Source organism: Henckelia pumila, unplaced genomic scaffold (genome assembly GCF_033568475.1).
Source record: "Henckelia pumila isolate YLH828 unplaced genomic scaffold, ASM3356847v2 CTG_461:::fragment_3, whole genome shotgun sequence".
In the NCBI taxonomy this organism is placed as follows: domain Eukaryota; kingdom Viridiplantae; phylum Streptophyta; class Magnoliopsida; order Lamiales; family Gesneriaceae; genus Henckelia; species Henckelia pumila.
In genome coordinates this window covers 6,269,854-6,412,949 of record NW_027331831.1, presented here as the reverse complement: position 1 = coordinate 6,412,949, position 143,096 = coordinate 6,269,854, and the positions used below count along the sequence as shown (strand labels likewise).

Sequence of the window (143,096 nt, the reverse complement as noted above, 5' to 3'; positions counted from 1 at the left end):
TGTCAATGACATATGAACATAATATTACTATATAAGTGTAATATGTTTCATTATGTTATAAACCAATTCAAGTATTTGTACGTAATGGTGTCAATTAATTTTGAATCTCTCATGAATACATCAATTTTACAGATTGAAACCTCATTTTCAGTAAATAAATCAATTGTGAATTATTTTTCTAGAATTCTTTGAAAATTCTTAAATTCATAAGATCTTCCTACTGATATTCAAAATGTACAATAATTAATAACGTGTATTTATTGAATTTTCTGAGGCAATTATACTACCCTATGAGACAATTCGGGTTAATCAATAAAAATTGATTTCAATGCCCCTAATACACGTTTCACAATTAAATTTAGTTGTGATTTCAATCAATAATTATTAAATTTTTTGTGCATTGAACGAATTATGAGGCGGTTTTTTAAAATAAAAAATAAAAAAATTGCTTGAAAATTAATCAATATTATACAGATTCAATTAAAAAAACGTTGGTACAGTTTTGTGAAATCAAAGTACAAAAGTATGCAATGTAAGTATTAATGAAAGTAAATTGAGCACTAAAACAATTAAATTGAGCATTCTAATGGATGAGATCATTTAATGTGAATGTTCAATTCGAAATGATTGAGTATTAATGTTTCATGAAATCAAAGTACAAAAGTAACTAAATTTGGGAATTAATTAAAATAATTTGAGCGCTAAATCAAATAATTGGGTATTCAATTTTAATTATAAAAATAAACTATGTAAAGATACATGAATTCATAAAAACCAACTAGCTTGTCTATTGTGTTGAGCGCTAAATCTTGGATTCTTGAAAACCATCTAGCTTGTCTATTTTCTTGGTGTTGAATTAGGGTTGTATTCAACATTGTTGGTGGAAAATATGTGCACGTTTTGAGATGATCATTCTCTGTATTTTCGTAATATATATGTATAGTTATTGAGAAATCGTTTCTATTGAGCACTGAGTGCAAAGTATACATTAGTTAACAAATATATATTATTAATTTATGTATAATAATATTCAATGTTGACACTTAAATAGGGTACAAATTCAAGTACATAAGGCGTGATGATATTCAAATAAGATATATAAAGCGGTGAATTTAGCATATATTTATGACATTGCAGTATTGACAAAAAAAAACTAATGTAGATTGACAAGTAAAATAATAAGGTACATATGAGAGTGAATATATATAACACTTATGTATCACTTCGGAATAGTTAATACTCACACATGATATACTACTACCAATTGAGTATCAAATATAAGTAATCACTCACATGAGTTATAAGTAAATAATTAAATACTTGAAATAACATGCATATTTAAGTGCATCTAGTATACAAATGTTTCAATAGGGTACACAACGGGGATATTAGAGTACATATGTATCAAATATGAGTAGACACTCACACGAGATGTACTAATCCCAAACTGTTAAATTGAGAAATAAATAATCAATTTATTTGAAATAAAATACAACTTGAAGTATATATATCCGGTATAAACATGTTCAAATAATGTACATATTTAGGACAATAAAGTATATATGTATCAAATATGAGTGTTTGAATTTTTTCCCCAACCCACGCGGATGCGTATATGTGCATGGGTCTCATATGAGTTTTAAAGAATTTTCTACCCAATCCACATGGACGTGGGGATGCGCGTGGTTGTCCTGCACGCTGAAAATCAAGTACAAATTTAAGTAAATAAAGTACAACAGTGTCAAAATAAGGTACATAACGAGGTGAATTTAGCATATATTTCTCACATTTGAGTATTTACACAAAAAAATATAATAATGTCAATTGATAAATAAATAATGAAAGAGCTATATAAGGTATATATGTAGTAAATCATGTACATTCAAGTTAAAATATGGTACATATATGAGTCAACATAGTACATTTTTATCAAATATCGATATCCGGTGGAACGTTTGTGGTTTCCACCAAATATAAATGTGATTGGATACAAAATATCATTGGAGATAGTTATTTTTATATCGAATTATTAATGACATGTTTGCACAAGCATATAGATTAAGATAGTCTATCATGTCATCAAATTCTTTGTATGTAGTTTATGAATGTCTATGGAATATCTACATGCATGATATGACTTCATTTAGAGATCATCAATATCTCAATCATGAGGGGTACTGTGTGTTAAGATATGCTTGAGATGCTAAAATCATGGAATAGATATTCAAACAAGTTTCACTTATATCAATTGTCAAGTATAATATACAGATTTAATTTCTCACTTCATGAGGGTACATATACAAGTAAATAAAGTACAATAATATTAAAATGAGGTACAAAACAAGGTGCGTATAGCACATATTTTTCCAATTTGAGTATTAAGACAAAAAAGTGACAATAATGTCAACTGATAAGTAAAAAATAAAATAGTTAAAGATAGTATATATTTATTTAAATCAGGTATATCCAAGTAAAAATATGGTACATATAAGAGTTAATATAACACATTGTTATCACATTAGAGCATTCAGTGGGAAGATTGTGGTCTCCATCGAACATAAATGTGATTAGTTTATAAATGAATTAAGTTGTAGTTTCGGTACATTAAAATTAAAATATGGTACACAATTTAGTATTTTTGGTACAGTAAAATTGAAATAGGGTATGTGTAGGAGTCAATCGAAAATATCATCCGATAAATTTGTTCCAACATAAGGTACGCACTTTGGTAAATCATGTACATTACCATCATAATAAGGTATATATAAGAGTCAATCAAACACAATTAGATCCAATTTGAGTTTTCGGTTGCACGATTGTGGTTGACATCGAACATAAAATTGTTAATATGTTCGAATATCCAATTGTTGTGTTCTAATGCTCCATTTATTCTAATATATACTTAAATTTGATGTTTTTGTACTTCAATTCAATAAAACAATACCTTGTTTTGTTTGTTTGTTTTTTTTAAAAAAAATTAAACTTAGCATTAAATGATCTCGAATATCCTATTTATGTGTTCTAATGCTCGATATATACTAATGGGTACCTAATATAGATAGATTTGTACTTCAATATCACAAAATAGTACTCGTATTCTTTTAATTGAACCTTGGTATCAAATGACCATATCCACTTGAATATCAAATTTACTTGTTCTAGTGTTCAATTTACTCTAATTGTTAGCCAACTTCGATAGCTTTATCTTAACAAAAAAATATCCTATTTTTTTGGATTGAATATTGAAATCAAATAGTCTCATACAATTCGAATACTCAATTTATGTGTTCTAGTACTCAGTTTATTCTAATAGATACACAAATTAAATATTTTTGTACTTTGAATTCCAAAAACAGTTCCCAAATTTTTTTGAATTGAACCTTAATTAATATCAAAGTATGTCATTATTACTCAAAACTCTAAATAAACATGAAAATAACAAAACATAAGAACACAGACATTATATATGCACGATGTTGAGAAAATTAAATACCCTGATTTAATCCATCAAATTTATCAATTAGGAACACATAAATTGATGATTCTTTGTAAAACCAACTTCAAAATCGAAAGAAAGGCGACATTATCACATCAAGCTGCTAGCAAAATAGAACAAATTCAATAATCCTTTAAATGTTTTCCATCCAAAATCTTTCATTCTCATTCGAAGACGAAAACTATAACAAAATAGAAAATTGTGCATAACATCATTATATAAAATATTATCGATATTTTTGAAAAAAAAAACTGAAAACCAAACTATTATTAAAAATAATCAATAATGATAGTTTGCAAAATTAACTATGCAATTGGAAGAAATCATAGAAAAAAAAAATAATAATTACAACAAAATAGACATGGATTCAAATATTCTATTCCAAACGATCCAATCTTTCACAACAATTCAATTAAAGATTTCAGTCTTGCAATTAATTAAACATTCAAATTTCAATGTGTTCATGAAATGATAATCATGTGGGAACGAGAATTTAAATGCCTAATGAGTGTTGAAAACATAATTTACAGGAATTTTTTTTTTGAAAAACTTATACAAAACAATTTTACAGTGATTTTTTGTTGATACTTCTGTTTTCTTGGCTCTTTTTGAAGTGGATCTTCGAAGGGCCTTCTGATTCTCGTTTTTGTTGTAATGGAATGGTGATTTAGAGTTATTTTTAGCTTGGATTTCCAACTTTTATGAGCTTTGGTTGATAATTGGGTTTTGGTGGGGATGACTATGAACCCAAAAGATACTTGGTGCTTATTGAAACGATGTGGAGGTGGGAAGCCATTGTACTTGGTGCTTATTGATTGGAAGAAATGACAGCAAAGTGGAGGAGAAGAGATTTTAGCGTGGGAATGAAGAATAAAAGGTCATTTATGTCATTTTGGGTTTTAGGGACTGATTATACATGAAACTATGATGTCGGGGAGTTCAAATGAAGTTTTTATGACACAAGGACTGTCCACACATTTATGTTTGAGTTTAGGAATTTTTGGACAATTCACCCTATGTATGACCATTCACATTATGTTAAGTGCATTATATTTTTTTTAAAATTTGACAATAAAGTATATAAATAAAGATTATGTTGGTGTGTTTTTTAACAACCTTTTATAAGTAGAAAAAATTTGTCTATTATTCAAAAAACTCAATATTTTGTGAGGTCCACTGTAAAAATATTAGGACTCACGCGTATTGATAGATCTCAACCATTAAATTTGCATTGAAGCAATGACTATACATGTAAGATCTCACTCACACTCCTCCTGTATGATGCATTTGAATCTACCCAATATACGTATTATTTCAAATTTAGCTTCAAATATTTATTCAAATCAAATCCATCCAAATACAAATAAAGCAATAAGTCAATATAATAACAGATTTTTTTTAACATATACATTTGTCTCTTTACGATTTTTTTTTAAAATACGCTTGTATTTGTGCTATTTGATCTTTCGTATTGTCAAATTTCAGTTTTAATCCGATATTTCTATTATTTTGATTAATTTTAGTTTTTTTTTTTTCAAATTGGCGTTTATGTTACACAGCTCACAATACAATGTTGATGTGCATAATATCACATTAACACTCAAATAAAAAATTACTAAAATTTCTAATAATTAAAAAAAACAAGATAACATAAATGGCCAGATCAGACCGATAGTAATGAAGTGTATAATATCACATCAACACTCCAAATAAAAAATAACTAAAATTATCAATAATAAAAAAAAATACAAAATAACATAAATGACCAAATGGCAAGACAATAAATAAGAGTCAACCGTCAAGCAAGCGTATAAATAGAAACGCTTTACCAAGAAATCGTGTGATTATATCTTGATGTCGCGTTGGGATAAAACGCGACAATTGAATTCAGATACCTACATAAGAATGGAGCGAAGTACTCTCAGTGAGCGAGAATTTCGGAGATTCGAAGCGTTTACAGTGAAATAATGGTGAACTACATGTTGATGATCAGCGCGGAGCTTGAGAATCTCACCGGCTTCCAGCCTCAGGACGGTTGCGATGATGCTAACTTCACCTACTACTTCAAGGTATCTCCATTTTTCGGTTTTTTCTCTCCTTGCTGCCCGTTTTCGCTCGATTTTATCCACGACCTTTGACTAAATCGGAGATTGTTCATGAATTATGATCGTATTTGAACTTCTATGTCGGATTCGGTTGCTCTGATTACCATAGGTTGCAATATGTTCTTAGTTTTGTCGCTTGAGTTCGAATATCATTCTTTCGTGTTTGAAATGCTTTTGTTACGGTTAATGCGTTGATTTGGTTACCTCTCTGTGTTTTTCGGGGCAGAGATTGCTCTATGTCTGTTTAGTTTAGTTCTCACTGTCATTTTCTGTTTAATCAGCCATTTTGAATTGTAGTTTTCATGCTCAACTCATCTGTAATTTATTTGTGGAATTCCTTACCTTAATTGTTATAGTATGCTAGTACGGTGTTGACAGAGTTTTCCCTTATATTTTCACAATGCATGCTCATAGAGTTTGCTGAAGGTTTTTGTCCAATTTAGTTGCACTGATGGGAAATAGCTTGAAGCTAGATAACTTACGGATAGTAGATGGAAATCTTTATGTATGAGCATGTAAGGGCAGGTATATTATTTGCTGATGCTGAGATTTTCTCTGGTTAAGTATGGTCTAGATTTGTATCTGTGTAATTGCATCCTGGTCTTTTCGGAATAATATGTCTTGTTTCCTGCTGTGTATTTACGGCTGCTACTTTCAATGTGATGTGAAAGCAAAATAATATCTGTTGCTCGTCGCATAAATGTCTCGAGTAATTGTTTCATATTAATTCTCTTTCGAGTTGTTAGATTTAGTGTGGGGATCATCATTCAAGCCTTTGTTTTCATTTATATAAGTTGTTAACTTGATTTGAGTACACGTAATTGGCATTTGTTTTTGCCCATGCTTTAGCATAAGAGAATTATTATCACTTTGTAAATCTTCGTTGTCGTCTTGTTTTGGCATAGAGCCTGTTACAACTGGCTTACATTCTGGAACATGGCATTTAATGAATATCACAAAAATGGCCATCTAAATGGGATTCAGATCTGATAATGATTTTTTAAGTTACCTCGAACAATCAAACGTTGTCTTGAATTTACTTGAATAAGAATTGGTAACGATTTTCATTCTTTCAAAAAATCATTTCTCACACTATTGCGTACTTTTAATCTGCTGTGTGTAGCTGAAATGTGGAAACTGTGGAGAATTGACACAGAAAGAGACTTGTGTTAGTTTGAATGAGACAGTTTCTTCTACAAAAGGCAAGAGTGAAACTCATCTTGCACAAAAGGTACTCTCTCTCTCTCTCTCTCTCTCTCTCTCTCTCTCTCTCTCACACACACACACACACACAGACAGACAGACAGACACAGAGAGAGAGAGAGAGAGAGAGAGAGAGAGAGAGAGAGAGAGATTCTTAAATTCCTGTCAAACTAATTGAATTATGTTTGGCTAGGATAATTTGTCATTTTAGAGTAATTTCTTATTATCTTTTCATCTTCCAGTGCAAGTTTTGTGCTAGGGAAGGAACTGTGACTATGATCAGTGGCCGGGGCCGCCCTCTTACTCACGCAGATGCTGAGAATGGAAAGTCTGCTCCTCTGATGTTATTTGACTGCAGGGGTTATGAGCCTCTGGACTTTGTATTTGGAAGTGGGTGGAAAGTTGAATCAGTACGTCCAATTATTTTTTATCTGGTTGAGTGTAAAAGCCTTTTTCCCTCATGCATCTTCAAAGCTTACTTTATAATTGGTAGATTATCAATTCCTTAGCTACAAAACTCGATGCTCTGCATAGATGATTTGCTTCCGCAAATATACATGAACATTTGCAAGCATGATTGAGCTGCCTAGAGGAAGGAAATAACAGTATTTTGTTATGTCACAAAGGTTGAGAAAATAGTTGATGAGTTTAGGTGATGATAATTCAGGAAATTCTATGGCGATGGTAGTTTTTATATGCGTTTTGCCATCAGTTTTGACAGATCAGTATACTGCGGTCCCATAAATTTTATTTCCTTGTTTGACTGCTAATTGGAGAAAGGAAACCACCAATGTCTATGTTGAGGTATCGATGGTTGTACTAAGATGCATTTTGGCTTGGCTGATTAAATAGAGCAAACCTGAAAAGAAACATAACATTATAAGGTTCACCAATAAATACGATAGAATCTGGAAGAGGAAAAGCTCTGTATCACAATGTTTACTTTCACTCTTTCAGTGTGTGTCTGTTGCAAATTCCTTTGCTTTCCTTCTTGTGAGGAGTGCAACCATCAAATGAGGGTAGTCGGAACGTTTAACTCCCTTATATGAAGATTACTGATCATTCAAGTTTTAACTCCCATTCCAAACTACCTCATAAAAAATTAAGTTGGCCATCCTTGCTAAATTTGAAGCTCTCCATGCAACTTGTAGATAACTTTTTTTGCCAATCTTGTGCTTTCTGCTATTTTTTTATGGAATGTACTCTCTCTTTCACAAACATTTTGTCAAGATTCTTTTGGGTGCTACATTGTTGCTTTCGTTTATGTTGTTCTCTCCTTTTGTTCCCCTGTAGATCGAAGGAACCGTGTTTACAGATGTTGACTTGTCCGGTGGGGAGTTTGTTGAATACGATGAGAAGGGAGAATGCCCTGTCATGATCTCTAACCTCCGTGCAGCATTCACTGTAGTTAAGTAACTCAAAAACAATCTCTTCCTGAATCGTTCTAGAAAATAAGTTGGGCATCAGCATCTAACTTGCTACTAAACTTGTATGTAAAAGGATGACTTCTTTTGTATGATTGATGCTTATTGTTTTCCTGCACTTCAATTTTATGCTACACTTGGATTTATTGTTTGCCTTATTGATTCGGCCTAAAATGACTTGTATCCTGTATAAAATGTGAAATAGGGTTGGTTATATTTTTAATTTTGGTCAAATAATTTTTTGGTTTGGAATATTTTCATTGCCTTGTCATTTGCTAAAAAGCATGTAATCTCATGCATGCGACAATATGTTATCTATGATCATCTATTTTTTTATTTTTCTTTTAGAGTAATCTATGATCTTCTATCACTATTATTAATAGAGCCAAAAGTGGTGTCATAGCTTAATATTTTACTTTTGTTTTGTTTTTATCATTTCAAAATGTTATGCAGTTCCCTTGTTAATTTTTACTATTATGGTGTGATCCCTACGTAGCTATAATCAATTCTAGCGTGGTCTTTTATTACGTTTGTTTGAACTCTTACTTTTTATAATTATGATTTTATCTTTATTTTAATATAAATCAAATTAATTATAAACAATATTATACGAGCACGCAACTTGTGTTTCGATTTACTAATTATTAAAAATCTGTATAATTAGCAAATTGTGTCTTTCTATTGGGTGATTGTTATCATGAGTTTATAAGCTTTATTAGTTTATACAAGTGCCCAACGCGTCGGTGCGCTATTGTTTTGTTTTCTTGATCATAGGTGCACTATTGTTAATTACGATTTGCGAGTGGGTTGTGTAATAAACATGGATCGTGTATTTAAATTTAAGAAAATATATCAAAAGTTTAGTCAATTTATTTATTTTTAGAGTAAAAGTTTAGTCAAAATTAATTAAGTAACAATAATAACTTCCTTGCTTGGCGGCGCTATAGTTTAATGCTATAAGTCTTGGCTTTTATTTTTCATGTTTTTTGGTAGGAGTAGTAACGCAGAGAGTTTAAATAAACCGTTCGTTTATTTGTCCTGAAGAAGCGTACGAATTTTCAAAGATTACAATTTTACAATTCCTCAAACATTCCTCTACTCCGAGTCTGATTCCATGTTCCCCATAGCCTTCAAGCCTCTTGGTCTCTGAAAATGGTGAAGTGCTGTGTCATTATAAAGAATTTCGAAAAAAAAGAAAATACAATTTATACCGATTATCATAAATTCGAGTCGACTTGATATACTCCATGTTTTTAGATGAAGAAAAGAGGATCACGGAGAAACAAAGAGAGTACCTTCTTGGAAACTTTCTTCTCTCGAACCTCGTATCGTTCAAGAGTTAGATCGCATAACCATGAACCTGGGCATACCAACTGCAATTGCAATCAAACATTCAGAATCAGACCGGATTTGAATCCAAATTCGGATGGGTATAATACAGGTTAATATTGTTTTTTTTTTTTTTTCATGTTTCATGTATTGTCGTAATGTCACATATCAAACGCATTGACCATACTCTAAACTATAGGTTGCCGGTAACGTTTCTTCTGTGAGATTAATTCAAGAATGAATATTTATCAATATCATATGTTGTCGAGATATCGGATGATAATGAAATATTATACATGAAATCGACTGAATGTTGTCGATATTGGATGGTAACGAAATATCAGATGCTATTCTTGGTGCCCAACTATGAACCACTAATTGATAATTTTGCACCAAATCATAGAAATTGACTCTTGAACCTTTAGTGCTTTGTTTATCTTGTGTTCGTCGCGAGACAGAGTGGATCATCCGATAATATATGTTTATATACGTGAAGGAAAAAGAAGAAAATAAAAAGAAAGAAAGAAAGAAAAGCAAGCCCCACCAAAAACAATAATTGACAAAAGCATATCTCCTCCACAATAATAATAATAATTAATAAAAATAGCAGGGTAGATGAAAATTCAGAAATATATTCAAAGATGGCTTTTAGAAACGACAAAAGGGTCATTACTGGGCGGACCCAGCAGTGGGCGGACTCACTTGGGGCAAAAAAAAAAGTTGAAATTTTATATAAAACATTCTAACTATTTGAATTCTAGTTTCCTACTAGCTATGCCAAAAAATCCTGTATCTGCTTGGTGGACAAAAAACGTGAAAGTCAAATACAAACTCTCAATAGTTGGTTTCACCAAGAACACATGCTTTTCTATAGTTCCATTTCGTTTGGTAGGGAAGTAGCGTTACAAGATACAAGTTTCTTAACATACCGCCTACGGCAATTAAAAACCACAAAGTTTCATTTCAAGCAGGGCATGACAAATCCGTAAAAACATTTTTTTTAAAAAAAAATTCTTTTCATTCATGTGAAGTAAAACAAGTTGCTTTTCAATGGCTGAAACCACCTAGCCTTAATAAAGTTTGTATCGGTCTGCCTATCATCGTCGCCTCAGGTTTCAGGTCACAGAGATAGAAATGGAAAATTTGAAAATTGTATGTAATTCAGGTTTCCTTGGAGATAAGTAGACATGAAAAATGCACTCATAAATAAATCCAATAAATGAAGTAGCATAAGTAATGCAAGGCACGCGGAAGATGTTGAAATAAACATGAGTACCTAACTAGCCACGAATATTTGGAAACAGTGTAAGCAAAATCAAAGCATCCTATACTTTCAGCACAATGAAAGCAACTAATTCGAGGCAATGAATATGATAAATAATGAACTTATTTGAATGCAGCAAATAGAGAAAAGAGAGGGGAGTAGTAAAACTAACATTGACTGTGCGCTGAATTAACTTGGCTCGTTTCTTTGGCCTTTGAGGAAGTTTGGAGCCTTTAATTGCCATGAAATCCTCTTCTTTTTCCTTATTCGTCAAGGCGATCACAAACTTAGGCGGCCACACTACGGGGACTGACTCGTTACCTGACAAAAACCCACCTTTCTTCCCTTCATGGGCAGTCTCCGATGACCCAGAACCACCACTTCCGCCACCGCCCTGGTGGTGGTGGTGGTGGTCATTTTGATGATTACCATTATTATTGCCATTCTTTTTATTCTGGGGGTTGGCACTGCAATTAGCTTTGATCTTATCACCACCTCTATCCGGCGAAGCCAATCCCTTCACACCATTGCTGTGTCCCCTCATACCAATCCAACTCTCTGAATTCCTAAAGACAATAAGAAATTACAAGTTAGAACGGCATATGCATCCCATCCAAGTGGAGAGGGTACGAGGAAAAAAAAACTGACATATACTACGAAGTTACCAAAAGTTAAAAAAAAAAAATCTAATTTAAGTCATAGATTATAAACTCTGCCCCAAAAACATACGAAATCTCGAGGAAAATTTCTCAGCAAACGATCACATCATACATATATATAAAAAAAAATATATACGAGACACTACACATACATAAATCAATTACCCAAAAAAAATTTACAGCCCAAAAGCTGGTAAAAAAAATATAAAAAAGTTCACTTTTTTCCAGATAAAAACTAAAGAAAAATAATGGGTGAAGGTGAAATTACAGGAATAACCTTGTAGGGTAGTTGGAGATCACAAGGTTTGGCGTAGAAAAAGGAGAGCTGTTAAGGGAGGATGTGGCTGGGATTTGGGTCAGCTTTTATATTTAGAAGAGTCAAGGATTCTCAAGAAAATTGAGACTGTGCGCGAAATCAAATCTAAAGCACAAAAGCGAAGTACAGTTGGGAAGGAGAGATTTCAAGGATTAGAGCATAATTTTGTGGAAGAAAATTTGAACCTTTGGATCGAAATATGTATACCGTATACGTGTCCTAATCGTAACAAATTCATATTAGTAATTAGTTTCATTCATTCATGAAAAAGGAAGGGATCAAAGGACAAATGGCGGCCCGCTTTCCAAAGTTTCCCATTATCAAATATCAACCACTGCAAATAAAATATTAAACTATATCATTTATTTTTATTTTCATTCCTTAAAAGTTTAAAACATATTTCCTTGCTATTTTTACAAAAATCTCAACATAATCATTACTATTGACTGAACTTTTTCCTGCCGGCCTCAAAAAAAATAAAAGAAATTATATTGTTAAGAAAAAAATCGACGAGGTCCCCAACCAAAAGAGGAAAAAATATTTTTATTACTGTATTATTATATTCTAATGCAAACTATATTATTCTAAAAACTTTAATTTTAAAGCAAACCAAGCCGCGTAGGTACCTCCTTTAACAATTAATAAATTTTGGATTCAATTATGGGTCTTTATAATGTGGCTGATGATGCTGTGCTCCGTCATATTCCCATCACATCACCGATTTTTTTAAATATACATAACAAAAGACATAAAAATTCTGTAAAAAACAGATTAACACTCTTCGGTTTAACAAATAAAACAGGTTAATCTTATTTATATTTATAATAATAAGTAATACTTTTGGTATAAAATATAATATTTTTTAATGAATAACTCATATAAGTGACATGTCTCAAAAAATTGACCTATGAGTTTTTGCCAAAAAAAGACATAAAACAGATCTCTTGTAATCTATATTTTAATTTTTAGGATCGTTAGATCTAAAATATAAAAGTAATATTTTTGATATAAAAAATAAATTTCTTTTATAAATCTGTCGAGATCCATCTAATTGGTAACGTATATACGCGAGTTTTTGTGAAAACATAACATGTGATTTATTATTTTTTTTCACTAAAAAAACTACTAAAGATTTTTATACGTTATAGAATATTTTTGAAAAGTAAAATTATATAGAGAAAAAATTTAGAAATTAATTTAAATAAATAATCCTAACATTGCAAGTTTTTTCTTTGAAAAAAAAAAAGGGTTAGAAAGATTACCTCAAAATTCGCTGTGAAGGTGACGGCGGACGTTGACGGAGATTCGCATTCCCGTTACCCTTTTCTGCATTTATCTGCTGAAGCCAATTCGGATCCTTGCCAAGATCCGATCTGATTACCCGACGATTGACTCGGGTCATGGGTCGACCGGATCCGGAGGTTGAGTCCTTGTTCGTTTGGATCTTCATGCAGCGCAGCCTTTTCCTATTACCCCACTGTAGCACGAACTCGGACGACGTCGTAGCGGTTGTTGACCTGGGCTCGGATCTCAATGGTAGCGGCCCGTCTCGGCTTCTATTATTGGTCGATTGGCCATTGTTCCTCTCCATATTCAAAATACACCTGTTCAATCAATCACATTTCCGCCATTAGCGTTAACGGAAGTTCAGATTCTGTTAGCGGAAAAAGTATGCAGAATTCAGCTGACTGATGGGTAAGAATTGCTCTGTAAGCTGAGTTTTGGTTGTATATTTTGGCCAAAAATTTTACAAAACCCAGAATTTGTGAAGAAATGGAAATAGATTTGGGTTTCTGGCGGGGAGGATGGTTATTGTTTGGTTTTTGTTTGGGACTCTGGCTTGGTTTTCTGGGTTTCCCATAAAGAATTGAGGGGGAAACTGAACAAAATTCGGCAATATCCAAATGTAAAGGAGCGTTGAAAAATATGACCAAATGAAGTTTGGTTGGCACCTTTGTGTGTGAAAAAATTTGAATCAGAGAAGACGAAATCTCCACAGAGTGAGAGGTGGGAGAAGGTGGAAATCGATGCGATTCGGAGGTTAGAAGGCAGAGATGAGCGGGCAAGTCACCAAATTCCATCACCATACCATTACCTGGAGGTCTCAATTAAAACAAGGGACTGTGTGAGAAACTCTGTACTTTTCCCTCCTTTCACTGGAAATTTTTGACGAAATCGATGGTAATCTGCTCTGAGAATCAATACCCAAGCACACCGAAACCGATTGCTCTGAATCTGCAGTTACAGAAGATAAATATGTGTGAGAAACAATTCAAATTCAACCATATTTTTCGATATTTCCTGAAATGAAGATTTACACACCTTATTTACTCTGATTTTGGCGACAAATTTGCTGATGATTTTCTCACAGAAAACTTCAAGCAAGATGAATTGATATTATGTACTTAACCAGAGACACAAAATCTACATCAACTTCCGCTGTTTGAACCCTTCAGGCTCTGTCAACTCGCGGATACAACGATCTCAACCAGTCATTCGAACAGATCCAAGCCTCGGTTACAATCTTCGACAGCGATTTCAACGTGAAAAACAACAGACCTGAGCTCCGATCTAAGGCTTTTGTATTCGATTCCGATAATTACAGGCAATAAACTGACATCAAATCTACACAGATGTGCCTGTAAAACAAAAATTACAGAAAAGAAGCGCGTTAATTACGAAGATAACACAATAAGAACCGCAGAAACGAAAACAGAGCGATGATTACAAACCTCTGCATTCAATTTTCCTTCGTAAAATCCGATAGTTCTCCAGCCTTCTCAAACCCTGCTAACTCAACCAATCGTCAACACCCTCTTGGAAACGACTCCAAATCGCTTGAAATTCACCTGTAGTGCATAATATACATACATATTACATGTTAAATCCGAGATACAGAACTCATATATCTTCATAAAACTCAGAGACAGAAACAGAGACCTTCTTCTGGAAACAATGGATTCACTGCATTTCACGCAACAAATTAGCCATTTTAAAGAATTTTTTAAGAAAATATGAAAAAAAGATAAATTTTGAGAGAGAAGCTCTTTGTTTTTCTTGTGAAGAATGAAAAGAAAATATGGAATTACTCTTCTTTTTTACTTCCGAACAACAATCCCATTTTTATACCCTCTCGTTTACGCTTGCCTCTCCAATTCAATCCACAGCCGTTGAAAAATAATTAACGGCCTGGATTGCTTCTCCTCAAACGGTTTGAGACGCCGTTATTGGGCCCCACTTAGATACTGAATGTCCCTTAACGTCGTTAATTGACCAGACGGAATCTATATGGTGCTGTGGGATCGCCAAGATGTAAATATATATAATATAATATAATATAATATAATATAAGAATTTTAATATGTATAAATTTGAGTAATCACTTCAATTACCACTAAAAAACAAGGAGAAGTTTGAAAAAAATTTGAAAAGAAGACCGGGAGAGGTGAAAATTACTAACAAGAACTATACCATTAAGTTTCATGATAAATTATCCAGGATAAAATTGAAAACTAGTTTTTTATACGACATTGACTAATCGAAATAGTATGATGATAAAATATTTAGAAATAAATCGAAAATAAAATCAATAATCACATTAACAAACTAACGTGATCTCTATGTGAAACACAAAATAGGAGGTAGTGTCACTTGATTAGCGAATCTAATATAATGATGAACAATAAATCTCTATTATGCAAACATGCGCGATGAATAGCATTAGTATAATTAAAGATAACAACAAGACGAATGTATGCGAGTTTGGCTAAACTCGAAATACGTATCACCACACTTTAAAATTGTCTCGACCTATGTGCAAAACCTGGTGGATCTAATCCGAATATCTCTTACTAAAAAATTATTTAATATTTGAATTTTAGTAATTATACGATGAAAAAACTCTTAAAATTGAATTTCCAATTTTATATTAATAAAAAATATTTTCGTTCAAAATACATTATTATTAGGGAAATAAAATGAAATTATTTTAATTATAAAATATTATGAGCTAAAATGAAGCATTAGTATACATTATTCAATACATAAAATAAAAATATATAAATAGGTTTCGACAATATACACGGAATAATGTGTACACTTGCACGTAATATATATATATACATATATATATATATATATATATATATATATATTTTCAGCTGTTCAATCATGTTTTTTCATTTGGTTCGCGACCACTAAAATCCGGTAGTGGGTTTTGGTGATGCAAAAAAAAATCACTAAAACCCACTACCGGATTTTAGTGGTCGCGGACCAAGTGGAAAAACATGCTTGGGCAGCTGAGCATTCTACTATATATATATACAAATTTGATATTATGAGCACTCATGATGTGCACTTTTGTGTGCACCGCTGACGTGACATCCTTTACATCCAATAGATGAACGCCACATCAGCAGGTGCACACATAAGTGCACATGATAGATGCTCACCATATCAAAACTCATATATATAGTTTTGATCTCACGCATCTTATGGTGTGGGGGATCCACGTGTACCCGTGTCCAAAACAACTTCGATTGTCTTGAAATTTTACGGCAGGGTCGTCTCGAAAATGTGAATCCAACGATATATCTTATGATATAAATTTCAATTTCGGTGGTCAGAAATTTGAAGATGGCCGGAAATTGCATATTTCACCTAATTTTCCGGTCATTTTCAAATTTCCGAACGTCGAGATTAAAATTTGTATCATATGATATATTCTTGGATTCGCATTTTTGAGACGATCCTACCGTGAAAATTTCAAGACAATCGGAGTTGTTTTGAACACGGATACACGGGATCTCCAACACTCTAGGGAGCGTGGGATCAAACTGATATATAAATATATATATAGATATAGATGTGTATATACACACACATATATAGATGTATATACATTTAAATAATTGCAATTTAATTTTTTGGATTTAAATTGCGTATTATAATAGTAAATTAGTGGTGTTGTAAAACCCACTAATCTAAGGTTTCGATTATTATTTTAATTATTTGGATTACCAATAAGCTTGGTACAATGTCTTCTTGATCATACTAAACCATAAACATAAACACACCTGACTATTCTCATTTGATAATAAAGCTTGCAATCCCAAACAATCCTCAAACTGATGGAACTTATGGTGGGAATATTTCGGTTCTACTTATGAAATCCTCAAACACCTTGTCCAATATTATTACAATCTATTTAGATCCTAGTATATACCATCAGAAGACGAAAAGCGATTCCAACATCTTGCACTTTTTTCACCAAATTTTATCTTCCTTGGGTACTCTCATGGACACTAGAGTATTCAACCGATAAAACCCTACAAATTAGAATAAGATTCAGAATAAAATGGTGAAATAAGTTCAAAATCCTCCCAAGCCTTTCAATAACGAATGTACAGATATGGATCAAAAATGACAAAAATATGAGGATTTCTAATTAGAAACCTATCACAAAACCGTTACAATCACTACAGCAAACAGATTTCCTAACACAAAAATCCCATATGGCAGCTTTGCTTGCAGCAACTAAAACTCCAGAAGAAATGCAGGCAATCTTATTAAAATTCTCACCAGGACCAACGAAGAAGTCAAAATCCCCATAACCTTTAATTAATCTAGAAGATGATGATGATCTCGAAGAAAAAGAAGAACCAGTCTTTGGAAACAGTGAAATATAAATACCTGTAAATTATTTTTATTGTACCGTGTTATTTCTATATTGTAGAGTTATTTATAGTGTATAAGAAATAATAATAATAATTAAAATTTCGAAAATGTCCCCCTTATTTGTCCATAAAAGGGGAACCTCTCTTACACTCAAACACCAATTCATTTCTGCACACTTACATACACGTTCAAACTCTCTGTTCCAAATTCTCTCAACTATTCCCTCAACCTTTCTACCTAATATTTCACTTTCTTTCTTACTTACTTTCCTCCTTTCTTTCCTCGTTCCTTTGTTGATTTTTTTCAACCCTTCCAAATAACTTTTAAGTTTGTTTGTATATCTTATTATGTATAAAATTCTTCAAAATATTTGAAGAAGTTGTAAAAGTATTTGAAGATTTCAAAGAGGTTGTTTAAATTCAAAAACCTTCAAGGTTTGTTATAAATTTATGAATTCTTGATTTATATATATATATATATATATATATATATATATATATACGCACACATATATAATGGTGGTACGGGTCAATCGAATTACGAGACATGCATGCTCGAACTCGCTTCACCGGGCTAAACCGTTCCATTGGTGAGGGTTTAAAGACGATACCGGATTAAACTTGACCAATTGTCATCTTGTCATCCACGAATACAATACATTTGATTAATTTCTTAAAAAATATTCCATCTGTCCACTCATTTACGCTACGTTTCTTTGTTATCATTATCAAATATATAATATCGTTCTACATTTTAATATCATCTCTCGTATTTTTTTACCAACTTACCTCCATTAAATTAATATCATTAACTATTTGTACAATTATTTTATTATATTAAAATCTTCATTAAATATGGTTAACATAAGAAATTTTGTTTCTAAAATTTGTTTTCTCAAACATTTTGTTAATGTGTTTGAAAATTTAGACTTGCTTTTATCAATCAGACGAGATTGGATACTATTTTTCATTGATGACATTAATAATTTGATTATGTAATATCACAAAATTTATGGTAAAAGAATTGTTTCGAATTTAAATATTAAATACCATTTAAATCAAAATCATATAAAAAATATAAACATATCACGTACATGTTATATATGATATTTGTTATTATGTTAGCGTTTCCTACACAATTAATAATAATAACAATAATAATAAAATAATAATTATTTTATAAAGGTTCCACTCTTAGAAAAACTACGTTTTATCATAAATAAGTATAGCCATAAAAATATTTAATTTATGCAACTTATTTGGTCTCTAAATATTAATATTTTAGTTTACTTTTTCATAAAACCTAACATGATCACTTTTTTTTTTTTTTTTTGGAAAATAACATGATCACTTATTAAGATACAAACACAAGTTCAATGCACAAACCAACTCCTCCGCTTTTTTCATACTTCACAGCATTTGTTTGATTGTTGTTTCAATCGCTTGAATTTATCATTCTCATTATCTCCAAAAAAAAGTGCATATTCACAGGGACAGAGCTAGAAATTTTGTTAATGAGAGGTGCAATTAAGAACAGAGTTATGTGTTGTTTCGCCCAGGTGACCTAATTTTATTTCTTCTGTTTTTTATACATTAAATTTAGTCCATTTTGTCAATATTCTCGTAAACAATTTTAAAAATAAAAAATAAAAGTTCAACACATAAAAAATAGAGAGCTTAGAAAATTTTATTTTGGATAGAAAAAAAAATCTGGCACCGTTATTGGATACAATTCATAAAACAATCATGAATGTGCATTTTATTCCAACTAAAAGACGATCAGAAAAGTTAAAACATTATCATCAATTCATAATAATTCATTATACAATTATTTGATGAGTTGCTAAACATATTTTCTTTTGAATATAATACATTAGTATTACTTAAAATTGACATGTATCATATTTTATTTTATTAAAAATAATATAAGTATATACTAATAATTTATATAAAAATTTGAGGGAGGGCATGCACCCTGAACCCTACATGGGTCTGCCTCTGCATATTCGACTAAATTTCTTTCATCATGTTAAAAATTTTAAAATAGTATATAATTTAACTTAAAAAATTAAAACTTTAGGTATATGCAATGCGTGTGCTATAATGATCGCCGATCGATATGTAAAACCACTGTTCTAAAAAGCGACTCCTAAGCGTTAAACGGTTGCTCACCGTACCGAGTTTTAGATGATCGATGTCTCTGGGTGCTATTTATTAATCGGTAGCCTAGATCGCCTAATTACCGTTGACGCGGCTAAAAATACGTTTAGATCATCGCCCAGATTAATATATATATATATATCGATAAAAAAATTTAAACTTTTAAAAAAAATTACTGACATATTTTTCGATCAATTTGTGTCGAATGAAGATGAATAATATGCTGAACAAAAAAAATTACATATTTATACTAAAAAAATCGTTTAGGACGAATTAAATATTTAGGCTTAAAAATATCAAAGTGAATCAAATATTTAGGATAAAAAGAAAAACCGTACGCCTATCGTTTTTTAAACATTGTATAAAATACAATAACATTTTGCATTGATAACATAAAATCACGATGTCATTTTAAATTTACCTAAAACACCATTCATCTTACCATACTAATGATTTTACAATATCATAATAGCATTTTTTTGCATGTTTTCGATTTTAAAAATTAATACTTTTTATTGTAAGTTTTTGAAAAATTTCCCTGTTCTTAATTTTTCCCCAAGAAGAACACACGATGACCCAGTAATAATAATAAAATACTAAAAAAAGATATCAATAGAGAGGCGCGGGCTTTTTAACCGAGCTAGGTTTTCGACCTTGAGTCAGTCTCCTCTCTTTGTATAAAAACCAGCGTACAAAATTGAGAAAACCAACGGAAAACAATTATTCGGGAAATTCCAGTTTTGCGTACAAGTGTGAGTTTTTCTTTACTGTTTGGTTTTGCGTCGTTGTTTTATGTGTGCTTTCAGCTAGAGGACCAACTAATTTCCGAGGGATTCTCAAAGATAAGCAAATTAATTTGATTAATGGATTGGTTGGGGATTTGTGATGTTTGTTTGCGCGGGTTAATGATGTTAGCTTCATGAAGTCCGGTTGAGCTTGTTGAATTTATGGACATTTCGTGATAAGTTTTTGTATGGAGAAGCTGATTAACTTTTATTGGTTTTTGTTATGTTACTTCTGTATGTTGGGACTTATACAAGATGTCAGTTTGATTACTTTCCCTTGATTTTCTGGTAATTAGTGAAATGGCTGTCATACTCATATGATACCCTGCAATTTATAATATTTTTTAGCTAATTTCTTGAATTCAACTCTTCAGGTAGGAGATCTTGTTCGAACACTGTAAACTTAAAAGTGTAGCGTCAGAGAGATAGAGCATGCAGGCTTGTGGTGGATCTGCAATGATGAGCTCTATTCAAAACACTTTTTGGACACAGGGATCAACCTTTCCTTCTAAATTCCCTGGTATCAATGGGTGCTCAAATAACGTGAAATTGGGTTCATTGAGGCCATGTAGGTCGTCTTCATTGGAAGCGAACTTAGTTACCGGGAAACCGGCCTCTTCCGTGTCTGTTCCTATCCATGAAAGTGCAAGTGGTAAATGTTATAAATCAAACTTAGTTAAAACATTGAAAACCGTGGATTGCTTTTACACATTATGATCCACTGCATAAGAGATTATCATTATGTCTTGCAAGTGTTGTGTGTGTGTGTTAATTTCCTTTGTATCGATATGTGGTTCTTCTGTAAATGTCAATAAATGTCTGCTTTGGTTCTCGCCCCAGAATCTTATTTTGTTTGATATTTTCCGTTAAATTTGATGTTGTTTTGCGTGAGACTTGAGTGTCACTTGATTTCAGTTCCTTGAGTTTGATAAGCTTGTATATTTGTTGTTTGATTTAAAGGGATATCCTACACGTTTATACTTTTACTGACACGAGAAATTAGAACTTAATGCTGAATCCGCCTAGGCTATGACATTTGAAAAACAGAAGTGCCATTTATGTAGCATCCCCTCGCATTCTTGTGATAATTATTAATTATTAAGCCAGTCCATAATTTTCGAGTATATTTTTCTCAGTAACTGCTGTCTGCAACGTTATCCGGTTGAATTTCATGAGTGTAACTAGCTGAGGTGGCAATTGATTTGCTGATATTTATGGGAGATTTGGCAGTGTTTTGACTAATGATTGTCTTTATACATATTTGTGCCTTAATTTTTTATATTTAAAAACCTTAAAGCTGTGGCGTTTTCTTTGATATTGCCATTGTTGGTTGGTGAAAAATGCTTGAGCCTTCCAGAGAAATTGCAACTTGATGCTTTTTCCATTTATTCTCCTGGCAACCCAGACGAGTTGGCATAAAGTTCCATGTCTTTCCCTTTATTTGATTCATTATACAGTTGCATGTTTTTTTAATTATGAAATGGATCAATTAGGTACTGGGAGCAACTATGTGGACTATGGTTTGAGTGAAGCAGATCCTGAAGTTCGGTCCATTATCGACAGGGAGAAGAATCGTCAATTTAGAAGCTTAGAACTTATTGCTTCTGAGAATTTTACATCGCGTGCAGTGATGGAAGCTGTTGGTTCTTGCCTCACTAATAAATACTCAGAAGGACTACCTGGTAAAAGGTAATTGTTTGGATGAGGGAAAATGACGTCAGTACAATAATAAGCACCGGACATCGTTACAAGTTGTAATGCGAGATTTATTTATGTTTATTTGTCTAGATATTATGGTGGCAACGAGTATATTGATGAACTTGAGACTCTTTGTCAAGAGAGGGCGCTTGCAGCATTTAGTTTGGATGGGGAAAAATGGGGTGTAAATGTTCAGCCATTGTCAGGTTCTCCTGCTAATTTTGAGGTTTACACTGCAGTTCTTAATCCACATGATCGCATAATGGTAAAATACCATCCTTTCCTCCAACATCAATCTGTTGAATTATTTGAAGTTATTCTTATTTTATTGGTTAGTGACTCCAGGGATTGGATCTGCCTCATGGTGGACACTTGTCACATGGTTTCATGACTCCCAAGAGACGAGTTTCTGGCACATCTATTTATTTTGAGTCCATGCCCTATCGACTCGATGAGTCTACAGGTCTTGGTATTTTGTTATGAAGTTTAAGTAGCATGATTTCATATATTAATTGTAATTTGTAACCATCACTGACATTAAACTTTGTGCAGGCTTTGTTGATTATGAAATGCTTGAGAAAACAGCTACTCTGTTTCGTCCAAAACTTATAATTGCTGGTGCTAGTGCTTATCCTAGAGATTTTGACTATCCTCGCATGAGGAAGGTATGATTTTTAATGTACCGCGTCCATACTCATGTATGCTTATATTGCATTATTCGTGTTTTCGTCCATGTTCAGCATCTAACCAGTGGTTTTTAATATGCAGATCGCTGATGCTGTTGGTGCTTTTCTCATGATGGATATGGCTCACATAAGTGGACTTGTTGCTGCCTCTGTTGTCGCTAATCCTTTTGATTACTGTGACATTGTTACGACTACAACACATAAGGTTGGCTATAAATTATAATTATCTGCTCTATGTAATTAGTTGCATAAACTTGGACCAAAGCACCTGGATTGCTGCCTACGAGAAGTAGAATGAATTAACGTGGTCTTCTTTTTTGTTGTCAAATTTGACAGCAACGGGGTCATCCTTGAATTTATAAAATTTTATTCTCTTTATTTTCGTGACCATAACTTGGACATGCTTTTCAGTCTCTGAGGGGTCCTAGAGGCGGCATGATCTTTTTCAAGAAGGATCCTGTTCTGGGAGTTGATTTAGAATCTGCCATCAACAATGCTGTTTTTCCAGGTCTACAGGTCTGTGGAGTGTGATTTACTTGTCATTAATGCATTGAATATGCTCTAAACATTTACATTACGGAATTATTGCATATTTGTTCAAATTTATATTTATTTCTGCTTTGATCAAACCGATTATTATCATGAACAGGGAGGTCCACATAATCACACAATTGGGGGGCTTGCTGTTTGTTTAAAACACGCAAAATCACCTGCTTTCAAGACTTATCAAAATAAGGTTCGGGGTTTTATTTTTATTTTTTAAATGATCCTTCATGTATGATTATTTTGACACCATCAGTTTGTCCGATAGGTGGTCAATAATTGTAGAGCTCTTGCCAACCGGTTAATGGAGTTGGGATACAAACTAGTCTCTGGAGGGAGTGACAACCATCTGGTCCTTGTGGATCTCCGCCCATTGGTGAGCATAGACTTTTATTTTATTTTTTCTTGTTCTCATATAGCCCAGAACAACAAAATTATATTCTTAAGGCAAGTGATGATACATTATTTGTGTTTTCATACTTGAAATTGTTCTTAAATTCATTCTACCAGCACTCAATTGCCTATCAGTTTATGTTTGAAATCAACTACTTGTAATCTTTGGGGGTATTTTTTTTGCCTATTTTGTTTGGATGCTTTATCATGTGTGATATGTCGTAATATATCAACCCTTCTCCCATACGCAGGGGATAGACGGTGCTAGGGTGGAGAAAATTCTCGATATGGCATCCATCACCCTCAATAAAAATTCAGTACCTGGTGAGTGTGCAAGATCCATTTCTGTAATATACGCCTTTACCATTTTGTTATAAATTTAACGAATCGTCGCTTAATCAGGGTTTTGACATAGATCCCTATCCATGCATAAAGAAATAAGGTATATGATAAGGGGCTAGGCTAAGCATTCTCTCTGAAGAAAACACAATAGATTAGACGTTATATGAAGGAGGCCTATTGTTTCAAATTTTTAATAGAATATGAATATTTGAATGCCTGAGCTTGTAATCGGCATAGAAATTTTCAGCTTCCCTCATTTTACCCATTAAAATTTGTAGGTGACAAAAGTGCACTAGTGCCTGGTGGGATACGCATAGGTTCGCCTGCAATGACTACCCGGGGCTTTAGTGAAAACGAATTCATAGCAGTTGCAGATTTTATCCATGAGGGTGTGCAAATCACCCTAGAAGCCAAGAAATCTGTCACCGGCTCGAAGCTACAAGACTTTATGAAATTCGTCACTTCCCCAAGCTTTCCTCTGATGGACAAGGTACTGGATCTGCAAAAAAGAGTGGAGGCGCTTACAACCCAATTCCCATTACCTGGGCTATGAATCAAAATTAAGCACGGGTAGTGGGCACACTTAGTCGTTGACTCGTTGTAGGATATCAGCACCGGAAGTGTATTCCCCGGCTTGGCAAGTTCATTCCAACAGCTATTTATATGTGAGAAGATGAAGTTTTTGCACCTCTTCAAAGGGGAGTGGTTTAACTTTGTATGTGACCGACGATTTCGGACGATTTCGGTTGGAAAAAAATCTAGCAAGTGAACTAGGTCAAGTTATAATATAGTTGGACAGAGTCCAAGTCGATCCCACAGAGACTAACGATTAAATACTAAGATATAGACTATTCAAATTAATCTAGGCTAATTAAAATAAAGGATTTTTATAAATTAACTACTAATTAAAATAAAATAAATTATTCTAAAGCAGAAGTTTAAATTAAATTAAATGAACAGAAAAGCTTTAATACTGATTCAAATTTTAGGAAAATGATCAGGAACACGCAACGGTACCAGACATCGATAATTATCACGTATTGGATTTAATCAAACAAAACTCATTCATATTCACGACGAAATTCCCTAGAATGATTATTAATCTATTTCTAGAATTAATAATCCTATTTTCATTTAACAGTACAATTATTTCTAATTGAATTTAATTAAACAAAAACGCATTCACGAGTTATGGAATTTCAGCTTTCGCCTAAAATCGCACACTGAAATCGAATACTATTTTTAGTCGGTTTAACCACGTGTTAATCAATATTTTTGAAGCTAATTTCAATATTTTCTTTTTCAAGTCCAGATCGAACGACATACATGCAATTAATTGGCCAGATTAAAAGCAAGAATTATGCACAAACATTAATCAATAAATATTCCATAAATCAAAATTCAATCAATCCGTTCCATGAACAAAAATCAATAGTCTGGCCCTATTGTGGCCCCGGTCAAAAGACGACTATTCCATAACAATAAAATCAAACAAAAGTTTCATGTTTGAATTCATAATAAAATAAAACAGAAAAAGAAGAAAAGAAAATTCTCAGCAATAGTGCCGAATCTTACTTGCGTTGCGCGTTTCTTCTCTTCCAAGCTCTCAGCCGTCAAATCCCGAAAATCTCTCAAAAGTCTATCAGTCAAAAATCAGAAGTTCAAAAGTCCTCTCTAATTAGGGTTTGATTCCCTTTTATACCTCCTTTATTTTCGTCCAAAATAATATCCAATGTAGCCCAAAATAATCAGAGTTCCAAAATTTTCAAATTCTGCGCGAATTAATTTTTTCCATATTTGCGATGTACACGGATCCCGGACATGGTCCGTTCCTAGGTCCGTGCATTAAAAACTCCAGCCCAAACATTTTACGAAGCCACACGGACCCTCTTTCAGAAGGTGCACGGGGTCCGTGTATTTTTCTGTGACGAACATCTCAAAAGCCGATGGTACACGGACCCTTTTCCAGACTGTGCACGGGGTCCGTGTATTATTTTTCTTCCAATGTCTTTTGCTTCGAACATGCACGGACCCTCTTCCAAAGTATGCACAGGGTCCGTGCGATTTCCTTCCTTCAATTCTCTTGGCGACTTAAGATTTTTCCATGTTCTTCGGCCAAGTTCCAACGTGGCATTGAATTGTTTGACTTTTTCTTCAATATTCAGTTTTTCTCAAATCTTAGTCAAACCTACAAACATAGAAAATATGACGATTTATGCACAAAAATCGGAATATAAATGCCAGATAAGCACGAATACGACAAAATAAAGTGCCAAATAAGCTATAAAATTCGTGCTTATCAAATCCCCCACACTTAGCTTTTGTTCGTCCTCGAACAAATCAGAAGAAATTAGAGATGAGAAATATCGACACAGAGTGGCACAATCAAAACCTTTCAATCTACCAAATCTCGTCACACCCAATCAAAAGCTCATACTTCGAAAATCACAAGCCTCGCTTTTGTCGCAATTTAAAACTCGAACACTACCCAGAAAAGATTAACAGAATGAGACGTGTGTAGTGTGAGTGTCAGAACTTATACTCCTCAAAAAAATTTCGGTTTAAAGATCTCTCATGTTTATTCACCAACTAAAATTTTTCTTTCTTTTTCTCGCCCCATATGCTTATCTTTCATATCCCTCTCTACTAAATATGGAACAATTATGACTCGGTCAATAGGTCTTTTAAACTTATAACGTTAGGCCACGGTTCACGGCTACAATAAAGGATATGAAAGCAAAAATGAGAGACAACAAACAAGTTGCCATTTAGCGCAATTAAAAAGCTCCATTCCCCATCTATTATTGAATTTCATCACTTTCTTTTGATTCATCAATACAACCCATCATCTTCTTCTTTTTCCTCCTTTTCTTTTCAATACCCCTTAAATTTTTTCGGGTACTTTCTTCTCTTTTTTTTTTTTTTTTTCTCTTTTCAACTCAACTCTTTCTTTCATTCAAAAATAATTCACTAACTCCTTCAAATATTTTTCTGTGAATACTTGGAGTTTTTTGTATATTTAAAAGCGCCAAAAGGGTTTGTTTCTCTCAAAACTTAGGTAGAAAAAATAGTGTATGGCTAAAAATCAGGTGGTCAATGTAGGACATAAGAGATGACGAATGGGGTCTAATTGCGTGCCATTGGCACACACCATTCGATTTTTATCAGGCTCAATGGGGTTACTAGGGAAAAAAATAATTTTTCAGGTAGGCTTGAAAGGCTCAAACGGTCCAAAGATCGCCTAAATCATCCCTAAGTCATAATCATTCAAATTTTCGCTTCGAGAACTAATCAGACAAGTTCTAGGGATAACAACTGCAATTTTTCTCTTTTTTTTCATGAGATCACTTTTTACCAATTCACAATTAACTTGCATAAGTCTGACAAGAGTGCATGAAGGGTGTCTCATAAAGTCAATGCAAAACTAGTTCATATCAAAGTCTCTCCTTGCAACTACAGCTAATCTCATTCAGTTCTAGGCACGAAGAGCAATTTCTCAAGTGATAAAAAAATCTAGCAAACTAATTGGTATGTCATGTAAAAACCACAAGTGTTGATCTCTTTTTATTTTGAAAATTGCTGCTAAGTGATGTGAAATATAGTGTAATGAACGACCTACCCCCACACTTAGAATGCGACACTGTCCTCAGTGTTAAATGCTCGTAAAAAATAAAGAGGAAAATAACAATAGCAAAAACACTTCCCTGAAAAATGTCGACGACCATGAAAAATTAGGGGCAAGCGGCAGCCTGAGCAAAGGGAACAACAAAACCAACCAAAATGCGTAAAATAGAAAAATCATGCACACAAGCACACAAAAAGGCTTCCCAAAATAAATTCAATAAAGAAAAAAAACACCACTGAGGAAAAAAAACCACAATATCCACGAAACTCCAATTAATAAAAGCGATAAAGTGCAACAACAGTTAAGACCCACGACATAACTAGAATAGGCTAGAGTATCCGCAAAATATGTCGAAAGAGAAGCAACTACAACAAAGAAACTCCAAAACACACATAGTTCAAAACCCATAACAAAATAACCATAATATCCAAAAAAAAAACACAACAAAAAATATCGCTAAACTACTCCTCCTCTAAAGCAGAAGCTGACTCGGCAAGGTCATCCAGGGCAGAGCGATCAAAAGGTGGCGCATGAATGTCGATGGAGTAGGACTGGGAAGTGGTGTGATGCTGTAGTCGAGCCATACCGGTGCGAAGCTCATCCAAGCAGTCAAATATGGCAGAGAAAACGCGACGAGTACCCCTCAGAGCTCTGGCGTGGACATGTGCACCGGCGGGAGGGTCAGCAGCCTGATCAAGGGCAGCTTCTTCCTGAATGCGAGCCTCTCGGGCTTCATCTGCAGCTGTAGGTGGTGGAACTGGGGGATCTCGTGCATGATAGTGAGTGTTGCGGCTCTCAAGATTCTTATACCATCCACCCTGTCGAAAGATAAAATACATACCAGTCATCGCATGGGCGGTGAGCACGTGCTTCGGCGCTGGGGCAAGAGAAGCCTCGCCAGTAAAATCGACGCCGCAAGAAGCCAAAATCCTCGAAACTGTAATGGCGAAAGGAGCGTGATGCTTGGCATTCGGAGCACAAGCCAAGTGAGCGACAGTGCGCATATGAGAGATCAAGATTCTCGCCAATGGAATCGCAGTGATATCTCCCAACCCGTACAATATCTTATGAATCAAATACATATCCAGGTTGCGCACCTCATTGTTTCCAGACTTCTGAGGGATGATTGCACTGATGAAGTAGCAGATGAGGCGATCAATCAAAGGGAGAGTGGTAAAGAGGATGCTGTAACAAGAACCAGTTTTTACCCTACGGTAGGTGAGACGCGACATAGCAAGGTTGAAATTGTAGGTATGGTCAGACAAGATAGCATCATATTGGTTGTAAACAACCGGAGGGCCCTCATTAGGAATGTGCAAAAGCTGGGCCAAGAACTCACTCGTCACCTCGATGCAAACTCCCTTCACAAAAGTCTGAATTGTTTGCATCCCTGTTTTGTCCTTCTTTTCAATATTGGCATAGAACTGCCAAACCAACTCGGGATAGTAGTCCCCTCGGATATCCACAATAGAACCCCAGCCAAATCTATCAAACTCTGCTCGCAGTGGTACCTGAGCATCAATGGTGGGAGCATCAATGGTGGATGGATCGATTTCTCAACAATCATAGACTTATCCTTCATCTTCTCGTACCACTGATAATTTTCCAAACTAATGAACCTAGCATCATCAAAAGCAGCCCCTTGACCACTGCGAGAGGATGAAGCGCCGCCCCTCGCACTCTTACTAACAGATTTTCTTGGTGCCATAGCAAAACAATCAACAATTCCAACTCCACCACTTGAAAGACGTCAACACAACCCAACAATCACAATAACAAATCAATATATCTAACCACGCTATCACAGCAACAAAACCATCGACCAAAACTTTCCGCAGATCAGTTATATATCAAATCTTCACACTTTTACACTAAGCAACATCATCAATATAAAATAACCCAATAATTTCCAAATCACTATAAAGCCACCAAGAAACAACTTTCACAAAATTTCACCAACTAGCTGTTTCGAACAACAAGTAATCTCAACAATATCCGAAACGTGAACCCAATTATTCTCAATCCCAGACTTTAATCACGATAGAAACCAAAAACCATTGGAGGATTCGAGCTACGCTTACCCCAAATAAAATCGAGAAGACACGCTGAGACAGAAACAGAACAGAGCGGAGCAGCTGGAACGCCAGCGGAGGAGTGGCGGCGTGATAACCGGAGACGGCGTAGCCGAACAGGGAACGCTGGATGGAGAATGGCGGCACGGAGGCATATACGGGTGAAGAATACGGAGGTGATAGCCGGAGGAGGACGTACGGGTTCTGGAAAGGGAGAAATAAGGAGGAACGGATTTGGGGATTTAGGGATTGAAAAAGGGGAATGAGAGAAATAGATCGCGAGTCTGCGAATTTAAACCCAAAATCGAAGAGAACGGACCCCGTGTAAGGGTCCGTGTCTACATCTGTGCTTCCACGCATTTTAAAAAAATGTTCGATGAAAACATGCACGGACCCTGGACACAGGTCCGTGCAGCCTCCGTGCTGTGACGTTTACGGTGTTCAAATTACATGGACCCCGGACAGTGGTCCGTATCTTGGTCCGTGTAGCTACGCATTTTCACGACTTCGGGCAGAATAAATACCCGGACCCTTACACAGGGTCCGTGTAGGTTCTGTGTCACTTTTTTCCAGCTCAAAATAATGAACGAAAAATAACCCTTAAAACTCACAATCTTAAACCACACAAATTTGTTTGCATCTAAGAATTTCAGATAAAACACTCAAGCACGCAGGATGCATAAATGTACAGAGCCTCTCCTGAATGATACGATTCCCAACAATATATGTGCTCTCCTCCGCAACCAATAATATACCAGCGTCAGTAAAATATCTGCACCCAACAAAAATCACTGAGATCAAAGAAAGAAGAGACAAAGATAAAAATAAATTAACCAACAAAACAAAATAATACAAAATAAAGAAACAAAAAGAAGAGAAACTGGGTTGCCTCCCAGTCAGCGCTAAATTTATAGTCTATAGCCCGACTTTGCTTCCCTTTTAATTTGCATCTTGTAAATTCACGGTGATCTGCTCATCGACCACCTCGCCACCTCGATATACCTTAAGTCTATGGCCGTTCACTTGAAATTTTACAGTTGCTTCGCTAGTGATTTTCACGGTGCCATATGGGAAGACTTGACTAATCGTGTAAGGGCCTGACCAACGCGACCGCAACTTACCTGGCATCAACTTCAAACGAGAATTATACAGTAATACATGTTGTCCCACCTCGAATTCTCGATTCACAATATTCTGATCATACCTGTTGTCCCACCTCGAATTCTCGATTCACAATATTCTGATCATGCCAACGTTTGGTCTTTTCTTTGTAAAGCTTGGCATTCTCATAAGTCTCAAGCCGAAACTCTTCCAATTCTTGTAACTGCAGCAACCGCTCTTCACCTGCGGCTTTGACATCAAAATTCAAAAATTTAGTAGCCTAATAAGCCTTATGTTCAAGTTCGACAGGTAAGTGACATGATTTTCCATACACTAGACAAAATGAAGACATTCCAATTGGGGTTTTAAAAGCTGTACGATAAGCCCCACAGTGCATCGTCGAGTTTACTAGACCATTCTTTCCTTGAAGCACCAACGGTCTTCTCCAGAATGCATTTTATTTCTCTGTTCGACACCTCGACTTGACCACTGGTCTGAGGATGGTAAGGTGTTGCCACCTTATGCCTAACCCCATATTTAGCTAATAGACTGTCAAACTGACGGTTAAAAAATGAGTACCCCCATCACTGATAATTGCTCTAGGTTTGCCAAAATGCGAAAAAATATTTTTCTTGAGAAACAGAATGACAACCTTAGCATCATTATTTTTGCAGGCACTCGCTTCTACCCACTTAGACACATAGTCTACAGCAACCAAAATATACTTATTCCCAAAAGAAACTGGGAACGGACCCATGAAGTCTATACCCCACACATCAAAAAGTTAACAAACCAAGATATTATTAAGTGGCATTTCGTGTCTCCTAGAGATATTACCAGTACGCTGACACTCATCACACTTTATCACATACTCATGCGCATCCTTAAACAAAGTGGGCCAATAAAAGCAAGATTGAAGCACTTTGGATGCAGTTCTGGTCGCACCAAATTGACCTCCAGTTGGACCCTTATAACAGTGAAATAAAATCTTACTTACCTCTTCCTTGGGAACACACCGCCTAATTATACCATCTGCGCATATTCTAAACAAATAAGGATCTTCCCACAAATAGTATTTCAAGTCAGAAAAAAATTTCTTCTTTTGCTGATAAGTAAAGTGCGGTGGTAGAAACTTACTTGAAAGGTAGTTTACAAAATCAGCATACCATGGTAAATTGTTCACCTCAAAGAGTTGTTCATCAGGAAATTCATCACGAATTATGCTATTGCTCTGAATGGAATTCTCCAGGCGTGAAAGATGGTCCGCCACTTGATTCTCAGTGCCCTTCCTATCAATGATCTTCAAATCAAATTCCTGCAAGAGAAGAATCCAACGAATTAATCTTGGTTTTGCATCTTTTTTATTCATCAAATATTTCAGGGCTGAATGGTCAGTGTGCACGATCACTTTGCTCACTAGCAGATAAGATCTGAATTTATCAAGTGCAAAGACCACAGCGAGTAGCTCCTTTTCTGTTGTAGCGTAATTCAGTTGGGCAGCTGATAGTGTCATACTAGCATAGTAGATGACATGTATGCATCTGTCGCGCTTCTGACCCAAAACTGCTCCTAAAGCTGTGTCACTCGCATCACACATCACCTCAAAAGTTGATTCCCAATCAGGTGCTACAATCACCGATGCAGTGATTAATTTCTTTCAAAATCCAGCATGTCCTAAAAGACTATGCACCCCTTTCAGATTTGATGGCGGAGGAAGTTTCTCAATTACCTCAATTTTCGCTTTGTCAACCTCAATTCCACTTTCAGAAATTTTATGTCCCAAAACTATTCCCTCTCTCACCATAAATGACACTTTTCCCAGTTCAAAATAAATTATACTCTTCACATCTTTCTAAAACTTTAGACAAATTCAGCAAGCAAGCATCAAAAGAAGATCCAAACACTGAAAAATCATCCATGAATATTTCAATAAAATCCTCAATCATGTCATGGAAAATTTCCATCATGCAGCGTTGGAAAGTAGCCGATGCGTTACAAAGACCGAATGACATTCGTTTATATGCAAAAGTCCCGTAAGGACATGTAAAAGTGGTTTTTTCTTGATCTTCAGGATCAATTGGAATTTGCATATAACCCGAATAGCCATCCAAGAAACAATAAAAAGGATGTCCGGCTAATCTTTCCAACATTTGATCAATGAAGGGTAGGAGAAAATGATCTTTACGGGTTGCATCATTAAGTTTTCTATAATCTATGCAAACACGCCAACCCGTAACAGTTCTGGTGGGAATTAATTCATTATTCTCATTTTTCACAACAGTAATCCCACCTTTTTTCGGAACAACCTGGACAGAACTAACCCACTTACTATCAGAGATGGGATAGATAATACCTGCATCTAGAAGCTTAATTACCTCCTTCTTGACCACTTTTTGAATAGCAGGATTGAGCCGCCTTTGAGGTTGGGTTGATGTTTTGTGATCAGCTTCCATCAGAATTTTGTGCATGCACATAGAAGAGTTGATTCCCTTTATATCCGTTATGCTCCACCCAATGGCCTTGATATTCTCCCTCAACACGCGAGTCAATTTTTGTTTCTCATCCCCTGTCAAAGTAGAAGAAACAATTACAGGCAGTTTATCATTATTAAGTAAAAATATATATTTTAAATGCGAAGGGAGAGGTTTCATCTCAAGGATCGGGGCTTTTTCAACTGATGGCTTTAATGCTCTTGGAACATGTCCAAGCTCCCCAATCCTTGAGTTTACCATCCTTGAGAGTGGTTGGCCGGCGTCCAAATACTAAATGCATTCCTCAATCTCTTCATTATCCAACTCGCTTGGAGATGAATGAGTCAAACAGATCTCCAACGGATCTTCACTAATAAATTCCTGCACATCACACTCAACAAACTCATCAGTAACATCAATTCTAAAACAGTTAGAAACATTAGATGGATATTTCATATAATGAAACACATTAAACACTACCCTCTCATCATTCAACCTTAGCACCAATTCACCCTTCTGGACATCTATCAAAGCTTTCCCAGTGGCCAAAAATGGTCTATCCAAATAAGAGGAATCTCACGATCCTCTTCCATATCCTAAACAACAAAGTCCACCGGGAAAACAAATTTATCGACCTTCACTAAGACATCTTCTACAATTCCCCTAGGGTATTTAATTGATCTATCTGCCAACTGTAGGAAAATTGTAGTTGGTTTCACCTCACCAATTCGTAACTTCTCAAAACAAGAATAGGGCATCAAATTAATGCTTGCACCAAGATCACACAAAGCTTTTCTAAAAAATAAATTTCCTATGGTGCAAGGAATAGAGAAGCTACCAATATCCTTAAGCTTCGGAGGTAATTTGTTTTGTAAAATTGCAGAGCATTCCTCCGAAAGCTTCACTGTCTCAAAATCCACCAGTTTCCTCTTGTTTGATAAAATTTCTTTTAAAAATTTAGCATAAGAGGGCATTTGAGCTAAAGCTTCTGCAAACGGGATATTAATATGCAACTTCTTAAAAATCTCTAGAAATTTTGAAAATTGAGTATCAAGTTGCAGTTGCTTTGCTCTTTGGAGAAAAGGGAGGGAATTTATATAAATATCAACATTTGAGTTCAGAGACTTACCTTTCTCCCTCGAGTTCTCGCCTTGCTGCTTGGCTGATGCTTCCTCCTTTTCAGATTTTTCGACCTCAGCATCCTCTTTCTTTACCTGTTCAGCTACTATGACTGCATTGACGCCCTTTGGATTTTTTTCTGTGTCACTAGGAAGTGAACCTGGCGCCCGTGTAACGAACTGGTTTGCCAACTGTCCCAACTGGGTTTCCACTCTTTGCATCATGGCATCGTGATTCTGCCATCTCATCTCATTCCCCGCTATGTACTTTGCAAGCATGTCTTCCAGATTTGACTTATTCTCAGATGGCTTAAAGCCTGGAGGCATAGAAGGTCCAGCACCTTGTGGAGGTCTAACTGCTTGTTGAGGAGGCCTTTGTTGTGCAGGCTGCTGTGGTGGATTAAAATTTAGAGGCTCAACAGAATTTTCAGCCTGTTTCCACCCAAAATTTGGGTGACTTCTCCAACCCGGATTATATGAGAAACTGTATGGATTAAACTGCTGTCGCCCTTGGTTCCCCACATAATTAACTGAATCACCTTCAAAAACTGGCGGTCCATCAAAAAATGAATCTGACATGTATGGAATGCCACTCGCTGATCCTTCAACTGCCTCAGTGCTTCCCATGACTTGATTCACCTGCTTTGATGGTGCAGATTTATTTGCTTGCAGTTGAGATACTTGATGAGTCAGTCCATCAAGTTTTGCTGTAATTGCTGTCAAAGCATCCATCTCCAGTAATCCAACTTTCTTTTCCCTCCTGCTGTCTTGCCAACTAACATTGCTTTCAGCCATATTCGAAATGATTTCAAGTGCTGCTGCAGGAGTTTTTCTATAGAGGCTGCCATTGGCAGCTTCATCAAGCATGGAACGCACAGATGAATCAACCCCGTAGTAGAAAGTCTCTACTTGTTGGCCTATGGAGAGATCGTGTACTGGACATACTCTCAACATCTTTTTTAAATCTCGACCATGCGACATTCAGTGATTCTCCATCTTTTTGCCTAAACGACATAATTGCATTCCGAAGCTGTGTAACTTTGGTGGGTGGAAAATAATTATGCATGAAAACTTCAACCAAACCATCCCAAGTAGTAATTGATCCCTCTGTAAAATCTCGCAGCCACTCTATCGCTTCTCCCTATAGAGAAAACGGAAAGAGCCTCAACCGAACAACATCAGCAGTCACTCCATTAAATTTGAAGGTGTCACAGATTGACAAGAATTGCTCCAGATGAGCATTCGGATCCTCAGAAGGCGTGCCTCCAAATCTGAATTGCATCTGAATCATCTGGATGATGGCTGGTTTAAGTTCAAAAGTATTCGCCTGAACTGCAGGGCGAACAATGCTGGATCCATATCCTCCAACTAATGGTCGATGAAGGTCCATCAGAGTGCGGTTGTTCTCTTCTTCAGCCATATCTTCTAACTCCTCTTCAGATTCAAAATTAAGGGCTAAGTTATATTGTCTTCGTTCTCTACGTATACGACGAAGAGTGCTTTCAATCTCCAAATCAAGCGGTATGAGGTCTTCAAAATCTCGAGCACGGCTCATATAACATGAGATATTCCTGAAAAAATTAAAGTGCACAAATCAACCACTTGAATAAAAATTAAACAAAATAAAAAAATAAAAAAAAAACCTAGTCTCAAATAAATAATCAATCCTAATAGTAAACAAATAGTCCCTGACAATGACGCCAAAAACTTGACCGACGATTTCGGTTGGGAAAAATTCTAACAAGTGAACTAGGTCAAGTTATAATATAGTTGGACAGAGTCCAAGTCGATTCCACAGAGACTAACGTTTAAATACTAAGATATAGACTATTCAAATTAATCTAGGCTAATTAAAATAAAGGATTTTTATAAATTAACTACTAATTAAAATAAAATAAATTATTCTAAAGAAGAAGTTTAAATTAAATTAATTGAACATAAAACTTTAAGATTGATTCAAATTTTAGGAAAATGACCAGGAACACACAACGATACCAGACATCGATAATTGCCACGTATTGGATTTAATCAAACAAAACTCATTCATATTCACGACGAAATTCCCTAGAATAATTATTAATCTATTTCTAGAATTAATAACCCTATTTTCATTTAGCAGTTCAATTATTTCTAATTGAATTTAATTAAACAAAAACGCATTCACGAGTTATGAAATTTCAGCTTTCGCCTAAAATCGCACAATGAAATCGAATACTATTTCTAGTCGATTTAACCATGTGTTAATCAATATTTTTGAAGCTAATTTCAATCTTTTCTTTTTCAAGTCCAGATCGAACGACATACATGCAATTAATTGGCCAGATTAAAATCAAGAATTATGCACAAACATTAATCAATAAATATTCCATAAATCAAAATTCAATCAATCTGTTCCATTAACAAAAATCAATAGTCTGGCCCTATTATGGCCCCGGTCAAAAGACGACTACTCCATAACAATAAAATCAAACAAAAGTTTCATGTTTGAATTTATAATAAAATAAAACAGAAAAAGAAGAAAAGAAAATTCTCAGCAATAGTGCCGAATCTTGCTTGCGTTGCGCGTTTCTTCTCTTCCAAGCTCTCAGCTGTCAAATCCCGAAAATCTCTCAAAAGTCTATCAGTCAAAAATCAGAAGTTCAAAAGTCCTCTCTAATTAGGGCTTGATTCCCTTTTATACCTCCTTTATTTTCGTCCAAAATAATATCCAATGTAGCTCAAAATAATCAGAGTTCCAAAATTCCCAAATTCTGCGCGAATTATTTTTTTCCATATTTGCGATGTACACGGACCCCGGACATGGTCCGTTCCTAGGTCCGTGCATTAAAAACTCCAGCCCAAACATTTTACGAAGCCACACGGACCCTCTTTCAGAAGGTGCACGGGGTCCGTGTATTTTTCTGTGACGAACATCTCAAAAACCGATGGTACACGGACCCTTTTCCAGACTGTGCACGGGGTCCGTGTATTATTTTTCTTCCAATGTCTTTTGCTTCGAACATGCACGAACCCTCTTCCAAAGTATGCACAGGGTCCGTGCGATTTCCTTCCTTCAATTTTCTTGGCGACTTAAGATTTTTCCATGTTCTCCGGCCAAGTTTCAGCGTGGCATTGAATTGTTTGACTTTTTCTTCAATATTCAGTTCTTTTCAAATCTTAGTCAAACCTACAAACATAGAAAATATAACGATTTATGCACAAAACTCAGAATATAAATGTCAGATAAGCACGAATACGACAAAATAAAGTGCCAAATAAGCTATAAAATTCATGCTTATCAGTATGCTACTTTGTTTTGTTTTTAAAATAATCTAGATTGAAGCTTTTTGGGGTAAATTGCACATGGAACAAAAGAAGAGGCTGGATTGGATAACACTTACACAGGGATATGTTTGGTTATCTGCAGGCTTCCTTATTGGTGTAGTAATCCGTGAGCAGACAAGAAACTACCCTACACAAGAAGATAACTTTTTTTTCTACTGCGAAAGGGTTAGTGTTATATACGCATCGAAGATGATTTTTCAGAGGTTCTTTGGTATCAGTTGTAATTGAATTATTCACAAATTTGCATAAAAATTTTTGAGGCCCTAGATTGAAACTAAAATCTATTAGGTTACAGTTGAAGGTTGTGTATGATGGAATGATTTCAAATTCATGAAATTCTATTATAATTTTATTAGAATTCTGAAACTTGCAAGTGATCGGTTGGTTCGTCAAAAGATTAATTTTATTTCTTAAAACTCACGCACCGAAATCAAAGAGAAAACTGGGAAAAAAAAAAATCGCTTTTCAAGAGGTTTCGATACTTAATCAATCACGGATAAACTTTTATCATTAACATTGGAGAGAATTTTTCCTCTCCACAATCCAATTAATCACAATCAAAATCAACTCTCCAATCTCTTCGCTTAAAATTCATACATTTCCAATCTTTTTATTCGGACACAACCTTGTACAATTCATTGAACAACATTTAGTGGGCAATATTCACGCCAAACACCCTGCAAGGTTGAGATGTTGCTGCTTCCTTTGAAAAAAATTTAATGTGTATTTTGAAAAAAATTTGTTTTTATATCATAATTGCAACAGCTTTATTAATTAGCAAATTTGAAGGTAGTTAAGTGATGTCTATAATTGAATTCTAAAAATTTATTATTAAATTGTAATTAAACTCACATTCTTCTACAACATCATGTCTCGTTTTTAACCAATCACAAATTGTCAATTTTCCCCTCGTATGCATGTTTCTACCAATTTACACAGCTATCCCATGGTCATTGAACATTTCAGTAGTAGAAGTTAATGAGATCATGTATCCAAATCCAAATTCCAAAAAGTTCATATCTCAAGAGATATGTAACACCAATTTAACAAAATATGAGTCATCAGATCAACGATAAGGATAGTCCCCTAAAATAGCTTGAGTTCGACCTATCTCGTCCCATCGGCGATGCCATCCTGACCTTCCACCGGTTGTCCATTCCACATAAAATAGTTATTGCACATAATTCTATTAGCAAAAATAATGTTGTAATTTCATATTTAATAATTTTCCCAGAAACAAGTTCTAAAACTTTATAAAATACGGGTGTAAATGTGCCAAATGGCAGGGAGACTTGATATTTGATAGTTCTTGAATATCGAATGCTCAGAAGCCAAGCGTTAACAAGAAAATTTCATTGAAGAACCAACACAAAGTTGGCTCTTCTTACATGTTAGCTGCTCATCACCGCAAACAAATGTATAATTAACTTCAAAAATGTTAAAAATCTCGAATCCATCCGACCTCGATACATCGAGGCCATGAATCAAGCAAGTTGAGGCAATGAAATGCACTGTCATACTACTGAGTTTGTTGAAAAACCCACCAAAATTCACTACGAAATTAGACTTGCTCTAGATCAAGAAGCAATTTTTAACAAAGAACATGCCATCAAAAAGTAAATTTGTAGGCACTGTGCAAAAGTTGTGTGTAAATTTAGCTACTTTAAATTTGAAGGAAGCTAACTTCCTCCATTCGTGATAAGCAGCAATTTTTTGGCACTGTGCAAAAGGTAGCTTGCCATTGTTCATAGATACGAAGCCCCCGTGTCTGACTTGAGTGCCCGATCAAATGCCATGCGAATTCAGAAAAATAACCAGTTTTAAATTTTATGATCAGACAAGATTGGAAACAATAATAAAATCTTAAAAACACAGGAGTTTAAAAAATTTGGGACAATTTTCTCGTACCAGTAGACAAAAAGATAATGGATTTCCAACAAAATCTCAAAGCTATGAGATCTAGAAAACACATTAGCAAGATTGAATTTTTCATGGTTTCGAACCATAAAAATTCTTGGCTTGGAAGGAGTCTAAAGAAAAACTGGCCAATCATGAAAGAACCTATGAAATATATATTTAAACATATAATTGTATCTGGATTTTAACAATATCCCCAGTTTATTGTATCATGAAATAGCGAAAAATTGTGGATTTCATGGATCTTCAAACCGGTGCGATTCATCTAGGCTCCAAGCGGCAGACGATTTGCCAAGGAAATGGGCAACTGCTGCTGACTCGTATGGAGCCATCGCGAGTTCTTATCGATAATGGCAACATGAATTAAAAAAAAAAAGTAGAATCCGAATCGGAGTGAATTAAAGATACATGTTGGTTGCATGATCGAAAAATGAAAAGAAGCGCAGGAATTTAAACACAAAAAAAAAAAAAAATCATCCCCGGGAGCAAAAGATCGGAATTTGAAGCGAACCCACAAAAGATTATACTAATAAAATGGAGTGCAAATGCTTCTGCAAGATAAGAATATCACGGCGTGAATAAATAATACTTGTGAACGGCGCGCAGCAATGGATGCGAGAAAGTAGAAACCCTAGGGTTCTATTATTTGCAATCAAGGACAATATTTGTAGTTAATGGAAAATGATGCCCACCCTCGGGTTTTAGAAACCATCAGCGATTAATTTATTATTGTTTTTCATAAAACATGTGCTACTAAATAAATAATAACAATTTTTTTTTGAAACTAATAATAATAACATTATTTTGAAACGAAATAAATAATAACATTTATTATCCACTATTACTGTATATTAAATTTTTCATGAACAATTTTTTTTTTTTGAGGAAAAAAATTATATATAATAACATGATATTAAATAAAACTCATATGAACTTATTTTATTGGTTTATACGTTTTATAAGTACGGTTAAAAACGATATTTTTAATATTAACGATTATGATTCTATCATAAAAAATAATTTAATAAGAAAAAGGACGCGGTTTTAACTTGCATTTATTCATTGTACATTTGTATTGGGTCAGTCGGGCCCTTTTGGACTTTGGCCATACAAAAAATACGAGAGCAAAATCAAAATGGGTCGCTCTTTGACATTTGAAAAAGCAACATCAATTGAATTTTTCAAAACGTCGCTTTCATTAATTTTTTTTATTAATTTTAATAAAAAATAATAACCGACAATCTATATTAGTAAATTTATAATTTACATTTAAGTTTGGTGCTCAATTCAACTTATCAACATTTTTTTTAGATTAATATGACACACATAGTTTGTCTGGTATGATTTATTTGGCTAACGTAATGTGCATGTTATTGTGTTGGTCCAGAGTCTTATCAATGCGCCCATGTCATAAAAGAAAATAATAATAATAATTACAATGTTTTTTTGCATGGAATATCTTAATTAGATATATATATATATATATATAAATTAACCAAAATCCAAAAAATAATTATTCACAGAAAATCAACGGGACATATATATAATACACACAATCCATGCACAATAATAATAATATAATATGGAATTCAAATAAATATGTGCGGAAATTCAAATAAATGATCCGTTACAAAGCCCCAATATTTGATATAGGTCCATATTAGGGCATTAAACTGAATTGAAGCCTAAAACCCCCAGCTTCCAGTGCGAAGAACCCTTGAAACGAGGCAAATTCAAGCCTCAATCCACGAGTTTCCTGCCATTTCCGCCATTTTTTTGGCCCCGAAGCCGATGAATTCAGCTATGCAGAATCAGGAACTTATGTTGAAGGAATCGATCAAGCACTTCCTTCAACTGCACAAAAATGGGAGCTCCGATTTCTCGTTTTTCGAGACGATTTTCTTCCGTTTAATACAGACGATGCTCGATCCACCTGTCGAAATCACATGGTTCTACTCTGCGGTAACGTTTCACGCCGCGAAGTCCAGCTCCCAAAAGAAGGACCCTTCCACTCGAGTCCTCATAGTCAAGGACTTGTTGAATTTGTATATTTCGTGTTCTAATTTGAGTAGCACGTCGAAAAAGATCGTGCTGCTTGCTCCCGTTGTATACGAGTTGTACAATGTCTTGTACGATTGTGGGAAAAACGAACTAAGTGTGAAACATGAAGTCCATAAATTGTTGGAGAGTATTACTGATCATATCATGTTGTTTGCTGGAATTCATGACTGTGGGAAAGGGGTCGTGGAATTTGAAAACATGACAGTGTGTTTTGAGGATCTGGTTCGTGTATGGACTGCTGATCGAGGCGGTGGGAGTCGTAGCATCGGGGAAAATTTGACCGTGTTTTTTCCTGTTTTGAGTGATCGCATTTGGAAGGGGGTGAATTCGAGGCACGGGATGCAGGAGTTTGTAGGGATAGTTGTATGTGAAGTTTTTTTGCTGAAGCTGTGTCTGAATTTTGGTTCGGGCCAGAGTAAAGAAGATTTTCTTAAAGAGACAAAAAATAATGCTGTTTGCATGATCAAGGCATTACGTAACTGCTTCTTTGTAGGTGAGCTTTCATTAACTTCGTATCACATTTGTAATCAAAGTATAAACTAAAATTTAATAATCTTGTATGATTAAAGCGCTTATAAAACTTCTATAATCCTCAAACTCTATACCAATTCGAAGCAATTCTATGTTCTGGCAACATTACACTATTTTTCATTCACTTTGGATTTGTTTTGTCAAGATAATTAGTAGCGGATTCAAATTGTTCAGTGTCTTGCAAAAGAATAAAGGGTCTGGTTTTAAGTAACGGAACCTAGTTTTTATGCTAATTTGCTTTGATTAGTCCTCTATATTGAAAAGGAACCGGCGAAATCCATAAAAAAATTAACCTTGCTGGTCAAGATTGAACTAGGACGATGATATGCAAGTATCATTAGTGTAATGAAAGTCGTCATCTAGGTAAAATTTCAGTGTTCTGAATACAATATTGAGCAGTAATGGAAATTATTATCATTTCCTGGGAGAAAATATCTGGCAATGAAAGGCTGCTTATAATGCAAACTAGGCTACACAGTTTGAGAAAGCTCGTGGAAAGATTCATTTTTCATATGATTAAGGAATAAGTTGAAGCATGGATTATCATTTCATATAGACATTTGATCTGAATGCTGCACGTAGAACATAAGCCTGACAACTGGAAGACTTGGGATATAGTAGGTCATAGCATGAGTAATGTTCAATCAGTTACTTCATGTTTGAACCCCTAAAATGGTTTTGGATTTCTCGTCTTTACGTCTTCTATACCAGAAATCAGTACAGGACTTGAAAGATCCACTTCTTGAGATTTTATGGTTTTATGCTGCAATTTCCTTTCACAATTCCCGTTTCAAGAATTTAAAGCCTCAGAAGAGACTTTCACTTGTTAAGAATTTATTGCATGTAATAAGAAAATGTTCACATAACTGCGGCGTGGTAGAGAAAATTACTTTGATTGCCCCCATTCTTTATTTTTTATATCGTTTAGCTTAATTTTTCAGAGAGGAATACACTCTTTTTGGAAGAGATTGGGAATGTTGTGAAAAACTTACTTGTTATTTTATCATTTGTTGCTCACAATATCTGCATGGAGAAAATGAGGGGTTGAATAATGTCGGGGAACATTTTATTGAGCGGCTGGGGTTGTCATGAATGAAACTTTACCCCTAAGGATGTGCTTGAGAATTGCTAAGCTTAGCTATCCAGACAGTTTTCAATTTTTTTAAGTTATTGGTGAGAATGTCAGGCATTTTGCTGTTAAATCAATGTTCCAGGCATAGCTGTCAAAAGCGGAAGAAGTGTGCACTTTAAGTGCAAAGCACAGCGAAGCGCATTGCCTGTACTTCTAGTGCTTTTTTGCGCCTCGGAGAAAAACAAACTTTTTTTCAAAAGAGAATTCCAATAGAGGTGAAACTGCCTCTTAAAGTGCGATTTCTCCTGTGTACCATAAAAAAGAGCACAAAATCCCCAACGTTGCGTCACCTTTCCCCCCATTGTCTTCGCCCTTTACCCTCACAATATTTGATATCTGAAAGATGAAGATAATGATGATTTCAATATTGATATCTTATGTTTCATATTTTTTTTTATTATAAAAAATTGAATTTATTTTTATTTTTTAGTTTATTTTATTTGTTAAAGCATGCGCTTCGCTTTGCGCTTAAAGGCGCCGCACACTTGAGCGCTTTGAAAAACGCCCTGCGCTTTTGAGTTTTGACAACTGTGGTTCTAGGTGCCAACTTCAAGTTTCCTAATTTATAAAGGTTTAAATGGTTGGCATGTACTCTTGCTATTTAGCTCTGGTGTTTTTGGCTTTATCAGGATGTGCATCATGTATTATGCTTAATTTCTATTTCACATTGGAACAACTATAATGAGTAAGATTCAATAGAAACATCTTTCACATGATAGAAGTGGAAGCACTTTGTACACATTCTTCAGACTGTTTGAGGAAAAGACTGCCACTGAAACTGGTAGATTTTTAATAAAAAAAGTTCATTGGGGTTGAAACAAGTGCATCAATGAAGTGGTAAAGAAACACCTCGTGCTTCAACTTTCACTTTCAATACCTAATGCATTTTTTCTTTGTGCAATAACGGGAGCTCATGATTGTGGACTCGATCTTCATCTAGTAATGCATCATTACCTCAAAGAAAGTGCCTATCAGAGGATGCCTGTGTAAAGAGAAGAGATTGAAGATCTCATGAGAAAGCCACAATGTGTGGTTTTCGGTTAACAGTAGATTAGTAACATAACAATGACATAGCCTGAAATAAACACTTTACCTAGAAACAGCTTCATCATTTCTCCAAGGTTTAGTGATTCACATGTGGCTAAATTAAAGGATTTGGTTCGATGATAACTCAGAGGGATAACTTTCTTCTACACCAGTAATCGGTCCAAAGCTGTCATGACATCCTTCACTTGATTTATCTTCTAATTTATTTAGGTGAACATTTTCGTCTGCCAGTTCATATATGTGGTGGTTTTGAGGTGAAAATTTGATTTGGGTTTTAATGTTTCTCTTTCCTCCTCTTGTTTTGCTTATATGATGCTCCTATCCATTCTAGGAAATTGAAAATTGTCTCGACCTGTCCTAAACGAAATCCCATGTTTGTACTTAGTTTTAGAGTTTTCACCTAGTATCCTTAAAGAATGGTGTGCTCCTTGACAGATATACTCTTCAAAACGCTGTTGGAGCCATGTTTGCCTGTTAAAACCTTATTGGTACGTCCCTCTGCTACTTTTTGTAAAAAGACAAATCATGTTACTGGTCATTATTTATTTCATCTATAAATAAAAAAATTTCGGAGGATCTTGCATATTGTAGTTTCTGGAAATCATTTATTATAATGGAACTTTTTCATGATTCTAATTTGGTGTCATGCTAGAGAATAATTTGTAAAAATCTCGAGTTTTTTTATGCTCACAAAACTGAACTTGAGGATTGTTGCAGTGCTCTACAGATGAGATTCTTCTACGGAAAGTGCTATATGATGCTGTGGTATTGATCGACTATTCATTTTATTTTGGAAGATGGAGTCACTCACCGGACAACCAACCCAAAAAGTTGGCTCTGTTATGGCTGTTAGTTGCTGACAAAGCGTTTCGATTTGCTTTGTATGGGATAAGTTTTTAAAGAGTTCATATATAATATCTCAAAACTCAAAAAGTAATTCCATGCAATTTGTTGATTAGGTCTGCAAATGACTTCGCCACTGTAATATCATATATTAATGCTTTTGGCGAATCTCAAATAGTTACCGAAATAATTAAGTGGGCGAAACTTCAAGCTGGAATTGAGGACCCAGTCAATAGGCTTCACATCCAGCATCCTAAAGTTCTCATCGGTGAGTTGCTGGTATACCTGGACTGTGTTTTGTACACTCGTATTTCCTAGTTTTACAAATCACATTTTTATAGAAAGCTGCAGAATCACGGTAGAGACTCAGATAATTTATTACGACGACTCCTATCCACACTATTACACTAACATGCTTTGTCTCATTTCAACCCCATTTATTTTCTTGCTTTTGTACAAGTGTTGTAACTGTGACTGATCTTGATTGTAGAGTGGCTATTGATTCTTGAAGGATATGGTATCAGAATATTTGATGAAGAGTCATTGGTTCTTGCCAACAAATCAATGTTCGAGCCAAGAATCAACTTTGCACCTAATTTTATCAACCTCCCATCCTATGCTATTGATGTCAACGAGGGTCAAGAAATTGGTGATGCTGTTGATGTGAACAACGGTCTAGAAATCGATGATGTATCAACTTCTGAGGATGTTGATGTCAATGAAGGTCGAGGAGTTGGTGTTGATCCCTGGGGCACTGCTCATAGCTTCGCAAATGTGGTGGCTGAAAGCAGTAAAAAACGCAAAGAGGCATTTTTTAGTGATGTAAGCGATCCACAACCCAAGTATGCCAAGCATGGCAACAGTCCAGGAAGTTTTCCCGCAGGTGATGACTTTACTTGTGGTACTTCTGATGATGACATGGCTGAAGCATGAAATCAGTTACAATTACTAGAATTGTAGTGCCATTATCATTTGTGGTTCATGTTATATTTTGGTCTACTTTCTGAAAATATTTTGAAAAAACAAACAAATTTAAATCTTGATGTGCACTGAGGTATCACAGATCCCATGTGACATCCGCCTGTTGATATATTGTGGTTTGTGTGCACGGACCTTGCACAAACACCGGCACGATACGCTAATTTTTGTGCTCTTGGACGACAAACACTAGCGTGGAAGTTGCATTGGTGCCGCAACACTTAGAGATGACCCTGCAAGAACCTGGCACGAACCCTTGCCCTTCAGGGTTTAAATTGGTCGAAGTTAAAAACAATAGGCGCGACTCCGCACAAATCCCACTCTTACTCCGTGATATATGTGAATGTGATATATTTCTTTAAAGTTAAATCTCAACTTTTTCGTGTCATTTCACAACTTTTCACCACACACACACACACACACACACATATATATATATATATATAGAGAGAGATATATATATATATATATATATATATATATATATATATATATATATATAGAGAGAGAGAGAGAGAGAGAGAGGCTTTCAATTTCATTTTGTTTGAAAATATTAACTTTCGCCATATCTATTTTTGCATCTAAAATGGTAGAACATGGTTCATAATGGTTAATAAAATACTTTCACATGGTTCAATTTCATTTATCTTTGGATTTTGAGGCGTTTCAAGCTCTGTAAATCATGTTCGTTGGTCTAGAATATTTAAAACGTTTGACGTTTGTCGTTTATTGAGGATAATTTTGAACCATAAATCACACCTACACCAAGTATATATATTTGGCTTGTGTGGAGGCACATGTTTTGAGAGTTTATGCTTGGGTTTGACAATGTTATTTAATTTATGAACGACCATGTGATGATTTGTACCTTGTCTACTGTATCATACTATATTTTGATGTTGTGTAATATAATATAGTATGAGTATATATTGGTTAATAGTTCTTGATCTAGTCTAATCTCGAACCAAAATATCACAGCAAGAAGATGAGAAAAATATATATATATAAAAAAAATCTCTTTCAAATATGTAATAACAGCTAATCAGATTATTTTCTAATAGTATTTAACTTCCATTAATCACGTTAACATTAAAATTAGACAATGTTCTCCTTCCATTTTTTTTCTTGTTATTTTTTTAAAAAAATAAATTTCACACCTTCATGGAGTTTTTTGTTCGGAATTTGATTATATACGTAAACCACATACAAAAAGTGAACTATCATAATTTTATGATCATATATAACTTAAATATACTTGCCGCAAATGACATCACGCACCTATGCACTAGTTGCATAACAATTAATAAAATACATCATACGATTAATTTGTAATAACAATGATAACTTTTTCGTTAAACTAGTTTAATAATCAACCCATTTTTGTTAAAGAATAATCAACCATTTAAATTCACAGTCCATATATTTTCTATGATGAGGTGTGAATTCCTAATAAAATTTAGAATTTAGCGAATCAATTGCATTCTTTTAAGCAATCAATCTTTTTCCCAATAAAGACAAACAGACACCACAAGGACTTGAGGACTTGACACTGTTTTTTACAATATACAATCTTCTAGACCTTCACCTTTTTCCATGATATGAAAACATATTCATTCCCAATAGCCAATAGGACATAGCAAAAAGAGGAAAGGTCTAGAATTAATCCAAGATTCTCAAGCAGGAATAATCATATATAGTAATAAAACATTGAATGCCCACAATAAAACCAAAAATAGAAATTCATCCTCCTCCGCTCCGAGAAAGACCAAAAAAAAAAAACAAGAACAAAATGAGGAAAAAACAGAAAAACTTAATCACCAAAGCATTTCATAATTCCAACAACAATTAAAGAAAGGACAATTCCAGCTTGTGAATCACAAAAAAGATCCCACTTTCAGCCACTAAAAAACCAATCTTGAAAACGAGGAAATTACAGAAATAGCACCACCACCATTCTTGCAGCACCATTACTATTATTATATATGATCATCATTATTATTATTATATCACTAATATTATGATTATACCTTCAAGTCTGATAACTTGGGCTCAAAATCTGACCAATTCTTGAAAAGATGAATCCCATTTCACTCCAAGAAACTTCATTCATTTCCATGCGACGACATTGCCACAACTCCAAGCCTCTGAAGATTGAGTTTCACGACAGTATCAGTAAACATCTTTGTATCCTCGGCAGAATTCCCATCCGGTATGTCCACAATGTAAGATTCCAGGACAATGGTGTAAACTTTCCCACCTTTCTTGAATTCATTAACGGAAGTGACAGATCGGTAATTATTCAAGCGATGCTCACCACCCACAACGCGGAAGCTCAGTATATGCTTCTCGTCGTCAAGAATTTCGAGTCTTTCGGTGCTTGTAGACGCGGGGATGCCCGAAACCACCGTCACTTCGCGTATGCTGCCGACCCCTCCATCGCCAATGAGGCGGCAGCTCTTGATGAAGTGCTTGTAGCGCTGCGGTTTGTCGAAGCTACGTACAAAGGGCCACACCGAATCTGCCGGCGCGTCAATGCGCTGCGTAACGAGAGAAGTGCATGTGTTGGGAATTTCGTCGAACGTGTGGTAGGCGCTGATTACTGGATGGAGCACCGCAGCTTCTTCCTCCGTGAGGTCTTGTGGCGTTTGATTGTTGTCCATTAACGGAGAATCTTGGATTTGTGAAGCAACTTCTGAGCAGATTTTGGGTTCAAGAAAGGAAAGATTTTGGTGGTCAACGTAACCACCCAAATGAATGAAAGAAAAAAAAGAAGCAAGAGTTTCCTTTTTCGAATGGAAAAAGAAGGGTTTGGGACCTCTTATATCTATATATATAAATATAATATAATAAATTAATTTTCAGCTACCCAAACCATGTTTTTTTGTTTCGTCCGCGACTTGATTTTTTGTTTTGTTTTTACATCACTAAAACCCTGTATCGAATTTTAATTGTCACGAATGAAGTGAAAAAACATGGTTAAACAATTGAAAATTTCTATAATATAATATAAGCAACTATTGAAATATATAGCACGATGAATAAGTTTCATGTCATAAAATAGTCTCACACATATGCTCATAGATATATACTCGGAGATATCTCGATTTGCTCAGTCTTTATAATGAAAAATAACAATTTGATATAGAAAGTAATTTTAATGAGTTTTGGTCGAATAAAATATTTGTTTCATAAAAATGATTTGTGAGAATATTTTCTGTATAATATAAGGCTGCGTAACGTTTATCTTGAAAGATGAGATTGTGCAAAGATAGATTAAAATGTGATTATTAATATAATTTGACAGCATATGAACTGGTTATAAAAAAATAATAACATGTTTAGTTTGATAGATTAAATTTAAGATTGATTTTTTTTTTTATTTTCATCATGTACAGATTTATACTCCTTTGTAAAATTTAAAATTAAAAATCATTTGTAAATCTTATTATTAATGAGCTTAAAAATTTATAATGATTTTCAATTTTGTAATTAAACATAAGATTAGTCGGTATTAATAATATTATCTATCATTTATCAAATAATATCATTTACTCATTGCTACTGTATTTTAATCCAAAAGAATTTTGTTTGTTGGGAAAATTGAGCAAGAGATCGCAACTATATATATATGAAAATTACTAAAAAAGGAACTCTTAATCTCGAAGTAACATGCAATGTGCCGTAAAAATCAGCATTTGAAATTCCCAAATTTTCATATAAAATATAGATATATATATACATAATGATACATGTGTGTATTAAAAGCAATATTGGCGGTGAATTATGGGACCACAAGTATGTATATATTAAAAAAAAAATGGAAAAAATATCATTCAGTCCGACAAAACCCAGATTGTCTTTTTGTGAATGTACAGCTGTTCTCAATTGTCCCGTATACTGAAGCAGCAGGCAGCATAGGAATAATTATGATCGTGGAAATTAATTTTTTCTTTTCCCGTCAATTTATTTATTTTTTTTCCAATTATTTTCCTTTTTTTTTTGTGTTCTTGATTACAATAAATTTTGGTTATTTTAGTTCATTTATTTCGAAATTTTCAATTATTATCGGAAAATTTTGATTAAACGGTCATGGAAGCTAAATGACAAAACTTTTTGCAATTTCTTTAGTGGGAAATTGTAAGTTTACTTGAAACAAATTTTACATAAAAAAACAAACAAATTTTACTAGTTAATGCATGTTATTAGGAAAAGTCAACGAATTGTGATATCGAAATGTGATTTAGTCTCACCACACACACTGAGCATTTTCTAGTAAATATTGAATATTCCGATAGTAATGGACCACAATCTCTTAAATTAAAAAATTATTATAACCAATACCAATATTAAAAAAAAAATGAAAGGTAATAGTAGACAAAATCCCATAAAGAAACAAATTATTAGACTGAAAAAATACTTTCCTTTTTACAATTTACGTACGTGCGTCTTTCATTTATCGAAACTCACAATATTACACACTTGATATAATGATATATATTCGTGTTATCTATTGTTCTACGGACATTAATTGTAATTTTTGATTTGTAATTTTTTATTAACAATTTAAGCTATCGCATTTATGTATATAAAAAGTGTATGCTTTTTTAAATTTATATATCTTTAAAACATAACATATTATAAGATATTTCATGTGTGTCACAAAATAATGAGAGCAGGTTCTGGAATTGAATGAATCTATGTCAAGTTGAGTGAACTGGTGAAAATAAGCCATAGCTATATTATTCATATATTTCTCTTTTTATCAGATGGATGAAATTTAGCTTCATGTGAAAAATTGTCAATTTAAGGGTTGTTCGAATTGGTGAGATATGTGAAAGCTTGATTCATTTTATATGTTTAATTTCCTTGTCGACACATTCTCAAGTGAGTGTTGTACTGACTAGCGTGATTTTTAAGCATTTGTATGGCCAAGTGTTTAATCAGTGTATATCAAAAAATAACGAGACAGCGAGTCTTAGATGGATGAAAACAATTTGTGCAACATTTAAGACATTGTACGTTTTGTGGTTTAAAAAGAATTTTCATTGTATTTTTGTCCCATTACTTACGATTTCCTTTTGTTAAAAAAAAAAGAAAGAAAGAAACATATGTCATATGTCCCGAAACATGTAGTGTGACAAACAACACTGTTTCAATAATTTAAAATTGAAAGTTTGAAGTCCAGAGCTTGTCATCACTTGAAATAAAAAAAAAAATACCACAACATTGAAAAACTAACCACTAAAATAAAATCGAATTAAATAAAAATTATAGATTACAGAGGCAACGGTCTGAAATATCTTGGAAAATTACAAAATTTATCGCAGTGGTAGATTTTGGTTTTTGGATGAGTTGTCAAATTTTTATTTTAATTTAATCTTACGAATTTGTTAATGTTATTGTAGATCGATAAGATGACATTAAACAGTACTGATATAATTTTAAAATATCGTTAACGTGACATCAAACATTAATAATCTATCTAACTTCATGTCAACATGCTCATGAAAATATGCTTCATGTGAAAATAAACCAAATTTTAACACATTACATGATGAAAACGATAAAATGTGGACATTTACGATGGAATTTGTAATTTACCTGCTCATTATATGAACATGTCATTTCATCGAATTAATTAGAAGCAAACGTGGAAAATAGCATGCCGATAGATTGTAAAAAGATAACATGAGCACACTAATAAGGAAATTAAGCACTTTAATTTATAATATCTAGTTCAAGATTTTATAGCACTATTATATATATTTTTTTAAAAGGGTTGATCTCGAAGGGGGATCCCACTTTCACATGAGTCAGAAACACATTAACTCATGCGGAGATTAAATCGAGGGATGTGTACGAGCGTCAGAAACCTGAAGGAGGGAGCAACATGGCCTAACCCCCAGAGCATACCCCACAATATTTCAGCAGAGAATATGCTCCACACGAGGATCGAACCCGCAATGCTGGAGAATCTCTTCTCACGTCACCTCAGACCTTATCAACTCGCTTATGCCCATGTGGGCATAGCACTTTATTATTATATACTACTATATATATCTAGTATTTTAATAAAATTCACAAAAATACTCTATAATTGTATAGTATTTTAATAAAATATACTATATTTTAAGATTTTAAACATCTCACCCTAACAATTATCCGCACAAATATTAATCTAAAGACACCTTTTAGATTTATCAAATAAAATTTTGCATGATTTGATATATAACAAAAAATATCTAAGCTACCCAAAAATGAAACCAAATACGTCTTATATTCCAAAAACAAATCCTCTAAAACATATTTCCAAAACTTTTCACTAAAAATAAAATTATAATGTCATTTTTTTATGTTGTTATAATGTCAAACTTAACGCCGATCATGTGTATCCCAAATTTGAAATAATTCTAAATTTCAAGACTCGATTATAACAATCTTCTTTTTCACTTAAAACAAGAAAGAAAGAAAAAATCAATTTATAAGTATTATTTTTTCAGAAAAAAAAATCTGCTTAATTCGAACCATGTGTTAGATGGACTAACTCACCAAAAATAAAAGCAAAAAAAGAAAAACTAAAAATGATAATTAATTTGAATTACACTATTTTACAAATGAATTTAGCCATATTGGATCAATGATCATAATTCATAACAAGAAAACCCCTTATATAAATAATAACAATCATAAAATACTAACAATAAAATTTTATTTTATTATAAAAAAAAAAAGCAGAAATTTTATATTTCTATCCAAATAAACAAAATAATATTAAAAATAAAAATAAAATCATAACGGTAAAGCTAAACCGTTTGCAGTGATTATATATGAAGGTGAGAGCAACAAATACAATTCTCCATTTGATGATATAATTCTTGGTTGGGAGAATGGCCGGAATCGAAGGAGAAGTTACAGAGCTCAAGAAAGAGCTGGAAAGATTGGTGGAATTAGTCATTGAAGATGAGAGTGACGATTATTACTGCTTGAAGGTTACTGATCATGCCATCAGAACTTTGCTTGCAATTAGAAACTTGATTTTGTTTCACTATTCTCAGCCCCAACAATCTCCCAATTACTCGAGGGCTCTTTATGGCTTGAGTGATGATGGTGATCAAGGGGGACCTCTCCAATTCAGGTGCCCCATTTCTGGGCTTCTTCTCAAAGACCCTGTTGTTTTAGCCTCGGGTCAGGTTGATTTCATCTTCAAATTTTATTTTTTATTTTGGAAATTAATTGTTTGTGAATCTTGAATATGGAGTAGCCCTGTTTTTATAATCAGTAGTTGGTAGTTTGTTAAATTTTAATTATGTATTGAATTTATTGATATGGGCGTGGAGTAGTGAATATGATCTGATAATGGGTTTTTGTTGATGATTAGGATTTAGTTCTATGTTTATTCGGGGAAGTTTTTGGGCATTGGAAGATGATATCAGATGAATGAACTATATATTCTGAGGCAAAAAACTAGATTTGACTCCAAGTTTCTCGAATTCATGAAGGATTTCAATTTACAGAATTTGAAGCTCTTCTTTTGATGTAATCAATTAAGGTTTTGAATTTAAATTTAGAAATGTGAAATCTGTGTGTGTTTGCCTAGCCCATCATTGAGGCCATATTGTTCTATGCGTTCTTGATGATTACGTGATGCGATTTTTTGGGTTGGAATCTTGCAGACATACAATCGGCGATTTATCCAGCAATGGCTGAAAGATGGTCATCCGAGATGCCCTCAGACCCATCAATTACTGGATCATACTGTTCTTATACCGAATCTCTCTATCAAGAACATGGTGGTGAAATGGTGCAAGTTGCATAACTATGATGTGCCATGTACGATGACTGTTGAGGATCAAGAAAATTCAGCTCACCAAAACTCGGATCATCTGGTTGAACTTCTGGAAAAGTTATCATCCTCTTCTCTTTCTGATGCCAAAAGTGCAGGAAAAGAACTCCGAATGCTCACAAATAGATTACCATCTTTCAGAGCTCTTTTTGCGGATGTTTCATACGCCATTCCTCGGTTATTCGATCCAATTTTACTCGGTGGGGTATATTCTGATGATGATCTTCTAGAAGATTTTGTTGCGACAATTCTGAACATATCCGTTCATGACATCAATGTCACGAAGATGGTTTCCGAAATTCCATCAGCTGTCTCTCTTGTAATCGAGTCTTTAAAAAGCGAAAGAGTTGAAATCAGATGCTATGCTGCTGCAGTACTTTCTGCATTATCATCCCTTGACTCAAAGAAACACGAATTAGGAAGTTTGGGCATTGTTGAGCTCTTAGTTGATCTTCTTGCAGAAGGGCATCTGCTGGCTTCGAAGGATGCAGCTTCAGCTCTGCAAAATCTTTGTACTGTGGTTGAGAATCGCGAGAAAGCTATTTCTGAAGGGGCAATTGGTGTTTTACTGCGCAAGATTGTAGGTTCTGTACTTCTCTATGAAAGGTTGAAGATTCTTGCTGCACTTTCTACTCACGAAAAGGCTATCGAAGAGATGGAACTCCACGGTGGGATAGTCCTCCTTCTCAAAATACTCAAGGGCAACACTGATGACCATAACAAGGAAGCTTGTGTCGCGATTCTTTACGCGATGTGTTATAATGACAAAAGAAAGTTAAAGGAGATTAGGGGGGTCGATCATGCATGTCAAAGTCTCACTCAGGTTGCACTAACAGGAACTTCAAGGGCGAAGAGGAAAGCAGGTGGGATTCTTGAAAGGATGGATAAGTATGCATTTCATATTACAACCTAGATCAGATGTAAATCTTCAACTTCTTGTAAATTGGATTTTTGAAAGGATGAATAGGTTTGATTTTGTGCCTCGTATTACCTTAGATTAGATGTGAAGTGTAAACCTTCAACTTCTTTTAAAGAAACTTTCACTCATCATCTACTGTATCTTAAATCCTTCTGTGTTGATTTCTGTTCTGAGTACTGTTGTTACAAGATTGAGAGTTATTATCAGCATATAAATTCAATCACCCCTTACTTTTTAGGTATCGAATGAATATGGGCTATGGTTTACATAATTATTTGTTAGTGATGACAAGAAGCACGAGACTGAGGGAAGGTGAGCTCAATCTGCTTTCAATAATAGGGGCCGCACACCATCCGTGCTGCGAACACCCTGTTGTTCCGCCACAAGAGGTAACCTCCTCGTTTCGGGACGGAAACGGCAAGACCATTAGAACCTACAAAACTGTCACTACACTCCTCTCTTATCACTTTCTTCCCCTTGACCGATACCCCTATTTTGTGTACTGTCGTGGGCAAGTCGACATCTATGTTTCGTCCCAACTTCGACACTTCTTGGTTCTTAGTATCCCCGTCCTGACCCTGTCTACACTACTAATATTTCATCATGCAAGCTTCAAGCCAACTAGACGAGAGCCTGCAAAACTAAACTCTGACATCCATTCTGGAAGCGGTACATGATATTTATTTACAATTTACTAAAATTAGTAACTGGGCTCATGATAAATGGAATCGAATAATCATGAAAAGATCCAATATAGCAAAAATGGGAAATGCTATGATTATATATTGCCAGGTATTCACAGAAAATGGTATGGAAACGAAAAGATCAAACATGGATTTCCAGATTTTCTGTTCTCTCATTAAACTTTATTTGTACAACACAAACTACTATTAACTCACCTTAATTTCCTAATTGGTAAAGCTCTCCCAAAGAGTTTCTCAACCTCAGCAGCTTCCATTTTAAGTTCGCTCAAAACATCCATCTCTTCTTTGCTCAGCTCCCTCAAAAAATAGTCTTTATCCTTCAGAAGCTCTTTAAATCCATCGACCAGTCTCTGGAACAAGCTTATTTCAGTTTTAGTCACTTTCTCTACCTCAGATTCGATCTCTTCAACTTCTTTAACGATTATCTCCTCGCCTTCCTCTACTGTCTTCTCTATTCTTTCGACAAGGGGAGGTTCAGGCCCACAAGTGTTATTCGTCTTGACGAACTTGCTGAAATCACGCCCGATGCTTTGAGTGGCCTTTTCCACTTGAGGTACAATGCTTTCAGGCAGAACAGGACTTCGTGTGTATAGCACAGCGCCTCCGTATCCATCCCAGGCGTCATTTCTTCCTCGATAGTACACAAATATGTAGTCATCTGGTTCATTAAGCACCTTGGACGAGAGAATATACCTGCTCAGGTGCATTTCAGATACAGATCATTCGGTTACAATCCATAGCTTCAAATCCCTCCATCTAAACACACCCTTATACTGTCCAAATATATATTTTTTTCTTTCAATTCAATTTCAAACAAACTCCATGACCTAGTGCTTTGAAATCCTCCAACAAATCCAAATTTCTCAATCTTAACACAACCTCATCGCTTGTGGGGAAAAAATAGAGAGAAACAAAGTGATTATGTTATTATTATATGTTGAATAATTGATTTGAAACATATCTATCGCTAGTAAAAACTTTTTTGAGGAAAAAACAAACTGAACTTTCAAAGTTCGTTTGGCCACGAATCTCCACTCAAAAGCCAACCAAACACACCTCATACAATCACAGCCAGATGAATATAACGGAATCATGTTAAAAAAGAAGAGTTACCAATCATCTTGGTAGTGAAGAAACTCGTTGTCATGATTGTACAATATCCCTGGATATTTCGGGTCTTGCACAAATTTCTGGACTGCTGATCGAGTGAAGAAACCACTATCTGGAGTCTTTATCCGCCACGACAAGTTCCCCACAAGTTTGTCTGACTCAGTATGGAACTCGTGCAATTGGCAATCGAAGGTGTCAAATGTAGGATTTAAACCACTAGTTATAAACCACTTCCCGTTGAAGTCATCGAGTTTGAAGTTTTGCACAAGAATGGCAGGGTCAGGAGCCGGAAATTCACCTACATCAGATTTACGAGGCACACATTTCTTTCGTGAGACTGCACAGTCATTGAACTCATCTACGACACTATTTTCAAACAAATCTCCGCACTTAATCTGTGTCACATGATTTACTTCTGATCAGAAAAGGACCTGGCAGATACACAACCACACTGACAGTCAAGGAAGATGACAATGTTACCTGGCATTCAGTTTCATCGGGTCTATCATTGCATGTCTGAAGACAAGCAACATTAGCGGCACATGATGGGTTTGCTATGCATTTGGCAAGTTCTAACCTGTGCAAATATCATGCAATTGGATAACGTAAAATGAAGTAATCATTCACGGCCTCAAGGGTCTGTCGTCTGCACTATTTCGTTCAACCGGCACGATTTTTATGGCACATAAGAGAAAAGCTCAGAAAGATCGTAAACTAAGGAAATAAAGGGGCCTTACAAACGCAAGCTTTAATCATATCGAGAATATTGAATTTTAGTCTAGTCCTTGGAATAAAACCATCCAAAACCATAAACCACAAGCCAAAAACTTCAAAAATCATATTAGCCTTCGACCATGTAAATGCTATGTCAGATGTTAAAAATTTGTTCACCACAGAATAGAGAAATGCAGTGAACTTCAACTTTTGACAATCTGATTGCTCATGTGAAGGAATTTCAAAACCTTGATACCCTAAAGCCACTTCCTAATTATCACTAAAAAATGCTCGTTCCACAAGCACCGCAGCATGTATTCGTCAATTTACCTGCATTCCTTCAATAAACAAGCACAAGTTTTGAGAGCGTCCGCAGCATCGGCTGCAGGGATGATCAACAAGGTTAACGAAAGTAAGACTGCTGCACTCCCAACATAGCTCCATTGCTTCCATGCAACGAGTGTCGCCTCCCTAACAAAGTTTACTTTCTTCACGCCATTCAAACAATTCAATTATGGTGAGTTCCAAAGATAAAACTCGATGTTGTAAAGCAGTAAAAAGGGCTAAAAGTATAAGTCACCTCAGCTATTATTGCATTACTCGGACGGGTTGAAACGGTCCTATCCATTCCTCCAGAGAATAGATTTGAGCATTTCGACCCAAACCCTTTACAAAATTGATGAGCTTTCGACAATTTCAAGTGTCGGGAGTTCCATTCATTTGAACACATTCTTTTAGCCAGGGGCAATTTAGCACGGAAGAGAATGGTTCGGCCATTGGAAAGCTCTCCCGAGTACAGAGTAAAAGCCATGTGTCAGTGTGATGACTGCCAAATCCCAATGCAACCTGAATTTCATTCAACTATATGAGAACTCAAGAAAGGTTAAAAAAAAAAAGCCTCCAAAGAAAACCTATACTCAACCCCATAACACTCCAAAAACTTCCACTTTACAATCTGCTGAAATAGACTTCATCAGTCCAAGAACCAATTTTCTGGCCCAAGAATTGCACTACATAATCTTTTACAGCAATATACATGATTACACAAGCTTCACATTCGCATAAAACAAACCCATCACACATGCAAGAATTACGATGTAGCTAGGAAAAAAATCAAGCAAAAAACGGCAACAGGATGATAATGCGACTGCTTGATTGCACCAAGTGCGAGATGCCCAACAAGGAAAGAACATACCTTTGATTAGAATAGGTGTTTTGAGCATTGTGAGTGAAAACGCAGCAAATAAAGAAATAGGAAAAGACGGAAGTAAGAATTAAGAAATGGGGAAAGGGAAAAGAGGGCGACGTGTGGAGACGAAAGGCGTTTGAAATTGGATAAGGAGTCTTGTGATTATGAACCTCGTTACGTCGGTGATAGTTGAGAGTACAAATCCAACGAGACTTCACTAAACTTTTTATTCGTCACATGACATGACTCTCTTATCTAATTTCTGTCCCTATAAGAATCTCTGTTTTTTCTTTCGTTTTTTTTTTTTTTTTTCCTGATCTCTTGCTCAAGATATGTCGGAACCCAAAGATTCGAACTTCTTTAAATAGGTATAAGATATCTCTATAATTTTTTTATTTCAAAATCTTTGTAAAACAAAGAAAAAAAAAGAGAAAATTGATTATATATGTTTTAAAAGCTTATCTATTACTATTACTATTTAATAAAGTGAGAGAAGGTTACATTAATTGTTTTAATACTTTCAAATGAATTTCCAAAATTACCCTCTACCTAATAAAATAATTTTAAATTAAAAAATCAAATATGTTGATTTTCAGATTTTGAAAAATAACTTACATCATGTGTTTAACTCTATGAAGATACTTTTTTTAAAAAAAATAAAATAAATAATAATAATAATAATAATAACAACTTTTACATATATTTTATCTTCTATAGTTTAATAATACATATATTAACAAACATGCGCATTGCACGCAAGTCACTAGTATTTCTAAATGGAAAAAATATTTAATCAGAAAATATAATACTAGAATGTCATAAATAATGCTTCAAGATTTTATTCTCGTAAATAAAACAAACAAACAAAAACAAATTAAAAAACAAAACAAAAACAAATTTGAGGTTGCATCCACCGTTACGGGTGGAGTTTCCATTCAAAGTAATTATTAAAAAAAAATTAAATTACATATAAAAAACCCATGTTTTTAATAAATAAAACTATTTTAAAACTTATATTTACAAAGAAAACGAAACTTTCAACAATAAACATATAAAGTGCATTACAAGATCATTATATATATATGTTCATCGTTAATTGATGATCATAAAACTCTAAATCAGGTTGCGCTTGGATTGAAGAATCTCAAATTCATAGATTTATATAGTATTTTATGTTTACAATGAAACAATATATCAAATCTTAAATCCGACACATAAACTACTTATTTACTTATTAGTTATATAAAAAGTACAATTAATTTCAAATGACACTATTATTGGTTGGATCTGAAATTCATCATAGTTCATAACTTCATATGAGATATTATATAAACATAAAAAGAGTGGATTTGAAATTTATGGTCTTAGTTATCTAAACAACAATAAAAAAATGCATTTTAATATATTTGAAATCCTTTCATCAAAGCGCAAGAAAGCATTGTACGCAATAACTTAAGATAAAAAAAAAAAAAAAAAAAAAACTCTTCACGAAATGTATTGGTCATGATGCAGAGTCCAATTTAAAATCAAAAGTTGTGATTAATATACGAATGTTCTGTATTTTCATATTCTTGTCAAAGAATATATAGCATCAATTATGCACCGGATAATTATTGATAAAATATTTGGGAAAAATTACTTTTTTAGTCATGTATATTTGTCACTTTGTGATTTCAGTCCTTTATATTTTTAGATTTCAGTTTTAGTCCGCTATCTTTATTTTTTGGCAATTTTAGTACTTTTTTCTGACGTGGCGCTGACGTGGCACCAATTCAGTGCTGATGTGGAGCTGAAGTGTACAGTGTCACGTAAGCATTTTCGAATAAAAAAAACCGAAATTACCAAAAATCGGAACATGCAGGACTAAAACTGAAATATGAGAACATAGATGATCAAAATCGTAAAGTGACAAACATACATGACCAAATTTGTAGTTTTCTCAAATATTTGAGATACAAATTACAAATTATCAAATAAATTTTATTAATAGATTATAAGAGACAAATTGCATATCTTATTCTATATATATGTTCTAATGAAATAATTATAAATTGAATTAAGAGTGAATTGTCCTAAAATTCCTAATACCCTTCCTAACTTTATTATAACTCCCTAAACAAAAGATTCTTTACTATAACTCCCTAGGACCACCAAACTTGAATATTTTAATATTTAATTCTTGTGCTGGATTTATGCTAATCAATGCTTAAAATCTATAGGTTCTATGCTTAACTTTTAAAGATTTTATGCTTGAATCTGGAGATTTTGTGCTCATTTGCAGTATAAAGAATTATGCGAAAAAATGGTATCAGAGCTTTAGGTTAATTATTCAGACATAATATTATTGGTTAATTCATGTTTTTCTTTGTTGATGAGAAGATTTTACAAAAAGATGACTTCAAACGAAGGTTTGAATCAAGAGGATTTTATCCATACGAAATCCTATAAACAAGTTAATCTATTCACAATAGATTACTTACAACAGGTTGCGACTAATGCTCTCAAATTTGAAGAGATAAAGAAAAATGATTTTTAACTCTAAATTTTTAGAGATTACCCCAGATTCCTCTAAACTCTCCGGATATCTTAGAGAAATTCAAAAGACGGTACAATATTACAGCAATCAGTTGTATGAAATACCTCGACAAATTGAAAAAATCCTTAAGAAACAAGAAGAAATTCTTGGAACTCTAAAGGATCTTCAAAATAAAATCCTAAACCTAAAACATACTTCTGGTTCTAGAAAAGGAAATACAGCAGGAAGGTTACCACTCTCGTTTGGTACCGAACCTTTGTTACATCAGAAAGATAAAACCAAAATGGTTCAAAAACCTTTAAATAATGATGAAATGATGATTAATCTTATAAAAGCAGTATCAGAGAAAAACACTATCTGATGACTACTTTAGAAAAATTAAATCTCGAGGATCTACAAGATCTTGCGGATTCTTTTGCGAATCTCAAAGTTGTAAATCTAAAAATGAATTCCCCTGAGGGTGAACAACCCATGGAAAATCCCCTAAGATATGTGGTAAAAACAGAAGAACCACATAGTGAGTTTCATGTGGGAGAAAATTCACATCCAGCAGGAACCAGATCAAGAAGGAGTAAAATACCACTACATCAAACTCCTTATGGAAAAACTGTTTTAGACCCGATACATCCTTATGGGGTTATGTTAAACCTTGATGTTTTGGACTTCAAAAACAGAGAAGATCTTATAGATGATTGGACGTCAGCTATGAGAATTGCAGCAGGGACATTAGATCTCAATAAAGAAGGATTCATTAGACTTCTAGAAATAAGTCTAATGGGATCTGTCAAGATCGCATGGGAGATGACTATGCCAGATACGAAGGAATCAATCTTAGCAGGAGAATCCCTCAGCGAGATTGGAGAAAGAATGACCACCCTATTTAAAGCACAATTCATAGGGGTAGACTATTTCAATAATCAAGATACAGAGAAAAAGAGAAGATATACTCAAGCTCTGTATAGCCTCGAATGACATGATATCTGTTTAGTTGATGAATACATTATGTTATTCACTAAATACAGATGGAATTCGGGAGTCGAGGAAAATGTAGCTATTCAGCTATTTTTCGCAAAAATGTCAAGTCCCTGGAGAGAAATGCTTATTAAAGAATACGTTCCAGGTAATCTTGATACATTGGCAAGACGCGCGTCCTTTTTGAAAGGAAAATTGGCAGAATTGTGCAATATGGCAGCATTACAAAAGAACTACAAGAAAATAAGGGGTATAGATAAGCGTACACCTTTGTGTTGTAGAGAAAACGATCTACAAGAATGAATGTATCATTGGAAACAGAACACAGGGATTTAAAAGGAAGAAATTTAGAAATAATCCCTATAATAAAAGAATGAAGAGTTCTTGGAAACCAAGAACATTTTGGTCCAAACAAAAAGCCAGATCCTATAAATCAGGTAGAAGAAGTGGACCTACAAGAACGTCCCCAGCAACAGGCTCATCACAAAGCAGGGGAAGAACATAATCAAGAAGAACTTTCAGAAGAACTCATACAAGGACAAGTGAAAGTTTCAAGGATTGCAACTGCTGGACATGTGGAGCAAAAATACATATATCTACAAATTGTCCAGAAAACGAGAAAAAAAGAGTCAAACTCTTTGAAGCAACACCAGATATGGATGATGCGGTTTTCTTTCAAGATCTAGTCCAAGTATATCAATTTGAGGATATCCCATCAGATGAAAGCATATACGAAGAAGAGATATTATTTAGTCAAGAAGTTTCTGAGGATGAATCAGAATCAGAGTAAAGAGAAGGTGTTTCGACATGAAACACATGAAAGTTTGGCTGGGTTCTTTAGTCAAACCACGATATCTCATAATATGGTTCAAAGGATTATGAGAGAAAATCCAACACTACAGAAGTACCAAGGATTTTTCGGCAGGACAAGTTGAAAGAGTTTTAGGAAACCTAGGGCTAAGATAAAAAAGACATAATTTGATTTATAAGATATCCAGAAGGGAAATGGTGATTCCTATGGAATTAACCAGTAATCAAATTGAGATGCAGTTGATTCCCTTTGAAGAAATTCGAGATGAATTACAGAAATTAAAAGCAGAAGTAGCAAAGACAATGTCTTGGATTCATATTGGAGCAATCCAGATTATGATCAAAGCTACTTTTAAAGAAGGAATAGATTCACCCATATATATCGTAGTATGCGATAAAAGAATGGGGAATATACAAGATGCGGTTCTAGGAACTATCTCAGGAAATTTGTGCGCAGAAAATTGTGGGAGTTATTTATCCAAGAATAGCCTACAATTTAGCTGATAGAGATTTTAGTCGAGCCTTGACGTTGCATCAAAACTTCAAGGAAAAAAGACTAATGAAGGAAGGTAATAGGCCATATTCTATTACATATCAAATTTCATATGCTCTTTCTAATACTCACCATTCTGAATTATTTATTAGAAATGAGTTCATTGAAATTCCAGAGATATTTGGGAAAGTTGCTCATGCAATATACCCGGAAAGAATCGAGTTTCCTTTAATTCAGGAAACAGACATTCAAATTCAAGACATACATGTTCTATACAGAGACCTTAAAATAGAACCCCGAAGGTTATCTTTCCAAGGAGACCGAATGACAAGTAGGAGATGGGACAAATCTCCTATTCAAGAAATTCCACCAGAAGAAAATGAGTTTTTTATAATAGGAAAACTTTGATCTCCAGAAGGATGGAAATAAGTGAAAATAGTATTCGAAATTACAAGTCATCGGAATCAGTTCCCTTGTAACTCGATTTACTATTCGGAACAACAAGAAAAAGAAACTTACCAAGGAATGATAAATATTGGAGAATTGGAAGTTTAAATCTGTGGAATTTCAGGAAAAGAAATGGATCAGCTCATTCTTGGCCTAAAATTTCTGGAGGACCATAAACCATGGAAATGCCTTGAAAAAGGAATAGAGTTTATGGCAAAAGAGAAGACTTGGAGGATTCAATAAAAATTCTACGAGATGGAAAACCAAGAGAATTGGATAAGGGACAATCCCTTAAACAGATTCGAAAACTCTGTTTACAAACAGAGGAAGAAGCAACTATTGAAATTAGTAAGTCATGAACATGATTTACTAGGACGCATCGAAGAAGTAGAAAGAAGTAACCATACTCTACCTTCTGAAGCCTTAGGAAAACTAAAGGTGAAAAGTCTTAATCGAATTACTGAGTTGCAACACAGTCTGTTAAAAATGGCAGGGCCATTTAGTAATCCCTTTAAAAATGACAGCAAGTCCTTTCTCCATATACATTCCAATAGAAATGTTGTATGAACAATATAAGGCTGAATACTTTGCAGCTTATATTGACTCGGGAGCAGGAATTTGTACAGCAAAAAGAGGAGTCTTCCCTGAAGAATGTGAAGAAGAATTGCCAAAAATTGCTGGACGGGATTTCTCTAGAAGAATTTTAATTCTTTGAAAAGGAATAAAACAAGCAGAAATCCTCATGGGAGGAGCAGGTCAAACACCTTGGTACAAGGTAAAGACACCACCAATCTATTTCCATGATACAGGAGCTGATATCCTGTTAGGAAATAACTTCTTAAAAATGTTTAAGAAGTACACACAAGACAATGAGTCAAGAAGACTTATGTTCACTACAATTTGTGATCATAAAATTATCGTTCAAAGACTCAAAGTTGCTTTTTATCGACAATTGCCGATAATATTTCGCAGTCAGCGTGGTGATAAAGGACAACTTTTTCACCCAAATATGAAAGATCCAAGAAGGTTTGGAAAAACCATGTTGAAAATAACAACAGAACAAGAACTCCAAACAGAGGATATGAAGCTTCTCAAGGTGACTCTGAATCACAGAGATATAGAGTTAGAAAATAAGGTATCCCTTGAAGATGTCAAAAAGAGGCTCAAAGAAAGTTACAACGAGCATCCTTTGGCATGGTGGGATAGAAATCAACTCAAAGCTAGTCTTACTCTAAAGGAAGACAAATAGTATGAATTCGTCAGATATAATTGAAACGCCTAATACTAATAAAATGCGGAAAAACTTTTTTTTTTTTTAAATAATACTATACATATACGCCCATACATATATGTATATAAAAATAACATATATTTCTTAAATAACCTGAAAAATATTAAATAAATAAATAAATCCTTAAAATGTTTCTTGCATCAATTTAAAATGATAAACAATGCTGCTGAAAAATCTCATATGCGGAACAATAATAAAATAAAACATGTTTCAGAATTTCATCATAATAGACTAAATAACTGCGACGGTCACGGGGCCACTGCCATGCTCGCTCATACGTCCTCGCCACCGGTAGGAGCTACATCATACTCACCTGCACCATATAAGCGTAGTGAGCCTAGAGGCTCAACATGTCTAATCCTTTATAACAAGAGTTAAAATAATGTATCACGTAAATACTAATACATATACATGTATATGAGCATGCATGGAAACATTTTTCATAACATAAATGCTGAATCATAAATCTTATACATAACATAACTTTCTTCATCATACATAACATAATTGAGCATGTCATAAACATAAAAACTGTGTATGGTCATATCCATGAATGTGACTAATAACTGTGCCGACTGATCAGTCTAAAGAACCATCGTACGTGGCGGTGGATAAATCCACCTCTATGCTGGTAGTAAACTACCTCTGTGCCAGTGGTAAAACCACTTCTATGCCGGTAGTAGAACTACCTCTGTGTCAGTGGTAAAACCACTTCTATGCCGGTAGTAGAACTACCTCTGTGTCAGTGGTAAAACCACTTCTATGCTGTCACATCACTTCAATTTCCATAAAATATTTTTCATGCTCAAATCTTAATCATAAACACATCATAAAATATTTCATGTATGCATGCACTTAAAATGTGTCCGTAATATATATTTAATTAATTTTAATAATAAATATACTTTTACTTAAAATAGACTTCATGCATAAAAATAATTAAATATATATTCCGGACTTAGTTTATTTTTATGGGTTGGTCCAGACTGCTGGTCACTCACTCTAAGCCCATTAAACTTAAATAAAATCCAATAATCATATTTTAGCTCAAATAACTTAATTAAACTTAACTTGACCTAAATAAAATATTTAAGCCTAATTACTTAACTTAAGCCCAATAAAACTCTAGACTGGCCCAAAATCCACTGACTGGCCCAAAAATTCCTGTGGGCCTACGAGCCCATAAAAATCATTGGGCTAACTTAAAAATAATTTTGAAAGCCCAAATAAAATTATTTGGAAGCCCAAATAATTTTATTTCTAATTAAATGGCCCAAAAACCCATTAAAACATTAAACATTTTAAAATTAAAATACTCGAGCCCGGCCCACCTAGCCCGGACCCGGACCTACCTGACCCGACCCTAGACCCTACTGACCCGACCCACTACCCTGACCCGACCCGGAACCACCCAGAACCCCCAACCCGATCCCCCCTCCTCTCCTTACCTTCGGCCGTGCGAGCAGCAGCTTTCCGGGGCTGCTGCCGCCATGCTCCGGCCGTCCCCTGGCCGGAGCACCACCACCTACCCCTAGCCCTCTTCAAGACGTTTCCAACAAGCTAAAAACCAGCCCAAACCGATCCCTAACGAAGGAGAACGAAGCAAAACCATCTATCCCTTAATCTGCTCGCGTCCTGCGCGCGACGCCGGACTTCCGACCGTTCGGCCGCCCATATCCGGCCACCACTGGCCGGAGCACAACTTGTATTACCTTCCCATATGTCTTGTGGTTCTAACCCAACTGGAATCAGTCTAAAACACGCCTTATGGACCGAGAACGACCCAATCTCCCAACATCGCTCAACCTGCGCACCCTAGGACCTGTTCTGAACCAGCTCCTCTCCTGGCCATGCATGGCTCGAACCACTGGACCCAGCTCGACCCTAGGCACCCTAGGACACCCCTTGACCGAGCCACAACCTCTGGACCGAACCATGTTGGTTAAAAAACGTGAGTATGACCATGTGTCCACCAAATTATGCAACAAGCAACCAAAACTCCCATAGAATTCGAAATATTCATGAATAATTCTGAAATAAAAATATCATGCATGAATAGTAGCTTATATGGTGGTCAAATAAAAGTTTTAGACATGCCTTTGATTTTTAAAACGAAGCTAGACCGCGTGAACGACTCCGGGACGACGGACCTACGAAGAACTCGAATTTTTTTCTTGAATAAATCGGCTATGGAGGCTGAAATCTGCTGTGGGGCGTGAAGAAGATGATGGAGAAAGGTTGGAGGCAGCTAAGGGAGTTGTCGGCTGATAAGGATTTGTGTAGGGTAGAAATTGATTTGTTTTGGTTTAAATAGAATAGATAATGATTTAAATAAATAATAAAAATCAACATAAAGATAATATACCAACAAAACTTTATTTAAAAGTCCTAATAATAATAATAATCTGATGTAAAAGCATAAATCCCGAAATTAAAATTAAGGGAATTTTTAAAAGTGATTAAAAGTCATTATCTTGGCTAATTTTGGATAAAAAGGACTCCTAAAATTATATAAAATCAAATACTAAAAATTTTGAGATAATAAAACTCAAAATAATATTTTAGGGCTCTAAAAAGGCTCATAAAATCATTTGGGTGGAAAGTTGTCATCTCGTCCGTCCACGGTCCCGTCTACGCGATCAAATATTTAAAATACTAAAATCATAAAAATCACTAATTATGGGTTAAATGCTTAAAAAAATAAATTAAATCATGCATATAAATCACATAATAACACATAAATTCATTTAACCCTTATTTTAAAAATTAATTTCTCCTAATTATGCATGCGAATTTACGTATTAAAATTCCGGGTGTTACAATTCTCCCCCCCTTAAATTGAATTTCGTCCTCGAAATTCGACGGAATCTGTCTGGGAGGCATTCTGTACCACCACATATTTCTTTACGTAAATCGCAATGCATAACTAAGGGTTTCAAAAGTCTTACTTAACATGAAATACTTAAAATTAATACATATGCTCCTTCTAAATCTTATTAAAACATTTAAAACTTACAGACCAGTAGCAGGATTTCTGAGCTTCACGTGGCAGATGGACACCCTCCGAGGACCGTGCTCTGATACCAATTGAAACGCCTAATACTAATAAAATGCGGAAAAACTTTTTTTTTTTAAATAATACTATACATATACGCCCATACATATATGTATATAAAAATAACATATATTTCTTAAATAACCTGAAAAATATTAAATAAATAAATAAATCCTTAAAATGTTTCTTGCATCAATTTAAAATGATAAACAATGCTGCTGAAAAATCTCATATGCGGAACAATAATAAAATAAAACATGTTTCAGAATTTCATCATAATAGACTAAATAACTGCGACGGTCACGGGGCCACTGCCATGCTCGCTCATACGTCCTCGCCACCGGTAGGAGCTACATCATACTCACCTGCACCATATAAGCGTAGTGAGCCTAGAGGCTCAACATGTCTAATCCTTTATAACAAGAGTTAAAATAATGTATCACGTAAATACTAATACATATACATGTATATGAGCATGCATGGAAACATTTTTCATAACATAAATGCTGAATCATAAATCTTATACATAACATAACTTTCTTCATCATACATAACATAATTGAGCATGTCATAAACATAAAAACTGTGTATGGTCATATCCATGAATGTGACTAATAACTGTGCCGACTGATCAGTCTAAAGAACCATCGTACGTGGCGGTGGATAAATCCACCTCTATGCTGGTAGTAAACTACCTCTGTGCCAGTGGTAAAACCACTTCTATGCCGGTAGTAGAACTACCTCTGTGTCAGTGGTAAAACCACTTCTATGCCGGTAGTAGAACTACCTCTGTGTCAGTGGTAAAACCACTTCTATGCTGTCACATCACTTCAATTTCCATAAAATATTTTTCATGCTCAAATCTTAATCATAAACACATCATAAAATATTTCATGTATGCATGCACTTAAAATGTGTCCGTAATATATATTTAATTAATTTTAATAATAAATATACTTTTACTTAAAATAGACTTCATGCATAAAAAATTAAATATATATTCCGGACTTAGTTTATTTTTATGGGTTGGTCCAGACTGCTGGTCACTCACTCTAAGCCCATTAAACTTAAATAAAATCCAATAATCATATTTTAGCTCAAATAACTTAATTAAACTTAACTTGACCTAAATAAAATATTTAAGCCTAATTACTTAACTTAAGCCCAATAAAACTCTAGACTGGCCCAAAATCCACTGACTGGCCCAAAAATTCCTGTGGGCCTACGAGCCCATAAAAATCATTGGGCTAACTTAAAAATAATTTTGAAAGCCCAAATAAAATTATTTGGAAGCCCAAATAATTTTATTTCTAATTAAATGGCCCAAAAACCCATTAAAACATTAAACATTTTAAAATTAAAATACTCGAGCCCGGCCCACCTAGCCCGGACCCGGACCTACCTGACCCGACCCTAGACCCTACTGACCCGACCCACTACCCTGACCCGACCCGGAACCACCCAGAACCCCCAACCCGATCCCCCCTCCTCTCCTTACCTTCGGCCGTGCGAGCAGCAGCTTTCCGGGGCTGCTGCCGCCGTGCTCCGGCCGTCCCCTGGCCGGAGCACCACCACCTACCCCTAGCCCTCTTCAAGACGTTTCCAACAAGCTAAAAACCAGCCCAAACCGATCCCTAACGAAGGAGAACGAAGCAAAACCATCTATCCCTTCATCTGCTCGCGTCCTGCGCGCGACGCCGGACTTCCGACCGTTCGGCCGCCCATCTCCGGCCACCACTGGCCGGAGCACAACTTGTATTACCTTCCCCTATGTCTTGTGGTTCTAACCCAACTGGAATCAGTCTAAAACACGCCTTATGGACCGAGAACGACCCAATCTCCCAACATCGCTCAACCTGCGCACCCTAGGACCTGTTCTGAACCAGCTCCTCTCCTGGCCATGCATGGCTCGAACCACTGGACCCAGCTCGACCCTAGGCACCCTAGGACACCCCTTGACCGAGCCACAACCTCTGGACCGAACCATGTTGGTTAAAAAATGTGAGTATGACCATGTGTCCACCAAATTATGCAACAAGCAACCAAAACTCCCATAGAATTCGAAATATTCATGAATAATTCTGAAATAAAAATATCATGCATGAATAGTAGCTTATATGGTGGTCAAATAAAAGTTTTAGACATGCCTTTGATTTTTAAAACGAAGCTAGACCGCGTGAACGACTCCGGGACGACGGACCTACGAAGAACTCGAATTTTTTTCTTGAATAAATCGGCTATGGAGGCTGAAATCTGCTGTGGGGCGTGAAGAAGATGGAGAAAGGTTGGAGGCAGCTAAGGGAGTTGTCGGCTGATAAGGATTTGTGTAGGGTAGAAATTGATTTGTTTTGGTTTAAATAGAATAGATAATGATTTAAATAAATAATAAAAATCAACATAAAGATAATATACCAACAAAACTTTATTTAAAAGTCCTAATAATAATAATAATCTGATGTAAAAGCATAAATCCCGAAATTAAAATTAAGGGAATTTTTAAAAGTGATTAAAAGTCATTATCTTGGCTAATTTTGGATAAAAAGGACTCCTAAAATTATATAAAATCAAATACTAAAAATTTTGAGATAATAAAACTCAAAATAATATTTTAGGGCTCTAAAAAGGCTCATAAAATCATTTGGGTGGAAAGTTGTCATCTCGTCCGTCCACGGTCCCGTCTACGCGATCAAATATTTAAAATACTAAAAATCATAAAAATCACTAATTATGGGTTAAATGCTTAAAAAAATAAATTAAATCATGCATATAAATCACATAATAACACATAAATTCATTTAACCCTTATTTTAAAAATTAATTTCTCCTAATTATGCATGCGAATTTACGTATTAAAATTCCGGGTGTTACAATTAGCCTATCCCGATGAACATAACAGATCAAAGGGATATGAGAATAATTATCAAGGAACATTTGGACCTTGGTCTAATCAAAGAAGGAGTTTCACCATATAGCAGCCCAGGATTTCTGGTCAAAAATCATGGTGAAATAAAAAGAGGGAAACCCAGGTTAGTTATTAACTACCAAGGTATTAATAAAATCCTAGAGTTTGATGGGTACTTCATACCGAGTAGAGAACACCTAATTAGTTGTGTACGAAATGCTAAAGTGCTCTCAAAATTTGATTATAAGTCTGGATTTTACCAGATTCGAATGGAAGAAGGGAGTAAGAAATTCACAGCCTTCTCTACTCCACAAGAACACTATATTTGAGAAGTTATGCCTATGGGATTGACTAATGCACCCCAGATATTTCAAAGAAAGATGGATAACCTTTTTAAAGATTATTTCAACTTTATGTTTGTTTATATTGATGATATTCTTATAGCATCAAAAAATATAGACGAACACATTAAACACTTAGAGATTTTCTCTAAAATTTGTAAACAAGAAGGACTGGTCTTATCTGAAAAGAAAGCAGTCATAGCAACAAGGAAAATTGAATTCCTTGGTATTGAGATTGATGAAACTGGAATAATTCTACAACCCCATATTGTGGAAAAGTTAAAGAATTTTCCAGATAAACTCTAAGACATAAAACAACTCCAGAGTTTTCTTGGAGTAGTTAATTTCGTAGGGATGTTCATTAACAACCTAGCAATGTATAGAAAGGTATTCAGTCTTTTGTTAAAAAAGGATGCTAGGTTTATATGGACCGAAGACCATACTCAAAGGGTAAACCAATTAAAGGAGATATGTAAGAATCTTCCAAAAATGGCTATACCCAAAGATGAAAATGATCTGGTTTTATTTATGGATGCTAGTGACAATTGGTGGGCAGCAGTCCTTACCAAGATCACTACGGATGGAGAAATACCATGCAGACACTGTAGCAGTCTTTTTTCAGAATCAGAGGCCATCAGATGGCATATCAACGAAAAGGAATTTTATGCAGTTAAAAGGGCTTTCGAAAAATGGTCATTATTTTTACTTGCTAAAAAATTCACGCTAAAGGTTGATAACACCCAGGCAAAAGCTTTTTTTAAAAAATAATATTGAATCTAAACCTGAGAAAGCTAGGTTATTAAGATGGCAAGCATTATGTCAAAATTATATTTTTGATATTGTTATTATTAAATCTCATGAAAATATTCTTGTAGATTTCTTAACAAGAGATGGAAGACAGTGACGTGGATTCCATCATGAAAATGCAGAGGCATCTCAGGGAACACCTTGGGTTGCTTCAAACCGAGTTCAACCAGTTAGCCATTAATGCTGAAATGGCCGGCAGGTTACAACAAGCTGATCAGATCAAAGTATCTAATCAAATTACAGGATGTATGCAAGCTCAAACACAACTATGGGCTGCTATTCAAGGGCCAATTGTGAAGGTCATAGAGAAACCATTGGTTTCTCATAAACAAGATATGCTAAAACCATTTGTTTTAAAAAAACAAGAAATACAACCACCGGTTGGAAAATAAGATGTTGAGGAAGCTAAAACTCAAGAAACAAGTGCTAATCTATCATCAGCTTTTGATGATCTAGATGAAGCAACAATTGATGAGGATTCCTCATCAAGTCAACCCTCCGCCTCTGGGGTAAAAGAGAAAGAGATCAATCTTAGGCCCAACACTGACAAGGGCAAATCTAAGATCGATACTAATCCAGCTATTATTTCTCCATTTCAGGTTTATCAACAGAGGTGGGAGAAGTACAAGAAGTTAAATTAACCCTAACACTTGCAGGGTTGATGTTGCAGGGATATATCCAAGGGTATGGCTAAAAAACAATGTCAATCCTAAGGATGTAAAGCTTTGGTATGAATTTGGAGCCTTGGCCTCAGTTTATACAACGTCACCAAGCTTCCCGGAGATATCACAGTTACCCAAATGGATTCAGGAAGCAGTCCAAGAAACATGGGCAAATAACGACCATTGTCCAGAGGAGATATGCTTGAATTATATTTCTTTAGTGCAGCTTCAGAACCAACAGGGAAAGGATCGCACGAACCCTTTCATTTCATCAAGCTAAGGAGACCTGACATGAATAATCAAAGATTCATTAAGGACCCTATTCTTGAGGAAATACCATTAGTGTCCACTTTTGGAGAAAATGAAATCTCAACCAGAAGGGCATGAGGTATTTGGGTTTGTCTCACCGAGATGGACAAGGTCAAGTTTTCGTTCAAATTTTATCAGAATTTTGTGAACGGATCATTTCTGTTAAACACAATGACAGGAAAAACTACGACTTTTGCGGAAGAACTCTTCGAAAAGAAGAGAAACTTTTTATGGAACAACAAGCTGCCGGGGAGTAAAGAGACTCGCCGAAAATTTTGTAACATGGCTCATATCGGAAGATGTTCAGAGAACATCTGCCCAGAGTGTCCCAACCAGAAGGAGCCAGAATTCGAAAAAAACTTCAGACCCCGAACGGATCGAAAAGATTTTTCCGAGACAAGCAAAGGTGGACAAGGACCACCAAAAATGCGTTTTCACAGGGGCCTACTTCAAAAGCAAAATATGCCCCGACAACAATAAAACAGGCATGTGAGGAGAATAAAGCCAAAAGAAAGTGGCAGACATGTGATTCCTCCACTAGTAAAAGATGCCATCAATAATGGCATAAAAAATACAAGACAACTGCCTCCTCCACTAGTAAAAGATGTCATCAATAATGACATAAAGAAATAGAAGATAGTTGTAAGATTCCCTGAAGTTTCTTGGTGAAATGAGTGGAACCTTAGCTATAAATACAAGCGTTCAAGGAAGCTGAAGATATCGATCATTCCCTTCAGTTTTCTTACAAATAAATTGTTGTAATATTTCTCTCTCTATTGTATTAAGTTTTCTTTATGTATTACAAGAACAAGGCTACTATGAGTAGCTAAACAAGTTGTCTTCTCCTCTTCAAAGGAGTTTATTTATGTAATAATATCATGTCTGAATAATTTTTTTAAAGCCTCTTGTTCTTTCATGCTCATATTTTATAATTAAATTTATATACCATACGCCTTAAGGTAGAAAATGAATTAAGGCTGTGCCGGGTGTCGTTGAAGGAGCTTGTGCAGAAACCATCTGTTGCGACTGCATGGTTGGAGTGTGAGGAGCACTTTGTAAAACTCGGCAGGTATGACCCGACGACATTTTGGTCAAAGATGTATTTAAATTTATTTCATCTCACGGAAGCATGTTGGACCATAATTCGGAGTATGTCGGCTGGAAACATTGCGTAACTGATAGTCTTGCATGGCCGGGACTGGTTCGATAGGTTAACAATGCCACGTACAAAGGATTAGTTGCTAAATAATTTTTAATTCAAAAATGGGGACCATTAGGGAGTTGAAATAAAGAAAATTATGGTTAGGGAGTTAAGATAAAGTTTGAAGGATTGGTAGGGATTTTTAAATCATTTACCCTTGAATTAATCAGTTAAATTATTAATAAATAATTTTAAAAAATATGCACAAGAATGAAATATCATTCCCTGATTATAATATTAGATCATTTCAATAATAAATAATTATACGAGTTTTTCGGATTATTCTATGCTATATCTGGAGTATTTCTCTCCATGATGTGGTCACATAATCAATTATTGGATTATCAACACACATTTCAATTTTCATAAAAATATAAGGATCTCACGTGATCTAATAATTTTAAAATAGGGGAAAAAACACTTCCGATGTAGCATTAACTAACCCGAGTTTTTCTTGTAGTGTTAAAAATTCATAGCAGAAGCAGGGTAAATTCGTAAAATTGCTCTATTGTTACTTTTCCTTGCATAATTTTGTGTTTTGATTCTTTTGAATTTTAACAAACGCATTAAATAATTTTGTGCTTTTGCATGGGTGCTTATCTGACACACAGATCACGCCTAACGGGTGGCTGGAATACAAAATTAAATGTCATTTACATGCAATAATCTCATTTTCTTTTTAACCTAATTAAGCTAATATTAATCACTATAAATTCCCACGAATCTATTTGGAAAACTCGTTTCGTTGACAAGTCTTTTTACAAAAGTACTCACTATTCTTCTCATCTATTCATGCATCCTTTTTTTCTTTTTCTTTTTTTGCGTTTTCATATATTTATCGATCGTTTTCATTCGATTTATTGTTGCGCACAGTTTCGAATAATTTTAAAAGTTTGAGAAGCGAGGAATACTGCAAGCGGAGGTATTGAAATTTTTCTTGATTTGTTTATGTATGATTGATATATGTTAATTTAATTAATTATATGCTGAAAAATTAGAAAGTATAGTTTAATTTCTCTTTTCAAAATTAAATCGTACGCCCCTTCATCCGATCATCATTAATTCACTTATATATGTATGAAGTGATGATATATATCTGAAGAACCACACTGATAGATTGAAACGTTATGTTTTTTTATTGAAATAATTTTTTTGAGTATGCTGGAGGGTAGCGATAAAATTTTGAATATTGATTAAAATGATTGAAAATGAACAAATTTGTAAAAGAATAATTTTTTTATTAATTAATGTAAAATGGTTAAATTATTGAATTTATTGAATACGATACTAAAAGATCTATTAATAGCAAAGATAGCTTTTTATGAATGGGCAATTAAGAAATGGAATTCAGTGAATGTACTGTTGCTTTATAAAATCTGATTTATTTTGCTTGAACTGACGTGATACTGCTAAAAAAATGCATCAAATTAACACAATTAGTTGTACATACGACTACAAGTTTTCTTTTAAATTACAAAATTATCCCGCATACATGGAAATATCTTTTCATTAATGGACAATTTTGTAACTTAAAAAATAATGTGTAACCCAGTTCGTATCCGAATGTGTACGCAACGAAAATCGTACATTCTGCTAGATATCCTGGATTTTTTTTTATTGGTAGGATTTTAAGACAAGATAAAAATTAATATGGTTATTTGTACATAAAATGTTTCAAGGATATTTTAAAATAATTAATCCCAATTTATTTATGTCGGTTTTTTCACGTAAGAAATCTTGGTTGATTGTTTACATTCACTGCATGAATAATTAGTGCCATGCACCACCTTTTATAATATATGTTGAAGTGGTGCAAATCTCCCATGCATATTCCAACCCATGCAAATTAAAAACAGAAAAATTAATTATAATAAAGCATGATACGACTTTGTAAAAATTGGGAATGTAAAATTATTTGAAATTTCGGATGTGCTTACAAATTGGAAAATACACTAACTTGTAAAATTTGGGTATTGATTCATTAAGTTGTACTTAAAACATGGTTTTGGCACACTAATTTCTAAATTTCGACCATTTTGGTCTAATTGTTGATATACATGACAACTAACAACTCAACAATTTTTTTTATCTCTTACATTTTTCGATGTACGTAAACTGTAAGATAAGTAATCGAAATGTCGATAGACCAAAACTTAAATTTAAACAAATGAGTTGGAAAAAAAAAACAATTTTGGCTTTTAAAATCTAAGGAGTCGCTTTATTTTCACATCTTTCCTTTAAAGAGATCAATGGAGGGAGGGGCAGCAGAGTCGCAAGAAAAATCATCACCAACTTCGCATACAGAGGTACGTATACCCAATTAATTTATTTTATTTGGCAATTTTAATTGAAAATTAATTTTGTTATATAAAATAAAGAGAAAATTGTTTTTTGGTCCGGTATGTTTGCCAATTTGCGATTTCGGTCCTCTATATTTTCATATTTCAGTTTTAGTCCGCTATCTTTATTTTTTGGCAATTTTAATCTTTTTTCTGATGTGGCGCTGATGTGGCACCGATGCAATGCTGATGTAGAGATTACATGTACATTGACACGTAAGCATTTTCGAAAAAAAATGACGAAAATCGCCAAAAATCAAAACATGCAGGACTAAAACTGAAATATGAAAACATAGAGGACCGAAATCGCAAAGTGACAAACATACAAAACCAAAATTGCAATTTTTCCTAAAAAAAAATGAATCGCATGTATAAGCACGCAACACGTCCAACAGGATACGCTACCATAAATAATGTATGAATGTGATTATATGTGAGTAGGGAGAGTCATTAGCATATGTGGGAAGAACCACTGAAGATCTGTATTCAGTCTACTTGCATGGAATTTCACAGCGAAATGTTCCGCCACCACAACCACATCAACAACAACGTCTGTGAGTGTATATTTTTCCGTGTTTATTACAATATAAGAGTAATGATTTTGTAATTTTAGTGTGTCATGTAATTGTTTACATACAATTATGTGAATCCATGTGCCAGTACTTACAGTAGATTCATGCATGCCTAATTTAATTACAGGGACCATGCAGCAGCAACTTATAATGTTGCGGCGTCGTACTCCAACACTATGTTGCTGCATGAAGTCACGAATAATGCTGTAAACTACCAGAATTTCGCGAGATCGGGATACATTTTACCTGAACCATTCTACTCTCTTGGATTTCAGCAGCAATACCCGTCTCCGAGGAATCGGGTACGTGCGTACGTATGTGTCATACTCGATGAATTTGAATGAAAAGATTTCAAATCTACTAGTTAAATCCATTGCATCTAGCTATTCAGATATATCTAATAATATCTGCTCGTGTTGTAAGTTGAAAACGGATATTTTCCTGGCTTGAGCACATATACATCACATGCACATGGATCAGATAAAGAAACCGACTACTCTATATCTCATATGGCAAATAATGCATTTTACTCTGAGTTTGACATAATGGAAGCGTTTGAGTATTGCAGGCACTAATTGGAAACCTGCGAGGCAATCCATTGTCACCAAGGTAATGCTTACTCCTATATTTTTGAAAATTTTAGTTTGCATGCGTTTGGATGAAAGTATTTCAAATCAATGGATTTCGATTACAATTTTAGTGTTAACAATGAAACATGGACAAATCTTAAAAAGAAAATAAATTTTTTGGTCAATTAACTTGTTCATGTTTTGGTTTTGGTCCATTAACTTTTTCGATGTGGGTTTTGGTACACTAACTTTGCATTTTCAGTGTTTTTTGGTCCAACTGCATACGTGTCAACTTCTGATTGGTCCACATCATCATTTTGAACCAATCAGAAGTTGACACGTATGCAGTTGGACCAAAAAACACTGAAAATGCAAAGTTATTGTACCAAAACCCACATCGAAAAGTTAATGGACCAAAAACCAAAGGGAGTAAAGTTACTGGACTAAAAAACTCATTTTTCCAATCTTAAATTCATAAATTGATTATTTACATATTAGTTAGATGGATTAAAATGGATTACAAATGACCACTTTATCATGGATGAACGTAAAATCCATCATAATTATCATGAGATACTATATAAACATAAAAGAAGCGGATTCGATGTTTATGGTGGTATTTTACTAAACAACAAAAGTATATTTGAAATTCATGGATTTGAAATACTTCCAACAAAGGACAACCTTAGTAAATAGTAGGTCTCTTGTCTCACGGATCTATATATATATATATATATATATATATATATATACATATAGAGTTCTTTTATGGTGTCCAACACTATATGTCCACTTCATACCCACCATGTACAAGTCAACTCATCTATTGTATCTGTCAACTCATCTATTGTAAATGGTGGGCATGAAGTGGGCATATAGTGTTAGGCACAATAAAAGAACTCTATACATATATATATATATATATATATATATATATTTCTATGAGATTGGTCGATCTGACCAATATTTATAATGAAACATAATATTTTGACGTAGAAATTAATACGTACATTTTTACGAGTCGGGCACGTTTGAAGATCTGTCTAACAAAATTAACCTGTGAAATCGTCTCATAAAAATTGTGTGTTCAGTAAATTGTTAGATACATAATACATTCATGTTTAATAATATGTTTAATTACCAATATATAACAACCTTAGTAACTCTAAAAGCCATGTTTAAATTGTATCTATATATATATATATATATATATATATATATATATATACACTTGTTTGAAAAAAATAGATGCAATTAAACCAGTACTTATTATACGTATTTTAGAGTGATGCGATTTGAAGGCATTCCAAATGCAAACAATGTTTCGGCTGGTGGCGGCTCCAACACGTACGTGGTCGGCGAGAGCTCGGCTCAAGGTGCAGCGCGAAAAAAGGTATATATATACACATATATAAACCGGAATATTAGATGACATGATCAGTTGCAGTACTACTCTACTCGAATATCACATGATAATTCAAGCGATCCGGTGAATGATTTACAATTATGTATTGTATATCGATAAAAATAACATTATATATATATATATATATATTAATCTCAAAATATTAATTATAACATAAGAATTTCTCTTTTTCTCACTTATAATATGAACAAACAATTGTTAGAGTTTTTATTTTTGGAATAATTTGGATTTCTCTTAACTAAAACAATTTCTTGTAGAGGAGAATGATTTCCCAAGGCAATATTAACTTTCAAGGAGAAAACTTCATCGCATGCGATACTTCTGGTGAAAGGTGAATATTATATATATACAATTGCAAAATATAAACAATCTCATTTATTATTATTGTTTTTCTAATAAATAATATGTTGATTTTCATTACAAATTAATTCGTGGATCGAAAATGTATTTTTATCAGGTACACAATTTATGATAACAAGTATGAAGAAATTGGTCTTCCTATGGATCCACATATCCGAGCTTTTCTTGCAAACAATGCAAATGGTAATATATAAATTTTCGTTGATATATAAGTACTAGGAGTGTGCACGGTCTGGTATCTGATTCACACGATGTATGCATACATATTATATTTCTGATTAGCATATATATAATCTATCGATCCTACATTATCTTTAAGCACGTAGACGATATAAACATGTAATTAAGGTGCCATTATGATAAATAACAAATATATATATATATAGAGTTTCTTTTAAGTGCCCACCTATCATTCTCACTACCATGTCCACCAATGATGTGACACTATTCTATTGGATCACATCTTTATCACATCCAATAGAATAGTGCAACATCATTGGTGGGCATGGTAGTGCGCATGATAGGTGGGCACTTGAAAAAAAACTCTCTATATATATATATATATGATAAATATGTCGAATTCATGCACGAAATAAAATCAATCATTTAAATTAGTTATAATTAATTTTATGTTAATTGCCAATGTTTTCAGGTAATCATGTGCGAGGATCAGCATCAAATACGTAGTTCTTCAAACGGATTTATGGGATCGGAGCTTTAATAATTTACCCTTATTTATACAAACTACTCATCGGAAAAAATATTAGTTTATACAATATTTGAATGTTAAATACATTTTTGACTTTTTCGTTTTCTTTTTTTTTTTTTCGTGTAATATTAATTTATCATTTGGATATTTTCATTTATTGTTTCAAAGTATTAGCGTTAAAAATCATTTTGTTATCCATTAATGATATACGTGAATTTATTGTTGATATATTATACATCATTCATCAACTTATTATTCGTAAAAAAAATATCTTGTATAATATCATAAGTAGGGATTGTAAACGCTCGAATTAATTCAATTAGAACAATACATTTGATAGATAAGATCCTAGTATATGGGTAATACACAAATCATGCTTCAACGGTTCGTATTTTTACACATAGGCATAATTATTTATATATTATTGACGTGGAAAATCATGAGACATTAGATCTATCATTGGAGTATTACACATATGCTAGGTTGAAATCTACCCATTTGTAGATGAAAGTCTAATCCCGATCGAGTCTAGCAATGGTACGTAAGTCGAATCGAATTTGCCTCTAATAGCTCCATAAATATGTCATTTACATATCTCCTACTTAGGCTATATGAGGTTTTACAAAATTAAGGGAATATTTATAAAATATTTTATATTTTTAAAGAAGTTATTAAATATATTGATTGTGAAGAAGTGGGAAAACAAATCAAAAATGTGCACTTGTGTAGTGATTGAAAATAAAAATGAAAACCTGAAATTTTTTTAAGGTATGTAAAATGTTTGATAAAAAAAGTGATTCTAATACTATATGCTTAGCCGATGACTTATATATAGCTCATCGGAAACCAAAATATCAAGTTTGAGGTCTCGAATACGTTCAAGACTCAATTGTAACAATATCCGACTATAACTAAAAATAAAAGTACTATATATTTTTTTAAAAAATACCCTTATTGGAGACCACGTTTGGTTATGTATTGGGAAATATAAATAAGTGTAAAGGGTAATTTTGTATTTTACAAAATATTGGGGGTAAGAGTGTTAGAAAAAAATTCATTATTTATTTATCAAAATACCATAATTACTTTTAAAGAATCAGAATCATCCAAAAATCAACTTTCTAGGTTTCATTTAAATGGAGCAACAGCATAATTTGAAGTTAAAAAACACGAAAAAACTGATTACTATTATTTTTAAGTAAAAGTATTCACTATTTTTTTAAAGTTGAAAACTCGCCATGCGTAACAATTATTAGAATTCTCTTCGTAAACAAAATGATATTTCGTGTGTATTTGTGTGTGTTTTTTTAAAGGTGTTTGTGTTTTTTTAAAAACCAACAAAAAAGTGATTTATCAGTAGTGACAACTTTAAGTTTTGTTTTTCATTCTTGTTTCTTATTTTGGTTAAAAATCTTACTTACCATGTATGCATTTTAGAAACAAAACAAATCAGGCAAATCTCGCATTAAGTATTTTAATATTTTAGCTTAGATTCTTAATAAACGTGTGGATCACATATTTAAAATTCTAGATTTTTTTTTTAAAAAAAATGTTAACAGTCTATTCTTTATCGCCTACTTAAGCTGCACATATGTTTATACAAAATTATTTGAATTCTTACTCTGATCATATGTTTTAGGTATTCATTTAATATTACTTTGTTCATATTCATTGCGTATTGGATAAATTTTTGAACTAACGTCATGTCATGACACGTACCAATGAGTTGTTATCGATGGTAGTTCGCTTGATTTTCACGGCGCAAATTAAGATTTTCGAATGATCGGATTTAAAATTTCATATGTGTATGCATTTAAACAGTTTGTATGAAATTATTTAAATACATTCTAAAAAAAAATTCTGCCTTGTGTTTTCATTTAATTTCTCAGTGACACATGGAGCCGCAGGAATCACGCAAAAGGTCCCCATCGCCTCAAGTCTTCCCAACTGGTGATACCACCAATTCAATGAGGTTACAATTTTATGTTTAATCTTAATCCATAAATATATAATTCTTATGAGCCTTGTCAATTATAATTAGTTTCTGTCATTTTCATGGTTTTGGCTAAATTATTTTTGGCAATGCCACTCGTTTTTTTAATTATTTTTTTTATTATGTTGTCGATTAATTAATTTATGGTCTCAGTTCACAAATTACATTTTTTTCGGTTTTAGTCAATTTTCGTCAGAAAAGTTGATATAGCACTTGATAAATGTTGTGTCACTGAATATGGTGACGGATGTAGAAACGACTAAAATTGAAAAAAAAATTAAAATAATTTAGTTGATTAAAACTGTAAACCGACCAATATCTAACATGATAAAAATGAAAAACATGTGATTTACACGACCAAAACTGTAATTTTTCCACTTTTCTAATTGATTGAATCAAGAACAATGTGAAATAATTGTGTAGATGGACAGAAACAATTAAGTATAACTCGAATTGAACCATCAAATCTTGCGTTGCCTCAAGCTGGAACACCGTCGTTGCGCCTCATTAGTCTCGGACTCTCGGTAAGCATACCGTTATAATTTGGATATATGGATGCTTCAAAGTCAAACCGAGTTCGACTTTGTTAATTTAAAGATAAACAAATCTTTAATTAACATCTCGACATGAAATTCTATGCTATAACGGGTGATCTTCATTCAGTATAACATTTATGTGGTTTTTACTCAACGATTACACCCGATAGATCATAGAATTTTCCGGCCATCTCGACTAGTTGATCGCTTTGCTTGCGTTCATGCGACAGATCATACCATTTGAAGAGTTTTTTAATGAGTACTCGTCATCACATAAAGTCATGAACACGGATGGAGATTATTTCACGACGCCTGCTAATTCAATTATTAAAAAATCCCCTTAATTTCGGTAACTTTGCTCATGAGTGAGGAAAAAAATTAAACAAAGACGTAGATGTAAAATATTATGATTTTAACTCATTAAAATTTAGTTAGTCTCGGTATGGTTTGACTGTTTGTTCACATTTAATTCAATTTTCGTCGGATTTTTGGATTTTGGCTGGACAGATCGACAATATTAGCGTTGTATGAGTAATAATATCAAATTTTGACTAATTAGAGATGTAAAACAGTATCTAGAAAACTTATTGATGGATTTTTACAATATTTGACCCCATATAAAATAGCCTACGTGCATTAATGGATATTTATCAAAATGTTAGTGTTATTTCAGCTCTATGGGAATTCAGCAAGGGGATCCAAGTTCATTAATGAACGTGCCAAGTAGCAGCAACTTAAACCAAATTCCAAGAGGGAAGGTTTGCTATATTTTTATATATATTTTTTCGCTGTTAATTAAAATTTTCCAATTAATTAGTTTTTATTTTATTTATTTATTTATTATTATTACTTTATTTTTTTAATTTTTTGTAGAGGAAAATAAGTTGGGAAGATGGTAATTCCCCTCGTCACATTGGAAGTTTGAGCTCGTTGATATGGGGCAATGGTGGACAAAGCTCTACTAGGTTTCACGCTTCTACCCAAAGGTAAACTCATTATTCTAAGATGCGAAAAAATATGAAAATTATAATAAAAAAATTAATTTCATATATTTTATTGACGAAATATTTTTTTTTAAAAAAATTCCTTTATGTCTTTTGGTGTGCTTTTGGTAAATTAATGATGTTCTTGTTTGACTAAAATTGTCTACGTGCGAATAGCTCTAGAATTTATTTTTGTGCCTGATTGAAAGGCGCTAATAATAATTTGTATGGCCGTAAATAACAAACACCACCAAAAATTGTACTTAATGACGGTAATATTTTACTCGTTAATCCGTTTCTAATCATAATTAACGAAGGAAAATGAGAGTCTTTATTTTTAATCACCGCGCACCTATATACCAAATGTAATCATGCCGAACATTAAAAATAAATGAAAACTTAATCACCAAACACTACATTCTGCAATTTCCAACTACAGAGGGTTTTATCATTAATGGTCATAAGTTGATCTTCATATCAACACTTTATCGAATGAGTATGCACATATAGTTTATCCTCATGAATGATTTATATGACTAACGTGGTTTGCGGTAGCGAGTTTCATCATAATCATGAACAAAACACTTGTTACGGAAAAAAATAAGAAGAAAGTGGAGTGCATTGACACCACATTGATTACATGTTCATTCCAGAAATTAACTCTTAAAAAGGAAATGGTATGGGATATATGTTATAATTAAGTTGGTCTACTAGTATCCAATTTTGTTGGGTTTTTGGAAATTTTAATATATTCTTTATTATTTGTTTATAGCATGGAAAACGAGAACTCTTACAATTTAAATAACAAAATGAATCACCATATCATACAACAAAAAATTGTTTTTTTTTTTCAGGTTCTCATTGTACGATCCAAGATACGAAGAACAAGGTGTTCCCGTGGATCCACATATTCGTATTTTGACCTCGAAAAAATAAAGATGGGGATTTTATAAACAAATTATATGCAGGGGTTTGAATGATTAATATCAGAAGTTATTTCATTGTGAGTTTTTTTTTTCTCAAGGTTTGTAATGCAATAATTGGTTTGGATTTAATTTAGTCATACACATCATGTGAGGAATACGTTCAGATGAATTGACTTAAATTATTCATATTTGTCTTGAAAAGTAATATTTTTAATATAAAATGTAATACTTTTTTCATGAGTCGATTTAAGTCGGATAGGACATTCGTCCAACAAAATTAATTAGCGAGACGGTCTCATAAAAACTCTTGTGACAACATGTGAAAACACTATCTAACATGCATCTATGTATACGGTTCCAAGAGTCCTACATTTTTTTTCTCCGTCTCATCCGCATCGATATTTAAAATATAAGTCATCTACTACGATCATAGAACTTTTTATACACAAGCGAAAATGTTTGACATTTTAATAGACAAGGCACCACACATACTAGAAATGAATGAGTCTCGTCTCTAATAAAATCATACAAAAATATCTTTCAAACAAATCATATTTTTAATGTTTATAACAAATCCTCTTTTTCTTCTAAAAATCACACTTTAATGAGGTATCATGACTAAACATTTACTACTAACATCTAGAATGTGACTATTATTTCAACTTTGGCTATAATTCGAATTTCTTCCAACATCCATTTGATTTTGTCACGTGACCTCTTTTATTTGTTTATATTTATTTTTTGGGTTTTTTGTGGTGTCCTCGCTCAATCCCTTCGACAAATATAGTCCGTTTGGATTTTGTAGTGATTTTTTAAAATAAGTGTTTTTTTAAGCTATAATTTTTTGTTTTTGAAAAAACTTTTTGACTTAAAAAGTGATTTTTTTAAGCACTTATTTGGTCATCCAAACACCTTATTAGCCAAAAAAATACGTTTTTTTTAAAAAAAGTACTTTTTGGTCTGACTTTCGATACCAAACGAGAATTATTAAATTAATTTGTTCCGATAAAAAATATAAATGCATACCCTTTTTTTTTAAAGGATAATAAATACATACCTAACTTGGCGGAAATTGATAAAAAAAAAAAAATCATGTTTGACAAGGAATTAATATCTAGAGGAGTGTAAGCCACCATGGACACGCAATTACCCTTTGCCTCACGGCATTGAACTCCTTCCATTCAATTATTACCATCATCATCAATTCATCATCATTATATATTGATTGAGGTACTGCGATATATGCATAATGTATAATATAAATAAAAACCGAATAAAATAAAGCAAATTATCGAAAATAAGGAACAAAAAAATATATATAGTGGTAAGAAGTTGATAAACATTTTCTTATAAGTTTTAAATTGGAGATATCATATAATTGAGAGATAATGAATACTGAATATAGTGTAATTTTGATTTCAATATATTTACTCATTATTTAATTAAATTTAATTTAGCTGTATAAATGAACGACTATTTTTATAGCTAGGTTAGATATATAATTTAATGTTGATGTTATAGTGACATACCAAATTAGTTAATGTAAGTGCTTGTGCTTATATAATACTAGTCGTGTTTGTATACGCATTTTGTATATTGTAAAACATTAATCTTTATTGTTGTTGTTTTATATTTTTATTTCTAACATATTTAAATTTAAAATCGAGTAATGTAAAACGGAAAAAATCATGGACACGTAAAGTTTAAATAGAGACATAAATTTTTTTTTTTGAAGAATATTTTAGATATTTTGAATTTAAATTCACAAAATCAATTTTAATTGGATTACTAATTGGTCGATCTTTTTAATAATATAGTAAGTAATATATATATATATATATATATATATTACACGTGCACCTTATACACACGTTAATTTTTATATTATTTATTTTTTTGAAATATGATAATTTTTTATATTAAATGATTTTTAAAATGTTTTTCGATTATTAAACGATACAATTACTTAATTTACTTTACTCAAAACGTAATTTTTTTGCGTCTTTTTTTAATCACTTGATTTGTCATAAAACTAAAATGTACAAATTGATAACATACTGTTGGGTTTGGAAGTACAAGAAATATTGATTTTGATGATAACAAAATTTGTTACTGTATTTCTAACATACTTAAGTAGTGTTTGGTGAAATATTGTGAAAGAAAATCTGAGAAGCGCTTTGTAGAAGTTCTTCCAAACACTAACATATTCAAGTGTGTAGTTGGTAGATCAAAAATTAGAAGTTTGAGAAGCTGAAACTCAAATTTAGTCAAGTTAGAATTTTGGCACAGTTTATTATTTTGAACATATCTCATAGCTCGATGATTCAAATGACCAGAGGTCAAAACGTTTGAAAACCCAACTCAAATATCTACAAGTCATATTTCAGATCAGATCAGTTAGTTCGGATGTTATCTAGGCAAAATGGTTGTCGAAATATCAAGATGAATTCAATTGATACAACAACTAGATCAAAAATACATGCTCTGGTATTTTTGCTATATCTTCCAGCTCAGTTATCCAAATGAAACGATTCAGTATGAGTTTCGAAGCTAAGAGAAGATCTACAAAGCTTCTTCACAAGTAGAAGTCTGAATCGGAGCTTAAGAAGCTGATAAATCGCGATGAAGTTTATGGTTCTGCATAGGATGAAGAAAGAGTTCAAGTTTGTATACAGTCTTGTATTTAGAGCATATCTCTCTTGTACGAACTCGAAATCGAGTAATTCTTGATTATTTGAAAAACCAAGATAAATGGCTATAACTTTTATGTTCATTACTTTTTTCTCATAAATCGGTGAATCAAGATCTATAATCAAGTGAATGGATCGGATCAAATTGGACCAAACCACCAGATCGGTCAAACCAGTCCAATAAACAGTAAAATCAACTCAACTTCAAAAAATTGCCAACAACTCAAATATGCTATCCAAGATGTTAAACTCGAAAAACGTGAATATATTTGAAAGAATACAACAAGAGTAAACAATAAAACGAACAAGAATAGTAAGAAAACTGTAAAGCAAACCGAGGCCTGTAGCTAAGTACAGTTTTCTTAAAACAAATTCATCGCCTCCACAAGATGCTTGAGTATCAACACGTACAGACGTCTGTTTTCCAGGATACAATGATTGAACCAATAGCAAACTAAGCACAAATTCACTACTCTGACGAACTCGAATCGTACCTTCACTTTATCACCAAAACTTAACGGAGGCCAAATGAGAAGCTCACAATATGAAATGAAAGAGAATAATTGAGCGAGATCTTGAATATTTTTGTGTGTGTGTGGATTCATGAGGAAATGAACACACTATTTATAGGCTCCAAAAGACACATCAAGAGTCATGCAAGATTAATTAACTCAATTAATCTTGGAATTAACTCAAGAATGTGAATAGCCAAAGGTCTCAAATTAACTCAAAAATATGGAGAGTCAAAGGACACTCTCACATTCATGAACCATGGTTTTCATTCAACATTTTAATTTAAAACACATTTCCAACAAAATATTACCATTTTAATTCCAAAAATCGTACAGATAATTTTCAAACGGTCATATTCTTGAATCCAGCGTTCATATCATTCTTGGAGGTCATAAATACAATACTTTGAAGATCATTTACAAGCTTTTAAATGGGATTAAAAGCATGGGCATATTATAAAAGAAAAACAAGCTAAAATGAGAGCAAGCCCAACAAAGTGATGTGTGAGGAACAAGAAGAGAGATTAGTTTTCAAAGTTAAATCATCCACACCAATTCAAGTTTGTAGAACACTTTTCCATGTTCAAATGTTGAATAATGCATCATTTTAAGAGAGCTCACTCTCACACGAAAGAGAGATGTGTTACATAGAATATTTGAGTGAGAGTTTTTGCACAAAGACGTTAAAAAATGTGTAGTTGGTTGTTGAATTGTTGTCAAGAACATTGAGAGTATGCTATGAGTTCTAATCAAGAGAGTGATATCAGTTGGATCGGGATTGTACAACGGGTTTGTATAATTCAAAGTCTTCTATTAGAATCCTTCCGGAAACGGAAAAAGGAGAGATATAGAAGGATTTGACCTTCGAACTTCCATAAACAAATTAGTGTCTCTTTCTTTATTGCATTTACTTTTTGTTGCTATTTTGGATTTCATAGTTGAAGCATTTTACGTATTTGATAAAATATCAAAAAATTACATACAAAATGTTTGATAAAATGCTTCAACCAAACCATTTTTATCATTTCAACTTGCATTTTTTTTCAAAAAAATGTTTGATCGATTTTAGAGGGATTATTTTGAGTGTCTTCTGCTAGGTTTGAAAATCGAACTTGATATAATCTCTCGGTGTTCAGTTCATTTTTTGAACATTTCAAAAACGAGCTATTGTAGTTCAAAAATATTTTAAAGCGTGTTTGTATTCACCCCCTTTATATACACATTTCGATCATAACACATACAATACTATTTACATGGAAATTAAATATTTTTATAATTTTTGTTATTTTATGATTAATATATAATCATTATAATTTTTATATTAATTTAATAGAATTGGCATGCAATTTATATATATATATTATATGTGCAAGAAAATGTCGAGTAGCCTTGCATCCTCTTGTGCATATCAGTCTATCACAAAATGGATGAAACTTCAACAATTGTGTGTTAGTTTAATTAATAATTATAATTATTGCGATAATATAACTCTTCTCAATTTTTGGCCACACAAATTAAAAACATACGAGGGCCTATAATGTACATGGATTGAACTGTTAACTATTAGGCAATATTGTAAATTTAAATTATTCAAGACTAAACTATATTATCCTAACATCGTGCCCTTATCTCCTTCCATATATTTTTTTTAAATATATGATGTGTGCACTAAAAAGAGTGCCCAATATAGCGTAAATTATGTCTTCAATATTGTTGGAGTACAATAATTGTTTCTGTTGATTGACCGATCGAACCACGACGCTTAAATTACTGTGCGATTTAAAAGATTTGAGTTTCTCTATTACCACCGGTTATAATTTTTCGTAAAGCGGCAAACTCTCGGTCTTACAATTGGCATCAGAGTCAAAGTCGTGAATTTGATTCTTATTGATTGCAAAAAGTGCAATATTGGAAGAGAGATTGTTGGAGTGCAATAATTGTCCCTACTGATTGAGCGATTGAACAATGACACTTGAACTATAATTTTTTGTAAAACGACAAGCGTTCGGTCCTACAAATATATATATATGTATATATAATTTTTATCACCTGCAGTCCTGCACCCTAGGGTGCAGAGTTTTTCGTGTGCGTGTGCGACCACTAAAATCCGATATCGTGTTTTAGTGTAAAAAAAACATTAAACCTCGGTACCGTGTTTTAGTGGCCGCACACGAAAAATTCCTGCACGCCAGCCGCCAGGGGCCAGGGTGCATGTGATCATTACGGCTAGGGTGCATGTGATCATTACTATATATATATATATATATATATATATATATATATATATATATATATATATCTTATTATATTATTAAAAAAGAGCATCACTTAGTAACCAAATTAAATTTGATTTGGTGAAACTAAAGACGAAATATCTAAAATACCCTTTAAAAAACTAACAAACAAAAATCTTTATCTTTATTTTAAACTTCATATGTCCATGATTTTCTCATTTTTAATGACTCCATTTTAATTTAAATATGTTAGATATAAAAATATAATAACTACAACAACAAAAATTAATCTTTAACAACACACGCAGTGCGCGTGCAGATACGACTAGTATATATATTGTAAATTATTTCGTTTGATTTAATAACATTGTTGAATTTAAATGTTAGTTAACAAACCGATGAGATAATATAGTAAAAATTATAATTTATTTCAGTAAGATAATATATTCAAAAATAAATCTCACGTGTGCTTATATACGCACACAAGACATACTCACATATTCAATATTCATAAATCACAATAGATATTGAAGATAAAATTTGCGCCTAAAATCTTTGTTAATAAATCTTTTCGTACAAAAATTTATATTATATACATTCACAATACATACATACACCAATAAATATATATACTAGTTGTAGTCCATTGGACTACTCAACGCACATAAAAAATAACTGATATATAGTATGTCACATCGGACTGGGATAAGATCCAGGTAGTATGTCAGACGGAGGGCCATAGGGGCGGAGGCTCGAGGTGTTGGGCACTGCAGGTTCGCCTCGACTCACCTCAGCTATGTAGGGTTCGCCTCGGCTCAGTTCGGCTCCGCAGGGTTCGCTTCGACTCACTTCGGTACGTAATAGTTCACTTCAGCTCGTCTCGGATCACCTCGGGTCACCATCCCTGTGTAGCACAGTTCACCTCGGTGTATATGGCTGGGATTTGGGCCGAAATCCAAGGAGCATGTACTTAGTGCGAGCATGGGAGAGATCGAGGGTATGATGAAGCAGAGGCAAGAAAAGGTGAAGTAGGGATGAGGTACAGAGATGACATGAGATAGAGTGGGAAGAGGCGAGAGAAGGTGAAGTTGGGGTGAATATATTTTATTTTCTATTGACTAAAATTTGATATCTTTGAAGATGAGACATAATCTTAGATAAGAAGGAAATAATATCTCGTATTCCGGGAACGATGATGTTTTTTATTATAAAAACTCTCTTAGGTTCTCATATAAATACCAGATTTGATGTGTTGTTATTCATTTACTCTTATATATATATATTCTCTTATATACTCTTTTATATTAAGTTTTCTCTCCACATAATCTCTATTCTGACTTAGCCCATTCACTCATTCACGAGTTGTCTAGTGCGTGTAGGAGGGTGAACAGGTGTACGGTGAAGATACTTGGAGAGGACACTTTGTTAGGGAAGGTCGCCACGTATACCACGACATTTTCTGATGTTAACAATAACGATTGCGACTTTCATCATCATAAAAACAATTTTGTTTATGCGGGGAGGGGATGGTGGTTGTGTTCAAATATATTATAGATAGGGCTGACATACCAGATCAAAATATCGAATTTTTGGCATATCGTACCGAAATTTTTTCGATATACAGACATTTTTTTGGTATACCGAATTTTTTTTTCGGTATCTATACGGTATCAATATGGATTTTTTTCATACCAAATTTCAGAAGTTTGCTATCGGTATCGGTATGAATTTTTTTCATACAAATATTTTTAGTACGGCATACCAAAAAATCACCCCTAATTATAGACCGTGAGCACGCTAATTTGGAATTATTTTGCTAATTGTGCTATTAAAGAGAGTATTTATATCATTCCAACATGGTCTTGTTACATATTAGGCATTAATAATTAAATTAAATTAGATTAATTAAATGGTAGGCATACTATATGAGTTCTCAAAAATATTTTGTTCAAATAATATATTAATATTAATATTATATTATGAGAATAAAAATGATAACTATCTTTTTTTTACATATTTATAATTACTCAAATAATTTTCAGTAATGAACAACACTATTAAATTCATCATATCCATTGTTTTCTGAACATAAAATTTAGTATTATTGTTGTTGCCGTCACAATCCTATTTTTTTAGTTATATTAGAGATTTATTCTAATTAACTCTCTAATTAAAGACTTTATTTATTTTATTTATTTTTATTTTTTTTACGTAAAAACCCGCAGCCGCTACCTTCGGTGCGCACCGGATAAACCTCCGAACTAACGCAATAGCCTGCAAACTATGTTAACCAGGTAAACCACACTAGGTAAGCCCTGTGTGACAGGCTAGTCCAAGAAGGTGCTGATAGGAATGTGATCATGTAAACAAATCAAGTCATCTCGAAAAATATTTGACTCCTAAATATTTCGAGCTTCAATTTTGAATCGGTTCACAAAGATGTTTGAATATTTTCGAGCTTGAATATATCTAATTTGAGCATTAATTTTTTCAATATTCGATTTTGATTCCGTTGATTTATGTTCTTAGTTATCTTAATATATTATTATAGTAGATATATTTTAATTAAATAACTTTCAATTAATTGGTGAAGTTTGAGATGAAATTACGATTATCTCATAGTTTAATTCCCAACAAAACCAAAATTATTATACAAATGAATAATTTTATATGGTCTCCTATTTTGTTAGCCATTAGATTTTTATCTTATTTACCGAAATGATATTCGCTATCTTTGTTTGTATTTTAAAATTTTTATATTAGATAGTCATTACTCTTAAACTTTTGAATATATAATTGAGTAAAATTTAATTTGGTATACGAACTATTGATTAAATGTCAAATTAGTACACGAACTTTTGTTAATGGCTTAATTGGTACATGTCCGCCGGATTCCAGTCAATTTCCGGTGACATTTATGTAGAATGTCCAATCTGCCCTTTATTACAAAAAATGCATATTTTATTTTTGATTTTAATGAGATATATTTGTATATTATATTTTATACGTAAAAATTGATTTAATTAAAATTTTTATTTGTACATAATATTTATTATATTAGATATATTATATATTTCAACGAAAAAGATTAGATAAATTATATTAAAGCATACAATATTTAAATAATTGTAAATAAATAAATTGATACCATAGAAAATAGATAAATATTTTTAGCTAAAATTTTGATTTTTGTATACATAATTTTCTCGATAATGTTTTGAAAAAAAATTAAATAAATAGTGATTGTGATAAAATATTTTTTAATATTTTAACTATGTAAAAATTTATTGAATATATATTTTAATAAAAATATTACGTAAGTTCTACTAAAATTAATTTTAATTTTCAAATCATATTTATAAGAAAAACTTATCGAAACACCAATTAAACTTCGCTATAACGTGACACATATTTTTTAATCAACGAATAAAAAATTAAATTACGTTGGTCTGAGGGTTTACCTAGTGTGCACCAAAAGGTAGCGGTTGCGGGTTTTCACGTCATAAAAAAATAAAAAAACAAATAAAAAATTGAAAATTTATTTAAACACAATAATTTTATAAGAGAACATGACTAATAAAAAATTGAAATTTGTTCTCAGTTTTTATTACTGACAAAAATGATGAAGCTGGTTTTGAAACTAAAATAATATTAATGTTTTAATTAATTTGTATCATCAAAAGACTATTATACCCTTTTTTCATCATAATTTGGTCAAAATCAGGTGGACATGTATCAATTAAGCCATTAACAAAGTTCGTGTACCAATTTGACATTTAACCAATAGTTCATGTATCAAATTAATTTTTACTCATATATAATTTATCAAATGAGTTCTAGAAATAACATGAAAATTAATTAACATAAAAAAATTATGTATATACACGCATCACGTACAAGAGACGATCAATCAAGTAAATCGCATTGGACAAACCATGGAGGATGTACATTATAAAACTATTATTTTGCTTACTCTGAATCAATATTTTAAAAAAATGATGCGGTAGACGGTCGGTCACTCACTATCTAGTGCATAGATTCTTAGGCGTCTGCCTAAATATTTCTTTTAATTTTTAGTCAAAATATATAATTTTTTTTGTTCATTTTAATATTTATCCAATAATTTTTATTTATCGAATTCAAACTCTAAATTATTATTTATGGACACATATTTTAAATAGTATTTATTGAAAATTTAAAATTGAAAAAAATATCATATATCAATCTAGGGACTAGGTCGTCCGACTAGACAAATTTTTGAACCGTTTAAACGATAATTAGACGATCGTTTAATATAATAACACTCGAATACATCAATTGTCTAAAAATTGAAGTGATTTACCGTCTTGCGCTTTAACCGATTCTAAGGTAGTGTTTGAGAGAGTTTAGAAAGTACTCCTAATTTTTTTTTCAATTTTTTTTAAATTTTATGAAGGAAAAATTTTAAATTGTTTCTTAAAAGCTCTACCAAACATTACTTAAACGTGGTTTTTCAAGATAACAGTCATGAGACATGACATGGTGGCTGACATCAGATGAATGGATACTTTGGCGTTGCTAGATCACGGATAGCTCCTTTTCCAATTTGGCCGGTCTCTGAGCTCGACAACGACGTCGTATTTACATAAACAACCCCAACCCTCTATTTTTTTTTTCTCAAAAATAAAAAATAAAATTTTTCCCAAAATCCACGCAACCCCTAAATTTCCGTTCCATGGATGATCAGAACCACCACCCAAAAACGACCAATTTTCACTTCTACTCCGACAAATTCCCTTTCTGCTCCGATTCCGACGATGATTCAGCCGACGGCGTTGATTTCCGAGCGAATTTGAGCTTCAATGACGCATCCTCAAATTATCAGAAAACGCCCAGAATTTTCGATCGTTTCTACAATTCCTCCTCATCAGATGACGAAGGGGATGTCAGCAGCTCTTCTAATTATCAGCGGAGGCTCGATTACATGCTGCAGTTCCTCGACCGGAAGCTTTCTACTTCATCCTCTTCTGACCAGCCGTTGCCTGAATTTGTCGCTGCGGGAGGTGGTACTGGGATTTTTAAACTACCTGCACGAGCACCGATTCACCCGAACCGACCTCCGAGTCTCGAGATAAGGCCGCATCCCTTGAGAGAAACGCAAGTTGGGAGGTTCTTGAGGAACATTTTATGCGTTAACGACGATGATAACGGGCCGCAGTTGTGGGCAGGGACGGAGTGTGGAGTGAGGGTTTGGGATTTGAATGTTGATGATATGTACGGCGGTCTGGCTGAGGATGGGGAATTGGAGGAGGAGGGGACGGTGAGGTATTGGGAGTCGGCACTGGTGGAGTCCGCCACGATGTGCATGGTGGGTGACGGAGGGAGTAGAGCGTTGTGGACTGGGCACAAGGATGGGAGGATTAGGTGTTGGAAGATGATGGATTTTTTCGGCAGTTATAGGAATGGTTTTCAGGAAGTGCTTGCGTGGCAAGCGCATCCCGGGCCAGTGCTATCCATTGTTGTGAGTTCTTACGGTAATCTTTGCTCTGTCCTGAATTTGGTTTCTGTTGTTTTTGGATTTGGTTTCTGATGTTAGATTCTTCAGATAAGCAGCAGTTGTGGTGTTTAAGTAAGTGCAATTTGAGTGTTCTCTTGGTTAATTTAGGTCCGTTTTATCGTTTGTGTTACCTTTATTGGTTTACTTTGGGGAAGTTGGTATCTCCATCTACCAAATCGATGCCAGTAAAATTTGTTTGGAGGGAATACCAACGTGGCGGTGTTTGATATGCTTGGGCATAAATAAAATAATTGGAGAATCAATCGATATCAACATATGTTGGAAGATGGAAATTGGGTGAGATTATTTGTGTTCCACTCATAGAGGCCTGTGTTAAAGCGAATAATATTTCTGCTGTTAAACTTTACTTCTGTCTTTAGTCTTTCATGTAAGCACGTGAACCAAATTATTCTGATTTAGTGGAATTATCCTTTGTAGAAATACTTGTTCCGTGTTTTACCTGGCTGTAGGACTAGCGTTAACCAGAGAGAAGCAAGTTAAATTAGCCTTTGTTTGCAATAAAAAAGTGAGAAGGTGGGAGTATGTTTCACGATGGATATTAAAATGATGAAATAACAATCTTGTAAAATGAAAAATGATTGAATTTAACCAAATGTAAGTGTTTTTGGGTCAAAAGTATTTCTGGAAATGACTAATGTAAGTGAAAGTTTGTTTTCTGAGCATGAGATTTCTTTTTGTTTTCGTTATTAAATGTACGCTACTTTGAGGTACTTGTTAAGCAGTGCGCAACCATGACTTAAAATTTTCTATTCAATTATGTCTGCACATGACTAACACTGATGAATGGTTGGGTTGAATATCTCTTCAATGTGTGGTATTAGTAATGAAAACTGTTTCTACAATCTACACTGATAAGCAAGATGTTCATGTCAATAAGGTGTATGATAGAATTATTGTTTGTTGTTTATTCGCTCATCTGTGGCAGTAAAAAGAATTTGAGAATAAAGCTCAGAGCCCTGAACTCTTACATGAGCAAGATTCCCTGCACTGTCAACCACAATGATCCTCAGGCTCAAGCTTGATATGTTACATAGACATCCCATTGCTTACCACAACTCCTGCATTTTATGCTTAAAATTTACCCTCTTAAGGACCATAAGGCAAAGGCAGTTATGATTTTTATTGATTAGGGATGCCCAGTAGGCTGTCCCCTGTATGTAATTTTATGCAAGCTCCAGTACCAACGTTGACGATTTGAAAAATGAATCTATCTCGCTGAGCTTCTTGTATATGATTTCTATCTACTTTAGTTCATCTCTTCTTGACTTCTTTGAGCCTCAGACGAATTTCAAATTATTGAGTTAGACTCAGCCTTTATGTCAACAAAAAAAATTGAATTTTTAGAGATTGTCGATTGGTAATTCCAATGCTCGCGATGATATGTTGCTGCTTCGTTGTTCATGTGATTACTGATATAGGTAAAATTTGTACGTGTTTACGTGTATCTCTTTGTTTTTCTCTTCTTCATGAGTCCACATTGTTCAATATGTTACCAGACATTTTTTAAAGATTTTACACGAGCAATTTCGTCTTGAAGCTGTTTTTCTCCACTCATTTTAGTATTTTGCTCTTGATTTTGAAGAACTTGTGTGTTTAACTGTGATAGACATTTCCCTGTCGTCGTAGAGATTTGCTTTTTTACTTTTTCTTCAATTTTTTCATTTGAAACAGGAGATATATGGTCAGGATCTGAGGGTGGTGCTATCAAGATCTGGCCTTGGGAAGCTGTTGAGAAGTCCCTTTCTCTAACAATTGGAGAAAGGAACATGGCCGCTTTATTGATAGAAAGATCTTACATTGACCCGAGAAGCGAGGCTACTCTGAATGGTGCCAACAGTAATATTTTTACTTCAGATGTCAAGTATATGTTATCTGATCATTCTGGAGCCAAGGTGTGGAGTGCAGGTTTTCAGTCATTTGCATTGTGGTAAATCGTCAGTAATTTGATCCTTTATATGGTATCTGGTTTTATTGTTATGCATATAATTGAGAACCTTATTGGCTTATTTTATCAAAGAGTCACGAATTTCTGCGCTTATCTTTAATTTTTCATTGCTTATTGGTAGGATTTCCGCCGAAGGGTACTTTTTCTTTACTTATTGAAAATTTAAAACCATTTCTTTTATAACTCTAGTCTTCAAATGTGTGATGACAGTTGGTTGGCATCTGATAATATTCTGATGGGCTCAATGTTTTAATCTGGTTCTAGGGTTTTAAGGAGTAAAGGACACCTTCAAAAAGAGAAAAAAGAAAGAATTAAGGCTAACAAATAGCACTTCACTGGTTTCTTTTTTTTGTTCTTGTTGATTTTAGTATTCTCCTTTTGAAGGTTTTGATTAGTCTCCACTATACAGGGATGCTTGTACCAGGGAACTGCTTAAAGTTTTTAACATTGATGGTCAGATCGAGAACACGCCACTTGATCCTTTCATGGAGGATGAGATGAGGACAAAGTCCCCATCTGGTTCAAAGGAAAAGGCACAAAATACTTTTAATTTTTTCCAGCGTTCTCGTAATGCTATACTGGGAGCAGCAGATGCTGTTCGTCGAGCTGCAGTTAAAGGATCTTTTGGAGAGGATAGTAAGCGGACTGAAGCATTGGTCTCAACTGTTGATGGAATGATTTGGACTGGATGTGCAAATGGGTTACTTGTGCAATGGGATGGGAATGGCAATCGTCTGCGTGATTTTCAGCATCATTCTTTTGCAGTTCAATGCTTCTGTACAATAGGTGAACGGATATGGGTAGGTTATATTAGTGGTGCGGTGCAGGTTTTGGATCTCAATGGTGACTTGCTCGGAGAATGGGTAGCTCACAGTAGCCCGGTGATAGATTTGGCTATCGGAGGTGGTTACGTTTTTACCTTGGCTAATCACGGTGGTATTCGTGGGTGGAACATTACATCTCCTGGACCACTTGATAATATATTCCGCACGGAGTTGGCTGGGAAGGAATTTTTGTACACAAAGCTAGAGAATCTGAAAATATTGGCTGGAACATGGAATGTTGCACAAGGGCGGGCAACTCCAGACTCCCTTATATCATGGCTTGGCTCTGCTGCGACAGACATAGATATTATTGTTGTTGGGTTGCAGGAGGTGGAAATGGGTGCTGGTTTCCTAGCCATGTCTGCCGCCAAAGAAACCGTATATAACATTTTCTTTCATCTTTATTTTGTTCAATTTCTCTAATCTACAGCGTTTGATAAATGCAATAGCTGGAAGATTTATTAGGTAAAGATTGTTGATATACAATTTGTTTGAGAATCTGATACCAAAAATATTTGAAGCTGAATACAGTTGTTTCTGAAGCAGGTGAAATGGGTTTGCTGTACCTGCTAGAGAATGTTTGTCAAACAGTCAAATATTCCGCGGATGCAATTAGTTCTCATATGTTACATTAAAGATTTGTGGATAGACCAGGAAATAATGATAAAATCAAGAGATACTTGTCCAAACAACTTAATTAGTTGACCCTTTTGACTTGTAAAGGTTTTTCTCGTGCTACAATTACGCCTTGTAGTTCCAGTATGTGTTAAATATATTTATATATTTATCGTCGTCCAATTGGAACCATTCAAATTTTTAGCACAACTTGCTCGCATTGCAGTGATTGAGTTAAGCCTTGATATGTGTAATCAATGTGGTTGGATCCAATGCTTCTCTATTAGATAGATATTACTTACTGCACTTCTTTTCCTTTCTTTGAATGCTTGCTTATGTCAGAAATTCAAAACAGAGGATTTTTCCTTATTGAAGTTGGTGGAGGAATAATCCATGCTTCATTATTTCCATTTAATCCTTTTTACAAATATAAGATTAAACTAGCATTTATTAGTTTGTCACTATCTATTGGTTCATTCTTATTTCTTTTCCAAATCATCAGTTCAGTTCAGTTCTATCAGACTAATTACGCGCATGAACTTGCAACCCGTGCAGATGGGTCTGGAGGGTAGTTCTGTGGGACAATGGTGGCTAGATATGATTGGGAAAACATTGGATGAAGGATCTACCTTTTCAAGGGTTGGCTCTAGGCAGTTGGCAGGTTTGCTCATTTCTGTGTGGTGAGTATTAAGGTAGTACTTTTGTGACTGTTATTTGATGCACACGGTTCTCTTCTGCTGTTAAACTCTATGATTGGTTTTACTTTGGGGTGAGGGTGATTCAGAAACACTTTCTAATGTATGTCATCATCTGAAATATGTTGTAGGGTTAGAAACAATATTCGAGGCCACGTTGGGGATGTTGATGTTGCAGCAGTTCCTTGTGGACTGGGACGAGCTATTGGAAATAAGGTATTGTTTGTTTGCTACTTTGCTTGTCTGCCAGAAAATGTGAACATGCGTTTTATTTTATTTTCTCATTGTTTTCTGTTTTGATAGATTAAATGGCAATATAACTTTACTAGAAGGGAATGCACTTTGCTTTGTTTGATTAAACTACTTTAGTGAGGGTGAAAAAAGAATGCAGATATAATGGGTCCCCACTGGCAATGACTCAAGGGCTGATACACTCAACTCTCTTTGCTTTGGATAGAGTAAAATCAAATGGATGAGAGCTACTGAGTAGTATGGAAGTCAAAGCATGCCCACTTCTTCCAAATTTGAATCTATTTTTCCCCTTTATGGAACATTCTAAAAGCATTCCCTTTCCACAACAAATATTCCATAACACCTAAACTACTTAAAGTGATGATATGGCATCTCCAGCTCACAACCATCGAATTTAGAAGTAAAAGGTCAATATATACACGACTTTATGTTCTTCAACTTCTCACATAAAACTCCATGCCTTTTAAAAACTGGTTGAGTGCGAAGGGATGAATCGCGTGGTGTATGTTTTAACCAATTATTCTATCTTAGTTATATCTATTTTATTCATAACCTTTCTTTGAGTGTGCAACTTTGACGTTGTAATGGATGTCTCTGACAATCACAGTGCTCATTGCCTCACTCACATGACCGTAGGAAACTGTGTGAAACAAACTGAATCATGCAATGACTAGATTTTCTCCCAAATATTTTGGATGATGGAATTGAATGAACACAATCTGTTTCGGAGGAATCTTGTGATTGAGAACTATATGAAAAAATCTTAACGCGTACAGACACATATGGTTTGCAGACTAGACTCACACTTATGATACAGAGCATTAGCAGACAGAAGCCCAATTAAAATTTGGAAAGGGAAATAAACTTGAGAGATGATGGACATAGAACTCAAAGATGATGATGTTTAGGTAATAGTTGGCAAATTACCCTTGGGAGATCGATTGACGGGTAACATTTTACCTGATGAAACAGTATGTTATAAAAAAAAATTCAGTCATATTATTGTATTTAATGTGGTGAAGTATGATTGTATCACTTTGATTTTGAACAAGTATCAACAGATGCGTCTATTTACTCACCACAAAGTCGTTATTTTTTTAGAATCGTAAACTCAAAATTGAAGGTGTACCATTTTGGTTCAGGCTTTTGAATGGGTCTAGACTTGGTATTACTTTGTATATTCCTCTCTTATCGTTGTGGTTAAAATTTTCCCATCTTTGTTGTTAAACTAATTTAAGGCTCTCTCATCAGGGAGCTGTCGGTCTGAGGATGAGAGTGTACGGTCGAGTCATGTGCTTTGTGAATTGTCATTTCGCTGCACATTTAGAAGCTGTCAATCGCCGAAATGCTGATTTTGATCATGTATATCGAACAATGGTTTTTAGCCGGCCATCTAACCTTTTAAATGCTGCATCTGGTATGGTCCTGTATTTATTCTTATCTTGTTTCTTGCCTTCTTGTTCTTATTTTTTGCACATGTCAATTGTTTGCTTTTGCCATTTATCCTTTCTGTTGCAGCTGGTGTTTCATCTGCTATTCAAATCCTTCGCGTGACGAATGTATGTATATACCCTGGTTAATACTGCTGTCATTTTTTTTTTTACTGTTCTGGATTTCATTGTGGCATTATTTAAGAAAGTTTCCTTATGTTTCAAATGATAAGAAACTTTAATCCCTTGTGGTTGTGCAGGGTATGGGTATTAACCCTGTGGAAGGGATGCCTGAGCTTTCTGAGGCTGACATGGTTGTATTTCTTGGAGATTTTAACTATCGTCTTGGTGGCATATCTTATGATGAAGCAAGAGATTTTGTTTCTCAAAGATGCTTTGACTGGCTCAAAGAAAGAGATCAGTTGAGAGTAGAAATGGAAGCAGGAAATGTCTTTCAAGGAATGAGGGAAGGTTATATTGGATTTCCTCCATCTTATAAATTTGAAAAGCACCAACCTGGTTTGGCAGGTATCGGGATGAAATATTTGTTGTTCCTTATTACACAATCTCATGATGGAGGTTATAATTCCTTGGATATATGTATTTGAACTTAAACTGGAATCCAAAATTTTCGTATTTCTGTATCTATAGATGGCCTTGATATGATAGAATTATATTTATTATTATGTTCAAAACTATTTTTGTGAGAGATCTAGTCATGGTTTGTTTGTGCTTTTTAAGGATATGATTCTGGGGAGAAGAAACGAATACCTGCCTGGTGTGACAGAATTCTGTATCGTGATAACCGTTCAACTTTGGCATCTACCTGCAGCTTAGACTGCCCTGTTGTCTCCTCTACAGTACAGTAAGTTTCCTAGGAAAGAAAATGCTACCTATATATCTTTATTGCGCTAGAACATTTATGGCTAGCTATGAAGTTCGTTGCAAGGTTGGAATTCTATGCATTTATTTTGCCTGCATGAACTGTCATATTTGTGCATGATGTTGCTGCACTTGGTCTCCTAATTAGTCAATTGATTATCATTCCAGTGCTATTTCTGTCATTAACTAATCTCCTGCTTGCCAGCTTGATTTGATTTTTTCATTTACTACTGCTCTTTTCGGTGTCAACACATATTAGTTGAATAAGTTTCTCAAATGACGATGAATTCGTTAAATTTTGTACATACTTGGGCAAAGTAAATTGATGCCCGCCCCCACCCCCCGGCCCCTGGGTAAGTTCCTTTTGAATGGACAATTTTCTTGCCCGTTTTGTTCCTAATAAAGGCATGGTTGCTTCTGAAGTTCTCTCTTGTTCTGAAATATTTGATTTCTGATGATTACCTTGTTTTTCTCCTTTCTTACCTTCATCTTTTACTCGTGAATGTATTCTCAGATATTCAGCATCTTTTAGACTTCCTTTCTCCTTTTTTTCCCCCTAAGGCTAGACATCTTGCACAGGTATGAAGCTTGCATGGATGTGACTGATAGTGATCATAAGCCTGTCCGTTGCATTCTAAATGTGGAGATTGCCCGAGTTGACGAATTGGTTAGAAGACAAGTGTTTGGAGAAATCATCAGATCAAATGAGAAAATTAAACGTGTTCTTGAAGGGCTGTGCAAAGTTCCAGAAGCAATTGTCAGTACTAACAACATAATACTTCAGAATCAAGATCCATCTATATTGCGGATCACAAATAAATCAAAGAAGAACACAGCTCTATTTGAAATGTGTTGTGAAGGTCTGGCTACCATTAAGGAGGATGGGCATGCGTCCAATCATTGTCCAAGAGGTGGTTTTGGATTCCCACAGTGGTTACAGGTAAGTTTATTATTTTTATCTTTTTATGACATCAGCTGGTTACTAATAATTTTGTGCTTATTATTTTGGTGTCCGTGCTCTGTTATGACATCAGTTGGTTACTCGTAGTTTTTTATTTATTATTTTGGGTGATTTCGCTATAATACTTCAACATGAATAAAAGACGTGCTGCGCCCCTTTCAGTTATGCCATTTACACCTTTTATAGAATTGAGTTGGTTAGAGTGCGATCATCTCTAGTATGCTTGTAATTGCAAAAATTTTCTACTTGTAGCCAAGAATGGAACTCCTTTTTTTTTTTTTTTAGTTTTATAAACTCTCTCTTGTTTTATTCATGTTTATTTCATTTTGTCCTTCAAAACATTTAAGATCAATATTGGACCATTGGTTATGACGAAGCCCATGATAAGTGTATAAATTAATATAATAGATGTGTTTCCTCTTTATCTAGTACTTAATTAGTTTGCTTAATGTTGCCGTGAAACATCCTCTCACATTGTAAAAGCATGGTGCATGCTACATTCAGTGGAAGTTCCTCAAATTTTTTAGTGCAAAACACTTCAATTGTGTCCAGTTTATGTCAGACACCTTTTTAACTTCTGCTTATCGAGTTACCACATAACTTTCTGTACACTTTATTTTGGGAAATATAATGTAATGGTTCCAAACTGTAACAGGTCCATCCAGCAGCAGGAATCATTGAACCAGATCATTTTACTGAAATATCTATCCGACATGAAGAATATCAAACATTGGAAGAGTTTGTGGATGGTGTTCCAAGAAACTGTTGGTGTGAAGATGCCAAGGACAAGGAAGTTATGTTACTGGTTAAAGTGCGGGGAAGCTGCACTACAGAGACGAAATGTCACCGAATACGTCTGCGCTACAGCATTACTGGAAAAATTACACATAAGAATCCGAACTCCAACAACTCTAGTCCCTTCCAATCGAATATTCTTCACCGCTCTGATTTTCAAAAACTAAGTGGTTCCTGTGATGTAGCTGACCATCTTCGAAATCTGCATAGTCCTTGATGCTGGTGTATGAATCTCCCAAAACAGATGTGCGTTTACCCATCAACCCGAGTATCTATATATATGTAGATTACAAATTTATCAGTGGAACCTGAATATGCCCCTGAAACTTGAATATAATTACATGATTGTGCTGTAGCTGCCTTGAGTCTCAGAAGCACCAACTTTTTAATCTCCTATTGGGTCCTGACCTGAGATTTCGGTCATTCGATGCACTGGAATTGGTCTGTGCAGCTAGCTGTGCAAGAATGGCAAGGTAGCCTTCATTCTGAAATATCTTTTTACCGAGCAGAGTTTTTTTTCCTAATACAGATATTAACATTTTGCATGGGTCTGACTTTGGTGTTCTCCCGGTTTCTTGTATGTCTGGAGTCATTTTTGGGGAATAGACGTTGTACAGTTTTTATAGATGCTTATATTATAATGATAAGTGATGTAAAGGGAAGAGAAGTGTTTTAGTTTTCTCCGCGCGTGTTCGGTTGGTGGCAATTTCCCCCAACACCAGTTCCTGTTGGATTTGTTTCCGGTTGAGGCTGTGTCGGAACATTTATCTGAAGTGAAGTATGATGGCAGTTGCAAAGTTGATTTTTCTGGTGATCGGATCGATCTCGGTGGAGTGCTTTTGTATCTGAATTATGTGATAATGTACCGTAGGCTCTATTTAATTTATTTGTTATGAAATTTGATTGAGTTGTTGATTCTTTGTGATTTATCATTTACTGTTGGAAGTTGTAATCGATTTAACCAATAAATTTTTTATTTGCAACTGTACGTTTCATTTCACCTCATGCCCCCCCCCCCCCCCCCCCCCCCCCCCCAAATTGTTTGTTGGTTCCGATCATCATTTGTTCTAGTTCCATTACATGGGTTTCACTTGTATTTTATGGTAAACATGTATGCCTTTCAAGGCATAAGAATTGAATATACTACACTGTCTACACAAAACGTACTTCTATCTGTGATCAAATATTTAGATCAATCTTACCATGAACAATCCCATTTCATGCCCAAAAAAAAATCTTCCTTGGAAAAAAAAAAGGTTTCTCTTCACAATTTGTTGATCTATTTAGTAATGTAGACGTTAACAGAACGAAGTGGTGCTCATAACATAATGCATGGAACATTTGAGAACCATAGTCATTTATCGATATAGTTGGGGTTTATTGTTTTTTTAATAGACCACGCCTCTATTATTAAATGGTCTTTTTTTTTATAATTATATTATTAAATAGTCTTCAATCTAGATTGTAAATTTCCATACAAACATAACTATCAAGTAGCTTGACCTTTTGAATTCGGGATATTCAAATGTTTATGTCTGCTCATTCCCACCGTCTCACCAAATTTCTAAATTTTGAATGGAAGTGCATCTTTCAATCAACATCATAAAGCACACAAAAATCCCTACAATGTATTGATTCGATACAATGGCATCCAACTACCTGAGTTTATAATCACTGTCAGCGTCTGAAAGCTCTTAATTTTCACACTGGACTTTTTCTGATGTTTAATTTATGCCTATCAACAAAATTATTTCCTGAAGTAACAAGTTAGGTAGCTCAATAAATTTAGTGAAGTCCCCCATCTCCCATATTCAAAATCAAGAAACTTGAAGCATAATTATCTGGCACAGTTGAAATCCAAGAGGGGTTTTGCTAATGGGAGAAGCCATAGGCGAAATTGTTCAAAACAAGCAAGTAATATTCAAGGGATACATAGAAGGGACTCCAAAAGAGAGAGATATGGAATTGAAGTTAGGGAGCACGATCAAGTTGGAAGCTCCAAAGGGGTCTTCTTTAATATTGCTCAAGAATCTTTACCTCTCCTGCGATCCGTATATGCGTGGCAGAATGCGCAACTTTCATGGCTCTTACATCCCCGCTTTTGTTCCTGGTTCTGTAAGAACACTTTTTGTTTCCTAGTTTTTATCAGTTGCTTTTATCTACAGTCTTTATTATAAGTTATGATAAATCTTTGAGTTTGTGTCGTTGCTTGGCTTTATCATTTGTGATTCTAATGTTATTTCTCACGAAACAGAAGATTGCATGTTTGCTTTTCGTTTATAATTAGTTCCTACAAGCCAAAAACATAATGAGTTAGCCCATTTGAATTTTTCATGAATTGATCATTGTAGACCTAAGATATCGAAGCTCATGAGATACATATGCGGTCAGATAATATAATTCTAAACCCCCGATACGTGTATGTTTGGTAGGGGTTGGGCTGGGTTGAAACGTCTCATGTTGTAAGCCTGAGAGAAACAGATTAGCCTCCCTTTAACCACTTGACTATTAATTTTGTAGCTAATGTGGATGTATATCAAGTTGTTGTTGCCATGCTTCTTACAGTACAGTACACGCGAAGTTTTAATACGTTCATTTGAGAAGCATTGCATGCTCCACCTTTCTTATTTTAAGGTCAAACTGATTTAAGTACAAATAGTTGTTTGTTGTTTCAAAGTAGTTTAATTGTTGATGTTTAACCTTTTTCTTGTGAAGTTGATATACTGATTGTTGAATTTTGCTCTTAACAAATGGTTCTTTTGGAAAAAAGGTCATTGAAGGATTAGGTGTGTCTAAAGTACTCGACTCTGATGATCCAAACTTCAAGCCAGGGGACATAGTCTCGGGTTTAACTGGTTGGGAAGAATACAGCTTAATTTACAAACACGAGCATCTGAGGAAGGTTGAATCAGATAATATGCCATTGTCATACTATACTGGCCTCCTCGGTATGCATTTTCGCTGCATTTGTTTTTTCATTCTGTTGTTGATATTAATCCAGTTTCTTTTGACTCTCTTGTTTCCTGTTCCCCACAAGAATGGACTTATGGTGTAGTGTAGTTTTAATTTTAAAATGTATATGCCCAATTTCCTGGATAAGACATTCTGGGGTAAAAGATGTAGGGACAACCCTATATTGTTTATGACATAATCGAGCCTTGCTTATAGTCTTTTTTTTGGAAACAAACTTGTTGAATTGTGTTAAAAGAAGTGTAGTTGAATGAGAATGTAACCCTTTGTTGAACTTAAAATGGTAAAATATTGGGAAGAGATGCTGTGACATAACAAACATTATACCATGATATGCAGGAAAGTTACTGATTCAAAATCACAATGAACTCTCTTCAAAGATATTTAATTATCTTAATAAAATCAAATCTTATTCCAACATATGCGTATTTTTTGTATTCCGATTTAAGTGCTTGATCAAGAACATCATGTAGGCATGCCGGGCTTTACCGCTTATGTTGGATTCTACGAAGTTTGTGCTCCTAAAAAGGGTGATCATGTTTTTGTATCTGCCGCATCCGGAGCTGTCGGGCAGCTTGTTGGCCAACTTGCTAAGTTACATGGATGTTACGTCGTCGGAAGTGCTGGGAGCGGACAGAAAGTCAGTATGTTTTGTTGAGTTTAGAAGGATCGTCACGTATTTATTGAGCATTGATTTGGTTATCTCATGCAAATTTTGTTGATTCTTGATCTTGTTTTAAGGTTGATCTGTTGAAGAATAAGCTGGGATTTGACGACGCTTTCAACTATAAAGAAGAACAAGATCTTGATGCAGCTCTGAAAAGGTTTGTTAAACTGTTGATAACACATATTTTCATTCCTTCTTGGGCAATCTCAAGATCATTTTGTTAAGATACAGAGTTGCTAAAGAAATTACACTTGTCATTTAGTTGCTCTCTTTGTACTCTCATACGCATTCTTTCCATATGATACAGATGCTTTCCTCAAGGCATCGACATATACTTTGAAAACGTCGGAGGAGCTATGCTTGAGGCCGTGCTCCTTAACATGAGGATTCACGGTAGAATCGCCGTCTGTGGAATGGTTTCTCAGCATAGCTTGTCTGATCCACAAGGGACTCGTAACTTGTTCAATCTCGTCATCAAACGAGTGAGAATGCAGGGATTTCTGCAGAGCGATTATCTCCATCTATATCCAAAGTTTCTTGAAGATATCTCCGGACTTTACAAGCAAGGGAAGATAACTTATTTGGAGGACATGGACCAAGGGTTGGAAAGTGGTCCTTCTGCATTTGTTGGACTGTTTTCTGGGAAAAACATAGGCAAGAAAGTAATCTGTGTGGCGCATGAATAAAGGCATATGTGGTTGAAGGGAAAAGTAAAACTAACAAAATCGAGTCTTATTGATATGTGGACGATATATTGGTGATATTTGGTACCACATGAACATTTTGACGAAATATGATTTAAATTAAAAAGATATCAATTTGGAGGGCGAATATCGAATTTTGGATATATGGAGGTTATAAATTTGGCTATTTTCCCCTAGTCGAGCAAATAAGGATAACGTATGTAACGTTTGTATTGTTTCGAATGCTTGTTTTCTTTTTAATATTTTAATGGCAATCTTGTACCTATGTATTATGATCAATAAAAGTTAAAAGAAATGGATAAAATTGAAAATGTTTGCTTTCTTATCAAGTATAATGTTGTGCACAGTAAATATTGATAAAAATGTTAAATTATTTTAGGGTAATAAAACATATTTTATCCATCTAATTATTAATTTGAATTTTGTTTTATTATGTTTTGTCTTAAAAATATAAGAGTAGAATGAAGCCCCTATTGCAAATTTCCCAAATCCAGTGGACCAAAATGTAATTTATCATTAAATCTGCGCCACTTATTTGTTGTTATTATTTTATTTTATAATAATTTGTTTATGTTTCTTTGTTTCAACACAAAAATTAGCGACATTGGCAAACTGAAGAAGCAGGACCACATTGAAGTTTTCCTCGTCACTCAAAATTCGTTAGGATTTCTCCCCTGAAAATCGTACGATCTGTTTATTTATTTCGTTTTTCGAATTATAATTCCATTTTTTTTTTGTAACCAACGATCGAGACTTGGTGGCAGAGGATGTGCGCGCGGCGATTTTTTCGAAGAAATTCGAGCTGAATGATGTATTCTAATTGCTATGCTATCCTCTTACTCTATTTGAATTATGTACAGTGATTTATAGAGGCTCTTTCTCAGGTTCAATCCGCGGAGTAATTCGTTAACTATATGCTTTCACAAGTATTTGGCTCTTGTGGCGAATTTTTTGCTATGTTTTTGTAGGTATCGGGATTCGTTACAGTATAGATGGGAATGTATTTTTAACCTACTGTGTGTGGTTTGTGTGTTGATTGATACGTCTTGTTGCTGGGGCTGTTTGGTCTTGTTTTTGAGTTGGTCTTAGTGTCTTACTTATTATTATTATTATTTTTAAAATAGAAATCGTTTCGTTAAGCTTCTTGCGATTTATTGGTTTTTTCATGGAAGGTTCTTGGCGTGTGTTTGCGGTTTTGTGATGGAGTTTTTTTTTATTGTAATGCTTTAGGCATATTTTTATTGTTTGTTTTTCTTGTGCAAGTACCAGGGATGAGACTAGCCTATGAGCGAAAACGGAATGAGTAGGATAACTCTATGCTGAAAGAAGAGTGTTTAGCTGGAAATCGGGAGCTGATTTCTGGGTTGTATGAGATTGAATGGATTGAATTTTGGAGGATTGGGCTAGAGAAAACCAGGAAAGAGCATCATGTTGGAACACGAATTCTGGAGGGAAAACAAAAAAATGAATGAAGTCGAATTTAGAGATGGATGGGTATTGACTTGGACCCTTGCTGTCATACTTCTCATATTTATTTGCACTTTGCTTCGATCTGGCTTCCGCAGTTTGTTTTTCAGAGGAAGAGGACCAATGGAACCTCAGCCCAGTCGCCCACTTGCACCCATCCGGTATGTGTGTAATCTGTCTCTCCCTTTCGCAGAACAGAAAACAAATCTTTTGAAGTTGCCTGTAAGCTGTAATTTATATTTTCTTGCAGAAATCTCGCGATTATCTCAGATTTGGATCTGAAGAATCTCATTGACAATCTGGATGATAATTCCCTTTCACATGATAATGTCAACTGGGAAAATGTTTGTGACAAAAGAAACAATCATATTTCCTACCAGGCCAAATTCTCAAAACCCAAGGTTTTTGCTTTGCTCTATCGGATCTTTATGCTTTTGCTGAAATTCTATGTTCCTTGACCTCTACTTGCATATGAATTACAGGAGGGGCCTTTGAAATATCTAAGTATCACTACATTTGAAAATTGCTCTGTTGAGTTGCTGGTGAATTTTTACATGGACAACTGTTATAGGATGTTATGGGACAAGACAGTTGTTCGACATGAGTCGTTGCAGGTGGACCAGGGCAGTGGTACTGAAATTGGACGCACCATTAAAAAGTTCCCATTCTTGACACCCAGAGAGTATGTATTGGCTTGGAGGCTCTGGCAAGGAAAGGATGGATCCTTCTACTGCTTTAGTAAGGTTTGAGAGCTTATAAAGTCTCTTTAATGAGTTTATATGTTTTACCCACATTCTACTTTCTAATTTCTTATTGCCACATACCTGTTCTGCCTAGATTTGAAAGACTGAGGACTTGATAATAGGTATCATCAGTTAGTTTGTAGATGATTTGATGCTGACTGTCCTTGTGTGTTTTTCAGAGTGGAGCTTTAGTTCCATGTTTGATTTAGAAATGCTACATTCTCATCTTCTCCATAGTTATGCTATCATGTTAATTGGCATTTGTTCTGAAACTTTTACATCAAAATTTCTTCACAGCTGTGTGAAATCATTACCTGTGCTTACCTATAGGTTGCACTTTACTGGCCATTGAAAATTCCTTCTAAATATCAAAAATTTTTAAACAAGAACAAACCTTCCCAAATTCCATAAAAAATTCAAAAACTCCATCTTCTATATTCATTATGGGGTGCTCTTGATTTAATTTACAAGTACTTGACTGGATCAGATATCCATGGGTGTTAGAATTTGATATTTGTATCTAATCCGGTAGCATTAAATACATATCTGGCAAAATTATGATAAGCTGTTAGTTGATACCCAATTAGTAGGATTTTGTGGATTGGATGCATAGGATTCTTGGGTTTCTTTCACATATTGAGCACAATAAAGGATCTCCTAGACAAGTTAAAGTTAATGATAAACTTCTTTTTTCTTCGAATTGCTCGTGTAGAAGAATGAATTTTGTTTGTTCTCTCATCCATACTTCTAAGGCCTCAAATTTTGGAAGCATAGTAAATCGAATGGAAGAGGTGAGTCATGCTGAAGCAAAATGGTAAAGACAATGCAACCAGTAGATTGACTGTGTAATGTCTAGAACTTTGTGGTGAAACAGTTTACCACTGTTGGATATTAATGATGAAGCATAATTCATTTTTCAGTATAATTTAGTTCCCTATTCTCTATACCTCCACTTTGTTCACATTCGTCTCCTAGCTTTTATCTAATCTGATCATGTATGTGACCATTTAAGGAATGTGAACATCCTTCGGCACCGAGACAGAAAGGATATGTAAGAGTTTCAGTTTTCAGATCAGGCTGGAGAATCAGGAAAGGTAGGTTACTGGACACCTTCTCCCCAAATAAATTGGCTCGACCTACTGATTATTTTAAGAAACAAGTGTAGTATTTAACTGTACCTCACATGGCATGCAATCACCCCATTCATCTCTCCATTTTCACCTTTACTCTTTTTAGTAATTATATCCTTCCTATTTAACTGAGATGGGACCTGTTTAATAGCTTTCTATCACCTGAGCATGTTAAATCTTTCCGTCTAGATTTGTTGGAAAATGGTGCTTTGCACTATAGAAGATGCGGTTCTCTTGCTTGCTGGAGAGCAAACTTTACATGCCGTGAATGAATTGGTCATACATGAAATCTCTAATCCAATTTTTATATTATATTTTTAGTTGTGGACTGAAAATGTTGATTAAAGTCAACTAACGTACTCATCCTGTGAAGATGTTTGTTTAATTACTTACTACTTATGTCACATGGGAGGAATTAAATAAGTAAATGCTTCCCCTGTAAAACTTTTATCTAATTTGTCTTGCTTTTGTAGTTCCTGGTAGAAATGCATGTGAGATCAGAATGTTGCACCAAGAAGATGCTGGTCTGAATGTGGAAATGGCAAAACTGGCCTTTGCAAAGGGCATATGGAGTTATGTGTGCAAGATGGATGATGCACTTCGCAAATATTCTTCTGGGAAGCAACTTCAGCTAAAATCATCGGCTAGTGCCACCATGTTTGTTGAAAAGGTTAGTGCTGGCTTTTTTGTATTGCATTCATGGAGTTTCATACTCCCCAGGGATGTTCCTTCAGCTCTGCGTATGTTAAACTCGGGTATGTTTTAGTTACAAATTCTTCGAGAGAAAGTAGCAACAAATTTTATTGACATCGAATTATGCACCATTCGCCTAATTATATTCCGGGTCCTAGCCGTGATTCAAAGAATGAATGCTTATCATCAAATGTTCTCCGAAGAGTCTTGGAAGCCAAGAATTCAGTCCCTAATTGATATGATTATACCATGTTGTTTAGTTAGCCAGATTTTCTGTATCCGTTTGCTCAAACCAAGTTTGTTGTTGGTGAGCTCTCATCGGATATGCCATAGCATACTCTCAATATGTGATTTTGCAAAAACAATGGGACCAGTTTTGAAGCAAGTTAGTTTCACTGGATGGTCCGTTGGGTTTTTAGGGCACTCACAGGATCACGGGCTTCATGGCCAGCGGCAACATCGAGTAACAATAAAATATTCTATTAGACAACTACAATAATGAAAGCCTCGTAAACATAATAACAGTACCCGGTCCTGTCGTATCAAGTGCTTTTAAAACTGGTATGTAATATATTAAAATAATTCATAAGCAATAAAAGAAGATATACATTATGAACTTTTTCTCGTTTCCTTGTTGCGTGTCCTGAACTGTATTTCCTCATTTTTGCTATTCTTTGCGAAGAATAGCAAGAGCGAAATATTAACCGATGTATGTTGAAATAAGGATGTGTAGTTCGTTTTTCCTACGAGGACAAAGAACGAGTTTTAGCAGTTGGAATTCGAACACTTGAATTTAGTTCCACTTGAAGGGGGGCATTGTATTATCTTCCTTAGGCTTCACGTATATCATATTAATAGGATCATCTCACTTGGTTAATTTTGTTTGATATAGACCCATAAAGTTTTTGCATATTCTTGGCAAAAACCCAATGAGAATCTGTTGTTTGTTTACCGGATGTCCTGTTTTTCCCTTGCTACTTATCATTGCAGATTTACGTATTGTTCAATTTGTACTTTTCTCTTCTTACCTAGGTTCCACCTGAATTTGAAGTCTCAAACACTACAACCAGCTCGATAAATTCAGATAACTCAATGGCAAATGTCACACAACGCATAGGGACTCGCAAATCCAACAGGATGAAACTCACAAAAAGGCCTTCGAATAAATTGATATCAAATGGTTTAATTCTTCTAGGTGGAGCTATCTACCTGTCTAGGGGCCATTCAAGCTTAGGTACTAAGGTTGTTGTTGCCTATTTGTTGAGCAAGTTCACGAGACGCAATGTTTCATCTGATCAAGCAAACAAAGATGCAATGCAATGATGATCCTTAACCATATATATACACACTCACATAGATGATGCATGAGTACGTGATACGATGCAGACGCTGCAAATGTTGACGGGTTGCATCTGTTGTCTTCAGTTGCGGGTGAAGGCTGGAAAGGCGACGTGAGATTAGATTTGCAGTTCTCTGCATTTTACTTGTGGATTTCACTGTGATATGTCAAATAGATGATAGGATGTAGATTTGAAATGTTTGTATTTGTTTCGTTTTCCAACAGCAAGGAACAACTGAAATTATAAATGAATCGGATTTATTTCCTTCAATTTTATGTTTTAATATCATATTTTATATATTACAATGATTAAATTTGAATTCACTGAATTATATTGAATTCAGAATTTTGTTTCGTATTTATGTATATGGCAGAAGCGATACAAATGATACTGGAAGTGTCATGTACATGGTCAGTGTCGAACCTGAAATTTTTTAAATCTGAGACGAGCACAACAAATAATGCATTTTCGTATATTTTTTTCATCAATAAATATTATATTATAAATAACAATAATTTTAGAAATAAAAGATTGATAAAATATAAGATAAAAAACAATATATTATAAGCAAATACTAATGAAATCGAGACCATCCAAATAAAATATGAAATTCATGTTTCGAATCAGTACATAGTCATTTTAATATTGCTCGTCTCACACTTTTTGAAACAAAAAAATTGATTAAATTTGCATAATCAATTTTCTTAACAATTTCTTGTAACACAGTTCACTGGAAATTAAATGATAACGACTAACGAGCTTGAATGTCGTAGAATACTGGATAATTTTGTTTCATGACGGGAACACACGACAATTGAATATTTATGAATTATGAGCGAGGTTAAAAAATATACATAGACGACAGGACTTCAAGTTTTCGTCATGGGCCACTGTCCATAATCGTTGTTAATTGTATAAGCTCGCGAGTTACCTGTACCATGTCATACTAATATTTTTTAAAAAACAATATTGTGTTATCGAAATTTTGGAGCTCAAAGCGCTTCCTCAAATTTTTATACTACAGATATGCCCCATTCATGAGTCCATGACTAACTCTAATTGGTAGAAATAAAAAAAAAACAATATTGAGTTATCGAAATTTTGGAGCTCAAAACGCTTGTCTCAAATTTTTATACTACAGATCCGTCCTCTTCATGAGTCCATGATTAGCACTAATTGGTAATAAAATTTTCTTTTGAGTTATGATCCAAAAATATGTGGTGATTAATTTTGGGGGAAAATTAGCGTTTTAGTCCTGTATCTTGGCTTCTTTTTGGTTTTGGTACTGTATATTGGCTTGTTTTGGAAAAGATCCTGTAACTCTATTTTTTCTTTGGATTTAGTCCTATATGTTAATTGTTTTGGTCTTGGTCCTATAAGTTGGCTTATTTTTTTGGTTTTGGTCCTATACAAAGTCATGTTTTGAAAAAAAAAACACATTAATTTGGATTTTTTTTAATTTGGTTCTAATAGTTGACTTGTTTTTTTATTTTGGTCATTGAAAAGATACGATTTTGACCAAATTAAACCCGGTTAAGTTAGAATAAGCGTCTATATTTTTTATTTTAAAATAATAAATTAAATTTAGAATTTAAATATTGACTTTCCAACTTCACCGCTTAAATTTTTATAATAAATATTTTTTATGATTTTATATATTAATTAATTAAGTTTAAAATTTAGATGTTGACATTCTAATTATTTTTTAACATAATAATTATTTTCTAAAAGGTAAAATAACTTGGTTTTTTTTTTGTATTTTTCCTCAGTCGTCGAAACTGGAGGGAGCAGCAAGATTTTGTTTATTTGCAGTGTTATAAAAAGCACGCATAAGCGACGATTAAGCGTGATGAACGTGAAACATACCTAAAAAGCTTTTCTTTCGAGAAAAGCGGAACAAAACAGTCAACCATAGTTGGAACGATAAAACAATATTAGTGTGTTACTTTTTAAAATAACGAAAGTATGTTTTAAATAAATTTTTAGTTTTTTAGCTAATTTTGTTAATTTAGGTTGGAACTTATTTATGCCATATGATCATTAATAGGTGCTAAGTGGGCGACACTTAGTGCCAAATAAATAAAAAAATTGAAGTTACAGTCAGAACGATACAAATGAATGTTTGTTTGTTACTTTTTAAAAGAACAAAAGTATGTTACATTTAATACATTAAATTAACATATTTTAGATTTTATTAAATTATTTAGATTAAATAAAATTTAAGCGTAAAAAATATTTTTTTTATTAGTTAGTTGTAATTATCTCAAACCAATAAACAAATAAAATATGAAAGAATAAAAAATATTTTTTAATAAAAATAATTAGAGATCAAATTCTAAATTCCAAAACATGATAACTTACAGGACAAAAACCAAAAAACAAACCAACTTACAGGACGAAAACCAAAATAAGCCAACATATAGGACTAAATCCAAAAAAAAAATCGAGTTACAGGATCTTTTCCAAAACAAGCCAACATACAGGACCAAAACCAAAAAGAAGCCAACATACAGGACTAAAACACTAATTTTCCCTTAATTTTGGGCTCAAGTATGTTTTTAAACAATTCCAATTTTTTTTCTTATATCTATTTATTTTAATCTTGTGAATTATCTACTTGTAAGTTGTAAACAAACAGTGGAGGGGCAGAGGGAGAGTACTAACGTCACGCGCTGTCATTCTCGTGTCTGAAATGCCCCACGAAATTCTCCGGCTGTCCGAAAGTAATCTCGAAATCTCGACCGTCCATTCTGGACTAAGACACCATCTGACGAATCTCAAGAATACACCTGCGCCAGTCCACTCTATTGACTTTCCAATTTCAGAATTCGAACCTCAATGGTTGGTGCCTTCGTTTCGAAAAAAAATCAAAAAAGTTCGAATAATTTTACATGAAATACATTTTGAGCGCTGAAAATCATTTTTCATTTGAATTTCGCGACGAATACTCCCAAATCCAAGTTTATCTTTCACTCACACGCCTCGTGCTGCCGTATACAGATTGCGCATAGGATTGTGTGTGTGTGTGTAAACGTTTTCTGTGGTATGCACAAGCTGCCGCGGGTTCGATCTCGCCTGATTTGGAGATTCGGTGTCTCAATTCGAGCTTATACGAATTGTTTGAGCTCATAGTTTTGATGAATTTTTCCGGGGTGCCTGAGATTTCGCCGTTTCGAGGGTTTCTTGAGTGTGGGTTTACCTGTGATATGTGGGCTTCTGTGCAGAATCGAGGGGGGTTTCTGTAAGGTTTTGCTGCAAGGGTTGGATTAGAGTGCTAGTTGTGCTTAATTTGACTGACGGGCTCCGGTTGAAGCGAAAAGTTCGGTGTTTTAAATTTTTTGTTGTTGAATTTAGGGTTTCTGTATTCTTGGTTTTGAATGCCGTGTATGCATCGCGAATAGGTGATTAGAAGTAAAATAAGATCTTGGAGTGAGTACTTTGTATGAGTGAATGAATATTTGTTCGTTCTAGAAGAGAAAAGGAGAAATGTTTTATTCACAATTCATATTGGCAAAGAAAGGGCCGCTGGGGACCATATGGATAGCGGCACATTTGGAGCGGAAGCTTCGGAAGAATCAGGTTGCCGATACTGATATTGGAGTCTCCGTCGGTAAAGCTCTAGTTTTTATTTCAATTTGTTCCCCGCTTTTCAAATCTAGTTGATTCCATATATCTATATATATTTTATGGATGTCCTCTTAGCAGATTTACGTGCCCTTGGTCACGAGAACTGGATTTAAAAAATAACTTTGTAATTTTGAAATGCATATTTCAGTTTATATATTTAAAATAGAAACTCTGATGATGTTATGGCTATTTGGTCGTATGTGAATTCAAATTTGGAGTTGAATAATTGCAATCAAATACAAGTTGGAGCTTTTGTTTTCTTATATCCAGAACTCAAGAGGAGAAAAAAGCAGTTTTCATACCACTGGGGTGCCATTGTACTCTGGATAATTTAATGTGCATAAGAAATTAAGAGTATATGCTTATTAATTGTGAACAAGAAGTTAATGCAAAGAAAATGCTTATTATAATGTGTGAATAATTGCTACTACGAGAGTAATGATCTCTCAGATTGGATGGTAAAAAATCTGAATGTATTATTACGAATTAAAAACTCTATTCTTTTCATTACTCTTCCGTCTTTCGTGTTCGATATTAAAGGGGTTAATAGGAAACTCAAAATTTATTTTAAATAGAAATATTTGGCACAAGGAAGAACCACATTTCTTATACTTGTGCAAATTATTTCGTAGTTCTTGGTCTTGAGGACGTGTGTATGGATGTTTTGATATTCATTGGCTCAAGAGGTTACCTTGCAGTAGACAAACCTGATCTTGAACCTGGATAGAAATTCTCATGGTTTGATAATCGATAAGTGAAGTATCTGAATCGGAGGGGCTGTAAAATTGAGCTAAATAGATCGGGAGCCCATAACACGACATCTTACTGCAACTGAATACCTGGTAAAACAATGTCTGCCTTCTGGGAAGAATGGGAGGGACCAATAGATGCTTAAGGAAGGGCAATTCTCTCCTGTTCTCTGGCGATAATACTGTTTTGTTTTAGTTTATTACAAAAGGATAAGAAAATCAAAATTGCAAGTATCTGTACCTATTCATTTGATGCTACATATCTCTAATAAAAAATTGCGTCACTAAAAGTTTTTTGATTGTTTTTTTCTTTTATTGTGTGCATTTTTGCGAAAATTTATTTTATTGTATTAATTGTTTACCTGATTAGTTTCCTTTCCGTGTATATAAAAATTGGAACATCTGTACATTCCTTAATAATGGTTACTTTCTTATTGTTACGATGATTTTTTTTACGTCATTGAATGTAACTTGATGATCTGGCGCAGATTCTATAATTTTTCCGGAGGTGCCTATTGCGCTTCGGTTGTCCAGCCATCTTCTGCTTGGTGTGGTCAGAATATATAATAAAAAGGTGAACTACCTCTTTGACGATTGCAGTGAGGCTTTACTCAAAATCAAGCAGGCTTTTCGCTCTACTGCTGTGGATTTACCTCCAGAACAATCAAAGGCGCCTTATCACTCCATCACCTTGCCGGAGACATTTGATCTTGATGATTTTGAGCTTCCAGATAATGATATTTTACATGGGTTAGTTCTCATAATTTCTAGTATTTCATGAGGCAGCTATTATATTATATCATTTTGAATGAGCTTCAATCTTTTGAGAAGAAAAGAAGCTTATTAATAAATTCAACATGGAAAACGAAAGATAAGATATCATTTCAACTAAACTTAGAAAGCAAAACAAAATTACTACCCAATTTGGATGCACATCAGATTACACAGATATTGACTTAGGTTAATATAGGATCGCCATCTGCTTAATAGAAAACTAAATGGATTTTTTTTTGAAGATCTGTCAGTTATTAAATATTTGGTCTAGTGGTTGTCATTATCTGCACATTGCATGCACAAAGTTCAAGTCGTTGTTTTGATAATTGATTGGAACGACTGTCTCTCTCAGATAAGAGACTGGTTTCTATCTAGATGAGATGCAGGACATTATAGGAGAGACTGAGACATTCGTAAAATAGGGTGGTTGGCTTGATCACTCTGATTTTTAAGATGATGCTAAGAGAATGTTATGCCATTTTATTTTTTGAAATGCGGTTAGTTTGACCTGTTAACTGTTTTGACTCATATGTCAACTCTGAATTTGCAGCAACTATGTTGATCATCATATTAGTTCAAGAGACCAAATCACCCTTCAAGATTCCATGGAGGGTGTCAGTTACTCAACATCGAAGTTTGGTCTTGATGGTTAGTGCTATCCTTGCTTTTTTAAAATTTTTGCATCTTTTTATTTCTCGTGGAAAAGTGATCACAGCAACCCAAAAATGATGTTCTGTATTATTTTTCATTAAGTTGCGATGCTTTTTTATTAATTTGTGGTCCTTATTGTCGCTTATTTTGTTCATAGAGAGATTTGGAGATGGTGATGCATCTGGATTGGACCTTGACGAGGTACACTAATCTATAGATGCTGTTATCATGTTTCCTTTCTTTTGATTTGGAACTGCTGTAGACATGTTACGACCTTGGGGTGCTAACATGGAGAATTTTATTGGTAATATAATCATTTAAATCATACCGCAAGTTATATGGTATGAAAATAGTATTATGGGCTTTTGATATTAAATCAAAACTAATGTGTTTCAGTCTTTCAGATGTGAAAATTTATTATTTGGTTTTTAAGCAGTTTTTCCTACTTTTTTTCCTGATCATGACATCTAACTAGGTATAAATTTCATGCCTTACAGGAGTAAACTATGACTTTATGAAGCCTATCTCAGTTATTTGACTATTTTGTATCTGTGGAACATCTGGAATATTTTGATTTTGATATCTAGTTAGTGGGATGAAACTTGTTTTTGGTTCTAATATATCTATAAAACACAGAATATTTTCTACGATCTTTTGTTCTAGCGTGAGTTGACGTCAAAATCTGCAGTAATATATCAACATTGCTCGCGTCAAAATCTGCAAATCATCAGTAATATGTTGACATTTACACTTTGGACTGTCTAAATATTTGTCAAATTGAAATTCATATTATTTACTCCTTAAACTGTGTGAGAGTGAAAGAATTTAGTGCAATTTTGCAATAACCTCTTGGGTTTAAGAAGTTATTTGCTAAATGGTTTTACGTTTTGAAGTGAGGATGATGGAAGTGACTTCGCTGGTGAAAACCTCAGATGGACAGATCCCTAAAATTCTTAAATTATATCTGATTGTATTAATAGCTTGTTTGATTGTATCTTCATCCCAATGAGAGCAATGGTTAAATGATTAAAATAAATATGCACTTCGTGGAGGTGATCCAAATGTCATTGTGTATTTGTGTTGGACATGGAACAAATGCATTGAGTTTTTCATGGCTCTGTATACTTAGCTCTTATAAATATCTTTCCGCTCTTCCTTTTCTTATCAGTCGAACATTTTCATGCAGGAATTATTTTTGCACAAAATTGGCTCTGCTGATCATGCTAATGAGAGGTTGGTTCAATTTTACCATTTGTGGTGTAATTGGTTAAGTGATTTCCTTTCTCTATTCAATTTACATTGGTCTTTGGAATTTTTTTAGAATATCAATTATATTTTCCGGTTGGTTTATGAGTGATTGGTTCTAAAAGGCGACACACATGTATACCATTTTTGCAATTGAACGCTTCACAGACTTGTAGTGATAGATAAGATGCATGATATAAAGTCCATTTTACGTAATGTTGTCATTGTGGCTTTGGATCCATGGATTGATCCGAAATGGGTTGAGAAGCGATTGTTTTTGGTTCCAAGAATTGAAAAGACATAAATTAGTAGTTCAGAATTAATTTGTGAACAATTTACAAAATTCATGAATTCCAGTTAAACGCCAATGTTGAATTTTGGCCTTTTGACCTTATCAGACATTATGGCCTGCTTTTCCTAAACCCGATAGTTCCTGTTTTACCATGTAAGCCCTTTACGAGCCTATTTTTCACCAGTCGTTACTCCTCCATGGTTGATACCAGATACACCTCTACTTCGGGGCCTTTTTGCTGCCGCCTCTCTCATTCACAAATCTCTCTCTCCAGGATTTCCATCTACTGTTGACACCCTAGGTTTTTTTAAAGAATTCCTCCATTAGTCTATTTCTTGGATCCAACGGTATGTGGTCTTGGCAATGCCAAGTGGGAAAGACCTGGTAACATCACTTTGTGTCCCCTATAGTTAACATCATTGAGCTCTCATTGATCCTTAATTCCACCTTGGATGCTGAGTACATTATTTCATTTAATGCAATTCAATTTTTCAAGAGAAATTGCGCTTTTGAAATGTGTAACCATATAATTTGATATTTTGGGCATGACTTAAGCTTTGGGGTAATATAAGATGTATGGGTTAGGTTGAGCACGTTTGAATGGGTGGAACCGTGATGCTGTAAGGGAAATGAGATTAATTGTTCTTTTAGTGGCTTTGGTCATTAGTTTGCTTCCATGCTTCATAATTTGCACAGTAATGAAGATTGATGTTTATGCATCTATTTTTTTTTTTGCTCGACTATTGGTTTTATTATTTTGCTTTAATTTAATTATTAAATATTCAACTTGGTTTTAAGTTTTTGAATTAGGAGAAAAATGACTTTGTATGTTTAATTCAATCGATTCACTCAGATGCCCTAGAATCCAACCTATCAGCACCCTATTTGCACGAAGTCTATGGTTATGTGGTTTATTTCGAAAAGTTTATTATTGTGTTGGGCGCTTTCTTTTTATTTTTATGTACATGAAGCTTGGTCATCATTTAATTGCTAATTTTAGGGTTGGCTGTGCTATTGGTTGTCTTATCTCTGAATATCTGTGTATAAGAAAGATAAGCATATGTTGCATCATCAAAATACAGAAACATAGCGAATTGTGATAATACCCATTTTTATTCAAAATTGCGACTATGCATTATAGTCTGAAACAATTGTTTTGATTCTGTTACCGCTTTATTTGAAATAAATTAAATAATTTAAATGAATCTTACTTCCCGTCCTTATCTTCTGTCTTGAAATATCCGATTTCATATTAGCTTTAATCAGATTGTATTCAATGGTGATAGATGCTGTGCTCAGTTCTTTACTTTATAAAAGCATACTGATGACACATAATGTCTCTGTGTTACCAGTGCTGAACCTCGGGCCACGTTTGGAACAATTGCCACTCCCAGTCAAGATGGGCAATATGAAGATAATGATATCAATTTAGAAAACAAGGTAATTTTGGAGCTCTTTAATTATTGTAACAGATAACAGGGTTGTCTATATCCTTCAGTTTGCATTTCTCAATTCTTCTCGATGTTATGTTTATAGAAAATATTTCGTTTAACGATATTTTTATTGTTTCTGTTGGTTGGTTTTTCAACTCATGTTTAAATGTTCATCGTGTAGAAATTCAATTTTCTTTGATGACTTTCTTATGCAGGTTGATGGTGCTGATGAATTCACTGATCTCGTGGACAATGCTCATGCTCCGTGTACTCCTAGACTGGTAGAGGAACCAAATCTCTCCAGTGTTCAAGAAGCGTCAGCATGTGATGACCATCTGGAATCAGAATATCCTTTAACAGAATCTAATTTGCGAGATCATTCAAAAAGTATTGTGTCCGAGGATAAACAAGAAGTACATTGGGGTTCACATGATGGTACAAATTGTGATGCAACTCTTCATGTGCCACAGGGGGAGAATGGATACCAATCAGGTGTCTTGGAAATCAAAGACTCAAAACAACAGGGAGAATCTACCTTCATTGAGGCTGATGTGGAACGTGTATCGTTAGACGAGTCATCATCAGTGTATAAGCCCTCTTCTGAGTTGGCTGATCAGATTGAGGCATCTGATGTTAACAATAAGGTAGATATAGCGAATGAAACTGTCTATAAAGAGACACCACATCGTCGTGCAGTGGATGAGCCCTGTGATGTTCAAGGTCTTAATACAATTGTCTCTGAAAGTGTTTCAATAAAAGATCAATCATCACTTGGGGTTGAAGTGCCTGGAAGTTTCGGAAGTGAATGTAATCACGAGAAATCATATCTCAATGCTCAAAGTCAGGGCTATCAGGAACCTACAGACTCTGTTTCGAAACATGATGTTCTTGAAAATGTTGCGACAAATGAAACCCCATTTCTCAGGCCATGTACTTCAAACTTGGAACAACCTGCTATGATAAATTCTGGATGTGGCATGTCAGCTGATGTTGACGTACTAACTGATATCACTGCTTTGGCTACATCTGGAAGGGAGACAACTATAACAGGTTGGTTAATCAAGCATGATACTTGATAATCTATGACAAAGTAAAAGTTCCAAATTACGCCCTGGTTTATCCATACTAAAGCAAGAGAACATCATCATAACTATCTTTGGTTTTTCTGCATATGAACTTTCTCAGCTTACAAAATTGCCGCTCAGAATAACTACCCCCTCTATCCTTGTTATCTTTTGGTCTATTATCAAGAGCTTTTGTTTCATTAAATAATGATATAATGAACAAAATTGAATTTTTAATATTGCGAAAATCGTGAAATTGAAACCACTTTTTGCAAAGAAAAAAGAAAAGAAGAAGACTAATATGCATTCGTCCAATACATGTGTGGTTTGATTGATAGTTTCCTTAGATGTTAGGTCTATTAAATATTTTGGCAACTAATACCAACGAAGGCGCTTTTTAGCAAATTTTTAGTGTTTGAAATAAGTGCAATTTTTTAGTTAAATATAACTCACTGTCTATTTGATGCTATAATGTTTTGTGTTATTTAAGTGTTTGCAAGATCAACTTCTTCTGTCCCACAGGCTGATATGTATCTACAACCCGAACCTTCGGCAGTTATTTTTTGGTTACAACTCATTTAAATTATTAAACTAGATGGATTGTTAAAAGTAGCCAGGAGTTGATGTAATAGCTGTGCTTTTTTAACATCCGATAAGCAACTTACAATGCAGCAGTTTTGGTTGTGCATAGCAGTGATTGTCATTTTAATGTGTGAATCTTTTTGATTTGATATCGATGGCCTTAATTTCATTAGGTGAGGGGTGCTGCGTAGCTGATAATCCAGAACAAAGTTTGAAGGCAAATCACGTGCAAGAACAAGTATCACATATAGATATTGACGTGTCATCCAGTCAACCTGATGGTCAAGTGTGTAATGCAAATTTTCATGAAAGGCTAGTAGAAAATGCAAATAGTTTTGCGGAATCTCAGATACCTGCTCCCGAAAAACTGCTTTCAGTACCAGATGGGTGTCCTGATCGAGATAGAAACATGCTTGAAGAGGTTTTGTTAAAGGACTTTGAAGGGCTTGATGAAGATGATGCTGGCAGCAAAATCTTTACGGGTAAAAAGCGCAGCTTTACTGAAAGTACTCTGACAGAGCAGAGTCTGAATTCTGCTGAATCTTCAAGACTAGTTCGTGTTAAAAGAACAGCAGAGTGTATTCCTGATGATGATGATTTATTGTCTTCCATTTTAGGTACACAGTAGTACAGTACTTTCTTCATTAACTAGATTTCTACTGGCTGGTTTCTAATTTTATCAGAAAATTAATTTTTCAGTTGGAAGAAGATCGTCAGTTATGAAAGTGAAGCCCACACCTCCTTTTTCTGAGGTGACATCTATGAAACGTAATCGTTCTGCTCCCCGGTCAGGTCCTCCCAAAAGAAAAGTGCTAATGGATGATACCATGGTTTTACATGGCGAGTATGTTCCTTCTTTTGAACTTGGGATTATGTTTTACTTCATCGTTTTGCCACTATCCTTGCTTGCATGTTAAAGTTGAACATGTTGCATGTTTGGATTGAGTGCTTTGAGACTTGACTACTTTTATCATAAGATAAACTAGACAGGCGGTTGCTATAACCTTTGGGGATTTCATTCTCATTTGCCTTATTTCTTGTCTGCACCAGCTTCTTTTGCTATTTTAATGATGATTTTGATGTGATAGGAAATTTCATTTATTTGTATGATTCATTTTATTGGTACTTCTGGTACATTGCCTGTGAAATACGTATTACTCAATCAGATTTGCTGCATCATTGCTCTGAACTATCTAGTTTTTGTGTCTTGACTTTTTGTTTTGAATTCATTGCTTTCTTGTCTCATTATTCTTAATACTCTTATTTTTGTTCCTTGAAAGTACTATACGAGATCAGCTGACAAGCACTGAAGACATAAGGCGTGTAAGAAAGAAAGCTCCTTGCACACGCCCTGAAATTTCCCTGATTCAAAAACAGTGTTTGGAAGATGAAATTTTCCGGGAAGCAATACTTACAGGTGAGATTATTATAGTAATGTCCTCCATATTGTGGTGATTTGTATTTTAAATTCAAGTATTGAAATGATATTTTATGACTCTCTACATGGTTTACATCAGGACCTATCAATCTGATTGCGAGCCTGTTATGCACAAGCTCTTTTCTTCAGAAGATCAATCTTCTTTTGTTTGGCATCGTATTAGTTATTGATCTTCTAGTTGAGACATTTAATTTAATGAAAACTGTCCTTATAGACAGAGTACTTGTTTCATGACTGGTTCATCTCCTGCTATGGATAATGTAGTACTAACAAAACAATGTGGTCGGTTTGACGTTTCACAAACCTGGTCTGGGATTTCGTTTTCTCGAAGTTTTTGGTTTTGCTACTCACACTAAATTGTTGATCAATTTCTCTTTGATATAATATACACATAGCTTATTTTGGTCTTTGGATTTCCACCTATTTCATTTTCTTTTTTATTTATTGATTAGTTGAGGAACTTTTTAACTGGAGTGAGTATCCCTTTCTTGACAATTTAATGTTTTCCTAAACCATTTATTTGTGACTCAGTAGGAACTTAAAAATCTTTAAGGGCATTTTTTATGCTAATTTGGTTTATATATTTAGGCATGTCAGTCGAGTTGGCAACTTTGTACAGTCAAGTAAGAGATATTAGTGGAATCAGAATTTGCGAGAGTGATGCAATGGGTGCTTCTGTTGACGTTGTGGCTGAGTTGAGAGTACCTTTTCAAAATAACGAGAACATTGTTTCCCTTGAAACTGTGGCTGAGACAAATTTAGATTCTTATGGTGACAAAAATGATAGCTTTCTTGAAACTACAGCTGAACCATATTTATCTTCCCGAAATGCTGAGAATGTTTTGAGTCCGCATATAGAAAGTGACAATGGGTTCAGTGGGCCTAACGTGGCCGAACATAGTGGAATGGGGGCAGACCGTGAACCAAGTTTCGTCAGTGATAATGGCATAGCTATTCCCTGTGAGAATCTTACACTAAGAGATAGCAAGCTGGAGGAAGGCGATGTCGGTCAAGACCATAATGAGGTTATTCATGTTGTGGAGACCAAGGTTTCACAACAGGAGCATGTTATGGATGTAGCTGGTGTGGAAACAAGTGATATAATTTTTAATGCGACTGATGCTGATGTTATTGCTGAGCCTGAGCCAATTGAAGATACTGATAGGAATAATGATGCAGCTGATAGGCTTCAGTCAGAGTCAAACGAGAACTGTGAGCAAAACTCTTCCTTGAATGATGATGATCTGAATGTTTTACTAGAGCAGAAGGCTGGCTCACCTACTATTGGGTTGTATCCTTCAATGATGGATTTAGACAATGCACAAGCAATTGGTGGAGATGAAACTGAAGAGAAGAATGATTTCATTAACGAAGTCAGTCCCGGATTTGGCCTTCATGATCGAGATGTAAGTTTCTCCTTTACTATAATTTCTTTTAAGTAACGCCTTGTTTATGCTTAGGCTGCAATTTAGTATTCCCTGGGTTATTCATTACCCTGCATTAAGTGCTACAATGGCTACCCCCTTAGTTGTTCAAATGGCAGGTCTTATTAGATGAATTCTTCTAAGAGTTGTCATTCTTATAATAGGAAAGTGGGTTAACAATGAAAGGCGTTTGGACTACTTTAATCGTGTCAGAGAGTTTAGACAACCAATGTCAAGAAGTGGGTCGCATAGTTATTTGAATGTTTCAATCTTGGATTCCTTTTGGGATTAACACATGTAAAGTATACCGTTGGTGATTATACATAAGATCGTGAATAGATTGTACAAGTGTGTTTTGTAGAAATATTTGTCCATTTTCTTTCTTATTTTTATTTTTATTTTTTTTACGTCTTTATTGGGATGTTTCTAACAGCTTGAGGGGAATATGCAACATAAAATCATAGAACCAAATACAGTGTCAGTGTGGCTGTGAATGAATTTCATTATATATGGTTTCTTAAGAAGAATATTTTGACACACCCATTGTGAAGCAAATACCTTCCATTACTTGAAATACCGCTCGACCAATTAAAGTTTTACAAGATCTTTTTTGTTCCTTTACTGTATGCTTCACTTTGTATTGATATAGATATTAGGTGAAGTCATATCATATTTGTAAATTAAGTGTAAAATACAATCTCTCTAATTTGTCCTTTGAAGTGAAACTTAATTAAAATTATGTCTCCTATCAAGAAATAAAAATAAAAAATTATGTGTTAACTCCTTTTTGCCAATTATTTTTGTAACTCTTGAATTAAGAGAGCATTCTACTGTTATTTTTGTGTATATATTTATGAGTAGAACGATTTCAGTTTGAGCTAAAGCGTCCCTTTGTGACATCGGTAATTTTGGTTAATCTTTGTTCAATTTCTTGCAGGAGTTTTATTTGGCTCCTGGAAATGACACAGGTGTGATTCTGTCTCAGTGATATGATTTATTTTCTTTCCTGCCAATTGTTAATCAGAGTTGGAGCTGCATATGACATGGCTATTGATGCAAAAAAAGTATACGATAAATGAACACTCTTGTACATAAAGGGCAGGACCATAAATGAACTTCTGAAACATTAGTAAGCCGAGTTACCAAACAGAGTAAAAATGCTTGCTGTTTCGTTGTTCATAATGCAGTTACACCATCTCAATTTGTGTTGCCCGCACATACGTGATTCAGCTTTGGCTGTGACAATGCCAAGTTGTGATTGTCCTTGCAGTTGTGGCACATTAATGTTTATGTTTTTTTCATGATCATGTCTTTGGTCTTTGATATTAAGCTTGTGTCTTCACAAATTACTTTGGGTTGACTCGTTTTTCTTCCGGTTCCAGAGTTTCTGAATGTTGATGATGATGAGCTAGACGACTTAGCTGATGATTATATTCCTGATGGTGAAGAGACAGGAGTCACTGACAACAGTGGATGGTCTTCACGTACAAGGTATATGCTCTCGTTGATGAATATTCAGATGTTGAAAATAACGCATTTCTTGACCATTGTCTCTGATTTGCTGCCATCCGTGGGTGGATGTTAGGAAATGAACTAAAGCAACAGCAATTTATCAACTAATACTAGAATTACATCACTAAGGATCTTGTCCTAGTTTCGAAAACATTTGTCACAGATCGCTTTTTGAAATACCTTTGTGGCAGCCATTTTCTGCCCTACCTCCACGAGGAAAACAGTTAACAATATAGATGATGCTCAAGTGTCTATTGTTGCTATTTGATATGAATTAGTCAGATCTCATGACAAGGGATCTGTAAAGCACATGTTAAGAATTACAATAAAGAGTTTGGATTCTTTAGTTGATATACCAACCCTACCACCTTATATTTTGTGTTTCTAGTCAACCAGCTAGTTGAGTGTCTTAAAAAAAATCTGAGTGAGTGCAAATTGTTGCAGCAATTTGTCACTTGTTAATTAATTAATGTCAGTACTTGCACTGCTCTGATTAACCTTAAATGTGTGCTTGTTGAGTTGAATGACTTGGTTCACAGATTCTAGGAAATTTTAATGTGTGGCTTAGAATGGTCGTAAAAATCTTTCTTTGGATGTTACGTGCACAAAAAGTTGTAGCGATGATGTTATTTCGACATTGGTGTATGTCTTGCTGAGTGGAATCCTAATTGTTCCGCTTTTTTGCAGGTATTGCTAAATGAAATTATTAGTTACTAATACGAACTAGGAATTTTATGAACTCGATTTGTATTGAGTGATGGCAATGGAGCCCATATGTTTGTGTAATTTTTTTATTTATTTGAATTTAAACTTGATAAATTGTATGGATGATGTTCTTTGCATACAAATGGTATTTTTCTCAGGACTCCTGAGTTCCTGATTTCATTATGTTTTATAGGGCTGTTTCCAAGTATCTCCAAATGGTGTTTGTCAAGGAGGCAGAGTTTGGAAGGAAATCTCTTTCCATGGACAGTCTCTTGATTGGTAAATCACGTAAAGAAGCTTCGAGATTATTTTTTGAAACGTTGGTAAGTTTCAACTTTTTTTCGAAGAAATTCCTGAAAAATCTTGCTTGCTTTAATTTTTTTTTATTTGTCTGGTTAATCTTTCATAAATTCACTGAATAATTTGTTTGATTTATTTATCATTCACCCCTGAAAGGATTGTCCATCGTTAGCAAACTAAAGTTGAGGTTAAGAAAATTAGAGTGCGTAATGGAGAGTTCTGTAAATTTTAAGATATGGTTCTTAGGTGACCGTCAATCTTCAGGGAGATATTTTTTCGGTTCCTTGAGTGGTTTTTCAAACATACCCTCGTTCATGTAGACAGGATCTTGAAATTCACTCTGGATACAAAATGCTCAATTGTTGGACTAATTGTGGTTGGCCTCTAGCAAAATAATTACGGCCAATTTTTATGTTCAAGATCAGATGGTTAACAATGTGACTGTTTGTTCTGCTTGATGTGGAATTCTGTCATATCACGAGAAACAGGCTCTGTCATTTACCTGTTTGCATCTCTTTCTTCGATTTGCTGACGCTGCATGATCAATATCTTAGCTTTGCCAAAATAATCTTCCGGAACCTAGCTTGGTTAAAAAACGATCTGGCATTCTCGGCTTGGATTAACATAGGGTCGCTGATCTTTGCTTGGTTAAAAAACGATCTGGCATTCTCGGCTTGGATTAACATAGGGTCGCTGATCTTTGTGTTTTGCTGTGTAAATGTCATAGGTTCTGAAAACAAGAGACTACATCCATGTGGAGCAGCATAATGATGTTGGTGGCATTACCATAAAACCTCATACAAGGCTGATGAAATCCGACTTCTAAACATTAAAACTGATGTAGGACACCTTAAACAACGCAAACAACACATACTTTTGGAATGCAGACCGGTGGCTTCGATTTGGGTTTATTCTTCCGGGGGATTACATCCATCTGTTTTCCTTGTAACGCTTGTGAGGTCCATAGTTGAAAAATCAGGTAGTTATTTCTTGCATCTGTTATAACTTTGTGGATTGTATACTGGTATAATATTATTATTCACAGTGGTAGTTGTATGATACGTATCTTTTATCTGTATGTATTTAGCCTGTAAAATGAAACTTTATTTGGTAACCTGAGCTGGTCCTTTTGTTTTCATGATCCAAGATTTCAACCAGTTACTCAATCCTGTAAACAGTGGAAATTAATGTACGAGGATATCTAACAGGTTGTAATTAATGTTGGCCCCAAGTAATGCATTAAAAAATATATATTTTAAGCGTTCTCTCCCGTCAGATGTTTCTTTGATTTATATATGTTAGGTAGATCCATCCGATCCGATTTATGTTTATAATGAAAAATAATATATTTGACATAAATAGTAATATTTGTTTCATATGCCTGTCAAACGGGTGATTCATATAAGAATTGGTTACTGATACTGTTTCACTTGAGTTTTTGTGATATCTAAATATAATAAACAAAACAGTTGAAAATATGCAAAAGATAACTTACACTTTCTGTAAAAACATCTCTCGCACGGCACAAAATAAGAGTATATATAAGTAGTGTTTGGTAGAGCTTATAGGAAGCAATTTTTAATTTTTTATTAACAAAATTTTGAAAATTTTGTTTAAAAAAATGTTGAGTATTACTTTTCAAAAGTTTTCCCAAACACTACCACAAGCATTTCCATTGCCTTGTATTTTGTGGAAATGCATGCGAACAGATATTTTCGCCCATGGATTTTATATTGTTATTTTATCTAAGGAGTTAAAAAAATCATTTATATCTTATTATTTACATCAAACGGTACTCGATTTTAATCACTCTGTTTTGTAAGATAACGACATTTAATCTTATGTTTTAAGTACATTTAAAATTGTGCGCGTACGAACGTGATGTATAGTAAAAAATTCTACTGTAATATTATCAACTTGAATAATTTAAATGAGATACAACTGGGCTTATATAATTATCTCCCTATTTTTAGAAAGAAAATAATAGAATACTTATTTCGTATATATTTACAGATAACAATTAATCGACAAAATTAATATCATAATGTGTGTGTATACAAATTAATACAGTTGGCATCATGTTTTATTCGAAGAACACAGTCTCGACTTCGATGATTTATTATATAAGCATCAAATTGAAACCCAAAATACAAGTGTTTAGTTAATGGTGTTCGATTTATACGCCACAAGATGAGAAGATATAATATGATATAGGGAAGATAAAATCAGTATCATATATTGATAACATAACATAATGATTTATAACTCTAATATTTTTTATAGTAATCGAACCAATATGGATGAAACAATTAGATACATAATCGACGATTCACTTGCATGAAACATCGTGTAAATATAACTCCCTCCCAAAAACATAACGGAACTCCTAATTAAGTTCCTTCAGTAATGTCTACGTCTGAGGTAAACTCAGCTCTCGAACTATGAGGGTTAACAATTGAGAATAATTTTGTCAAGGAAAAGTCGAGAAGTTCTTTCAAGAATGTTAGGTTATAAAGCGATGAGGTGTTCATCCCAAAAGGCTTGCCTATTGGGTGGGGTTACCTCAAGGATTTATAACCAACTCTTTATTAATTTAGTATTTCAATGTGGGACAATTGTAGCATTGTCGATCCCTTGAGAAGGGGACGTCATTGCCGACCACTTGAGAAGGGGATGTCCGCGCGCGACAGCCTTTCCTAGGTCGCCCCTTTCGCTACGTCGAGTCTAAACGAGAGTATCATTTGTTAGGTTATAAACCCATGAAATGTACATTACCTCAAGAGTTTATAACCAACTTTTTATTAGTTTAGTATTTAATGTGGGACAATTGTAACACAGAAGCTCTCCCAAACAGTACTTTTGATTAATGATCCTATTTTTACACTTTAATTTATAATTCTCATGGTTTGTAGTAAATTTAATTTGATGGGATTCAATTAGTTGAATCTGTGCAAATTAATCTCACAAAAACCCTCATCTGTGTGTGTTTGTGTATGCTTCAGTTGCTTACATGAAAGTGGTCAATTGGTCTGGTACTTCACGTTGCTCCAGTACTTAGGTACGTAGTATTTGATAAAGCTTCTAAGAATCACTTTTCAGCTTTCTTTTGAACAAAATTTCAACTCTCCCGAACTACCTTATTCTTGGAATGTGGCTGAAATATGGAGAACCATGTACCTTGATTTCGATCGCGAATTTATATCAAGTTATCCGAATTCAATAATATACCGTCATTTTGATGCACGACTTAAATTATATATGGTAGTGTTTGAGAGAGCTTTTAGGAAGCACTTTTCAGCTTTTCTTAACAAAATTTTGAAATTTTGTGAAATTTTGTTGACGAAAGCTGAGAAGTGCTTCCTATAAGTTCTCCCAAACACTACCTATATCATGGACATGTAGTTTTATAGCCGAAATTGAGAATACAAAACCACACAAAGAACTGTTACCAAGCTTGTTTCCTTTTTATTGTTTATTTATTATTCATGTATGATTATTTGAAACCTGTAGATCAAATCAATTACAGCAGTAGACGACTTAAAGACTTATGATCGATCATGAAGCATATATATATGATAATTATATATGGGTATATATAAGCCTATAATCAGTGTTGAAATAATATTATATGTAAATAATATTATTCATCTTCTTCTTCCACCGGTGCCACTCTCCCTCTGGCAGTTGTAATAGACGGCAGCCACCGGAGAGCCGAGATTGTAGAGCTCCGCAAAATCCCTCATGTTGAAGTTCTGGCGCCACCCCGGAGCATACACCGTCTGCCGTCCCAGCTGCCGGAACAGCACGAACACGAACCGGTGGATCCCCATCGACGGCCGCGGGCTCTCGTAGCACACTATCTCCTGTCCTGCATTACACATGCAATATTTAACCATTATATATATTTTTAATTTGTTTTTTTTTTCAAGTTATTGCATTAATTCACAAATTTATTCATTGTATAACGAAAGAGTAGAGACTCGGATTCTGATGTCATACAAACATTATATATAATCATAACATATACTAATTGATGGGGTTACATACCCAACTTTATTATCTCGTGTACTTAGACTGACTCCTCTTACATGTCTACCGACATACTACTCCAGAAATTCCTACTCTCGATCGTCTTGCTACGCGACATACCCGAGAGTGGGGGCTTATGATGAGTTATGATCCAATTTGATTTTCTCCCGGTCCAAGCCCAATGACTAAATTCATTTGGGTCTCATATTATTTATTTGGACATTTTATCGAGGCCCACAAATTTCTAAAAGGTCATAAGAGGCTCAAGTCCATGAAACTCTTCGACTATCAATAAATAGCTCAAGTCCTTTCATTCTTAAGGTACGCACTGCTCTAGTTCTCTAGAACTTTTATTGGGCAAATACTGACTTGAGCGTCGGAGTGTCTTCGCCGGGCAACTTCCGGCGCCACTCACTTTGCTTTGTGATGCAGGTGACAATTCACGAAATTCGGTTTTTGGAACAGTTCGAGTATTAATTCGGCTAACTAAATCTCTACAAGTTACCCAAATTTTTTTTAATCGGGTAATATCAATTTTTTGCTACATCACTAATATAATTGCTTAATCCGACAAAATAAAAAGAAAAAAATAAAAATATTTTGTACGATGAATCGTGAGATCGACACGTTAGGGAGAGGCTTGTAGGGTCCTGGAACGCATTAGGATCGACAAAAAGCATAATTGCAGGAGACAGTGCCTTTCGCTTATCAAATTAAAAGATGTGGATAATCGAAGAACAAAAAAGAATCAACAATTTAATTGGCTAGAAATTAATATAAGAAAAAAAGAACATGTTAAAAATCACATACAAATTAAATTAATCATGATAAATTAAACCACAGGAATGTCGATTTGTTAAAATGTAGGTACGTAAGTTCTTGCATCTACAAAAAGTTAGTGGAGAAAATGACGTTATTCTCGGTATTTTGTAACTAATTTTTTATAACGATTCATGAAACATCTTGCGACGCACATGCAAAACATATATTTTGTTGACATGTAACAAATTAATGATGTAAAAGAAAGACAAGGATATGTCATGTATTCTTCATCAAGTGATTGTGCTCCATACAATCTATGTATGTTTCTTTTGAGTGGATAGAATGGTAGTACAAGATATGTTGTCACACTATAAGATTGGACCATTTAATTTCTCCAAAATATGTAATATCACTCAATTTAAAAAATAATAATAATAGTAATATTCGATGATGTGACAACTCACCGAAGTTAGCTCCCGTCGTTGCTGGAATATCAGTGACCAACCTGGATCACAACGAAGCTAAGTGATATATATCATGGAGATTAATTGAGTTGAATTATAAGAACATATGTGCAATGATTCATCAAAAATATTTATAGTAAATTGTTAATAATATATATGTTTTTATATATAAAATATATAAACCAATTAATTTATTATATATATATATATATATATATATATATCGAGTTTTGATCTTTTGAACAACTACTGTGAATAACTATGTGAGTATCGATTGATGTGTTATTCATTTTGGTTGTACAAGATGTCACGTCAGAGATACTCACGTAGTTTTTCAAGTGATTGTCTAAGAGATCAAAACTTTATATATATATATATATAGGTGCAGGGTTTTTCGTGTGCGACCACTAAAACCCGATACCGTGTTTTAGTGTAAAAAAAAAAAACATGATTGCAGACGAAAAATCCTTCACTCAATGGACCTCTGACTCATGTAGAATGAGGTCTTCTTCGGGTCAACCCTTTTAAATATATAAAAGTATATATATATATATATATATATATATATATTAAAATGTATTTTGGTACAAGAACTATTGGTAAAATGACATATTGGTACACGAACTATTGAAAATGGCTTAATTGGTACATGATCCAATTAAAAGATCAATTTTACCCTTAATAGGAATTAATATTATATTTATTAATTTTAAAAGAGTAAAATGTATTTTGGTACACGAACTATTGGTAAAATGTCATATTGATACACGAACTATTAAAAATGGCTTAATTGTTATATGATCCAATTAAAAGTTCAATTTTACTCTTAATAGGAATTAATATTATATTGATTAATTTTAAAATATCGTATTTATTTAAAAATTAATTATAGATATAATGATAAACAATTGTTAAGTCAAATTATACAAAAAATATTATAATATATGATATGATAAAAATATATATCACCGAAGTCTGTTGATCTTGTGTTTAAATGATTGAAACAAGCATAATCACCATTTTAGTTTTTCAAAATTTAGTATAAAAATTTTCAACATTAAAGAGTAGATCATGAAAAAACAAATATCACAGAAAAAAATCTCACTCATTATCTCAATTTACGTAGTTCTAATAACCCAAAATTTTTTTACTCGATTTAATAATTTGTAATTTTATATTTTTTTACTCGCACTTAAATTAAATATAAATAAATAAATATTTATTTAATTATATTTTATCGTTATTAAATATATTTTAGTCTTGCATATGATTTATTTATTGAGTTTGTGATTTTATTATTATATAATTTATATCAATTTTTTTAAATGGATAATTATTTACATAGATAGCAAAAAATACAATTTAATTTTATATTATTAATATTTTAAAAATATAAATAATTTATTAATGAGTAAAATATAAATATATTATAAAATATTAAGATACTTATTTTTTATTATTTTTAAATTAATATAAATTTTTATTTACAATAAATAAAAATTAATTTAAATAATAAAATGTACACTTAGTTGAATTTATTATTAAAAATAATTGAACTTAAAATAAATTACTAAAGGATAAATTAAACTTTTTAGTTAAATCATGTACCAATTAAATCATTCTCTTATAGTTCGTGTACCAAATTGACATTTTACATATAGTTCGTGTATCAAAATGAATTTTACTCTATTAATTTTTAAATAAATATGATATTTTAAAATTAATAAATATAATATTAATTCCTATTAAGGGTAAAATTGACCTTTAATTGGATAATGTATCAATTAAGCCATTCTCAATAATTCGTGTACCAATATGACATTTTACCAATAGTTCGTGTACCAAAATACATTTTACTCTATATATATATATATATTTATAAAAGGGTGGTTGACCCCGTAGGGGACCCCATTCCACATGAGTTAGAGGCCCATTGGCTCATGCGGAGGGTAAATCGAGGGTTGTGCACGAGCGGCAGGGACCTGAAGGAGGGAGCACATGACCCAATCCCCAGAGCATACCCCCACAATATTTCAGCAGGAAATATGCTCCACACGAGGATCGAACCCGCAACGCTGGAGAATTTCTTCCCACGTCACATCAGGTCTTACCAATTCGCCTATTGTAATTAATGTGGATGGCCCACACACAAAGAGCAATTAAAAAGACTTTCGTGTTGCCAAGGTACTTTTGCTTGTGGGCAGAGGATTTTGAAAGGCACGTGCATGCAAGACAAATCAGTAGTCAATAGAAAACAGCACATCTCCTTGTTCTATATATATATCGTGGAAAATGGAGTTTTAAAATTTTTATTTAATTATTACGTACTGAGTCAAAAAAAAAATTAATTATTGAAATCGAGACAAATTAAAATTTGAATTATGTTTTATATTTTGATCAATCTTAAAGTCACGAGACTGCCTGTAATTCTATTTGATTTATGTTTTCATGTTTTGTAATATTTTTATTAAAAAATAAATAAATATTTTCCTGAATCATTTGTTTGAAATATAAGCAACAAAATCTTGGTGACAGGCCAAGATTAGATGCATGCATGCATGTGTGGCTTCCCAAGAAAACATGGTGGGCAATAACCAAAGAAACTTCACACTTTTTGGGCTACGCTTTCTGATTTTATAATTCAAACAATAATTATATATAATAGATCAAGGAACCTAAAAAAATTATTATTTTTTAAAAATATATATATATATATTTTCTGGGTTTTCAACAGTACATGAAACCCTAGTTAGCCAGCATGCAATTAGTTTAATAATAATAATATATCTCACCAGTGCAAGTATTCTCTGAGATTTGGATCACTAGGGCTTGGAGCATCAGGGTCCACCATCACCTATTTGCATGCCAATACAACAACATAATTAAACATATACATGATTCACTTTATCAACTCCTCTACTAATTAAATGAAGTATTACTTTTGAGATTAAAGCCGATTTTCGTTCAAATTCGATCGTAATGATATCCATAACATGCGGTATATGATGAAGACGAAGAAAATAAAATTTGGAATATGATCATGATACGTACAAGAGTATAGAAGGTACGAAGATCTTCGCCTCCGATGTCGACCCTCGGCTGGTTGATCACTTGGGAGGGCCTGAACTCGCTCCCATTGTTGACCTCTCTATTGCCATAAGAAACTCTGAGTCCTAATGATCTTGTGAATGGATCCAACACATCGCCTATAACTCTTCCTACCACCAGAGGATCTCTATCTCTAGGCATTATTTTCTTTTCTTAATTTGTTTTTTTTTAAATATTAATCTATAATTTTGTATGCACACAAGGGCAATTTATAGATGGTACGTAGATATATGTGCATGTACTGCCATCCACACATTTTGCATTTACAGAAAGAACGTCTGAAATGACATGGAAAAGAAAGTATATGCCACCTTTAATTTCTTTCTTTTTTTTTCTTTTTTTTTTTTTTTTGCTTTGGAATTTCATGGTTGGGGTGGGTGATTTTGGAACCTAGATTGTGAACTTGGGTTTATCGTTATTGTATGAGAATAATTGCTGCGTTTTGGACTATTGGACTCGACGAATCACGTGCTTTTCGTGAGCGCACTAAACACATAGAGATCGATTGTCATGTCACGACTAGCTATTTCTAAAACGATATATATTGATGCCCGAGGTGTTGCTAGCTGCCTGTTCGTTATGTAAAGAACGTGACTATTCCTTCAATATTCCCCAATATATTCTTGAGTTCCAATAGTACTTCTCTGCATGTCATCCTACAACGATTGAACAATGGATGTATCTTAACTAGCTCTTGCACGTGTCTCGGAAATTTATAAATTTAAGCCGAATTGGCTTCATAATGCGAGTGTGTGACATCCGTGTATATATATATATATATTATATTAAATAAGACTATTTATAATTATTATATGTCACTATTACATTTTAGTTTATTTTCGAGGCAATGCATATAATTATAAATCGCAAATCTCTTTAATTTTTCATATATTTACAAATTTCTATACGTGTGTGTGTGTGTTGTATAATTAGCAATGGTATATATACACACTCCCCATATTGTATCCATTTTCTTTTTAATTATATTGTCTTTGAACATGTAGTCGTCGTCATGCAAGAGAGTTTGGATGCTATTGTATTACAATTTACATGTACGACGCGCGATGTATGCATATGCGCATGTACTGTGGATGCTAGCTAGGTGATCCTGATACAAGGTGAATACATATTAATCTTTTTAAAATAATGCTCAATTTGAAGAGACAGTTATTTATTTCTTGTTGCTGAGCATTGTAACTTAACTAGAAATATCAATGCATGTTTTTTTCGGATAATTATTAAATGACTAAATATTGATATCAAAGGTATAATTATTTGTCAAATTCCCTTAGTTACAAGACTAGAGGAGAATTTTTGGGTATCTAAATACTTCACAAGCAGATAAAAAATAATAATAATAAATAATAATAATAATAATAATAAATAATAATAATAATAAAAGAAGAAGGCCCCGGAGGAGAAGAATAAAGGTGAGCAAGAACATTTGATATGCATGCCGATTCATTGTCTAATTAGTGGAGTAGTATTACTATATGACATGATTGGATGTTATAACTCCAAATATATATATTTTTTTAATGTATCTAATTCGTTTAGTTTCGAACATATATATTTCGATTTTAAATTAATCTTTCATCAAAACATCGCCATGCATCTCGATATGTTATTATGGTCGGAACCAATATTAATGGTGCCTAGTTGTTGCACCCGATCCCTCTCAAATTTTCTAGTATATATATTAACCTCCAAATTTACAATAACAGTACTTGTCTAGATTAAAAATAATTCTGCGTGAAAAATTACAAAAAGCAAAGATATGGTACCTTATGGTGATTGTGTGGCTAGCCAACCGCCTCTTCTTTCCGAGATAACCAACTTGTTACTTGTTAGTGCCTTATCTTTGGCCAATTGTCACTGTTTTACATGTGACAAGCCAGCTGAAAAGGTTAACATAAAGCATTTAGAATCTTTATATAAATTTATATATATATATATATATATATATATACAGTCAAGATCCACTGCACATTAGTGTGCAGGGATTTTGTGTACACCGCAGGATGTTCGCGCGAACATCTAAAAAAAATCAGATGTTCGCGAGAACATCTCAGGGTGCACACAAAATCTATATATATATATATATATATCATCTCTTAAATATATACATCATTAATACACACACATGGTAGTAGATTTTGGTAGTGTTTGGGAGAGCTTTCTTGACGCAATCTTGAAAAATTTGAAGTTTTTGTTAGGAAAAATATTTTTTTGTCCAATAACTTGTCTATTTTTTTGTTTTGGTCCATTAAATTTTCAAATTTTTGTTTTGATACACTAAATTTTACTTTTCGGGTATTTTGCTCCACCTGCTGATGTGACACCAAAAAATGCTGACGTGACATCGGAAAATGATGACGTGACGTCGAAAAATGCTGACGTGTCTAGCTGTCACTTCAGCAATTGGACCAAAATCACTCAAAATTAAAATTTAGTGTACAAAAACCAAACTTTGAAAAGTTAATGGACCAAAAAAAATATTTTCCCTTTTTGTTAAGGAAAAACTTAATATTTCTTCCCAAAAATTCTCTAAAACACTACAAATTGTCTAGTTGAAACAGCTTGTTTTGCCCAAAATTAATTAGTCAAAACTTATCCCCCTATATACATCCGAGAATTAATTGAGATTATTGGGGTGAGTGCATGGAATTATTAGCAGCATTGTGAAAATCTGAACAAAACATGTAATATCCTGCATGGGGTGTTAAAAGACAGCAGGCTTTATTGTTTATACAAAGGAGTTTTATATATACTTTGTGAAATTTGAAAATGATAGATAAAATCAAAGGAGAATATAAATTAATTATTCTAGAGATATGATGAAATTTCAAGTTGAAAAAGTAGCGGTGAAAAATGAACACGGGGGTATATTCAGATTCTAATTAATGTCCATAGAATTCGTCATTCTCAGGTCATGCATATTACATGATATATTGTACGTAGTAACATAAATCTCTTTCGATAGGACTTAAACGATCGATGTGTTAGTTAAATCCCAAATCAAAACAAAAAATACAATTAAAAAATTGTCATTAATTCTCATCAGATCCCCTTTAATTTATTTGTATCGTGCTAACATAAACCTAGCTCTCTCGGTACGTATGAGAGACATGAGTTCAAACTCAAGTTAAAACAAAGTATATAATTTGAAAAAGAAAATAGTCATTCTCAGAACCTTCCCAAAATAGAAATGATTCTCCTGTATAGATATAAATCGAAAAAGAAAGGATGAAGAAAGAACAATGGCAATAAAAATATTCTTTTGTTGTATGGATTAAAAAGCATGGGCGGGTAATTAGATATTTGAGATACAAAAACTTCGGGGGTTTACTTTTTAATGATATTGACAATACGGGAATTTTTTTTTTGTTTTTGTCATATATGTTTGTAATTTTGCGATTTCGGTTATTTATATTTTCAGATTTCAGTTTTAGTCCGCTATATTTGTTTTTTTGGCAATTAATTTTAGTCATTTTTTCGATGTGATGCTGATATGACACTAATGCAATGCTGACGTGTATAGTGTCGCGTAAGAATTTTTGAAGAAAAATGACTAAAATTACAAAAATAATAATCAAAACATACAGAACTAAGACTAAAAATATAGATAACCAAAATTGCAAAGTGAAAAACATAGCAGACGAAAATTTTAATTTCCCTTGACACAACCCATGCATAACTTTAACCTTTATTACTCAATATTGATTATCAAGAACCTGCAGGTTGATTGGCCACTCAACCTAATATATTAATAGAATGCGTGTATATATAGGATGTTGATATTAAATTTACACAAAAGTTCTTATATGCGATGTCTCATGAGTTAATAAATTTAACATATGTAATAAATCGAGCAACTATCATTAATTCACACCCCTATAAAAGTAACAAATAAAAAGACATATAACTCCCTCTATGACAATTTAAATCAAGTATAAAGTCCGATCCTCTGTAAATAAGATAAATTTGTCCTGTGTTTTTTGTTGTAAAAATTTTAGTTTAAACACACAGATGAATGTATGTTATTTTATATTTGACATGGGTGATAAATTAATGTAGTAGTTTGTTCGTAGCAAATCAATTAAAAAAAATTAATCGAAATAAATATGAAACTGTTGAAAATATATATAAATATATTTTATTATTTATTGTTGAATGTTGAAGGTTGAAAATTGAGTTGTAAAATATTGAAAATTAGTGTGTGATGATGTAATTAATGATGTATTAATTTTTGACTAATCTCCAATTGAGATCTATAAATAGGTCTCTCCATTTGTGTAGAAAAACACAATTGTGAAGAGAGAAAAATTTTATAAAGTGTAGAATTTGATAAATTTTGAGTTTTTGAGTTTTTACTTTTTACCGTAAATTTTTACTTTTTCACAACACGTTATCAGCACGATCGCTCGAAGGTTCTCTATATTTTCCGACGCTCCAAAATACAAGAAGAAGTCAAAAATATTCAACAAGTAAGAATTTTTATTTTACTGTTTATATATTTTTATTGTGTATATATTAATATATAATATCATGTTAAAAAATAAGTTTTTTTCAAAACTTGTTATAAATCCTGGGAGGATGTTAAGACGACATCCCACACTCCCGGTAAGGGATACGACAAGTATAAAAGCCTCTAAGATTTTTAAACAATAACGTGATATATATTTATTATGTATATATATTAACTATATTAATATATAATTTCATGTTATTATATAAAAGGTTGTCTATGACACTGACCTTATAATAACATGATATGATATATATTATTGTGTATTTATATACTAACCATATTTG

The 143,096-nt window shown here is 33.9% G+C and overlaps 13 protein-coding genes and 1 non-coding gene across 20 annotated transcripts; 9 read left to right on the top strand and 5 right to left on the bottom strand.

Annotated features, from left to right (window-relative positions):
- Nucleotides 1–5,370: 5,370 nt before the first annotated feature.
- On the top strand, nt 5,371–9,593 carry LOC140871670 (uncharacterized). Of its 3 annotated transcripts, none has more exons than XM_073274287.1 (4): nt 5,374–5,565; nt 6,725–6,832; nt 7,047–7,293; nt 9,486–9,593. In XM_073274287.1, exons 1-4 carry the CDS (start codon nt 5,464–5,466, stop codon nt 9,569–9,571), a joined length of 543 nt encoding a protein of 180 aa, XP_073130388.1. In that variant the 5' UTR covers nt 5,374–5,463; the 3' UTR covers nt 9,572–9,593. The 3 variants fall into 3 exon arrangements, with proteins under 3 accessions (XP_073130390.1, XP_073130388.1, XP_073130389.1); XM_073274288.1 differs by lacking the exon at nt 9,486–9,593 and adding an exon at nt 8,098–8,374 and having other exon boundaries at nt 5,386–5,565; nt 7,047–7,214; XM_073274289.1 differs by lacking the exon at nt 6,725–6,832 and having other exon boundaries at nt 5,371–5,565.
- On the bottom strand, nt 8,590–14,884 carry LOC140871669 (uncharacterized). 2 transcript variants are annotated; one of them, XM_073274285.1, is made up of 8 exons: nt 14,737–14,884; nt 14,529–14,645; nt 14,119–14,435; nt 13,892–14,031; nt 13,059–13,400; nt 10,994–11,387; nt 9,524–9,601; nt 8,590–9,374 (listed from the first exon to the last, which is right to left on the bottom strand). In XM_073274285.1, the coding sequence occupies exons 5-8, from the start codon at nt 13,385–13,387 to the stop codon at nt 9,324–9,326; spliced, it is 852 nt and encodes a 283-aa protein (XP_073130386.1). In that variant the 5' UTR covers nt 13,388–13,400; nt 13,892–14,031; nt 14,119–14,435; nt 14,529–14,645; nt 14,737–14,884; the 3' UTR covers nt 8,590–9,323. The 2 variants fall into 2 exon arrangements, with proteins under 2 accessions (XP_073130386.1, XP_073130387.1); XM_073274286.1 differs by lacking the exons at nt 13,892–14,031; nt 14,119–14,435; nt 14,529–14,645; nt 14,737–14,884 and adding an exon at nt 13,749–13,874.
- Nucleotides 14,885–20,255: 5,371 nt separating this feature from the next.
- On the top strand, nt 20,256–24,868 carry LOC140871343 (serine hydroxymethyltransferase 3, chloroplastic). Of its 3 annotated transcripts, none has more exons than XM_073273810.1 (12): nt 20,256–20,383; nt 20,791–21,065; nt 21,910–22,105; nt 22,205–22,379; nt 22,460–22,577; nt 22,667–22,779; nt 22,883–23,005; nt 23,212–23,316; nt 23,450–23,536; nt 23,612–23,719; nt 23,988–24,060; nt 24,357–24,868. In XM_073273810.1, exons 2-12 carry the CDS (start codon nt 20,849–20,851, stop codon nt 24,629–24,631), a joined length of 1,590 nt encoding a protein of 529 aa, XP_073129911.1. In that variant the 5' UTR covers nt 20,256–20,383; nt 20,791–20,848; the 3' UTR covers nt 24,632–24,868. The 3 variants fall into 3 exon arrangements, with proteins under 3 accessions (XP_073129911.1, XP_073129909.1, XP_073129910.1); XM_073273808.1 differs by having other exon boundaries at nt 20,791–21,068; XM_073273809.1 differs by lacking the exon at nt 20,256–20,383 and adding an exon at nt 20,580–20,704 and having other exon boundaries at nt 20,791–21,068.
- Nucleotides 24,869–39,108: 14,240 nt separating this feature from the next.
- On the bottom strand, nt 39,109–39,201 carry LOC140872385 (small nucleolar RNA R24). Its single transcript, XR_012147805.1, has one exon. It is a non-coding gene; the product is annotated as a small nucleolar RNA R24 (small nucleolar RNA).
- Nucleotides 39,202–41,385: 2,184 nt separating this feature from the next.
- LOC140872224 (uncharacterized) lies at nt 41,386–46,527 on the top strand. Its single transcript, XM_073275027.1, has 5 exons — nt 41,386–42,260; nt 44,913–44,965; nt 45,195–45,358; nt 45,437–45,588; nt 45,811–46,527. The coding sequence occupies exons 1-5, from the start codon at nt 41,498–41,500 to the stop codon at nt 46,251–46,253; spliced, it is 1,575 nt and encodes a 524-aa protein (XP_073131128.1). The 5' UTR covers nt 41,386–41,497; the 3' UTR covers nt 46,254–46,527.
- Nucleotides 46,528–47,843: 1,316 nt separating this feature from the next.
- Nucleotides 47,844–49,076, bottom strand: LOC140871890 (abscisic acid receptor PYL2-like). Its single transcript, XM_073274631.1, has 2 exons — nt 48,360–49,076; nt 47,844–48,325 (listed from the first exon to the last, which is right to left on the bottom strand). Exon 1 carries the CDS (start codon nt 48,956–48,958, stop codon nt 48,401–48,403), a length of 558 nt encoding a protein of 185 aa, XP_073130732.1. The 5' UTR covers nt 48,959–49,076; the 3' UTR covers nt 47,844–48,325; nt 48,360–48,400.
- A 4,109-nt stretch (nt 49,077–53,185) lies between these two features.
- LOC140871941 (U-box domain-containing protein 9-like) lies at nt 53,186–55,173 on the top strand. The gene is made up of 2 exons (XM_073274684.1): nt 53,186–53,488; nt 53,972–55,173. Exons 1-2 carry the CDS (start codon nt 53,186–53,188, stop codon nt 55,052–55,054), a joined length of 1,386 nt encoding a protein of 461 aa, XP_073130785.1. The 3' UTR covers nt 55,055–55,173.
- Nucleotides 55,174–55,814: 641 nt separating this feature from the next.
- Nucleotides 55,815–58,984, bottom strand: LOC140871521 (violaxanthin de-epoxidase, chloroplastic). Its single transcript, XM_073274056.1, has 6 exons — nt 58,784–58,984; nt 58,169–58,434; nt 57,919–58,076; nt 57,355–57,451; nt 56,878–57,269; nt 55,815–56,457 (listed from the first exon to the last, which is right to left on the bottom strand). Exons 2-6 carry the CDS (start codon nt 58,397–58,399, stop codon nt 55,956–55,958), a joined length of 1,380 nt encoding a protein of 459 aa, XP_073130157.1. The 5' UTR covers nt 58,400–58,434; nt 58,784–58,984; the 3' UTR covers nt 55,815–55,955.
- A 16,379-nt stretch (nt 58,985–75,363) lies between these two features.
- On the top strand, nt 75,364–80,614 carry LOC140871217 (uncharacterized). The gene is made up of 10 exons (XM_073273629.1): nt 75,364–75,369; nt 75,477–75,525; nt 76,849–76,909; nt 77,384–77,496; nt 77,642–77,816; nt 78,083–78,123; nt 79,368–79,476; nt 79,767–79,840; nt 79,967–80,052; nt 80,522–80,614. Exons 3-10 carry the CDS (start codon nt 76,853–76,855, stop codon nt 80,554–80,556), a joined length of 690 nt encoding a protein of 229 aa, XP_073129730.1. The 5' UTR covers nt 75,364–75,369; nt 75,477–75,525; nt 76,849–76,852; the 3' UTR covers nt 80,557–80,614.
- Nucleotides 80,615–95,132: 14,518 nt separating this feature from the next.
- On the top strand, nt 95,133–105,408 carry LOC140871602 (type II inositol polyphosphate 5-phosphatase 15). The gene is made up of 11 exons (XM_073274183.1): nt 95,133–95,965; nt 97,681–97,936; nt 98,364–99,156; nt 99,949–100,073; nt 100,220–100,304; nt 101,592–101,757; nt 101,859–101,899; nt 102,031–102,298; nt 102,512–102,635; nt 103,232–103,592; nt 104,269–105,408. The coding sequence occupies exons 1-11, from the start codon at nt 95,167–95,169 to the stop codon at nt 104,623–104,625; spliced, it is 3,375 nt and encodes a 1,124-aa protein (XP_073130284.1). The 5' UTR covers nt 95,133–95,166; the 3' UTR covers nt 104,626–105,408.
- A 666-nt stretch (nt 105,409–106,074) lies between these two features.
- LOC140871603 (2-alkenal reductase (NADP(+)-dependent)) lies at nt 106,075–109,042 on the top strand. Its single transcript, XM_073274184.1, has 5 exons — nt 106,075–106,523; nt 107,179–107,356; nt 107,852–108,018; nt 108,120–108,202; nt 108,353–109,042. Exons 1-5 carry the CDS (start codon nt 106,284–106,286, stop codon nt 108,729–108,731), a joined length of 1,047 nt encoding a protein of 348 aa, XP_073130285.1. The 5' UTR covers nt 106,075–106,283; the 3' UTR covers nt 108,732–109,042.
- A 288-nt stretch (nt 109,043–109,330) lies between these two features.
- On the top strand, nt 109,331–114,387 carry LOC140871535 (uncharacterized). 2 transcript variants are annotated; one of them, XM_073274077.1, is made up of 8 exons: nt 109,392–109,432; nt 109,514–109,560; nt 110,019–110,377; nt 110,467–110,617; nt 110,699–110,959; nt 111,972–112,053; nt 112,563–112,759; nt 113,815–114,387. In XM_073274077.1, exons 3-8 carry the CDS (start codon nt 110,178–110,180, stop codon nt 114,103–114,105), a joined length of 1,182 nt encoding a protein of 393 aa, XP_073130178.1. In that variant the 5' UTR covers nt 109,392–109,432; nt 109,514–109,560; nt 110,019–110,177; the 3' UTR covers nt 114,106–114,387. The 2 variants fall into 2 exon arrangements, with proteins under 2 accessions (XP_073130177.1, XP_073130178.1); XM_073274076.1 differs by lacking the exon at nt 109,514–109,560 and having other exon boundaries at nt 109,331–109,432.
- Nucleotides 114,388–116,914: 2,527 nt separating this feature from the next.
- Nucleotides 116,915–131,177, top strand: LOC140871311 (sister chromatid cohesion 1 protein 4). Its single transcript, XM_073273764.1, has 15 exons — nt 116,915–117,732; nt 118,987–119,248; nt 119,823–119,920; nt 120,081–120,124; nt 121,110–121,156; nt 122,813–122,900; nt 123,109–123,943; nt 124,713–125,156; nt 125,239–125,383; nt 125,820–125,956; nt 126,566–127,383; nt 128,339–128,369; nt 128,784–128,892; nt 129,812–129,941; nt 130,646–131,177. The coding sequence occupies exons 1-15, from the start codon at nt 117,609–117,611 to the stop codon at nt 130,742–130,744; spliced, it is 3,411 nt and encodes a 1,136-aa protein (XP_073129865.1). The 5' UTR covers nt 116,915–117,608; the 3' UTR covers nt 130,745–131,177.
- A 2,180-nt stretch (nt 131,178–133,357) lies between these two features.
- Nucleotides 133,358–138,459, bottom strand: LOC140871595 (protein VERNALIZATION 3-like). Its single transcript, XM_073274175.1, has 4 exons — nt 138,225–138,459; nt 137,966–138,027; nt 135,174–135,214; nt 133,358–133,786 (listed from the first exon to the last, which is right to left on the bottom strand). The coding sequence occupies exons 1-4, from the start codon at nt 138,420–138,422 to the stop codon at nt 133,563–133,565; spliced, it is 525 nt and encodes a 174-aa protein (XP_073130276.1). The 5' UTR covers nt 138,423–138,459; the 3' UTR covers nt 133,358–133,562.
- Nucleotides 138,460–143,096: the final 4,637 nt, after the last annotated feature.

What these genes read in the sequence shown, in the direction of transcription:
- LOC140871535 (XM_073274076.1), top strand. Translation starts at nt 110,178, where the DNA reads ATGTTGGAACACGAATTCTGGAGGGAAAACAAAAAAATGAATGAAGTC. An exon ending in CCTTCTACTGCTTTAGTAAG is followed by an intron (nt 110,960 to 111,971) that starts GTTTGAGAGCTT and finishes TGACCATTTAAG; the next exon opens with GAATGTGAACATCCTTCGGC. An exon ending in CCACCATGTTTGTTGAAAAG is followed by an intron (nt 112,760 to 113,814) that starts GTTAGTGCTGGC and finishes CTTCTTACCTAG; the next exon opens with GTTCCACCTGAATTTGAAGT.
- LOC140871603 (XM_073274184.1), top strand. Translation starts at nt 106,284, where the DNA reads ATGGGAGAAGCCATAGGCGAAATTGTTCAAAACAAGCAAGTAATATTC. An exon ending in ATACTATACTGGCCTCCTCG is followed by an intron (nt 107,357 to 107,851) that starts GTATGCATTTTC and finishes AACATCATGTAG; the next exon opens with GCATGCCGGGCTTTACCGCT. An exon ending in CTTGATGCAGCTCTGAAAAG is followed by an intron (nt 108,203 to 108,352) that starts GTTTGTTAAACT and finishes CATATGATACAG; the next exon opens with ATGCTTTCCTCAAGGCATCG.
- LOC140872224 (XM_073275027.1), top strand. Translation starts at nt 41,498, where the DNA reads ATGAATTCAGCTATGCAGAATCAGGAACTTATGTTGAAGGAATCGATC. An exon ending in TGCCTGTTAAAACCTTATTG is followed by an intron (nt 44,966 to 45,194) that starts GTACGTCCCTCT and finishes GGATTGTTGCAG; the next exon opens with TGCTCTACAGATGAGATTCT. An exon ending in AAAGCGTTTCGATTTGCTTT is followed by an intron (nt 45,359 to 45,436) that starts GTATGGGATAAG and finishes TTTGTTGATTAG; the next exon opens with GTCTGCAAATGACTTCGCCA.
- LOC140871217 (XM_073273629.1), top strand. Translation starts at nt 76,853, where the DNA reads ATGGAGGGAGGGGCAGCAGAGTCGCAAGAAAAATCATCACCAACTTCG. An exon ending in CACCAACTTCGCATACAGAG is followed by an intron (nt 76,910 to 77,383) that starts GTACGTATACCC and finishes ATATGTGAGTAG; the next exon opens with GGAGAGTCATTAGCATATGT. An exon ending in GGCAATCCATTGTCACCAAG is followed by an intron (nt 78,124 to 79,367) that starts GTAATGCTTACT and finishes TACGTATTTTAG; the next exon opens with AGTGATGCGATTTGAAGGCA.
- LOC140871311 (XM_073273764.1), top strand. Translation starts at nt 117,609, where the DNA reads ATGTTTTATTCACAATTCATATTGGCAAAGAAAGGGCCGCTGGGGACC. An exon ending in CTGGATTGGACCTTGACGAG is followed by an intron (nt 120,125 to 121,109) that starts GTACACTAATCT and finishes ATTTTCATGCAG; the next exon opens with GAATTATTTTTGCACAAAAT. An exon ending in GGCTCCTGGAAATGACACAG is followed by an intron (nt 128,370 to 128,783) that starts GTGTGATTCTGT and finishes TTCCGGTTCCAG; the next exon opens with AGTTTCTGAATGTTGATGAT.
- LOC140871941 (XM_073274684.1), top strand. Translation starts at nt 53,186, where the DNA reads ATGGCCGGAATCGAAGGAGAAGTTACAGAGCTCAAGAAAGAGCTGGAA. An exon ending in TTGTTTTAGCCTCGGGTCAG is followed by an intron (nt 53,489 to 53,971) that starts GTTGATTTCATC and finishes GGAATCTTGCAG; the next exon opens with ACATACAATCGGCGATTTAT.
- LOC140871890 (XM_073274631.1), bottom strand. Translation starts at nt 48,958, where the DNA reads ATGGACAACAATCAAACGCCACAAGACCTCACGGAGGAAGAAGCTGCG.
- LOC140871670 (XM_073274287.1), top strand. Translation starts at nt 5,464, where the DNA reads ATGGTGAACTACATGTTGATGATCAGCGCGGAGCTTGAGAATCTCACC. An exon ending in AAACTCATCTTGCACAAAAG is followed by an intron (nt 6,833 to 7,046) that starts GTACTCTCTCTC and finishes TTCATCTTCCAG; the next exon opens with TGCAAGTTTTGTGCTAGGGA. An exon ending in CAAAGCTTACTTTATAATTG is followed by an intron (nt 7,294 to 9,485) that starts GTAGATTATCAA and finishes CCATGTTTTTAG; the next exon opens with ATGAAGAAAAGAGGATCACG.
- LOC140871669 (XM_073274285.1), bottom strand. Translation starts at nt 13,387, where the DNA reads ATGGAGAGGAACAATGGCCAATCGACCAATAATAGAAGCCGAGACGGG. An exon ending in TAATTCAGCGCACAGTCAAT is followed by an intron (nt 9,602 to 10,993) that starts GTTAGTTTTACT and finishes TTGCAATTGCAG; the next exon opens with TTGGTATGCCCAGGTTCATG. An exon ending in AGAAGAAAGTTTCCAAGAAG is followed by an intron (nt 9,375 to 9,523) that starts GTACTCTCTTTG and finishes CACCATTTTCAG; the next exon opens with AGACCAAGAGGCTTGAAGGC.
- LOC140871602 (XM_073274183.1), top strand. Translation starts at nt 95,167, where the DNA reads ATGGATGATCAGAACCACCACCCAAAAACGACCAATTTTCACTTCTAC. An exon ending in GGTTTGCTCATTTCTGTGTG is followed by an intron (nt 100,074 to 100,219) that starts GTGAGTATTAAG and finishes AATATGTTGTAG; the next exon opens with GGTTAGAAACAATATTCGAG. An exon ending in GACGAGCTATTGGAAATAAG is followed by an intron (nt 100,305 to 101,591) that starts GTATTGTTTGTT and finishes CTCTCTCATCAG; the next exon opens with GGAGCTGTCGGTCTGAGGAT.
- LOC140871343 (XM_073273808.1), top strand. Translation starts at nt 20,849, where the DNA reads ATGCAGGCTTGTGGTGGATCTGCAATGATGAGCTCTATTCAAAACACT. An exon ending in GAAGGACTACCTGGTAAAAG is followed by an intron (nt 22,106 to 22,204) that starts GTAATTGTTTGG and finishes TTATTTGTCTAG; the next exon opens with ATATTATGGTGGCAACGAGT. An exon ending in ATCCACATGATCGCATAATG is followed by an intron (nt 22,380 to 22,459) that starts GTAAAATACCAT and finishes TAGTGACTCCAG; the next exon opens with GGATTGGATCTGCCTCATGG.
- LOC140871521 (XM_073274056.1), bottom strand. Translation starts at nt 58,399, where the DNA reads ATGGCTTTTACTCTGTACTCGGGAGAGCTTTCCAATGGCCGAACCATT. An exon ending in GTAATGCAATAATAGCTGAG is followed by an intron (nt 58,077 to 58,168) that starts GTGACTTATACT and finishes AATGGCGTGAAG; the next exon opens with AAAGTAAACTTTGTTAGGGA. An exon ending in CCGATGAAACTGAATGCCAG is followed by an intron (nt 57,270 to 57,354) that starts GTAACATTGTCA and finishes CATGTGACACAG; the next exon opens with ATTAAGTGCGGAGATTTGTT.
- LOC140871595 (XM_073274175.1), bottom strand. Translation starts at nt 138,422, where the DNA reads ATGCCTAGAGATAGAGATCCTCTGGTGGTAGGAAGAGTTATAGGCGAT. An exon ending in CTCAGAGAATACTTGCACTG is followed by an intron (nt 135,215 to 137,965) that starts GTGAGATATATT and finishes GTTGTGATCCAG; the next exon opens with GTTGGTCACTGATATTCCAG. An exon ending in AACGACGGGAGCTAACTTCG is followed by an intron (nt 133,787 to 135,173) that starts GTGAGTTGTCAC and finishes TGTGTAATGCAG; the next exon opens with GACAGGAGATAGTGTGCTAC.